Here is a 122,574-nt window from a genome sequence, read left to right on the forward strand (position 1 = left end):
TTTATTTAGTATATACTAATGAGTGACTCAAAAAAGTATATGGTGGATGAATCCAAAACAAAACTGTTGTTTCTTTCACAGTTTCACATATCTACAACATGTGTATATACTATATACTACTGATTAACGTTTGTTTTAACCGTGAATGTGTTTTTAGGAGGTTTATGTTTATGACTCTTTATTTGTTCGTACTTGATTCCTAATAATTCTGACTACTGAACTGGGGAGGAAACATAGTGGTAAGTGTTATCAATTTTTTACTAATCTAGCTCATTCAATAATTTAATTTTAAATATCTTTCATTATTTTTAACTGGAATCTAAAGTTAAGTAATAGTATAATACATAAATACTGAAACTCCTCTCGATACCTCTATTCTCTTAGTTACTTTCGATTTCATCTGTACTTGGGTTTCAAACTGCTTATTGTATGTCTTGGTTTTGAAGCGAGCCTCACGCTGTCAAGCACCACTGCTCTGACCAAATATTTTTCCTGTTGTACATTTATACAGTTTAAGTTTAACATTAATAGAAAATATTCCCATGTTAAGAAATTTAAACACAGATTATTTTGAAGTTACGTGTGTGTGGATATGAAAACTTAAAAAACAATTTGATATTAATGTCTATACCTTAATGACTACCTACCAATCTACCATCAGACATGATTTTGTGTTAATCGGTATCATGTTTGATGCGGCGATTAATAAATAAAATAAGATCCCTATATGCGTTTACTTTGACTTACCATGTGCAAATACCACCGCAACGGTTATTAATTAAGCATTTTATTTTTATTTAATATTGAAAAGAAAAACTTAAGTGTGTCAGCACACGAGATACGAGTTGCTTTGTGTATTTTTTTCTCAATCAAGATAACAAAAAGGGCATTTAATTAAGGATTTGATTGCCACTTGTTAATTCACGAGACACAAGTCACACGAGTATCCAAGAAGAAAAAAACGACGTGAAATATCCCTTGATTCATGCCTTCCCAACTCTTCTAGAATGCTTTCTCTCGTTAGGGAACACATTTGAATCAACAATATTTACCCAAAAGATTAACAAAAAAATATATTTACCCAAAACAATTTATTTGACGTTTATCGATTACCACTAATCCACTATGATCTAAAATGCACTTACGTAGTCTATTATAATCCACTACATCATGATATGACGTAAAATATCTCGATCTCTGTATTTCGTCTGTTAAAACATTTTACAAGAATCATCCGTATACTTACGACGACATGCGTATCAAAAATACGAATTTTGTTTTGTGTGTGCAAACGATTATGGTGTGCAAAAATTAATATAAATATTAACATTGATAAATATATGTTTGGTAAATATATGTTGTTTAAATATATACGTGTTTATCTATATAGTGGAACATTCATGTGTGGCTTATAAATTCAAATTTCAAAGATCTGACTATGATATGTGATATATTATATATCCCAAGATTCTTAATAACCTGTTTTATGAGCCGTGGCAGCATTACGTGGTATAGTGGGAAACTGGTGACCCGTTACCCTGTGTCTTGACTCGTGACTCTTGACCGGAGTGAAATTTATTAATACTGATTAAATTAATTTAAATGTTTCTACTTTTCATGAAGTCCTTTATGTTTAAATTTTCGTTCACTCTCGTATTATTCATTTAGTTATTTACTTCAGTCCGCTACATTTTAGAGATCCTAACGTACCCAAGAAGCAAACCCCATCTGTAATTAAAAGATTTCAAATGTGTTTTTTTTTTACTAAAGGCTTAAAAGATTTCAAATGTTTATTTATCGTTCGATCGGGTGATACGAATCTACCTTTCATATGGTCCTAATTAATTTTAGTCTTTTTCTTTAAATATTTAAGTTGCACATTTGAACATTTATTTCCACGTTCATCTTAAACTTTTAATACGGATAAACAGCAAATAAATTTATTGAAATAAATAAGTCGAGTGAGTAGATATTTTGAAAAACAAATAATTTATCCTTGCTCGCAATCTAACGGCAAGAGAGAACAAGGAGTGGATGAAGGATGAAAATGGGCCATTGGATTCGAGAAGGTGCCTGGTGGACTTTTGAATAAGTGGGACCCTCAGGCCGACAGAACGAGACACTTGTAATATGTACACACGTAGGAGAAACATAGGGCACCTATTTTGATGTGCACAACCGGACGGCCGACGCAAACACCGAGCCGCACGTCTTTGGGTCGACCTTTGATTGAGACTTTTCTTCTTATTTAAATTCCCCCACCCCCCACACTAACCAATAGGTACTTAACGCAATGCCGAAATTTTAAAAATGCTTCGAGCTACTTCAGTAGCAGAAACTGACAGTGTTAGCTACATCCCATATGTAGATGGTAAGTAACTATGACCATAGTCGAGTGAATTTTTTTAATGAAATAAGAAGCAAAATAATTACTAGAAAAGGGCAAAAACAAAATCATGGAAGCATGCAAAAGGAGAGCTAAGTTTGCAAGCAAATTATACGGGAGTGGGGTCATCCACTCATTCTTCTCCCATTGCACACCACACGTGCATGCTTCTCTTCTTCTTCTTCTTTTTCCCCACAGACCAAAAGAAACTTAAGTTACAAAAAAAAACAAAAGAAACTTAAACATAATTTGCTAGCGGAGGTAAATAATTCAAAAGGATAAAGCAATTCCTGCTTAGAAGATCGGTAAAGAAACAAAAAGAGAAATTCAAATCTGAACTTTGTTACCTTTATCTTTTTGCTTTTGCCATCGGGATCGCCGCTGGTTATAGATATTCATGAGGCATGCAGGAGTTATATGAATCTGGGCCCTTGACTTTGATCTATCTCGGATTTGTTTTGGGTCCACTGATTTTTAATAAAATAATGATGAAATACTAATGTGTGTAATCAAATTAATTATGTAGATTATACACAGTTACATCCATAATTGGTGCTATACTGCTACGAATGTATAAAAAACAACCTAGCTACTCTTTACTCTTTAGTTAACCTGATTGGAAAACGCAAAGAATATTGTGTATATCTATATATCATGCCTCTATAATCTCTATCCTGAGAAGTTCTTAAATTTTTTTCACTTATACACATAAGTAGGAACAACACCGTATACGTGTTTGTTTGTCCTAAAATAAAATAAGTAGGAACACCGTATATATCAACCACTTACTCTGTTGATATGGTTGTGTACTTGTGTTAGGTTTTGATGGCAAACATACAATAAACATATTACTAGAGTTTTATGGTTTTTTTTGAGAACTGTTTAAAAAATCCTTACACTAGTATACATTTATTCGATCGCAAGATGTACCAACAAATAAGAATATTTTAGCTGCGATGCAGGCATTTACCGGTTTTTTTTTAGCATAATCACATTCCAAAGGACAAAAAGGAGATGTGAACACGGACCATTAATATTTTACCAAAAAAAAAAACACGGACCATTAAATTCGGCCTATTCTATAGTATAATACTATATACTTATATCTTATTTTACACCACTTTCATTATTATTTTCTAAAATGTCGAGTTTTATAGATTTGTACGTGCTAACTGCTAAGCTTCTTTCCTGATCAAAAGTAAAATCAATCACAAGTGTTTTAAAATTGATCTAATAAGCAAACTTTATATTTACAAATTCTCCATTGACTGATTCTATGGTTCACACTATTACACCACTGCTTATAATCTTATGGTGGGAATAAATTATTCACGGACAACGGTCTCACCGTCCACAAATGTCTCTTTGCTTGAGAAAAGAAACCAACATCTCATCTCATCTCATCTCATCTCATCTCATCTCATCTCATCTCATCTCATCTCATCTCATCGGTGAGCTCTCATTTCATTATTGTTTTCTAAAACGTCGATAATATATACTATTTTTAGATACTTAAATAAGTTTAAGGGAAATTTTTTTATTTAAAAAAGTAAAGAAAAGACAAGTTTGTAAACACATCAATATTCCCATGCTACACCAACACTTTTTCTAAATTATTAACAATTTCTTTATTTTAGTTTTACCAAAAACAAAATCTCTCTATTTTAGCGATTTTTTCGTTCTTGTTCACACTAGCCCCCAATAAAACCAGTTAACTGTTGAACCAGCTAAAACCGGACGTGTGAAAGCGTTCACTGTGTGTTTCTGACTTACGCGTTGACCAAAAAAGTGCCTACAATTTCGAAAAACCTTGATCAGTAACCGGCTACTGTATCAAACCGCACTGTATACAACCTGCTACTCCCGGTCAGCATCAAAATACATCCCCCCATTTAACAGTGACAAATATCAAATCCTGCATTTAGTGCTCTCTTTCAACCCTAAAAATTAAAACGCTCCCTTTCTCATCCCCTCCTCACGTTTTTATAACTTTTCTCTGGATTAATCCTCTATTATTGGTTTTAACTTCTTCTTTTCATTCTCTGCTTTGGTGTGATTACTCTGTTTTTAATTGATTTATTATAAAATTACTGGAAAAAAATAAATAAAGAGAAAAACAATGGAGTTTACGAGTTTTCATCAGCCGTCGTTGCAAAGCATTTGGGATTTTGGAGAGGAGGAGAGGGATTCGTTAGGGTTTATGGAGTTACTAGGTTCTCAGCACCATTCACTCCTTCTCGAAACGCTCCAACCGCAAGCGCAACCGTTTGAGAAACTGTCTTCTTCTGATTTAACTATTCTCCAAGCCCCACCCTCAAATGCGACTGCTGATAAGTATGTGACGTCGAAAGTGGAATCTTTGTGTTCGGATATAAATCCACCGGCTACACCAAACTCCTCGTCCATTTCTTCGGCGTCAAGCGAGGCTGTAGACGAAGACAAAGCGAAAAGAGAAGAAAATGAGGAACATGAACAGAAGAAGAGTGATACTAATAAACAGTGAGTCTCATTTATCTGTCCTTAATTTTCACATATTTTTATCTCTCTTCGAAAGTGAATATATCGAAGATGGTCTAGTAAAAGACTCAGAGAGAAAATGGTTCGCAGCATTTAATTATGTGTATGAACAGGTTGAAGCCAAAGAAAAATAGCCAGAAGAGGCAGAGAGAGGCAAGAATAGCGTTCATGACAAAGAGTGAGGTTGATCATCTCGAAGATGGTTATCGCTGGAGAAAATATGGTCAAAAAGCTGTTAAAAATAGTCCTTTTCCCAGGTTAATAAAATATCCATCCTTTTGATCATCTTCTTTTTCTTCCTCTTATGGCTCCATGTGTAAACACAGAAGAAGAATAAGAAATATTAAAAATACACATAACATGTGTTTTTTTCCTTTTTGTTTCTTCTGTGATTTGCTTGAGGACATGCATTGTGTTAGTTTGTAGGATCTAGTGTTTGATTGTTTCAAAAAGACTTGTGTGTTTAATTAACATTTGCTTTGCTAACACTACTTTCATACTAAAAAACGATTTTAGCTTTCTTATTCATCTTAATCAACATCATTCGTAAGTTATAAACACACAAACATGAAAAATAAATGAAAACTTCCTATTTTCCCTTACATTTTATTTAGAAGTTTCAAAAGAAAGAATGATAGTAAAACTATTTAAAATGTTGAGCTGAAGTTTATGAGGCTAATTTGTGTGATGGTATATATTTTTTTTTTTTGGTAAAATATGTGATGGTATATTTGTTTTGCAGGAGTTACTACCGTTGCACAACGGCCTCATGTAACGTGAAAAAGAGAGTGGAGAGATCATTCCGAGATCCAAGCACAGTGGTTACAACCTACGAAGGTCAACACACACACATTAGTCCACTCACGTCTCGTCCAATTTCCTCTGGAGGCTTCTTCTTCGGATCATCAGGGGTTGCTTCAAATCTCGGTAACTTTGGGTTTCCAATGGAGAGCTCGACACTGATATATCCTCAATTCCAACAGCTTGTCCATTACAACCAACAACAACAACAACAACAAGAACTGTTTCCTTGTTTTGGAGGAGTTGGCGAGTACGTTACTAGACACGCAGATGCATATGGTGATGATGAACGTGTGAAGAAGAGTCGAGGTTTGGGCAAAGATAATGGACTTCTTCAAGATGTTGTCCCCTCTCATATGTTGAAGGAAGAGTAATTATATTCCTTAATGGTGTAGTATTGTAATCAGTAAGATTTAATCTAGGTTTTGTTTTGTATAATTGTCTAAAGAAACGGATCCTCGTTCCCATTAGGGAGATGTGGATCTTTAAAACTGAAGGTAATGTTAAGTACTGATACTTTCCAGCAATGAAACCGTAGAATATATAACTTAGGCAAGAAAATTTCAATTTACTGCAAATTATCTAACAACTAAAAAAATTGTAGCTAATTGGTTGCACTAGCATAGTTAACATGAATTGCAATCAGTCTAACAATTTTTTGTATAATATGATTCGCACAAACTTTTAAATCGCCTAATAATTTTGTCGTTATGTATATTAACGATAATAGTGTTATAACTTTTTCATTCGGAGAGTCTATACTATATTAATATGTCGTCTCTTAAATTTTTTTTATTACATGGGCGTTGCATGTACTCTCTGTCTCTATCTTCATTTGATAAAATAACTCTATGTTCTACTGTTCATTAGCTAGGCTTTGTAGTTTCTGAATCTGTTAAAAGTAAAATTGAAATCCGCGGTTCTAATGCGTTCTAGGGTTTCAGGTTACTCTAACACTACTCAAAGACAGCGTCAATTAATGTTGTTAGGATTTTTATTCATTGTCTCGCTTCATCTTTTTTTGTCTTGGAATCTGCATAATTAACTTTCACTTAAGCAAGATAACTAAAGAGGAAATTAATGCGAAGTTTTTTTTTTTTTGAACTTAAATTAATGCGAAGTTGGAAACATAAACTCAACTACTTCTACCTACTAATTTCTGTGTGTTTGATCGACGTTCGGAATTTTTTATTTTGTTTTTGTTTTATTTACCGCTTTTGTTGGTCTTGCTGTTTCATGATTGCACCACGGTGAAGAAAAAGACGTGTGCACCGTGTTATGTCGTTTGCTATTTTCATTTACTACCCTTTTAACATTTTTATATCCAAAACGAATATAAAAGAGAAATTACACTCTTCACTGGTGTTTTCACAACCATCAAAGAAATGAAATGTGATTAAGAGTACTCGATAATTCTCTTCTAGTTAATTTAAACATGCTTAGATACCAATTTCAATGAAACATCAAAATACCAAATTTGATATAATTTTATCTCTGAAAATATTAAAATGACATTATCTCACCAAATTTGGTGTAATAATATTCATCATATCAAATACTAAAATGATATATTTTATTATTATTTTTTTTGACAACTTTATTATTTTATTTATATGTATAATTTTTATTATTATAGTTTTAATTATTTTAAAATAAATATATCATGCTATTTTATATTTTAATTATAATTTCCAAACTGTTAAGCATTTATTATGTAAGTTACATTTTTAAATATAAAATATTTTAATTTTAAAAAATATTTTACATAAAATAAATAAATTAATATATAAACTAGGTAAAATAAAATAATAATAATATAAAGTTACCAAATTTTAATAAATAAACATAAAATTTAAATGCTATAAAATATCATTGGTCAATTATAAATAATTAATATATCAAAATGTTAAAATTGAAATACTACTAATATATACTAATTTTGGTGTAGAATTTAGTATTGTGGTTAGAGATGAAAATTAATTCAATACCAAAACACTGAACTGGATGTAATGGTTGGAGTTGTTCCTAGCTTAGAATTTCATTCTTACTTCAAGGCTTTCAAAATCTGTGTGACAATCTACTATTACGATTTGATTGATGTTTTGTTTTATCCTTTTTTCTTCTAAAATGTACATGTACCTGTGAATAATTCATTGTTTTTTTTTCATGTGTTTATATTTCAGAGGATACTTACAAAATAAATAATTTAAAGAACCTAATTTTTTGTCCTTGTAAAATATATTGAGAAGAAAAACGTAAACCCACGTTGAACCGTGGATCCAATACTTGAAACATACTAGCAATTAGTCAATAAAATCGAAGTTTGTGTTGTCCCCTAAGTGCGTAGACTTGTTGGAAAAAGGTAGAAAACCAAATCCCACAAAGAAATATACAAAAGGTGAAAAGCAGAGAAACAAGTTACCATGCAAATTCAACTTTTTCTTCTTCGTCTGTTTGTTACTTTTGCAGCCATGTGTGTGTGTGAGAAAGAGAGAAAATGTTCAATAGAAAAGACGAAGGAAGCAAGAAAAGAAAACAATCTTATGAGGTAATACTACTTTTTGTCTTTTTGTCTAGTGAGTGCATAGCAATGCCATTGGCTTTAGCGTGTCTGTATTGACCTTTACGGTGAGTGATAATCCCAAACCGAAGGTACACAATCATTGTCCGAAACAAGGCCACGACTGCAACCGAAAGCAAAAGTACTTAAACTCTTGATGGCTTAAAAGTGAACGACTAAAAGACAAACTTAAAGAGACCCATTGGTTCAAGGAAGCTACAACTTACAACATTTGCTCATCTGTAAGATTCGTAACACGAATACTTAGCAAAAAAAAAAAGATTCGTAACATGAATATTGGGATTCGATATAGTAAAGTAAACTCAAGATGTACCAATCCGGACAGTGGGTTTTGTCTTTTTGAATCGAGCGCAAGTTTTATTGATCATCGAGCCTTCTTGTTATGGCTCTTATAAGTGGTCCAATCCATTTTAATTCTTCTTATAATGATTTTTATTCACGTAAACTTATATCAGAACAGGTAAAGTATCCACGACAGTAAATAGCTAGAGTCATAAAATTTATTATTACATTAAAAAACTAACAATTATGTTGTATGTATATACAACATAAAATAAATTATTATAGAAAGCATATATAATGTTCGTTTTTTTTTGTTATATGCGTAATTATTTATTAGTTGCCCACATATCGCAACAGTTTCAGCTCCTCTTTGACGCCAATATACGGTACATTTCTTCGATTTCTACCTATATAATGGAACGTTAACGTATTTAGTGGTTGAAAACATTTAGCTTCAGAAAAAAAAAACATTTAGCTTCAGCAATAACTAATCTATAAAAATTTAAGTGAAATTAAGATATTGAAACCTGTAGAACTTGAGAAGATTTTTCCTCTGGTTCTTGAGCGTCGCAGTCACGAAGCCTCTCTCAATGTCGAAAGGTTTTGCCTCCACCGTCACCGCTTTAATGTACTCAAACTTGCTTAGCTATTAGTATCATTTTTTTCACATCCACAAAATAACATTATATAATAGTAGTATTATTTAGAGAAATCTCTAGAAGAATTATGGTTTTAGACAACATCGTCAAACAAACCTTGTTCTTCTCTGCCGTGGACTTCAGTTCTAAGAGGATGTGTTCTTGTAGCTCCGAGATAGAACAGAGTTCTTCGAATGGTTTAGTAAAGCCGAAGTCATTAGCCCACCGGTTCACGGTTTCTGGATTTGGAACAATCACGGCGACAAGCACAGATTTGAAGCTGTCTCCATAAACCCATATCTGATGTGAATTTATCGATCAAAAAAATTAATTGAAGAAAATCCTAAAAGATACTTGCAGACCAAGAAAGAGTTGGAAAACTCACATCTTGGACAATCGCGTTTTGTCCGTAGATGCTTTCCAAATGCTCAAGAGCAACATATTCTCCTTGTGAGAGTTTGATCAGATTCTTCTTACGGTCGATGATCCTGAGTACTCCGTTTGGAAGAATCTCACCTATGTCTCCTATTTGTAAGTGAAGCTTACTATTTATAAAGAGCATAGAGGATGAGTCTCCTTCTTGGGTTAAGCTCCTGAAGAGCCTTCTGAATCCCTTCATAGATCCTCTCGAAGACTCTTGGAACTCCGGCTATAAAAGTTGGTTTCAGTTCTTGAATATCATCGTGTAATGCATTCAAATCCTAACACACCAAAACACATCAGCATAATCAATTTTCATAATTTTCTATCCCCTACATAAGTTGATGATGATTATGGTTATGATTTATGAAGCTTAAGAGATTAACATACTCCATGGTAATAGCCGACGAGCGCCATTTCGAAAGAAGTATTCCTCATTAGCACGGTCAAGAATATGAGCCAACGGTAGGAAGGAAAGATACACATCGTCAGGTGTCATCTGACAGTAGGATGTCGTTTTAAGCCCAAGAGAAAAACAGGACTTTAGTCAAAATCAATGTCTTTAAAAACAAAACGAAAGCTGAATCGGATAATCATTTGAGTCACGGTTCAAAATGGTTCGGCCGGGTCAAACATGGTTAAATATATTTTAATATATAAATTTAAAATTTAAATTAGTAATTTTTTGGTCAGCTTTAGTAAACACAATACATAATTAAAATATAAATAAATATCAAATACAAAACATTACAAACATGTGATTTTGGCCACTTAAATCATTTAACAAGATATGGATCCGCTCGGTCGGGCGGGTTTTAATTTTACTTAAAATAATTTAAATTGACTTTAAAAAGATAAGTAATTTAGTTATACCTATTATTAAAAATAATTTTAATTTACATTTTTGGTAACAAACAAATATATGTCAACCTTTGATTTTCTTAAATGTTACACTCTTGAAACCAAGTATAATTTAATAAAATTTCAGCATAAATTAGTGGATAACCACTATAGAAACGAACACAACAAAGGTTCAAATCTTCTTTGACCATCATTCTATACTAGTGCAAGATGCAACTATGCATTAAAAAAAGATTGTCATTTTTTTTTATCTTCTATGGTTAATCCTTTATAAGAATATTAAGTTTTTCAATAAATGCTCTAGATACTGAAGTTTAAATTCTTTAGTGTCATTTAAATATTTATACCCACATTTTCTGTTAATGTAGGCCAAACTTTTATTCATGGTAAATGAAATTTTTTTAACAATTAATCTAATAAAATTTCATATACACTCTAAATCGTTAAAACTTGAAATCTCTATTTTCTAGAGAAACGGAGACAACAAAAGTTCCAAACATCTTTGACCATCATCTTAAGTCAGTGCGCGATGCAACTATGCATTAAAACAATTTTTTTATATTTTTGAATTTTTCTGAAAATCTGTAGGCTAACGCCCCCCTATGAAAATATTGAGTTCTTCGTTAAATGTTTTATATATTGAATCTTATATTCTTTAGTTTTGATTAAAATTTTCTAATCCCGTTCTATATTTGTATTAATATATGCTAAACTCTCTTTTATAATACATGTGCATCATTCTAAAATTTTAACAATTAATTTAATAAAACTTGAGTTTCATATAATGCATAAATCAGTGGATAACCACTGTAAAATCCTTATTATCTAGAGAAACGAAAACAACAAAGGTTCAAAATCTTCTTTGACCATCATCCTATACTAGAGGTATTAATGTATATTAAACTCTCTTTCATGGTACATGAGCATCGTTTTAATTTTTTGTCAATTAATTTAGTAAAACTTCCTAATACTCCATAAATTGGTGGACTAACCACTATAAAATCACTATTCTCTAGAAAAACATAGACAAAAAAAGTTCCAAACCTCTTTGACCTTCATCATATGTTAGCGAAGGATGAAATATGCATTAAAACAATATTTTAATTTTTTTAAATTTTTCTCAAATTCTATGTGTTAACCCTTACGAAAATATGTAATTTTTAGGTAAATTCTCTATATACCGAAGCCTATGATCTTTAGTGTTGTTTTAAAATTTCTAAGCACATTCTACATTTGTAGTAATGTATATTAAACTCTTTTTCATGGTACATGGGCATCAATTTAATTTTATGTCAATTAATTTAGTAAAACTTCATAATACTTTCTAAATTGGTGGACTAACCACTATAAAATCGCCATTTTCTAGAAAAACAGAGACCAAAAAAGTTTCAAACCTCTTTGAACTTCATCATTTGTTAGTGAGGGATGCAACAATGCATTAAAACAGTATTTTCATATTTTTGAAATTTTTTCAAAATCTATGTGTTAATCCCTACAAAAATATTGATTTTTTCGGTAAATGGTCTATATACTGAAGCCTATGCTATTTAGTGTTGTTTAAAACTTCTAAACACATTCTACATTTGTATTAATACTTATTAAACTCTTTTTCATGGTACATGGACATCGTTTTAATTTTTTTTCAATTAATTTAGTAAAACTTCATAATACTTTCTAAATTGGTGGACTAACCATTATAAAATCGCTATTCTCTAGAAAAGCGGAGACAACAAAGGTTCCAAACCTCTTTGACCTTCATCATATGTTAGTGAAGGATGTAACTATGCATTAAAATAGTAGTTTCATATTTTTGATTTTTTCTCAAAATCTATGTGTTAACCCCTACGGAAATATTGAATTTTCGGTAAATGGTCTATATACTGAAGCCTATGATCTTTAGTGTCATTTTAAAATTTCTAAAGACATTCTACATTTGTATTAATTTATATTAAACTCTTTTGCATGGTACATGGGCATCGTTTTAATTTTTTGTCAATTAATTTAGTAAAACTTCATAGTATTCACTAAATTGGTGGACTAACCACTATAAAATCGCTATTCTCTAGAAAAACGGACACAACAAAAGTTCCAAACCTCTTTGACCTTCATCATATGTTAGTGAAGGATGCAATTATGCATTAAAACAATATTTTCATATTTTTGAATTTTTCTCAAAATCTATGTGTTAACAACCCCTACGGAAATATTGAGTTTTTTAATAAATGTTCTATATACTGAAGCCTACAATCTTTAATGTTGTTTTAAAATTTCTAAACATATTATACTTTTGTATTAATATATATTTAACTCTCTTTCATGGTATATTGGCATCGATTTATTTTTTTGTCAATTAAATTAAAAAAACTTCATAATACTCCCTAAATTGGTAGACTAATCACTATTAAATAGGGATTCTCTAGAAAAACGGAGACAACAAAAGTTCTAAACCTCTTTTACCTTCATCATATGTTAGTGATGGATGTAACTATGCATTAAAAAAAAGTATTTTCATATGTTTGAAATTTTCTCAAAATCTATGGGTTAACCCTTACAAAAATATTGAATTTTTCGGTAAACGCCCTATATACTGAAGACTATGATCTTTAGTGTTGTTTTAAAATTTCTTAACACATTCTACATTTGTATTAATCTATATTAAACTCTCTTTCATGGTACATGAGCATCGTTTTATGTTTTTTTTCAATTAATTTAGTAAAACTTCATAATACTCCTTAAATTGGTGGACTAACCAATAGAAAATCGCTATTCTCTAGAAAATCGGAGACAACAAAGGGTTCAAACCTCGTTTACCTTCATCAAATGTAAGTGAAATATGCAACTATGCATTAAAGAAATATTTTCATATTTTTGAATTTTGCTCAAAATCTATGTGTTAACTAACTCCTATGAAAATATTGAGTTTTCGGTAAATTCTCTATATACTGAAGCCTATGATCTTTAATGTTGTTTTAAAATTTCTAAAACACATTTTACATTTGTATTAATGTTTATTAAACTCTCTTTCATGGTACATGAGCATCGTTTTAATTTTTTTGTCATTTAATTTATTAAAACTTCATAATACTCCCTAAATTGGTGGATTAACCACTAGAAAATCGCTATTCTCTAGAAAAACGGAGGCAACAAAGGTTCTAAACCTCTTTGAACTTCATCATATGTTAGTGTAGGATGCAAATATGCATTAAAAATTAATTTAATTTTTTTTTAATTTTTTTCAAAATCTGTGGGTTAACACCCTTACGAAAATATTGAGTTTTTGGGTAAATGCTCTATAAACTGAAGCATATGATCTTTAGTGTTGTTTTAAAATTTCTAAACACATTTTACATTTGTATTAATCTATATTAAACTCTCTTTAATGGTACATGAGCATCGTTTAAATTTTTTTTTTAATTAATTTAGTAAAACTTCATAATACTCTCTAAATTGGTGGACTAACCATTAAAAAATCGCTATTCTCTAGAAAAACGGAGACAACAAAGGTTCCAAACCTCTTTGACCTTCATCATTTGTTAGTGTAGGATGAAAATATGCATTAAAAAATTATTTTCATATTTTTGAATTTTTCTCAAAATCTATGGGTTAACCCCTACGAAAATATTGAATTTTTCGGTAAATGCCATATATACTGAAAACTATGATCTTTAGTGTTATTTTAAAATTTCTAAACATATTCTACATTTGTATTAATCTTTATTAAACTCTCTTTCATTGTACATGAGCATTGTTTTAATTTTTTTTTTCAATTAATTTAGTAAAACTTCATAATACTCCCTAAATTGCTGGATTAACCATTAGAAAATCGCTATTCTCTAGAAAAACGGAGACAACAAAGGTTCCAAACCTTTTTGACCTTCATCATTTGTTAGTGTAGGATGTAAATATTCATTAAAAAATTATTTTCATATTTTTGAATTTTTCTCAAAATCTATGGGTTAACCCCTACGAAAATATTGATTTTTTGGTAAATGCCATATATACTGAAAACTATGATCTTTAGTGTTGTTTTAAAATTTCAAAATACATTTTACATTTGTATTAATCTATATTAAACTCTCTTTCATGGTACATGAACATTGTTTTAATTTTGTTTTCAATTAATTTAGTAAAACTTCATAATACTCCCTAAATTGGTGGACTAACCACTAGAAAATTGTTATTCTCTAGAAAAACGGAGACAACAAAGGTTCCAAACCTCTTTGACATTCATCATATGTTGGTGAAGGATGCAGATATGTATTAAAACAGTATTTTCATTTTTTTTGAATTTTTTTCAAAATCTATGGGTTAACCCCCTACGAAAATATTGAATATTTCAGTAAATGTCATATATATTGAAGCCTATGGTCTTTAGTGTTGTTTTAAAATTCTAAACACATTCTACATTTGTATTAATCTATATTAAACTCTCTTTCATGGTACATGAGCATCGTTTTAATTTTTTTTAATTAATTTAGTAAAACTTCATAATATTCCATAAATTGGTGGACTAACCAATAGAAAATCGCTATTCTCTAGAAAAACGGAGACAACAAAGGTTTCAAATCTCGTTTACATTCATCATATGTAAGTGAAGGATGCAACTATGCATTAAAGAAATATTTTTATTTTTTTTATTTTTTTTCAAAACCTATGAAAATATTGAGTTTTTCGGTAAATGCTCTATATACTGAAGCCTATGATCTTTAGTGTTGTTTTACAATTTCTAAACACATTCTATATTTGTATTAATGTATATTAAACTCTCTTTCATGGTACATGAGCATCATTTTAATTTTTTGTCAGTTAGTTTATTAAAACTTCATAATATTCCCTAAATTGGTGGACTAACCACCAGAAAATCGCTATTCTCTAGAAAAACGGAGACAACAAAGGTTCTAAACCTCTTTGAACTTCATCATATGTTAGTGAAGGATGCAAATATGCATTAAAAATTATTTTTATTTTTTTTTAATTTTTCTCAAAATCTATGGGTTAACACCACTACGAAAATATTGAGTTTTTCGGTAAATGCTCTATAAACTGAAGCATATGATCTTTAGTGTTGTTTTAAAATTTCTAAACACATTTTACATTTGTATTAATCTATGTTAACTCTCTTTCAAGGTACGTGAGCATCGTTTTAATTTTTTTTCAATTAATTTAGTAAAACTTCATAATACTCCCTAAATTGGTGGACTAACCATTAGAAAATCGCTATTCTCTAGATAACGGAGACAACAAAGGTTCCAAAACTCTTTGACCTTCATCATTTGTTAGTTTAGGATGAAAATATGCATTAAAAAATTATTTTCATATTTTTGAATTTTTCTCAAAATCTATGGGTTAACCCCTACGAAATATTAAATTTTTCGGTAAATGCCATATATACTGAAAACTATGATATTTAGTGTTGTTTTAAAATTTCTAAATACATTCTACATTTGTATTAATCTATATTAAACTCTCTTTCATGGTACATGAGCATTGTTTTAATTTTTTTTTCAATTAATTTAGTAAAACTTCATAATACTCCCTAAATTGGTGAACTAACCACTAGAAAATTGTTATTCTCTAGAAAAACAGAGACAACAAAGGTTCCAAACCTTTTTGACCTTCATCACATGTTAGTGAATGATGCAGCTATGTATTAAAACAGTATTTTCATTTTTTTGAATTTTTCTCAAAATCTATGGGTTAACCCCTACGAAAATATTGAATATTTCACTAAATGCCATATATATTGAAGCCTATGGTCTTTAGTGTTGTTTTAAAATTTCTAAACACATTCTTCATTTGTATTAATCTATATTAAACTCTCTTTCATGGTACATGAGCATCGTTTTAATTTTTTTTCAATTAATTTAGTAAAACTTCATAATATTCCTTAAATTGGTGGACTAACCAATAGAAAATCGCTATTCTCTAGAAAAACGGAGACAACAATGGTTTCAAATCTCGTTTACATTCATCATATGTAAGTGAAGGATGCAACTATGCTTTAAAGAAATATTTTCATTTTTTTGATTTTTTTTCAAAACCTATGAAAATATTGAGTTTTTCGGTAAATGCTCTATATACTGAAGCCTATGATCTTTAGTGTTGTTTTAAAATTTCTAAACACATTCTACATTTGTATTAATGTATAATAACTCTCTTTCATGGTACATGAGCATCATTTTAATTTTTTGTCAGTTAATTTATTAAAACTTCATAATATTCCCTAAATTGGTGGAGTAACCACTAGAAAATCGCTATTCTCTAGAAAAACGAATACAACAAAGGTTCTAAACCTCTTTGAACTTAATCATATGTTAGTGTAGGATGCAAATATGCATTAAAAATTATTATTATTATTTTTTTTAATTTTTCTCAAAATCTATGGGTTAACACCACTACGAAAATATTGAGTTTTTGGGTAAATACTCTATAAACTGAAGCATATGATCTTTAGTGTTGTTTTAAAATTTCTAAACACATTTTACATTTGAATTAATCTATGATAAACTCTCTTTCATGGTACATGAGCATCGTTTTAATTTTGTTTTCAATTAATTTAGTAAAACTTCATAATACTCCCTAAATTGGTGGACTAACCATTAGAAAATCGCTATTCTCTAGAAAAATGGAGACAACAAAAGTTCCAAACCTCTTTGACCTTCATCATTTGTTAGTGTAGGATGCAAATATGCATTAAAAAATTATTTTCATATTTTTGAATTTTTCTCAAAATCTACGGGTTAACCCCTACGAAAATATTGAATTTTTCGGTAAATGCCATATATACTGAAAACTATGATCTTTAGTGTTGTTTTAAAATTTCTAAATACATTCTACATTTGAATTAATCTATATTAAACTCTATTTCATGGTACATGAGCATTGTTTTAATTTTTTTTTTAATTAATTTAGTAAAACTTCATAATACTCCCTAAATTGGTGAACTAACCACTAGAAAATTGTCATTCTCTAGAAAAACAGAGACAACAAAGTTTCCAAACCTTTTTGACCTTCATCACATGTTAGTGAATGATGCAGCTATGTATTAACACAGTATTTTCATTTTTTTGAATTTTTCTCAAAATCTATGGGTTAACCCCCCCTACGAAAATATTGAATATTTCAGTAAATGCCATATATATTGAAGCCTATGGTCTTTAGTGTTGTTTTAAAATTTCTAAACACATTCTACATTTGTATTAATCTATATTAAACTCTCTTTCATGGTACATGAGCATCGTTTTAATTTTTTTTCAATTAATTTAGTAAAACTTCATAATACTCCTTAAATTGGTGGACTAACCAATAGAAAATCGCTATTCTTTACAAAACGGAGACAACAAAGGTTTCAAACCTCGTTTACCTTCATCATATGTAAGTGAAGGATGCAACTATGTATTAAAACAGTATTTTCATTTTTTTGAATTTTTCTCAAAATCTATGGGTTAACCCCTACGAAAATATTGAGTTTTTCAGTTAACGCCATATATACTGAAGCCTATGGTCTTTAGTGTTGTTTTAAAATTATAAACACATTCTACATTTGTATTGATGTATATTAAACTCTCTTTCATGGTACATGAGCATCTTTTTAATTTTTTGTCAGTTAATTTATTAAAACTTCATAATATTCTATAAATTGGTGGACTAACCACTAGAAAATCGCTTTTCTCTAGAAAAACGAATACAACAAAGGTTCTAAACCTCTTTGAACTTCATCATGTGTTAGTGTAGGATGCAAATATGCATTAAAAATTATTTTCATTTTTTTTTAATTTTTTTCAAAATCTATGGGTTAACACCACTACGAAAATATTGAGTTTTTGGGCAAATACTCTATAAACTGTAGCATATGATCTTTAGTGTTGTTTTAAAATTTCTAAACACATTTTACATTTGAATTAATCTATATTAAACTCTCTTTCATGGTACATGAGCATCGTTTTAATTTTGTTTTCAATTAATTTAGTAAAACTTCATAATTCTCCCTAAATTGGTGGACTAACCATTAGTAAATCGCTATTCTCTAGAAAAACCGAGACAACAAAGGTTCCAAACCTCTTTGACCTTCATCATTTGTTAGTGTAGGATGCAAATATGCATTAAAAAATTATTTTCATATTTTTGAATTTTTTCTCAAAATCTATGGGTTAACCCCTACGAAAATATTGAATTTTTCGGAAATGCCATATATACTGAAAACTATGATCTTAAGTGTTGTTTTAAAATTTCTAAATACATTCTACATTTTTATTAATCTATATTAAATTCTCTTTCATGGTACATGAGCATTGTTTTAATTTGTTTTTTAATTAATTTAGTAAAACTTCATAATACTTCCTAAATTGGTGAACTAACCACTAGAAAAATTGTCATTCTCTAAAAAAACGGAGACAACAAAGGTTCCAAACCTCTTTGACATTCATCATATGTTGGTGAAGGATGCAGATATGTATTAAAACAGTATTTTCATTTTTTTGAATTTTTTTCAAAATCTATGGGTTAACCCCCTACGAAAATATTGAATATTTCAGTAAATGTCATATATATTGAAGCCTATGGTCTTTAGTGTTGTTTTAAAATTCTAAACACATTCTACATTTGTATTAATCTATATTAAACTCTCTTTCATGGTACATGAGCATCGTTTTAATTTTTTTTAATTAATTTAGTAAAACTTCATAATATTCTATAAATTGGTGGACTAACCAATAGAAAATCGCTATTCTCTAGAAAAACGGAGACAACAAAGGTTTCAAATCTCGTTTACATTCATCATATGTAAGTGAAGGATGCAACTATGCATTAAAGAAATATTTTTATTTTTTTTATGTTTTTTCAAAACCTATGAAAATATTGAGTTTTTCGGTAAATGATCTATATACTGAAGCCTATGATCTTTAGTGTTGTTTTACAATTTCTAAACACATTCTATATTTGTATTAATGTATATTAAACTCTCTTTCATGGTACATGAGCATCATTTTAATTTTTTGTCAGTTAGTTTATTAAAACTTCATAATATTCCCTAAATTGGTGGACTAACCACTAGAAAATCGCTATTCTCTAGAAAAACGGAGACAACAAAGGTTCTAAACCTCTTTGAACTTCATCATATGTTAGTGTAGGATGCAAATATGCATTAAATTTTTTTTTTTTTTTTTTTTAATTTTTCTCAAAATCTATGGGTTAACACCACTACGAAAATATTGAGTTTTTAGGTAAATGCTCTATAAATTGAAGCATATGATCTTTAGTGTTGTTTTAAAATTTCTTAACACATTTTACATTTGTATTAATCTATGTTAACTCTCTTTCAAGGTACGTGAGCATCGTTTTATTTTTTTTTCAATTAATTTAGTAAAACTTCATAATACTCCCTAAATTGGTGGACTAACCATTAGAAAATCGCTATTCTCTAGATAACGGAGACAACAAAGGTTCCAAAACTCTTTGACCTTCATCATTTGTTAGTGTAGGATGCAAATATGCATTAAAAAATTATTTTCATATTTTTTAATTTTTCTCAAAATCTATGGGTTAACCCCTACGAAAATATTAAATTTTTCGGTAAATGCCATATATACTGAAAACTATGATATTTAGTGTTGTTTTAAAATTTCTAAATACATTCTACATTTGTATTAATCTATATTAAACTCTCTTTCATGGTACATGAGCATTGTTTTAATTTTATTTTCAATTAATTTAGTAAAACTTCATAATACTCCCTAAATTGGTGAACTAACCACTAGAAAATTGTTATTCTCTAGAAAAACAGAGACAACAAAGGTTCCAAACCTTTTTGACCTTCATCACATGTTAGTGAATGATGCAGCTATGTATTAAAACAGTATTTTCATTTTTTTGAATTTTTCTCAAAATCTATGGGTTAACCCCTACGAAAATATTGAATATTTCACTAAATGCCATATATATTGAAGCCTATGGTCTTTAGTGTTGTTTTAAAATTTCTAAACACATTCTTCATTTGTATTAATCTATATTAAACTCTCTTTCATGGTACATGAGCATTGTTTTAATTTTGTTTTCAATTAATTTAGTAAAACTTCATAATACTCCTTAAATTGGTGGACTAACCACTAGAAAATTGTCATTCTCTAGAAAAACGGAGACAACAAAGGTTCCAAACCTCTTTGACCTTCATCACATGTTAGTGAAGGATGCAGCTACGTATTAAAACAGTATTTTCATTTTTTTGAATTTTTCTCAAAATCTATGGGTTAACTAACCCCTACAAAAATATTGAGTTTTTCAGTTAACGCCATATATACTGAAGCCTATGGTCTTTAGTGTTTTTTTTAAATTCTAAACACATTCTACATTTGTATTAATCTATATTAAACTCTCTTTCATGGTACATGAGCATCGTTTTAATTTTTTTTCAATTAATTTAGTAAAACTTCATAATATTCCTTAAATTGGTGGACTAACCAATAGAAAATCGCTATTCTCTAGAAAAACGGAGACAACAATGGTTTCAAATCTCGTTTACATTCATCATATGTAAGTGAAGGATGCAACTATGCATTAAAGAAATATTTTCATTTTTTTGATTTTTTTTCAAAACCTATGAAAAATTGAGTTTTTCGGTAAATGCTCTATATACTGAAGCCTATGATCTTTAGTGTTGTTTTAAAATTTCTAAACACATTCTACATTTGTATTAATGTATAATAACTCTCTTTCATGGTACATGAGCATCATTTTAATTTTTTGTCAGTTAATTTATTAAAACTTCATAATATTCCCTAAATTGGTGGAGTAACCACTAGAAAATCGCTATTCTCTAGAAAAACGAATACAACAAAGGTTCTAAACCTCTTTGAACTTAATCATATATTAGTGTAGGATGCAAATATGCATTAAAAATTATTATTATTTTTTTTTTAATTTTTCTCAAAATCTATGGGTTAACACCACTACGAAAATATTGAGTTTTTGGGTAAATACTCTATAAACTGAAGCATATGATCTTTAGTGTTGTTTTAAAATTTCTAAACACATTTTACATTTGAATTAATCTATGATAAACTCTCTTTCATGGTACATGAGCATCGTTTTAATTTTGTTTTCAATTAATTTAGTAAAACTTCATAATACTCCCTAAATTGGTGGACTAACCATTAGAAAATCGCTATTCTCTAGAAAAACGGAGACAACAAAAGTTCCAAACCTCTTTGACCTTCATCATTTGTTAGTGTAGGATGCAAATATGCATTAAAAAATTATTTTCATATTTTTGAATTTTTCTCAAAATCTATGGGTTAACCCCTACGAAAATATTGAATTTTTCGGTAAATGCCATATATACTGAAAACTATGATCTTTAGTGTTGTTTTAAAATTTCTAAATACATTCTACATTTGAATTAATCTATATTAAACTCTATTTCATGGTACATGAGCATTGTTTTAATTTTTTTTTAATTAATTTAGTAAAACTTCATAATACTCCCTAAATTGGTGAACTAACCACTAGAAAATTGTCATTCTCTAGAAAAACAGAGACAACAAAGTTTCCAAACCTTTTTGACCTTCATCACATGTTAGTGAATGATGCAGCTATGTATTAACACAGTATTTTCATTTTTTTGAATTTTTTGAATAAATCTATGGGTTAACCCCCCCTACGAAAATATTGAATATTTTAGTAAATGACATATATATTGAAGCCTATGGTCTTTAGTGTTGTTTTAAAATTTCTAAACACATTAAAAATTTGTATTAATCTATATTAAACTCTCTTTCATGGTACATGAGCATCGTTTTAATTTTTTTTCAATTAATTTAGTAAAACTTCATAATACTCCTTAAATTAGTGGACTAACCAATAGAAAATCGCTATTCTTTACAAAACGGAGACAACAAAGGTTTCAAACCTCGTTTACCTTCATCATATGTAAGTGAAGGATGCAACTATGTATTAAAACAGTATTTTCATTTTTTTGAATTTTTCTCAAAATCTATGGGTTAACCCCTACGAAAATATTGAGTTTTTCAGTTAACGCCATATATACTGAAGCCTATGGTGTTTAGTGTTGTTTTAAAATTATAAACACATTCTACATTTGTATTGATGTATATTAAATTCTCTTTCATGGTACATGAGCATCTTTTTAATTTTTTGTCAGTTAATTTATTAAAACTTCATAATATTCCCTAAATTGGTGGACTAACCACTAGAAAATCGCTTTTCTCTAGAAAAACGAATACAACAAAGGTTCTAAACCTCTTTGAACTTCATCATGTGTTAGTGTTGGATGCAAATATGCATTAAAAATTATTTTTATTTTTTTTTTAATTTTTCTCAAAATCTATGGGTTAACACCACTACGAAAATATTGAGTTTTTGGGTAAATACTCTATAAACTGTAGCATATGATCTTTAGTGTTGTTTTAAAATTTCTAAACACATTTTACATTTGAATTAATCTATATTAAACTCTCTTTCATGGTACATGAGCATCGTTTTAATTTTGTTTTCAATGAATTTAGTAAAACTTCATAATTCTTCCTAAATTGGTGGACTAACCATTAGTAAATCGCTATTCTCTAGAAAAACCGAGACAACAAAGGTTCCAAACCTCTTTGACCTTCATCATTTGTTAGTGTAGGATGCAAATATGCATTAAAAAATTATTTTCATATTTTTGAATTTTTCTCAAAATCTATGGGTTAACCCCTACGAAAATATTGATTTTTTCGGTAAATGCAATATATACTGAAAACTATGATCTTTAGTGTTGTTAAAATTTCTAAATACATTCTACATTTGTATTAATCTATATTAAACTCTCTTTCATGGTACATGAGCATTGTTTTAATTTTGTTTTCAATTAATTTAGTAAAACTTCATAATACTCCTTAAATTGGTGGACTAACCACTTGAAAATTGTCATTCTCTAGAAAAACGGAGACAACAAAGGTTCCAAACCTCTTTGACCTTCATCACATGTTACTGAAGGATGCAGCTACGTATTAAAACAGTATTTTCATTTTTTTGAATTTTTCTCAAAATCTATGGGTTAACTAACCCCTACAAAAATATTGAGTTTTTCAGTTAACGCCATATATACTGAAGCCTATGGTCTTTAGTGTTGTTTTAAAATTCTAAACACATTCCACATTTGTATTAATCTATATTAAACTCTCTTCCATGGTACATGAGCATCGTTTTAATTTTTTCTATTAATTTAGTAAAACTTCATAATATTCTTTAAATTGGTGGACTAACCAATAGAAAATCGCCATTCTCTAGAAAAACGGAGACAACAAAGGTTTCAAATCTCGTTTACATTCATTATATGTAAGTGAAGGATGCAACTATGCATTAAAGAAATATTTTCATTTTTTTGATTTTTTTTCAAAACCTATGAAAATATTGAGTTTTTCGGTAAATGCTCTATATACTGAAGCCTATGATCTTTAGTGTTGTTTTAAAATTTCTAAACACATTCTACATTTGTATTAATGTATACTAAACTCTCTTTCATGGTACATGAGCATCGTTTTAATTTTTTGTCAGTTAATTTATTAAAACTTCATAATATTCCCTAAATTGGTGGACTAACCACTAGAAAATCGCTATTCTCTAGAAAAACAAAGACAACAAAGGTTCTAAACCTCTTTGAACTTCATCATATGTTAGTGTAGGATGCAAATATGGATTAAAAATTATTTTCATTTTTTTTAAATTTTTCTCAAAATCTATGGGTTAACACCACTACAAAAATATTGAGTTTTTGGGTAAATGCTCTATAAACTGAAGCATATGATCTTTAGTATTGTTTTAAAATTTCTAAACACATTTTACATTTGTATTAATCTATATTAAACTCTCTTTCATGGTACATGAGCATCGTTTTAATTTTTTTTCAATTAATTTATTAAAACTTCATAATACTCCCTAAATTGGTGGACTAACCATTAGAAAATCGCTATTCTCTAGAAAAACGGAGACAACAAAGGTTTCAATCCTCTTTGACCTTCATCATTTGTTAGTGTAGGATGCAAATATGCATTAAAAAATTATTTTCATATTTTTGAATTTTATCTCAAAATCTATGGGTTAACCCCTACGAAAATATTGAATTTTTCGGAAATGCCATATATACTGAAAACTATGATTTTAAGTGTTGTTTTAAAATTTCTAAATACATTCTACATTTGTATTAATCTATATTAAATTCTCTTTCATGGTACATGAGCATTGTTTTAATTTTTTTTTTAATTAATTTAATAAAACTTCATAATACTTCCTAAATTGGTGAACTAACCACTAGAAAAATTGTCATTCTGTAGAAAAACCGAGACAACTAAGGTTCCAAACCTCTTTGGCCTTCATCATATGTTAGTGAAGGATGCAGCTATGTATTAAAACAGTATTTTCATTTTTTTGAATTTTTCTCAAAATCTTTGGGTTAACCCCTACGAAAATATTGAATATTTCAGTAAATGCCATATATATTGAAGCCTATGGTCTTTAGTGTTGTTTTAAAATTTCTAAACACATTCAAAATTTGTATTAATCTATATTAAACTCTCTTTCATGGTAAATGAGCATCGTTTTAATTTGTTTTAATTAATTTATTAAAACTTCATAATACTCCTTAAATTGGTGGACTAACCAATAGAAAATCGCTATTATTTAGAAAAACGGAGACAACAAAGGTTTCAAACCTCGTTTACCTACATCATATGTAAGTGAAGGATGCAACTATGTATTAAAACAGTATTTTCATTTTTTTGAATTTTTCTTAAAATCTATGGGTTAACCCCTACGAAAATATTGAGTTTTTCAGTTAACACCATATATACTGAAGCCTATGGCCTTTAGTGTTGTTTTAAAATTCTAAACACATTCTACAATTGTATTAATCTATATTAAACTCTCTTTCATGGTACATGAGCATCGTTTTAAATTTTTTTCAATTAATTTAGTAAAACTTCATAATATTCCTTAAATTGGTGGACTAACCAATAGAAAATCGCTATTCTCTAGAAAAACAGAGACAACAATGGTTTCAAATCTCGTTTATATTCATCATATGTAAGTGAAGGATGCAACTATGCATTAAAGAAATATTTTCATTTTTTTGATTTTTTTTCAAAACCTATGAAAATATTGAGTTTTTCGGTAAATGCTCTATATACTGAAGCCTATGATCTTTAGTGTTGTTTTAAAATTTCTAAACACATTCTACATTTGTATTAATGTATAATAACTCTCTTTCATGGTACATGAGCATCATTTTAATTTTTTGTCAGTTAATTTATTAAAACTTCATAATATTCCCTAAATTGGTGGACTAACCACTAGAAAATCGCTATTCTCTAGAAAAACGAATACAACAAAGGTTCTAAACCTCTTTGAACTTCATCATATGTTAGTGTAGGATACAAATATGCATTAATGTTTTTTTTTTTTAAATTTTCTCAAAATCTATGGGTTAACACCACTACGAAAATATTGAGTTTTTGGGTAAATACTCTATAAACTGAAGCATATGATCTTTAGTGTTGTTTTAAAATTTCTAAACACATTTTACATTTGAATTAATCTATGATAAACTCTCTTTCATGGTACATGAGCATCGTTTTAATTTTGTTTTTAATTAATTTAATAAAACTTCATAATACTCCCTAAATTGGTGGACTAACCATTAGAAAATCGCTATTCTCTAGAAAAACGGAGACAACAAAGGTTCCAAACCTCTTTGACCTTCATAATTTGTTAGTGTAGGATGCAAATATGCATTAAAAAATTATTTTCATATTTTTAAATTTTTCTCAAAATCTATGGGTTAACCTCTACGAAAATATTAAATTTTTCGGTAAATGCCATATATACTGAAAACTATGATCTTTAGTGTTGTTTTAAAATTTCTAAATACATTCTACATTTGTATTAATCTATATTAAACTCTATTACATGGTACATGAGCATTGTTTTAATTTTTTTTTCAATTAATTTAGTAAAACTTCATAATACTCCCTAAATTGGTGAACTAACCACTAGAAAATTGTCATTCTCTAGAAAAACAGAGACAACAAAGGTTCCAAACCTTTTTGACCTTCATCACATGTTAGTGAATGATGCAGCTATGTATTAAAACAATATTCTCATTTTTTTGAATTTTTCTCAAAATCTATGGGTTAACCCCCCCAACGAAAATATTGAATATTTCAGTAAATGCCATATATATTGAAGCCTATGGTCTTTAGTGTTGTTTTAAAATTTCTAAACACATTCAAAATTTGTATTGATCTATATTAAACTCTCTTTCATGGTAAATGAGCATCGTTTTAATTTTTTTTAACTAATTTAGTAAAACTTCATAACACTCCTTAAATTGGTGGACTAACCAATAGAAAATCGCTATTATTTAGAAAAACGGAGACAACAAAGGTTTCAAACCTCGTTTACCTTCATCATATGTAAGTGAAGGATGCAACTATGTATTAAAACAGTATTTTCATTATTTTGAATTTTTCTTAAAATCTATGGGTTGACCCCTACAAAAATATTGAGTTTTTCAGTTAACATCATATATACTGAAGCCTATGGTCTTTATTGTTGTTTTAAAATTCTAAACACATTCTAAATTTGTATTAATCTATATTAAACTCTCTTTCATGGTACATGAGCATCGTTTTAATTTATTTTCAATTAATTTAGTAAAACTTCATAATATTCCTTAAATTGGTGGACTAACCAATAGAAAATCGCTATTCTCTAGAAAAACGGAGACAACAAAGGTTTCAAATTTCGTTTACATTCATCATATGTAAGTGAAGGATGCAACTATGCATTAAAAAAATATTTTCATTTTTTTGATTTTTTTTCAAAACCTATGAAAATATTGAGTTTTTCGGTAAATGCTCTATATACTGAAGCCTATGATCTTTAGTGTTGTTTTAAAATTTCTAAACACATTCTACATTTGTACTAATGTATATTAAACTCTCTTTCATGGTACATGAGCATCGTTTTAATTTTTTGTCAGTTAATTTATTAAAACTTCATAATATTCCCTAAATTGGTGGACTAACCACTAGAAAATCGCTATTTTCTAGAAAAACGGAGACAACAAAGGTTCTAAACCTCTTTAAACTTCATCATATGTTAGTGTAGGATGCAAATATGCATTAAAAACTATTTTCATTTTTTTTTTAATTTTTCTCAAAATCTATGGGTTAACACCACGACAAAAATATTGAGTTTTTGGGTAAATGCTCAATAAGCTGAAGCATATGATCTTTAGTGTTGTTTTAAAATTTCTAAACACATTTTACATTTGTATTAATCTATATTAAACTCTCTTTCATGGTACATGAGCATCGTTTCAATTTGTTTTTTCAATTAATTTAATAAAACTTCATAATACTCCCTAAATTGGTGGACTAATCATTAGAAAATCGCTATTCTCTAGAAAAACGAAGACAACAAAGGTTCCAAACCTCTTTGACCTTCATCATTTGTTAGTGTAGGATGCAAATATGCATTAAAAAATTATTTTCATATTTTTGAATTTTTTCTCAAAATCTATGGGTTAACCCCTACGAAAATATTGAATTTCTCGGTAAATGCCATATATACTGAAAACTATGATCTTTAGTGTTGTTTTAAAATTTCTAAATACATTCTACATTTGTATTAATCTATATTAAACTCTCTTTCATGGTACATGAGCATTGTTTTATTTTTTTTTTCAATTAATTTAGTAAAACTTCATAATACTCCCTAAATTGGTGAACACTAACCACTAGAAAAATTTCATTCTCTAGAAAAACGGAGACAACAAAGGTTCCAAACCTCTTTGGCCTTCATCATATGTTAGTGAAGGATGCAGCTACGTATTAAAACAGTATTTTCATTTTTTTGAATTTTTCTCAAAATCTAAGGGTTAACCCCTACGAAAATATTGAATATTTCAGTAAATGCCATATATATTGAAGCCTATGGTCTTTAGTGTTGTTTTAAAATTTCTAAACACATTCAAAATTTGTATTAATTTATATTAAACTCTCTTTCATGGTACATGAGCATCGTTTTAATTTTTTTTTCAAATAATTTAGTAAAACTTCATAATTCTCCCTAAATTGGTGGACTAACCATTAGAAAATCGCTATTTTCTAGAAAAACGGAGACAACAAAGGTTCCAAACCTCTTTGACCTTCATTATTTGTTAGTGTAGGATGCAAATATGCATTAAAAAATTATTTTCATATTTTTGAATTTTTTCTCAAAATCTATGGGTTAACCCCTACGAAAATATTGAATTTTTCGGTAAATGCCATATATACTGAAAACTATGATCTTTAGTGTTGTTTTAAAATTTTTAAATACATTCTACATTTGTATTAATCTATATTAAACTCTCTTTCATGGTACATGAGCATTGTTTTAATTTTTTTTTTAATTAATTTAGTAAAACTTCATAATACTTCATAAATTGGTGAACTAACCACTAGAAAAATTGTCATTCTCTAGAAAAACGGAGACAACAAAGGTTCCAAACCTCTTTGGCCTTCATCATATGTTAGTGAAGGATGCAGCTATGTATTAAAACAGTATTTTCATTTTTTTGAATTTTTCTCAAAATCTATGGGTTAACCCCTACGAAAATATTGAATATTTCAGTAAATGCCATATATATTGAAGCCTATGGTCTTTAGTGTTGTTTTAAAATTTCTAAACACATTCAAAATTTGTATTAATCTATATTAAACTCTCTTTCATGGTAAATGAGCATCGTTTTAATTTGTTTTAATTAATTTAGTAAAACTTCATAATACCCCTTAAATTGGTGGACTAACCAATAGAAAATCGCTATTATTTAGAAAAACGGAGACAACCAAGGTTTCAAACCTCGTTTACGTTCATCATATGTAAGTGAAGGATGCAAATATGTATTAAAACAGTATTTTCATTTTTTTGAATTTTTTTTAAAATCTATGGGTTACCCCTACGAAAATATTGAGTTTTTCAGTTAACGCCATATATACTGAAGCCTATGGTCTTTAGTGTTGTTTTAAAATTCTAAACACATTCTACATTTGTATTAATCTATATTAAACTCTCTTCCATGGTACATGAGCATCGTTTTAATTTTTTTCAATTAATTTAGTAAAACTTCATAATATTTCTTAAATTGGTGGACTAACCAATAGAAAATCGCCATTCTCTAGAAAAACGGACACAACAAAGGTTTCAAATCTCGTTTACATTCATCATATGTAAGTGAAGGATGCAACTATGCATTAAAGAAATATTTTCATTTTTTGATTTTTTTTCAAAACCTATGAAAATATTGAGTTTTTCGGTAAATGTTCTATATACTGAAGCCTATGATCTTTAGTGTTGTTTTAAAATTTCTAAACACATTCTACATTTGTATTAATGTATATTAAACTCTCTTTCATGGTACATGAGCATCCTTTTAATTTTTTGTCAGTTAATTTATTAAAACTTCATAATATTCCCTAAATTGGTGGACTAACCACTAGAAAATCGCTATTCTCTTGAAAAACAAAGACAACAAAGGTTCTAAACCTCTTTGAACTTCATCATATGTTAGTGTAGGATGAAAATATGCATTAAAAATTATTTTCTTTTTTTTTAATTTTTCTCAAAATCTATGGGTTAACACCACTACAAAAATATTAAAACTTCATTATATTCCCTAAATTGGTAGACTAACCACTAGAAAATCGCTATTCTCTAGAAAAATAAAGACAACAAAGGTTCTAAACCTCTTTGAACTTCATCATATGTTAGTGTAGGATGCAAATATGCATTAAAAATTATTTTCATTTTTTTTTAATTTTTCTCAAAATCTATGGGTTAACACCACTACAAAAATATTGAGTTTTTGGGTAAATGCTCTATAAACTGAAGCATATGATCTTTAGTGTTGTTTTAAAATTTCTAAACACATTTTACATTTGTATTCATCTATATTAAACTCTCTTTCATGGTACATGAGCATCGTTTTAATTTTTTTTTCAATTAATTTAGTAAAACTTCATAATACTCTCTAAATTGGTGGACTAACCATTAGAAAATCGCTATTCTCTGGAAAAACGGAGACAACAAAGGTTCCAAACCTCTTTGACCTTCATCATTTGTTAGTGTAGGATGCAAATATGCATTAAAAAATTATTTTCATATTTTTAAATTTTTTCTCAAAATCTATGGGTTAACCCCTACGAAAATATTGAATTTTTCGAAAATGCCATATATACTGAAAACTATGATCGTAAGTGTTGTTTTAAAATTTCTAAGTACATTCTACATTTGTATTAATCTATATTAAACTGTCTTTCATGGTACATGAGCATTGTTTTAATTTGTTTTTTAATTAATTTTGTAAAACTTCATAATACTTCCTAAATTGGTGAACTAACCACTAGAAAATTATCATTCTCTAGAAAAACGGAGACAACAAAGGTTCCAAACCTCTTTGGCCTTCATCATATGTTAGTGAAGGATGCAGCTATGTATTAAAACAGTATTTTCACTTTTTGAATTTTTCTCAAAATCTATGGGTTAACCCCTACGAAAATATTAAATTTTTCAGTAAATGCCATATATATTGAAGCCTATGGTCTTTAGTGTTGTTTTAAAATTTCTAAACACATTCAAAATTAGTATTAATCTATATTAAACTCTCTTTCATGGTACTTGAGCATCGTTTTAATTTTGTTTTAATTAATTTAGTAAAAATTCATAATACTCCTTAAATTGGTGGACTAACCAATAGAAAATCGCTATTCTTTAGAAAAACGGAGACAACAAAGGTTTTAAACCTCGTTTACCTTCATCATATGTAAGTGAATGATGCAACTATGTATTAAAACAGTATTTTCATTTTTTTGAATTTTTCTTAAAATCTATGGGTTAACCCCTACGAAAATATTGAGTTTTTCAGTTAACATCATATATACTGAAGCCTATGGTCTTTAGTGTTGTTTTAAAATTCTAAACACATTCTACATTTGTATTAATCTATATTAAACTCTCTTTCATGGTACATGAGCATCGTTTTAATTTATTTTCAATTAATTTAGTAAAACTTCATAATATTCCTTAAATTGGTGGACTAACCAATAGAAAATCGCTATTCTCTAGAAAAACGGAGACAACAAAGGTTTCAAATCTCGTTTACATTCATCATATGTAAGTGAAGGATGCAACTATGCATTAAAGAAATATTTTCATTTTTTTGATTTTTTTTCAAAACCTATGAAAATATTGAGTTTTTCGGTAAATGCTCAATATACTGAGGCCTATGATCTTTAGTGTTGTTTTAAAATTTCTAAACACATTCTACATTTGTACTAATGTATATTAAACTCTCTTTCATGGTACATGAGCATCGTTTTAATTTTTTGTCAGTTAATTTATTAAAACTTCATAATATTCCCTAAATTGGTGGACTAACCACTAGAAAATCGCTATTTTCTAGAAAAACGGAGACAACAAAGGTTCTAAACCTCTTTGAACTTTATCATATGTTAGTGTAGGATGCAAATATGCATTAAAAATTATTTTCATTTTTTTTTAATTTTTCTCAAAATCTATGGGTTAACACCACTACAAAAATATTGAGTTTTTGGGTAAATGCTCTATAAACTGAAGCATATGATCTTTAGTGTTGTTTTAAAATTTCTAAACACATTTTAAATTTGTATTAATCTATATTTAACTCTCTTATATGGTAAATGAGCATCGTTTCAATTTTTGTTTTCAATTAATTTAGTAAAACTTCATAATACTCCCTAAATTGGTGGACTAACCATTAGAAAATCACTATTCTCTAGAAAAACGGAGACAACAAAGGTTCTAAACCTCTTTGACCTTCATCATTTGTTAGTGTATGATGCAATTATGCATTAAAAAATTATTTTCATATTTTTGAATTTTTCTCAAAATCTATGGGTTAACCCCTACGAAAATATTGAATTTTTCGGTAAATGCCATATATACTGAAAACTATGATCTTTAGTGTTGTTTTAAAATTTCTAAATACATTCTACATTTGTATTAATCTATATTAAACTCTCTTTCATGGTACATGAGCATTTTTTTAATTTGTTTTTCAATTAATTTAGTAAAACTTCATAATACTCTCTAAATTGGTGAACTAACCACTAGAAAATTGTCATTCTCTAGAAAAACGGAGACAACAAAGGTTCCAAACCTCTTTGGCCTTCATCATATGTTAGTGAAGGATGCAGATATGTATTAAAACAGTATTTTCATTTTTTTGAATTTTTCTCAAAATCTATGGGTTAACCCCCTATGAAAATATTGAGTTTTTCGGTAAATGTTCTATATACTGAAACCTATGATCTTTAGTGTTGGTTAAAAAATTTTAAACACATTCTAAATTTGTATTAATGTATATTAACCTCTATTTCATGGTACATGGGCATCATTTTAATTTTGTTTTCAATTAATTTAGTAAAACTTCATAATACTCCCTAAATTGGTGGACTAACAAATAGAAAATCGTTATTATCTAGAAAAACGGAGACAACAAAGGTTACAAACCTCTTTGACCTTCATCATATGTTAGTATAGGATGCAAATATGCATTAAAAAATTATTTTCATATTTTTGAATTTTTCTCAAAATCTATGTGTTAATCCCTACGAAAATATTGAGTTTTTCGGTAAATGCTCTATATACTAAAGCCTATGATCTTTAGTGTTGTTTTAAAATTTCTAAACACATTCTACATTTGTATTAAGTTATATTAAACTCTGTTTCAAGGTACATGGACATCATTTTAATTTTTTTTCAATTAGTTTTGTAAAACTTCGTAATACTTCCTAAATTAGTGGATTAACCACTATAAAATCGCTATTTTTTTCTAGAGAAACGAAGACAACAAAAGTTCCAAACCTCTATGACCTTCATCATATGTTACTGAAGGATGCAACTATGCATTAAAATAATATTTTTATATTTTTGAATTTTTATCAAAATCTATGTGATAACAACCCTTACAAAAATATTGAATTTTTCAGTAAATGCCATATATACTGAAGCCTATGATCTTTAGTGTTGTTTAAAATTTATAAACACATTCTACATTTTTATTAATTTATATTAAACTCTCGATCATGGTACATGGGCATCGTTTTAGTTTTTTGTCAATTAATTTAGTAAAAATTTATAATACTTTCTAAATTGGTGGACTAACCACTATAAAATCGCTATTTTCTAGAAAAACGGAGACAACAAAGGTTCTAAACCTCTTTGAACTTTATCATATGTTAGTGTAGGATGCAAATATGCATTAAAAATTATTTTCATTTTTTTTTAATTTTTCTCAAAATCTATGGGTTAACACCACTACAAAAATATTGAGTTTTTGGGTAAATGCTCTATAAACTGAAGCATATGATCTTTAGTGTTGTTTTAAATTTGTATTAATCTATATTAAACTCTCTTATATGGTACATGAGCATCGTTTCAATTTTTTTTTTCAATTAATTTAGTAAAACTTCATAATACTCCCTAAATTGGTGGACTAACCATTAGAAAATTACTATTCTCTAGAAAAACGGAGACAACAATCTCTTTGACCTTCATCATTTGTTAGTGTATGATGCAATTATGCATTAAAAAATTATTTTCATATTTTTGAATTTTTCTCAAAATCTATGGGTTAACCCCTACGAAAATATTGAATTTTTTGGTAAATGCCATATATACTGAAAACTATGATCTTTAGTGTTGTTTTAAAATTTCTAAATACATTCTACATTTGTATTAATCTATATTAAACTCTCTTTCATGGTACATGAGCATTTTTTTAATTTGTTTTTCAATTAATTTAGTAAAACTTCATAATACTCTCTAAATTGGTGCACTAACCACTAGAAAATTGTCATTCTCTAGAAAAACGGAGACAACAAAGGTTCCAAACCTCTTTGGCTTTCATCATATGTTAGTGAAGGATGCAGATATGTATTAAAACAGTATTTTCATTTTTTTGAATTTTTCTCAAAATCTATGGGTTAACCCCCTATGAAAATATTGAGTTTTTCGGTAAATGTTCTATATACTGAAACTTATGATCTTTAGTGTTGGTTAAAAAATTTTAAACACATTCTACATTTGTATTAATGTATATTAACCTCTATTTCATGGTACATTGGCATCATTTTAATTTTGTTTTCAATTAATTTAGTAAAACTTCATAATACTCCCTAAATTGGTGGACTAACAAATAGAAAATCGTTATTATCTAGAAAAACGGAGACAACAAAGGTTACAAACCTCTTTGACCTTCATCATATGTTAGTATAGGATGCAAATATGCATTAAAAAATTATTTTCATATTTTTGAATTTTTTCAAAATCTATGTGTTAATCCCTACGAAAATATTGAGTTTTCGGTAAATGCTCTATATACTAAAGCCTATGATCTTTAGTGTTGTTTTAAAATTTCTAAACACATTCTACATTTGTATTAAGTTATATTAAACTCTGTTTCAAGGTACATGGACATCATTTTTAATTTTTTTTCAATTAGTTTTGTAAAACTTCGTAATACTTCCTAAATTAGTGGATTAACCCCTATAAAATCGCTATTTTTTTCTAGAGAAACGAAGACAACAAAAGTTCCAAACCTCTATGACCTTCATCATATGTTACTGAAGGATGCAACTATGCATTAAAATAATATTTTTATATTTTTGAATTTTTATCAAAATCTATGTGATAACAACCCTTACAAAAATATTGAATTTTTCAGTAAATGCCATATATACTGAAGCCTATGATCTTTAGTGTTGTTTAAAATTTCTAAACACATTCTACATTTTTATTAATTTATATTGAACTCTCGATCATGGTACATGGGCATCGTTTTAGTTTTTTGTCAATTAATTTAGTAAAAATTCATAATACTTTCTAAATTGGTGGACTAACCACTATAAAATCGCTATTCTCTAGAAAAACGGAGACAAGAAAGGTTCAAAACCTCTTTGAGCTTCATCATATGTTAGTGAAGGATGAAACTATGCATTAAAAGAGTATTTTCATTTTTTTGAATTTTTCTCAAAATCTATGTGTTAACCCATACAAAAATATTGAGTTTTTCAGTAAATGCTCTATATACTGAAGCCTATGATCTTTAGTGTTGTTTTAAAATTTCTAAACACATTCTAGTTTTGGATTAATCTATATTAAACTCTCTTTCATAGTACATGGGCATCGTTTTAATTTTTTTCAGTTAATTTAGTAAAACTTCATAATACTTTCTAAATTAGTGGATTAACCACTATAAAATTGCTATTTTTTCTAGAGAAACGAAGACAACAGAAGTTCCAAACCTCTATGACCTTCATCATATGTTACTGAAGGATGCAACTATGCAGTAAAATAATATTTTTATATTTTTGAATTTTGTCAAAATCTATGTGTTAATAACCTTTACAAAAATATTGAATTTTTCGGTAAATGCCATATATACTGAAGCCTATGATCTTCAGTGTTGTTTTAAAAATTTTAAACACATTCTACATTTTTATAAATTTATATTAAACTCTCGATCATGGTACATGGGCATCGTTTTAATTTTTTGTCAATTAATTTAGAAAAACTTTATAATACTTTTTGAATTGGTGGACTAAGCATTATAAAATCGCTATTCTCTAGAAAAACGGAGACAAGAAAGGTTCCAAACCTCTTTGAGCTTCATCATATATTATTGAAGGATGAAACTATGCATTAAAAGAGTATTTTCATTTTTCTGAATTTTTCTCAAAATCTATGGGTTAATCCATACGAAAATATTGAGTTTTTCGGTAAATCTTCTATGTACTGAAGCCTATGATCTTTAGTGTTGTTTTAAAATTTCTAAACACGTTCTACATTTGTATTAATCTATATTAAACTCTCTTTTATGGTACATGGGCATCGTTTTAATTTTTTTCATTTAATTTAGTAAAACTTCATAATACTTTCTAAATTGGTGGACTAAACACTAGATATCGCTATTCTCTAGAAAAACGGAGACAACAAAGATTCCAAACCTCTTTGACCTTCATCATATGTTAGTGAAGGATGCAACTATTCATTAAAACATTATTTTCATTTTTTTGAAAGTTTCTCAAAATCTATGGGTTAACCCCTACAAAATATTGAGTTTTTAAGTAAATGCTTTATATACTGTAGTCTATGATCTTTAGTGTTGTTTTAAAATTTCTAAACACATTCTACATTTGTATTAATTTATATTAAAATCTCTTTCATGGTACATGAACATCATTTTATTTTTTCTTATTTAATTTAGTAAATCTTCATAACTCTCTAAATTGGTGGACTAACCAATAAAAAATCGCTATTCTCTAGAAAAACGGAGACAAGAAAGGTTTCAAACCTCTTTGGCTTTCATCATATGTTAGTGAAGGCTCTCTCTCTCTCTCTCTCTCTCTCTCTCTCTCTCTCTCTCTCTCTCTCTCTCTCTCTCCTCTCTCTCTCTCTCTCTCTCTCTCTCTCTCTCAACTCTCTCTCTCTCTTCCTCTCTCTCTCTCTCTCCTCTCCTCTCGTCTCTCTCTCTCTCTCTCTCTCTTCTCTCTTCTGCTCTCTCTATCTCTCTCTCTCTCTCTCTCTCTCTCTCTCTCTCTCTGCTCTCTCTCTCTCTCTCTCTTCTCTCTATCTCTCTCTCTCTCTCTCTCTCTCTCTCTCTCTCCTCCTCCTCTCTCAATCTCCTCTCTCTCTCTCTGCTCCTCTCTCTCTCTCTCTCTGTGCATTTGTGAGGAGGATAACCAAATTTATATTGCATTTTTCGTAAACTTGTATGATTATTGAACAGTACGCAATCATATTATCAAATTAATAATCAGAATCGTTGAAACGAAGATACATTAGTTGATCAGTGACAACTAGTATTCCGTACTTTAGTGAAAACACTCTGCTTACGTATTTTGTACTTCTAAGAGCACCTTTAACGGGGGAATGTTTAGAGGAAGGAGAAAGAACGTGAGAAAACTAAATGGGTTTTGGAACCTCATATAAACATCACGGTCCAAATGTCATGTCTTACTGGTCTAATTTTTAAAAACAAAAATAAATTTAATTAAGTAATTAAGTTTTATTAAAAAATTAATACTTTGACTTTTTAAGAAATCCATAGGGGTACACAGTTGGAGTAAAAGTAAATATGAAGTAAGAAATGATCCAATTCTACTTCATATTTCACTCCATAATAAAATTTACTCCATAAATGGAGTAATCTATTTATTGTTTGTTCATCGCTCCATTATAAAGTGGAAAATGAAGTAGTGTTGGAACAATTTTATTTCATTTCACTTTTAATCCATTTTGAATGAAAAAATAAAGTTTTACATTGGAGATGCTCTAACTACATAAATAGATTAAACTAAATGGGTTTTGGAACCTCATATAAACATCACTGTCCAAATGTCATGTCTTACTGGTCTAATTTTTATAAACAAAAATAAATTTAATTAAGTAATTAAGTTTTATTAAAAATTAATACTTTGACTTTTTAAGAAATTCATAGGGGTACACGGTTGGAGTAAAAGTGAATATGGAGTAAGAAATGCTTCAACTCCACTTCATATTTCACTCCATAATGAATTTGCTCCATAAATGGAGTAATCTATTTTTTGTTTGTTCATCGCTCCATTATGGAGTGGAAAATAGAGTAGAGTTGAAACAATTTTACTTCATTTCACTTTTAATCCATTTTGAAGGAAAAAATAAAGTTTTACATTGGAGATGCCCTAACTACATAAATATATTAACTATATAATAATCTGATTAACATGTTCCAATAATTGATTTAATTTCTCTTGACTACATGCACGCATTGTTTTATTTATTATGATGTAGTTCCTAGTTCCTTCCAGTGTTTGATACAGGCTACAAAAGTGGAAGTCTCATACAAGCTAACACGGACAGTCAGAAAATTAATCAGTAATGAAAACCATAAGGTTTTTTTAAACCACTAATATAACATAATTACGTTGGAGATGTAGTTTGATGGAAACAATAGATATTTAGGAGTTACGTACACAAAAGAAAGAAACGAAAAGAAAAAAATACTAATAATTATGATGCAAGTGATTCAACATAGAATGTAAATACAACATTACATAAGGCTCATTCCGATCAATTATTGATACATATATATATATATATAACATTATTATCAATATATATTAGGACGCACACATCATCGTAATACTTTCAGATTTTCTTGGACGCCAATTTTCGGTACATCTCGTCGACTTGTACCTGTATAATGGAACGTTAGTGGACTGAACTAGTCTATGAATTTTGTCTACAAAAATTAAGGTCAAACAAAGATAATTGGAAACCTGATAATACTTGAGAAGATTGTTCCTCTTATTCTTGAGCGTCGCAGTCACCAAGTCTCTCTCTAAGTCGAAAGGTTTTATCTCCACCGTCACTGCTTTGATGTACTCAAACCTTTTTAGCTGTAGTATTTTATTTGTTCAAATCCACGACTAAGTAATGTTAGTATCTATTTATTTTAATGGAAGAATTTTCATGGAGACAAAAGATCAAAAGAATTTAAACAAACCTTGTTCTTCTCTGCCGTGGACTTCAGTTCTAAAATGATGTGTTCTTGCAACTCCGTGAGAGAACATAGTTCTTCGAATGGTTTATTTAAACCGAGATCTTTAGCCCACCGGTTCACGACTTCAGGGTTTGGAACAATCACCGCGACAAGCATTGATTTGAAGCTGTCTCCATAAACCCATATCTAAGAAAACAACAGACAGCAACTAGATGAAAACTGAGGAGAAAGAAACCCTAAAACGGCATGCTTGCTTGCTTCACAAGAAATCATGATCCAGAGTTGAGAAACTTACCTCTTGGACAAGAGAGTTTTGACCGTAGATGTTTTCCAAGTTCTCAAGAGCAACGTACTCTCCTTGAGAAAGTTTAATTAAATTCTTTTTACGATCAATTATCTTGAGCACCCCATTTGGTTGAATCTCACCTATATCTCCTGTAAGAAAAAGATCAACACACACATCAAGACCAATCAAGAAACCATAATCAGAACATTCTAGTTTTCTTTCAATCATTCACTCACCTGTATGGAACCATCCGTCTTTCAAGACTTCATCAGTAAGCTCGGGGTTCTTGTAATATCCAGAAAACAAACATTTTCCTCTTATACAGATCTCGCCCGCTGGATTTTCACCGAGTGGGTCGTAGCCCATTTCAGCCACCTCCTCAAGCCTTATCTCGTTGTAAACCGCCGGTATACCGACTGTCCCTAACATACACATCTCATCCGGTACACACAAAGCCGTTCCTCCAAGCGTCTCCGTCAGACCTAATCCAAACAACCACATCAACATTAACTTTCCTTGGCATGCACGAAACCTAGAATGTATGGGCATGTAATATATATATATACCGTAGCCTTGGAGGACAAAGCAACAACAAGTAACTCTCAAGAACTCTTCAATCTCAGGGCTCAAAGGTGCTCCTCCAGATATTAGCAACCGGATTCGACCTCCCAATTTGTCTCTAATCTATTAATAAAATTCCAAAACCATGGAAAGTATGTTTTTATGTAATGACCAAAAAGAAAAAAAAAAAACAATATTTGGACTGTCTTTAACCTTTCTGAAAGCAATTAAATCAGCCATGGGTGAAGCTTTGCTATGCGAGTATCCACGATTCAACCATGAAAGCTTGCTGCATAATCATTTAGTTTTGTAATGCTACATCATTAAAGAACAGAGAAGAAATAAAAAAACAGAGAAAGTAACGTTGAAGTTGCTTACTGTTTGTAGAGAGCATTGAAGATAAATCTCCTTCTAGGGTTAAGTTCCTGAAGAGCCTTTTGAATACCCTCGTGAATTCTCTCGAACACTCTTGGAACTCCAGCTAGATAAGTTGGTTTCAATTCTTGAATGTCATCACGTAACACATTCAAATCCTACACAAAACACATCAACATATATACTCAATTATTCATTTGCTCCATAATTTGATGAATGTTTGTGTGCCTTAAGAGATTTAACTACATACTCCATGGTAATAGCCAACGGAAGCCCCTTTGCGAAAGAAGTATTCCTCATTCATACGGTCAAGAATATGAGCCAGCGGCAAGAAGGAGAGATACACATCTTCATGTGTCATCTGCTTGTATTCAAGCCACACAAAAAAACAAAGAAATATGTCAAAACTAAACAAAAGATTAAGCAAAGCGACGACGTTTAATGGTAAATAATAAAATTTCAGCTTCTTCACATGGCGTGGGATTAATTTAGGTTTATGTTTAGGTTTAATAACCTCCCATTGTTTAGAAACGAATATAATCTACCATAAACATACGTGCATTAACTTTTCTTTTGTTAAAGATGAATCTTTTGTTACCTTGTCTTCGAACTGGTCCATGAAGAGATCCACCCCAACAACGAAAGTCGCCACCGCTTCGTGAGTCAAAACCACACCTTTAGGGTCACCACTCGTGCCGCTTGTGTACATTATGGTGCATGTGTTAAATGGTTTAGGTGGACTAATCTCTTCCGGTTTCTCACGTCCCTGGTCAAAGATCAAATATTCAACAAATATATTTTAATATGTACTTTGTGAACTCTTTTTTTTTTTGGGTCAATAGGCACCTAACTCATTTAATTCCATGCATATACACAATCCCAAAAAAAAAAAACAAATGCCGTCATATTTGGTTTAGCATGTGCATGTCATTAAATACCTCAAAGAATGGTCCGACCATGTGTAATTATAACGTAAAGATATACTATTACTATTCAGTTACAAAAAAAAAAGGATATAAGATTACTATTATTAAGAAATTAAGACGAGAGGCCAACCATATGAAGAAAATCGAGCCAAGAGTACGTTTTGACTCCAATTTCTGAAGCCTTGATGCTATCTTCTTTGCTCACATTAGTGAAGCAAACTATAGCTTTTAGCCGTTTAGAACATATGGAATCTGGCTCAAGAAGCTGAATTTCAATAACATAAGAATAACAAAAAGTTTATTATTCAAATAGATCTATATTTTTTTGATCAAAATAGATCTATATTTTTAAATGTATATTTAACTAATATTAAATTTATTTCAAAAAGCCTAACCCCTTTAATCTTGGTGTCTTGGACGAATACAAAATCGATTTCCGCGTGATCAACGATATAATCCACGGCTCCAGAACCTAAAGAACCAATGTTTTTGTTTGAGTCACGTGTATTAGGACCAAGTCGCAAAATTTTGTATGGCCACAAGAAAGCAGAATTTAACCTACCCAATGTATCATATAGAGGTACACAGATTAGAGTGTGAGCTGCACAAGCCTAAATATTTTTACAAAGTTGGGTATATGTTTATGGGGTAAGAGCTTTTGATATATACAAAATATGAGATTTAAAAAAAATAAAATTGAGAGAGATGGACCTCCATTGCTATGATCCACTGAGGACAATTAATTCCATAGATTCCCACTCGACACCCCTACATATATGCATAAACCAAATTATTTCAATACATAAATTAGTCTCCAAAGAACATTTAAGTAAGTATAATGAGTTTAGTTTATGAGGACGAGGTATATAGATATATATTTAATAATATATTTACAGGCTCAGCTCCGAGAGCACGTAATGCAGAGCCAATCTGCAGAACTTCTTCATATGCTTCCTTGTACGTTTTCCACACATACGGTCCAACCTAATTGATCCGTAAACATATACGTATAAAACAGTGTGTACACATAACTTTTTAATCAAGTATTTCGTTGTAGTATATATTTTAAAAAATCACCTTCTTATCTACGATTGGACGCCATCCAAGCATCTTGTTGCCAGGGAATTTCTCCACAGATTTACTAACAAAACCCAAAAGAAATTTATTAACAATAATTATACACAAAAGGTGATAATTAATTATCTTATGAGAAAATATAAATTTACGACATACCAGAATATGTCCCAAGCAGTGGTGATATCAGAATCTATTGGAGGAAACCCTTTTTCCGACAAAAGATTCCGGTACACCGGACCTACTGACGGCTTCCCGTTTTCCCCTTTGACTCCTTCTTCCACCTTTGCCGCGAAAGACTTCATTCTCTGAAGACAAATTCTAGAAGCTATTTACTTGATGTAAAAGAAATGGAATAGACAGAAGAACCATAAGTGTTTCAAAAAAAAAAGAGACAGAAGAACCATAAAGATACGATATGATGGATCCAACCGGCGTACGTAAAATATGAAAATATAACACTGCCCTAATCGATGAATGGTACAAAATGTGAAAAAATAATTAAAAAAAAAAACACTAAGGAAATAATTTGGTTACAAAATGAAGGAGGATGTTTCTAAAAAAAAAATAAAAAAAAAGAGGGAGGTTATCATATTTTGCATTTTGTATTATTATAATCGTTGTTCGAAAACAGATATAAAAGTTTCATATATTATAATAATTGTTAAGTGTGTATTTAATGTCACCAGTTCGGTCCACCTAACAATACCGACTACAAACCCAGAGTTGATGCAGCTATCTTAAACACTCTCTTTAAATTTGACACTTATTTTGTGATTTGATAAAGGGTTGTATCAACTATATATATATATATATATATATATATATATATATATATATATTTTAAGACAAAAAATAATTAGATTACATGCACTTAGTTTCAAAGGAAGTATGAGTAGTTTCACTAATTCATTTGAACTAAAATTATAACTAAACTAATTCACTAAGTCATGCCCTAAACGGGAGAGCATGGATAACCTGGCTTCATTCTCTTTATCCTTCTTTTCACTATCTTCTTTAATTAATGAGTATGAAGAAGCTCTAGAGAAAAAAATCAATAAGTATGAAAGTGATGTAGTTGTAACGATCTCCAACCAATGTATGAACTTTCATACTTAAAACACTTTAAATCTTCCATTATCTTTTATTAATATCAGGGTAAACATAGAAATATTTTAGTCTCTCTCTCCCCATCCACGTTCAATAATAAAATATAAAAGAAACCATCAAAAAACATTGAGATCTTTTTTTTTTGGGCAAACAATTTATTACTTCAAAGAGTCTAATACAAAGATAAAGATACTAATAGAAAAGGGAAAACAGAACAAAAAAAATAACTAATAGAAAAGCAAAGGTTAAGCAACCGACCTTAGCTTAGTTGGTACAACAAAGGACTGTAGTAATGTACATATACGTCGCTGGTTCAGGCAGGTCGGATTGTGTTCTTCCCCAGCTGGAACTTTGTTTTTAAAAAATGTAATTGTTTATGATTTTTAGAAATGATCAGAGAGAAAGTAGAATAAGTTGAGGAGCTGAGAAATGGTTGTTGGTTTATATAATAATATTGGAGTTGGTTGATACAGGCGAGGCCAGTATCTTTCATTTCAATGTTTTTATTATCAGTCTTCAATTTCAAATGTGTAGATAATAAAAGAAGAGAAAAAGTGAACCAAAACAAAATTGACTGATCCAACCAATAGATTTCATTAATTAATTATTGTCCTATATACCTATGGTGTTGTCTGCCGAAAGTTGATTTTTCCATAAATTTTCAACTACTGTTTTCCATTAATTGACATTACGTCTTTTATAAACACACTTCTTTATGAGTTTCTAAAGCATATCATCATGTGGAAATGGATAAAAACTGTAAGATACGTACGTCGAGTAATTGAGTCTCTTACTACTTGTGCAGGATACGTCGAGTAATAGAATCTCTTACTACTTGTGCAACTTGCATTATACTCGTGAGAATCAATTTGCAAAAACAGTGTTTTATAAAACGATTTGTTTTTTTTTTTTTTGAAAAATGATAATTAAAAAACGATTTGTTACGAAAGCTTTTTTGACATTTTCTCAAAGTAAAACGTCGTATGGTTCATTTCCTAAAGTTGGTTTGTATATACTATTGCATTTACCGTACGTCACGTGTTTACAATCCAGACGCTTATGCAGGGTATAGTTTTATACAAGACAATGATGACTTTGTAAAAAACAAACAATGCATGATCTCGATTCTCGATTACCAAGTCGAAACCGCTAGTTAATCGATCTATTCGGTATTAAAAGCCGCAAGGACCTTGACAAAGAAAACCACTGGTTTAGTATTTCGTTTTCTATATTTATAGATTTCAAAGATTGTGACAATTTTGGTCGTTTATCTTTTGAATATGTTAATAGAGCAATCATGCGATATTTTTAGCTTTATAAGATTTTTTTTTCTTGGTTCGTACATAATATCAATGCATTCACATTTATTTGCTCGGGTCTACATATTTAATAAAACACAACTGAAAAGTATCACCGAAATTTCTGATAGCTTTTAATATGGATGTTAGTATTAAAAAAAAACAAGTGAGCCAAGTCAAATCGTATAAGGTATATATAGGTAGATAAACCTTTTAAGAATATTAATTCTTATAAAATCTTTTCTGCGACCGATTTATTATTTAAAGTGAATAAAGTATATTTTAAATTATATGTTATGAAAAAAAAATTATATGTTATGAAGGGTTGAACTAGTTATAATAACTTGTATGCTTATCATTATTATGCCATGTATCGGTCAATTACAAACGATTAAATTTCAACTTTTTGTTTAATGGATTACGAAATAATTTTCAACTTTTTGGTTTGTCAACTCACTTTCTAATTATTGTTTGTTCCAACTTCTAACTGTTTAATTTCAGCGCAGGTCAAGAAGAAAATCAATAAGACCGGCGGCCATTGTTTTGAAATCGGCAAATTGCTAATAGTCAACAGAGTCAAGGGACATTAGATTGTTTTTTCCCCCATAAACCTATATACTAATGGGTAGTAAATATTTTAGCTAGTTCTGTACGAGTAGAAAATATTTTAGATAGGTTATATGTCTATTATGAATCCTCCACACATTTATTTTATTTACATGTGGAAATAAATTATTGTACTTTGGAATTGGATTTCCAAATAGAAGTACGACATTAAGAACAAAAAAAAACCTAATAAGATAGCAGTATGTTTCAAGAAAAAAAAACCTAATAAGATAAGAAAAAGGGTAACACTCATTAAATATCTCCAACCTTCAATGCAGACCATTAATATCAACAATAATAAAGAAATATAGGTCGATTTTTTTTTATATGTTGAATTAGATGAAATGTAACGCGTGGACAATAGAGGACCGTTCGCATTAATATGTGTCCCAGACTCACGGTTGTATGGCTCAATGAACAACTGAGTTGCACGAATTGAAGCTCTTCTGCAATTTGCCAAATCCAAATTTCATAATTGTTGTTAAATTCAGTCATGTAGTAACCAATAAGAGAATAGTATCTAAAGAAGAGCCAGCTGTATACACAACTTCTAATTCATTCCAAGTCAGGCTTCCATACCTTCTAATTCACTCAGAGTCTCAGGCTTCCATAATAACTTCTAACTCACTCAGAGTCTGGCTTCCATCCTTTTTCTTGTTATCTTCAGATATCACATCTGTTATCTTATCTTATCTCCATCTCCAAACTCAAACTCAAACTCAAACTCAAACTCATTTATGATCGTAATACTGAGTTTTTAGTTTGAAACTTTTACTTGCTAAAGAAATTAATCAGCAAAAACCTGTAATTTCAGCAGCTGCGCAGCTAAATTTTATAGTATATAGCTTATTAAACCACTATTCAACCACCTAACAAGGACTGATTACCAAAAAACTTAATTACCCTTAGCATTTCCTAATTACCAAAACACCACAAAACAAGCAGTCTTCATATCTACAAGTGACATGATTTTTCCTAATTATATTAGGAGGATTAGTTAAACTAACCTTGCCATCTATCTACCACAACCAAAAGTCTTTGTTAACTTACATCTAGTCTACCTTTCATTTTCAAAACAGAGCTTTTAGAGCTCATCATAGTCTTTTTTTTTTCTAACTTCAACTTCACATGAAAGAGCTTAGTTGTACCTCTGAAGCATCCTTCTTCTTCTTCTGTTTTAAGTCTGCTTTTTGGCTCTGAAGCTCGAGAATCTTGAACTCAACAGCTTTCATATCTTGTTCAAGTTTTTGCCTTTTGCGAACTTCCTTTTTCATCTTTTTCGCATTATCCTTTACTCTATCCTCTGTACGCACTTGTTTTCTTGTGAGAGAGAACAACATGTTGATCCGAGATATAGGCGTTGTAACATCAAAACCATACTTCTCAAGCTCGGCAAAGCACTCTTTGAGTCTCGCAAGTGTGCTTTTGGGAGTGTGAGGCTGCAGATTATTTACTCTCTCTAACAAACTGGAAAAGTTCACCATCCCACCCACTGCCAACCCTTCACGGAACTCTTCTCTTTTTTCGAGCAACGGGATGAAATGAGGACTCTGCTTTGCTGTTTTGTAAACTTCCATTGATTCAACTGCTTTCCAAATAGGTGAGCGTTTAGCAAAAGGCAGAACCATTGTTGTATCTTCACTTGCTCGAGTTTCATCATGGGCTAACTCTTCTGGATAGATCAACGCAAAAGCAACATAATGAGAAAGTAAAAAAAAAAAATGTTTGAACGGATACATCTAATAAAGCTAATGTAATAAAGAAATTTATAACAAAAAAAAAAAGAGAAGTATCTTACTGGATTTATCAGAACCGTTAGATGCTTTTACTCCAAGGATCCAAGAAGAGAGGGTCTGATCATAATCACCGTCGAATATAGTGTTACTAGTACCAGCGACCATAGCCTCTGAACCATTGCAAGCCTCAAGTATAAGTTACTTACTCATGTATAAGCTACTCAAATATATATGATAAGTATCTTACTCGATTTATCAGAACCATTAGATGACTTTACTCCAAGGATCCAAGCAGAGAGGTTTTGATCATAATCATCATTATCACTTGTACCAGCGATCATAGCCTCTGAACCATTGCAAGACTCAAGCATAAGTTACTCAAATAAATGATTAGGGAGAAAAAGAATACACCAATTAATATAGAGAGGATACATGCCAATTTATATCGACATACCAGTCTTATCAAGGTTTAAGTTGTGTGTTTTCTTTCTTTTCATTTTTCTTTTATGAATATTTTCTTTGCTGTATTGTTCTTCAGACACCTGCATCAAAAAAAAAACATCCTCAAAAAATAAATATAGGCTCAATAAACAAAAAAAAAAAGTCCAAAAAATTTGACATGCAAAGAAGAAAACGGTTACCTTGTTTAGAGATCGGACCCATTTAGAGCCGGTCCAGTCAAAATGAGGTCTCAGTTGCTTTTTCTCGAACTGGATCATGTCTGGTGGAGAGTCGAAGTAAACCAAGAATTTATCATCTTCCTCCATCTTCTTTATGATGACACCTTTCCACCATCCATCGTTGTGATCAGCGTCCACCACCGATCCTTCCTCGAGAACCACGCTCAGATCATCAGGTGGAACCGGCCTTATGAATCTCTCTTCCACGGTTTCGGTGAAAGGAGTTGAACAGTCTTCTTCGAGCAGCGTGGTGTAACGGACTCGGAGCTTCTTGCGTCCTGATCTCGTAGGAGTTTCCTCGAGGATAGCTCTGTACCAAGAACCTATGTATCCTTCCTCTTCACAAGAGACTTCCACTTCACAGTCTTTGGCAATGGAGAACTTTTGATCTTCTTTATCTAGATTTTTCATAATTTCTCACTCCTTTAATATGAAACTGAAACTAAAAAAACCACTTCTCACTTGTTCTCCTGAAACGAAGAAAATGGAAATTTCTCGAAGTGCTTAGTGGAAGAAGACGTTCCTCACATGCTTTCATTGTGTGGAAGAGTTATTGTTTTGGCGCTTAAAATTATTGTTAGCCCAAACTAAATATTGGGTTGGGCCTTAAGGTAACGAGCTCCGTGATATATATCTGAATAATATTAACAAAACACACCATTTCCTATTTTAAACTATATAATTCTTGACAAAAAAAAACTATGTAATTCGATTTTAAAAAATTTCTATACCAGCAACAACTTAACAATTGTATCATGTAACACTATAATAATTGGCAGCAACGTTTTTAAATTAATTTAAAGATAAACTAGCTTCACTCTTTTAGATTATCTCAAAATCAGCAAACATATTTTAAAAGTCACAAAATATTGATTCTAACCTCAATAACGTCTACAAAAGACCGTAAGTTATCATCAACATAGATAATAAGATCAACAAAAGATCTAGTTTCTGTTTAACTAACATGGTAAGCATAACCATATTAGCTAGCCAACATGGTTAACTCTAGATTTTGATTTACTAAAACAGACGTTAGAGCTACTACTTGATAGTTTTGTTTTCTTTTAAACTCCTCTTACCATGGAGCCGAGGCAGTCTCAAGAAACTCAAGTTCCACATCTTCCATCTTTTGCTCAAACCTTTCCCCACTTGCTTTCATTTCAACTACCCTCTTGTCAGCTGCCTCTTTCTCCTCTCTTGCAACCGCTTCTTGTCTCTGCAGCTCAAGCATTTTGCCTTTCAACACATCCATTTCTTCAGCTAACTCGCGGCTTCTCTTCTCGTCCTCATCAACCTTCTTCTCAAGACACTGTTTCTCCTCTGCTATCTTCGCTTGCTCTTCTTTGAGAGACATCATCTTGCGGATCCGAGACTGAGGTGCACCAATGTCGAAACCGTACTCCTCTAGTTCCACAAAAGATTCACTGAGACTACAGAGAACGCTCAAGGAATCATGGGGTTTCAGACCTTTGACTTGTTCTAGAAAACCATAAAAGGACACCGTCATGCCAACCGCTGACCACTCACGGTGATTAACATATTCAGCAGCAGCAGCAAGCAGTGGGCTGAAGTGAGGGCGCTGTGGCATAGTTTTGTAACCCTCCTTCGCTTCAGGACTCTTCCAGTACGGTGACCTCTTTGCAAAAGGCAAAGCCTTCAGCAGCGCTGGTGGTGGTGTTTCCTCAACACTAGCAGCAGAATTCATCATCATCACGTTTGGGGTTTGATGAGAGGAAGATGACGACACCTCTGAATGTTGATTAAAAAAGCAGAAAATGATTTTAGTATATTGAGAAAGAAACTGATCACATCTGAGTGTTGTTCAGACATACCAGTTTCATTCACATCTGAGTGTTGTTGTTGTTCTTCTTCTCTTCTTCTTTTTCTACTCAGAACTTGGTTAGTCTCCTCCTCCTCAGGCATCTGCATAAAGAGTGTGTAAGACCATCAATCGATAACGATCATGGAGGCTATAAGATAATAACTTGTCAAAAAATGATTTATGTTTTCAACAAAAGAAATTTTTTACCTTATGTGGAGGGATTGAATCATTTTTTTCCAAGCCATTCTGTTTACTCCTTGGCTCTGAGGATAGCTGTCCTTCAGTTTCAGTCGGTGTAGCAGCTATAACCGGTGGTGATGGTGTTACAACTGGAGCAGCCTTCTTGTTTCCTAATTCTCGAGTTGCCTATTTTCACATAACAAAAAACTTTAAAACAAACACCAAAGACATGATAATAATGAATGAAAGCAAACAAAACTATAATGAGTGGTGTAAGTAACTCACAGCAACAGTGAGTGTCTCATCAGGATTGAGGGATGATCCAGTCACATGCCTTCTGGCCCTTTTAGAAGTCACTACTGTCTTCGGTTTCACGCCCTTGGAAGGTGGTGTCTCTTCCTGAAAAAGAGCATCAGGACAAACTTCAATTCAGACAAGAACTGACAACTAGTGGAAATGGAGATTTATTGACCTTTGATACGTCATGCCAAGCGCCATCTTCCCACACCTTCAAAGGTCTAACATCAGACTGACCAAAAAAGTGTTCCTCCTTTTTAGCCACCAAAAAAACCTTGTAGCGTTTTCCAGTCCGAACTTCCTTCACCAAGCCTTGGCGCCACACCGAACCATGAAAGGCCTCTACACGATCCATCACAGTATACTTTTCTTCAACCGAGGAAGGAGGAGGCGGTTGGGGCCTAACGCGGCGAGGATCAACGGTTGTGTTTGGCCTTGCCTCATGGTTACAGTCCTTGACAATGAACTTCTTTTCACCGTCCACTTCAATCTCTTTGATCAGCATCGCCGGGAATCACGCATCCTCCGCATTATCTACTGAAGAACTAACTTCCACCATTCTCCCAGGACAGAACATAGACTTCTTATCCACTTCCTTCAAAGTTAACAAACACAGAGAAATTAAAAAGTCAAAAAAACCTTTTTAAGTAACAAACAGAGAATTTACAAAGTTAAAACCTTTTTAAGTGAGTGAGACACACATACACCTTTTAAGTACTACTATTCAACTCAAAAAACATTAAAAAAGACAAAGATTCAACAACAAGAACCTCGTACCTTGAGATCTGGTCGGACCCATTTGGAGTCGGTCCAGTCAACATGAGCCCTGAGATTTGTCTTCTCGAACACGATAATGTCCGGCGGTGAATCGAAGCAGACCAAGAAGTTATTATCCTCTAACTTCTTGTTTATAACGACACCAGTCCACCACCCATCTCTGAGGTAAGCGTCCACCACCGTTCCTTCCTCCAGAACAACGCCGGCGTAATCTTCCTCAGGCGGAACCGGTCGGAGGAGACTCTGTTGGACGGCTTCGGTAAGAGGAGACGAACCGTCGTCGGTTAGTAAAGTCTTGTAAGTGACAGAAAGCTTCTTGCGACCTGAGAGGGTTGTGTTTTCCTCGAGAAGAGCGGTAAAGTAAGCTCCTTTGAGACCTTCCTCTTGAGAAGACACTTCTACCTCACTCCCTTTCACCATCGTTTGATTCTCTGTACTCATTGCTCGCTTTCAAAATCAAAAGTCCCGCTTTTTCTTAGTCCAAAGAGAAACACAGGAAACCCTAAAGATCTACAAAGAGGAGGAGGACAGCTCATTCACTGAGTGTGCAACCGAGGAGACGTCATATATGATAATATTGCTTTGATTGTGTGTGGAAAGATGAAATCAAATTTTCATTTTTCATTTTTCTTTGGCGCGATAAAATTTCCAAAAAAGGGAAAGATCTATTGGGCTTTATTAATGAGGCCCACGACTTATGCAACACCTGGCCTGCTAATCGTAATTAGCTGCCTGAAATTGAAAGGATATGATTAATTAGTTAATTAGTTTTGGTAGTTTAAGTAGTTTTTAATTAGTTAATTAATTTTGTTAGTTTAAGTAGTATTTAATTAGATTTTTGAATAATTTTTTTTATTTTAAATATTTGTTATTCAGTTTTTTTTTTATAAATTTTTATGCGACTTCAGACAATGATTATAACCCGGTCCGAACCGAATCCAGAAAAAACCAAATTGAATCCGATCCAAAATTTAATCAAACCTGAATGGGGGACTTATGAATATAATACTGAAAATCAGAATCAACCGAACTAAACCCACCCGACACCCATGCCTAATATATACTTCCTCTGTTTTTTTAATATAATTCGTTTTAGAATTGTGCACATAAATTAAGAAAATCATTAATTTTTTATATTTTCTAAACAAAAACATCATTATTTATTTATCTAACCACAAATTAATCAATAATAAAATAAAAGGTATATTATCATTGATCATATAACATTAAATTAATAAATTTTACATAGAAAAACGAAAAACATCATATAATTTGAAACAAAAATTTTTTTTCTAGAACGAGTTATATTGAAAAAAACGGAAAGGAGTAGTAAAGTCACTTTTTAACTGAAAATTATTGAATAAACCGAAATAAATCGAAACCAAAACCGAAACGCCCACCCTAGATCCATCCATCCATCCGCCAAGACACTGAAAAAAGGGCAATGGGCCTCTGGGTCCATTCCATATAACTCTTTCTTTTCTTTTTGTACCTCTCAACTAATAAATAATTTAGTTTGAGAAAAGCTCTTCTGCGTTCTCTCTCTCTCTATTACATCTCAATCAATCTCAAAGCTTATTCGATCTCTAGAATAGTTATGAGTAGTTGTTGTTGTAGTAGTAGAGATCGAATCAGCGATTTGCCGGATGAGATTCTTGGCAAAATCCTGTCATTAGTTCCGACAAAGGTAGCTGTTTCCACATCGGTTCTGTCCAAGAGATGGAGGATGAATAATCTGCTGGCTCATGTAGACACGCTTAGCTTCGATGAGTCCATGGTTGTGTATCCCAACGAAGAAGCAGTCAGTGGTTCTTCAGATCGCTTTTTAGAATTCCTAGACAAGACATTAAGAAACTGTCCCACCAAGACGATCAAGAAGTTCTCTCTGAGTCATAGAGGAGGCCGTTTCACTAAGTCCCCTGCTGTCTACGGTTGGATCTTGAGTGCAATGGAGGAAGAAGAAAGTTTATTAGAAGAAGTACACTTGGAATGCACCAGAGTTGAAGTTAGTTTAGAGAGAAAGTTGTTAAGGAGCAACACACTTGTTAAGCTCACTCTATCCCGTGAATATTGTCTTGAAGTCGACCGTGTGTACTTCCCTGCCCTCAAATCACTTTCTCTCTTAACTGTTGGAGGCCTTGATTATAACAACTATCGCCGCCTCATCAAAGGCTGCCCTCTCCTTGAAGAATTATTCATAACTGACATCGGTGCTGATGCTGTTGATCCTTATCCTCCATGTTGCACAGCCTCTGTCAAAAGTGCTTCCATCAAACGACTTGTGGTCTCTGTCGATATGCCGTATGGTGGTCCTCGTAACGAACATTCTTTTCGAGATTTACATTATCAAAGTTATGTTAAAGCACCAAGTCTTGTCTACCTTGACTATTCTAGTCATGTCTTTATGAATTATCGCTTTCTTGATTTGGATTCGCTTGCGGAAGTCAGACTCAATCTCAAGTTATGGGACCATCACAAGCCTATATATGGTGATGTTACAAACCTAGCTGCGGGTATAAGCAACATTACTACCCTTCACTTGTCTCCTGATTCACTTGAGGTATGTATGTAACTGCTAGCTACCCACCATGGATTGGTCTCTCACCTTGTATATATGCTTCATTATAGGCGTTTCATTTCTGCTGTAAATCTATGCCGGTGTTCAAAAACCTCCTTGACTTATCTATTCAGAGCAACAAGAAGAAATGTTGGCAAGTAATGCCACTTTTGCTTAACCGTTGTCCAAATCTACACACTTTAGTCTTTAAGGTAATTTTTTGATCTTCTCTCTTCTTCTTCTCCTTCTTCTTCTTGTTTATACATTCTCAAGATTGGTCTTTTGGTGTTTTTTCAGGGTCTTGTGCACAGAGTCACGGATAAATGCGGAGATGCATGCGCTTGCACTCCTAATAACAAACACAAGAAGAAGATGAAGAAGAAGAAGAAGAGTAAGGTAATATCTTGTTTATGGACATGTCCAGTGAAAGTGCTAGAGATTGTAGAGTATGGAGGTTCTTTTCAAGAGCTGAAACAAATGAGACATTTCTTGGGAAAGTTGGAATGTCTTGAAACCGTGAGAGTTGGTGGTATTGATGCGGACAACACCATCGTCTTGCGGGCTAATTTGTTATCTCTCCCCATAGTTTCATCAAATTGCAACAACATCCACTTCATCTGATTCTTTTCTTTCTCTTGCTTTCTCAATATCTACTGCCTTGCCTTGTTGTTTCCTTTATTTATTTACAAGCTCAAAGATATGGATATATGTTTGAGAATAAGAGTTGTAATATGATGTTTCATTTTAAGACAATTTTGTTGTATCAAAACAGTAATGCTTTATACAATTTTCTGGTTTTCCGTTCTCAAGTCTTCCTCTTTCTCTGTTATTATGCTATTCTGAGCAGACCGTACGGAGTTGCTACCCTCTCTCACTTGGCTCAATTGGTGAAAAATGTTAGCCATTGCTTGTTTTATCTTGGTCTCTTTATTGACATCACCATCAATTTTTTGATTCTTGGAACAATTCAACAACGGACAACTAGTGCAGTGTCTTGACTGATATCACTGGGAAAAAAAAAGAAATTGCAAATTACATGGACAGTATTGCATTTAGAGATCAGATGCTTTCAATTTTCTGGGGCGCTTATGAGCTGGTGAAGGAGTATCTGATTGTCTTCCAGGACCCTGTCGGATTCACCAAAACAATATTGTTATTGAGGTTTAGGCTCCAAATTGATATGAAAAGAAAGACCAGACTCTGTTCTGGATTTACCTTCCGCTTTGGTTCCTTCTTGATTGGTCTTTCAGCTGTGAACACAGACAGACACACACCTTGCAAGTTAGATATGGTGAAGTAGTACATAAAATTCTGAAACGAAGGAGATAAAAGAAATGTACCTCCAAAACCGAATGGCTCAGATGCGAAAACACGATCCTGATCAATAAATACAAAGAATTAGAGATATATATCCATAGGAAAAGATGAAACTGCAGTAAGAATTGGAGATTCAAGATATGATGCTGACTTTTGGAGTATCTGGCATTGCGCCATATGTCCCTTCACGGTGTGATGAACCTTCTGATTCTTTATACTGTAGCTGAAATTACGTGACACACCAAAACCAGGCCATAATAGGATACAAGTTGTGAATTTATGCGAGATAGGCTTTATATATGGAAACCTGTATTATATAGTTTACCTGTTTTTGAAGATTCAGTAGTGTTAGAATTTCTTTCCGTAATTCAAGATGCTCATCGCATACAGTTTTTGTAGGAACCTTTGGCTTTAAATTAACCTGTAAAACAGAAAACTCTATACACTAAAACTCCATTTTGGAAAAAGTCTAAAAGGCAGCTCTAATCGAAGTGAGAGTGCCCTTCAAGGAGTTAGTTAAATCTTATTCCTCAGTCCATAGAAAAGATAATCAAACTGAAAATGAAAAGAGCTAAACAGAACAAGAAGCGAAAACAAACCCCGAGATCTTGCAGAGTCTGCTCAACGCGCTTGATCGTTCGAAGACCAACAGCAGAGCTTGCAGCTTGGACCATTTGTTCAAGTCCATAGGTTCTCAAATACACATGAAGCTGGAAATTTGACAAATTCACCAGAAGAATCAGATCATTGGAAACCCAAACGAAAAAAGCATAGAGAGGAAGAAAAGGACACTCACCATGCGGAGAGAAGCAAGGGTAGAGGCATAATCAGCCATAGTTAGTGTTGATGGAGCTACGGCAGTTGCAGGAAGTTGAGAGTTGGAAGATGGAGATACACTACCGATATTCTCATTCGCAGGTACATCAGGCTCCGCCGCACGCTGGACATCCAGAAACACCAATAGTTTAAGAGACAATGTGATGAGAACAGAGTTCTGATATGAATCTAAGGTAAAAGGGTATCACCAATCATGGTAACCAAATTTCATCTATTGTTATTTAGTTTATACGAGTGAGCACGCTGGTTGTAAGAAAACACTTACACGCGCAGCCAAACGCATCTCTGTGATTCTCTTAGCCTCAGCAAGAATCTGTAGTTATGGGAGATGTGTAAGAGAAAGCACAGAAATAATTTACACTTGCTTGGTTAAAATTAAAGAAAAAAACCTCAGCATCTTTCTTTTCTTGGTGTCTACTCTGGGACAAGACCATTGACAATGCACGTTTGCGCTCTCTATCGCGTGTCATATCATACGGCTCCTGTTTAATGCCGAGATATTGAAAAATAGTATTTAGAGAGATGTTTTCTCCAACAGAACACAAGGATAGGTTGCTAAAATAAACTACAAATATTAGAGTTCTTCTTAGTTTGCTAAGAAGAGATATAAAAGTGGAAGTTGACCTTTATAAGAGGATGGTTTGCCAACTCTGCTGGAGACTGAGCTCTAGCACGCAGCAGGGCCCGAGTTACTACAAAACAAGTTAAGTAACACAAAATTAAAAACAGAGAAAACAAATGGAAGGACATGGTGTAAATGAACGGATAAAGTTTCAGACCATACCACTATAGTAACGATCCTTCAATTCCTCTAGAGTCCGGGATAACGGAAAGCGATCAGCAATCACAGTGAAACGGAGATCAAACCTTTCACACAATTCAAATAACTGATCTGTCTCTTCCTTGGTCCACACCTACAAGTTAGGAGCACAATCAACAAAGTCGACATTATCTAGAGCAAGCATGTACATAAAATAAAAGCATGAGCATACACTTACAGGGTCCGTTAAATGGTTTTCATACTCATCGTCAGTGTATTTCAAGACATCAACTGACTGCACTCACACAAAAAAAAAGAAGCGAATAAGAATCATAAACGGAGAGGGGACAGTAAAACTAACTCAAAACGAGACTGTAATAATAGAGACTCATCAAGGCAACATAATAAATACCTTGTTGTACTTGGCAAAGGAATAGTCACCTGATGGTGGAATATCATTTACCACTCTAACCTGTAAAGATATATATATGCACTTGGCATTAGAAAGAATCAAATTTCTCAACCTTTGTGTAATAACGTTCCACAGATAAGGAACTTACCCAATGGTAGAGCTGCAAATCATCTTTTCTAGCAGAACTTTTGACGGGAAGCCACTGCCAAGCAACCTAAAAACAAAGAAGCGTTCTTCTTAACATATCAACACTATCATCAAACCCACAATAATCATCTCAAAGAAAGATGATAAAGTCTATAAATTTAACCTTCTCATCAGGTGGAGGAGGTCGCTTCAACTGGGTAACATCAATCGAAGGCATAAGAGGCGCAACGCCGCCCGTAAGCGCATAAACCTGAAATTCAACGAATACGACGAAAGTTAACAGCTTTAGAGACTATTAATCGATTCCATGGGTTGTTGAGAGCATTAACCTCGCGAGAGATGCCATCGGGTTTTCGATGTGACTCCTTCTGGGGTCGAGATTTCTTCTCCTGAGTTAGAGACAGTGGCGTCTTCGGCAACCCGAGGATGTCCTTCGCGTCCGTACCTCCCATTCCGATTAAGGTTCCGAGTTTAACGGGTAGCTATCATCCACTCCAGAAGCTATACGATCTTCGATTCGATTGGGATCGATTCAGAATTTAGGGTTTCGACGACGACGATTGGGGATTTCGAGCGCGAAATGATGCTTAAACCTTTGGAGTCAGTTAGAGAGTTCTTTAGCCTTTGTAACGACCTTAAACGGTATCGTTTCACCAGCTGGGCCTTTGCAGGTTACGTTAGCCCAGATAATGTAACTAAACTTTAAGCAAGCAAAAGACATATTGACATACGGAGCACAATATGACTTATAAATAATTTTGTTATAAAAATACTAATAAATTATATCATGTAATATACAAACTGTAGTTTACCAAATTCCAATATACAATTTTGGTAATTAGGAAAAACAAAGTATTATATACAGGTTTACTGACCAAAATGGTCAGGTTAACCAAAAAAGCTAGAAGGTTGTCCAACCACATTGACCGGTACGAGAAAGGATTAGATCGGAAAGTGTATCTTCTCCTCTCAATGTTTCTTGGTGAAGATGAACTCTTTTCTTTCTCTCCGACATCAAAACCATGTTGTAAGAAGAACCATAATGACCTATTGACCTTGCTTCTATGCTGCTACAAACTCCATGTTGACACTCCAGCACTGGCAATTTGGTAAATTCACAGTATTTACCAAAATTATATTTCATTGTGTCTTCACTCTTCCACCTTGTGCTTTTTTGTTTCCACATTCAACAATAGTTGTTAAGACTATATACACACTGACACAAGCGCACACACAAACTCACAGAGATATACATATATTGTGTGTATGCATGTCTTTGCACGTAAAAGTGACTAGACACGCAGTTTACAGCTATAAAAGCATCTTCGACGTCAAAGACACATGGCGTCGATAGTGATGTTCCTTAGAGCACTGATGAGTTGCCGTCTTACGCCCAACGAGGAGCCGACCGCGGCGGCTTCTTTGTCAGCGGTGAAACTTTACAGAAGTGTTGCCGGCGATCATCACGAGTTTATTATCGAAACTACGTGTGGGGCGAACGATATGGATGAAGGGTTTCACTGGAACATCATCAAGAACCACTTGTTGATGTAAGTTTGTGAAGCGTATTATATAAATAAATCCAGTTCTTGCATAATATTATGTTTTCTTATAACGTTTCTTATCGTTGGATCGACCATGCTTATATCACATGATGTATACGAGCGTTTTGGACTACCAAGTTGTAGATGTGCTTAAATATGTTGAGTATTTTTTATATCGAAATAAATCATGTGTTGTGATAATTTAAAACCAAGTTGGGCTATGACAAGCTCAATTTTGTGAAAATTGATATAAAATAGTTGTTGATTTTCGATCACTACAAGAAAACGTAACAGTAACAACGGCGTTTTACGAGGAAATAATTTCCTCGTAAATTTACATACGCTTTACAACGCAATTACGACGAGACATAACTTCGTCGTAAACTCCATGGTAATTTACGACGAAACGTTTTCGTCGTAAAGTCAATGTAAGTTTACGACGAAAGTACGTGGAATGCGAAATAGTTGTAAACGTTACATCGACATTACGACGAATCGTGTTACCGTTATATAAAGGTGAAAACGTGTATTCAATGTGCTTTAACTTACCTAAATTCGTTGTAAACGCGTTGTAAATTTTCTATGTAAAATCCATGTAAAACTTACCATATTTCTCTATATATATGTCATTTCCCACAACTCTCTTCCTCACAACACACAACTCTCTTCCTCACAACACACAACTCCTCATTCAGCCACCAATTACTATTTCGAAGATAACGATAACGAACATGAGTCATTCGTCTGTCTGCCAATTCAGTGGAGCGACAAGGAGAAAATGGAGGGAAGTGCAGTTGGTTTATACTTGAGTGGAACCTCCGATCATCGTCAAAGGTTCCTCTCAAGTACAAACCAGCTGCACTTCCGTCCACTTTCTCCTTGTCGTTCCACTGAATTGGCAGACAGACGAACGACACAGGTTCCTTATCGTTGTCTTAGAAATAGTAAATGGTGGGTTAACAACGCAATTACGACGAAACCAACGAAACCAAATTTCGTCGTAAACCCCATGTAATATTACGACGTAAGTACGTCGAAAAGAAAACTTTACATCAATATTACAACGAATCATGTTACCGTTATATTTAGGTGAAAAACTTATCGAAGTTCGTTGTAAAGTCGTTGTAAAAAAACTATGTAAAATCTATGTAAAAGTTTCCTTGTAAAATCGTTGTTATATTTCAACTACCCAACTCGAAAATTTCTCTATATATATGTCATTTCCCACAACTCTCTTCCTCACAACACACAACTCTCTTCCTCACAAGACCTAAACGGAAAAAAAAAATTTAAAAAAAAAATAGAAGAAAAAATGGTCGGTGGCGGTAGTATTTACGAGTTACGAAGTTGGATGTATTTGCACAAAGATTCCGACGGGAGAGTGACGAATGCATTTCTGAACGGGCTAGAGACATTCATGCACCAGGCGGGCTGTACACCGATCACGCAGGAAAGCGGTAAGATGTTCTGCCCCTGTTCAAAATGCAAGAATTTAAAATTTGCACGTAGTGAAACTGTATGGAATCATTTAGTAAACAGAGGATTTACACCACAATACTACATTTGGTATCAACATGGAGAGGGTTATGGGGGAAATGAAGCTAGTAGTAGTAATGCTAATTTTGAGGATGCTCATCATAATGAAGAACTGAATCATGTGCATAATGAACATAATTATCATCAAGAGGAGCAGATGGTAGATCATGATAGGGTTCAAGATATGATTAGTGATGCATTTTTAGAAACAACTACAACAATAGCAGATGGAACTGGAAATGTAGAAGAACCTAATTTGGATGCAAAAAGGTTTTATGAAATGCTAGATGCTGCAAATCAACCAATCTACACTGGTTGTAGAGAAGGTCTCTCTAAATTGTCTCTAGCAGCTAGGATGATGAATGTTAAAACGGATCATAATTTACCTGAGAATTGCATGGATGCATGGGCGGAGTTGTGAATGGTTCGATCCTGTTGTGAACCGAGGGATTCGGTATAACAAATTTGGTGTTGTGGATGTCAATTTTGGGAGAAGATACAACAAATTTGAGCCTTTCATTTTAGCTTCACAAGCCGAGCAAGTTAGCTTCCTTCCTTATCCTCGGCTTCGAACTTCCGGGATAAACTGGGTAACTGCTATCAAAGTTACACCTCGTGGACGCATTGTCGTTGGAGAAGAACCGCCCTTGCAAGAAGAAGACGCTATCACTGAAGTTGAGGTACCAGAACAACCAACTGATGAAATCCTTTTGATCGACCCGCAAAACTTTCAATATGAAGATATTCCCGAAGATGCGACAGATGAAGCACGTGAAGACGAGTTCGAGAGAAGCGACGATGATGATTGTAATGATAGTGATGAGAACGAAAACGATTTAGAGTGATGTAATAGTGATGAGAACGAAAACGATTTAGAGTGATGTAATATATGTATCAAATGTTGGATTTCTCTATTGTAACATTTTCTAAAAGAAAGAGTAAGAAGTAGTATGAAATAAGATATGATGTTAGATGATATGTGACTTTGGGGTTTAGGGATTTCATTCTCGGTGTTTAGGGTTAAGCGTCGTAATTTCGTCGTAAATGGAAAAACGCGGGCCTGGTAATTTCGTCGTAAAACGAAAAACACGGGCCTGGTAATTTCGTCGTAAATGAAAAAACGCGGGCCTGGTAAATTCGTCGTAAATAGAAAAACGCGGGCCTGGTAAATTCGTCGTAAAATTACGTCGCTTTTACGACGAATCCTAATCTATATAAGGAGACGCCGAGAGCGAGGCTGCCTCGCTCATTCCTCCCAAATTCCTTTGCTCTCTCTAAGGTAAACTCTCTCTTCTCTCTTTTTTTTTTTTTAAATTAGTTTAGGTGATTAGTTAGGTAACGGAATTAGTTTAGGTGATTAGTTAGGTAATTAGTTTAGGTGATTAGTTAGGTAACGGAATAATATTTTTATTATGTCGTAATTGATTAAATTTATTTTAGTTTTTTTAGATGGCTCCTAGAAGAAAATCCAGAGCACCTAGCTATAGAGATTTGTTTGGCGACGATGGTTCCGGTACATCTTCTTCCGGTCCATCGTCTTCCGGTCCATCATCCTCCACCGCAGTTCCAGACTCTCAGCCTTCTCAGAGAGTTGCTTGGAGTCCTCCTCCACCGCATATGCCTCCACCGCAAATGCCTCCACCGCATATGCCTCCACCTCCTCCTCCAGCGGCTGCACCTGAGCCTGTCCCAGAAGGTGCAGTTCATCCGGATTTGCGTGTGCCTTCATATGCCCCATTCGCGAGATATACGGTAGAGGATTTGCTTGCCCAGCCTGGACGGGAGGGTTTGGATGTTCTAGACCCCGATAGACCCCGAGGAACTTATTGGTAAGTTATTAATTTTTATTACATTAAAATTTAAATTATTTTTATTTTTTAACGGTTAAATTGTTTTCCTTTCAGGTTTGGGGCTAACAACCGTGTTGGCCGGAGCGTTTCGAAAACGATTAAGGGTTACTACGACGGGGCATATCCGAACTGGAGCAAGACTCCAAATCACGTTAAGATCACTTGGTTTAAAATGTTTGCGGTAAGATTTTTAAATTTAATTAAATTTTCACTTTTAAATATGTATATATTTTTTAAATATTATTATTAATTGTAATTTTTCAAATTTTTTGTGTTTCAGCAAAAGTGGCATTGGTCTTTGGGAATCACCGAGATGGTGAAGGCGGAATTCGTTGCAAAAGCAAAGATCCGCCTCTGCAACACAGTCTCCGATTGGAAGGACAAGTGGGAGCTCGACGGGTATGAGGGAAAGCCCACTGAGCTCACGAAGGATGTGTGGGATGGCCTCATCGCCTACTGGAAGCACCCCTCTTCGATCAAAAAGGCCAATTCGTGCTCGGCTTCTCGAAGAACGAAGGATAAAGATGGTAATTTGCCCATGCTTCACAGAACCGGCCAAAAACCACATGCAGGCATCCGTCTAGAAGTTGTAAGTTTTGTTTTTAAATATTTATTTTAAAATATTCAATTAATATAATTTTTAATATTTTTTTTTGTAGTTGGAGAAGACGGGAGTCTTACCATCTCTGTCTGACCTATTCAAGATGACTCACGCCACATCCGACGGAGTTTTTGTGGATCCTGCATCTGAGAAACTCGCTCAAGCAGTGGCTACTCGGATTGAAGAACGGGAGACGCAACTAACTCAGGAGTCTCCCGATGGATTACCCGTCACATTGTCCACCGAAGAAGCCGACAGAATCTTCGAAGAGGTAGTACAACTAAAAATTTTTGTTTACATTATTTTTAATAACTATATTAATATATGTTTTAATTTTATAGCTGGCTCCTAGAAAGAAGGGACGAATAGTCGGTATAGGCTCTGTTAACCAAGTTGCAAGGGCAACTTCGTCATACACTTCGAGACGGGATGAAGAGACTTCTCAGATGAAAGCTCGAATGGATAGCCAGCAGGTTCGTTTAGACTCTCTTGAGGATTTGCTAGACGTGATGGCCGTGGAAAACCCGGTTATGCAGAGAATGTTGAGTCAGAGACGAGCCGCTCTTGGGTTGCCAGTACGAGATCCCCAAGAGTCCGATCCAACCCGTCAACAGCCGAGCAACCCCACCGACTACTTCGATGATATGTAGTTTTTTTAATATTTTGGTTTGTATTATGAATTTAAATATTATGACTTTTAAATGCTTTTTTATAAATGTTTTTTATTTTCATATTTCGTTTTAAAATTAAAATTATTTAAAATTCAGAATTTTAAATTAATTCAAATTTATATATATATATATATTTGAGGTTAAAAATAATATTCAAAATATATTATAAAACGAAACGTCGATGTAGGCTCGACGTAAACATTTACAACTGATTACCGTCGAAAATAATTACGAGTCTTTTACATCGAAGATTTTACGTGGTCTTTACATCGAAATGTTACGTGGAGTTTACATCGAAACATTTACGAGGGTGTTACAACGAAAATGTTTACGTGTGCTTTACATCGAATCCATTACGTGGAGTTTACCACGAAATTTTACGTGTCGTTTACGACGAATCTCTGCCCTGCGCTTTACGAGGAATATATTTCGTCGTAAACTTAACAAGTCATTTACGACGAAACGTCGGTTACGACGGGCGTTTTACGACGAAACGTGTTTCGCGGTTCATTCGTCGTAACACCCCGTTTACGACGAAGTTACAACGTATATTGCCCTCGTAAAAAATATGTTTTCTTGTAGTGGATGCTCTATATATGATCCATGCCAGCATGTGATTATGTACGTTATCAATGGTTAACCATCATACTATTCATATTTGGACGAGTGTTATTTATCTCGATCATATGTTCTGTCGGAAATAAAATGGACCAACCGAATATGAACTGGTTCGAGTTAAGTCTACATCCTTTTTCCACTTTAAAATCAATTATTTAAGAACTTTTCCCTGACAATTATGAGAACAAAAGTAATATTGAATAATTCACATAGTATATCACAAATGATCACAATATCCTCATGTGATAATCATAACTTAATTTAATAGAAAAAAAAATAGGAAATTAAAACATGTCGAATTAAGTCAAGATTCGTATACCAAGGCCGTATCTAAAATGGCATCACGCACGAATGAATATTACACCAAACGTGACGCAATTGAATTCCTCGTTACGTACCGTAATCGTATGTATATTTCCTTAATTATACAAATACGATGTCGTTTCATTACACAACTGGAACTGGTCCTGGAATAACCAAAAACTGTCCTCATTGGTCCACATGTTGTCCCCACCAACACAGCCCCAATCGTTGAACCCACCGAGACCCGTTTGACCCGCTGGATCATAAACCGTCCCGTTCACTACCCCTCCTTGAACGTCTGATAACGTCTCAGCTGGCGAATTCGAAGACGTTGCGGACACGTCTGAGGCTGGCACGAACTGTTGCTGTTGACAATGATAATTCTGGTTAAATTGAACAAAATCCGGTTCGACCGGATTCGGTTCCTCGATAGGTTGACTTAGATCGGTGACCATATACTCCACTTGCTCATACGTGGGGGATGGTGTTTGGGCGTTGATTCTTTCCACTAGTCTAGGCATCCAAACATTTTTCATTGTCTCCTTGAAAAGATTGCTATTAACATCGCATCTAAGGTGTTTAGCTTGTTTCTGCACCCGGGTCCTCCAATAATTCTTTATTTCATTATCTGTTCTTCCCGGTAAGTATTGTGCAATCTTTGACCACCTAATATTTTTTCAAGTAAACAAAACAAAAAGAGTCTCAAACTTAAGCATATCTATAAATATACAAAAATTAATAGAAACTAGTAGTAAATGATAATATTACCTATTGCCCCATAGAGAATGGAGTTTGAGGATCATAAATTGTTCTTCGAGAGTGATGTTGCCTCGTCTAACATCTGGACGCAAGTAGTTAAGCCATCTTAATCTACAACTCTTACCAGTTCTCTTAAGTCCTGCATAGTTGAACATATATATATGTAAGTATATATGGATATGCAACTGTGTGTGTGTGTATATTAGAGATTGGTGATTGAGTTGATACCTGAGGAACGAGCTATGTGGTTCCAGCGAGCATCACCGTGGATGGAAACGAAGTTGACGAGAATAGCATCTTCGTCTTCAGTCCATGGACCTTTCCGTACATCAGAATCTTCTTCATGAGCTGGAGAGTTTGAGTTTTGCTCGTAATCTTCCATTTCTCTTTATTTTAATGAGGGAAAAGGAAAAGAGAGACAGATGAGATGGTGTGAAAGGCTTTGTGGATTAGATTTGAAGTGATTAAGCAATACGTGATTTTAATATATATAGTGAAGGAACACAGGAATATATAATTTTAAAAGTATTTTATTACGGATATTTGAAAATAAGTAGAAGAATGAAGAGTGACTACAACACGGCATAAGTGTGATATTCAATTATTGTATTTTTTTATTATTGTTTCTAAAGTGGGATTTTGCAACTATATAGTATACTATTCTTAAGTCTTTGCTTGGTCAACTTTTGTGTAATTAAAAATACTTAGGTTTGACCCTCTGACTTGTTCAGATAAATAGTAACACGCACTCTTCACTTTCTCTTAGATAAGAATTTTATTTTACAGAGTTTCTAGATTTTAACAAATAGTAGCGCAGACGTAAAATGTTATGTATATATATGTATAATCCAGTTTAAAATAACTATAAAAAAAATTTTGAACGTTGGAAATAACTGTGATTATTATTATGGCCTAAATGAATTATTAATCATATATTCTTGTGTGATTACAATTTCATTTTCTTTTTTTTTTTGAAACTTACAATTTCATTTTCTTCATTTGTTATATCGGTTATATGGACACAAATTTAGTAAAGAATGATGGCTTCACAATTTATAGTTTGAGCGATGAATCTATCTAGCTCAGACCTGCAGGATCACTAATATAAAAACTGATAGACATATACCTTATCATATACAAATATTCTACATTGTTTAAAGGATATGATTAAATTTTGTGGAATATTATTGATTAATTTCGATCTCCATAAAGTTCGCCATTTTTTTTTTTGTATTTCTTTGATTTTCTATTCTATGACATTTGCAAAATATTCTGTAATTTGTTTATGATCGATATTATTCCAGAAGACAAATGAGGTAGAATCAGTGACCAGTAAAAATCTGTATATTGCTTTTTAACCGGAATATTATGGATGGACACTGGCCAGGTAGTAACTCCCTTGAGCATGAAAAAATAATGACGGGGAAAACATCAATATTTTACAATTCTTTCTCAAAGAGATTGAAGTGCTTATTATGTGAAGAATACAAATTGAGGTTGTTTTACAGTTATTTCTATTTTAATAATTCAGTGTTAATAATTCAATGTTTATATTTGGAAAAAAATGTGAAACTGAGAATAATATATAGTATTTACATTTGTACTAATTTATGTGAAATATAAATTAATACATACACAAATTTTCTATAAAAAAATTTCATTGTTTTCTTGAAACTATATAATATTAATTCTGCGTAAGGCGCGGATCTTAACCTAGTTCAGAAACTACTCGGTGAACATAGTAGTACTTAAAACTAATTTATAGACGGAATTAACTGAGTATACTTAAAATAATCTTAATTCCAAATTTTAATGTAGCTAACTAACATATGACTATTTACATTTAAAGCAAAGTCAAATGAGGAATGGAGTTAGGCGAGTTAGGGACTTTGCTTTTGAATTTTTAGCACATTTTGTTTTATGATTGAATTTGAAGGGTAGTCAAAGAGACGTCTTCCCTCTCTATCTATCACCATGACTTCTACGCTTATATTTACACAAACGGTAAGACTTTTATGAGTTATTTTCAACAAAACTTTATTGCACGTTGGAGTTAATAAATACACCGATTTGTTTTTAGTTTTTTTTTTTGAAACACGACACGTTGGAGTTAATAATGTAATACTCCGATTTTTGGGTAAAAACTCGCCTTAAGAATAATATATAATACTTCCAATATTTGCCGTAAGAAAAAAAAGTTGCAATCTCTTCCTTTCTTCTGCGAGAGGGAGAAATTACTATAGGTCCACATGATGTACTCACTGATTCAGTTGTAAAAACATAACACGGTGTTTTCTTTATGTATTTTGAAATAAAATTTTATATTATATAAAACGCCTATAATATATATTTATTGTTATAAATTAAAGTCAAGTTATATTTTTTACAAAGGAAAGTTCTATGATATATTATTAAAACATGTAGCAAATAAATAGTTTAAGAGATTCTTATCACAAAACATATAAAACATACAAAAGGATATATCGACTACTGAAAAAATGAAAATGTCGTTTCATAGCAACTAATGATAAAAAATATTCGAACCAATAAAACGTACGATGACAAAAGCATCAGCCTATACATAATTGATGCATACATGTCAGAGCAATCCACTCTATCAAAGGAGGGATGAAATTTTTTAAAATTATGAACTAAAGTAAAAGGAGTTTAAGTAATGCAAGTAAACACAATATTATATTACACAAAGACATATATACAGTAGCATCCATAGTTCTTGGGAAAGCTACACTCTCGATTAAGTGTATGTACCTGAGAAGCGAATCAGATTTGGATGTCTTTATGAGACACTTGTCTGCTGTAACGTTCAAGCTTAGGACCAAAACATACACAAGTGAGGACGTGTCAACATTATTCGAATATAGGTTAGATTTGGGTTGTAGCAGTATCTTAGACTTTTAGTGAAGAAACACACATATTTTTTTCTAACACCCGATTCAGTGAATTGTTACATCGATTTAAAATTTGATTATATGACAGTCCAGAGAAAGTGATGAACAAAATATATTACTTTTTCATATTGACATGAATAAGGACGGCCGATTTTATATTGGCTTATTTGCTGAAAGAATATTTATTGTTTATTTCACCTACTAATTTGCACATCGCGGAAAACTAAATTAAGTTGCATCAGTTTGATTATGACCAAACAAAAAAAAATCAGTTTGATGAAAGTCAACCAAATATCCCATTTTGATGCAGAAACCTTTTAAGAGTTTTAGCAAACCAATTATTTTGACAGGTTATTTGCTGGAACTACGACACGCGCGTTTAAAGAACTTGAGACAGCAAAAGAAATATGACCATATATAAATGACTTTTGCCTCTTTATATTGTGATTGATTCACCGTTCCAGTTTAATTAGCGTGTTTAAGAACAACAAAATGTTTAGTTACGTTCAATAAACTCAATTAAAATATTAGAAAACCCAAGGGAAAGAGATAACTAATCAACAAGAATATAAAGCAAAATTAGAAAAAGGATCAACGATCAACATAAAAAGACCTTTACGGTCTATCGAAATCATCAGAAGTACCAAAAGTAGAACCCACAATCTTTTTAACTTACACGCTAGAAATCTGTCATATTCATATGCAAAGCGTCTTTCCTTTTGTCATCTGGTTATGTCCAATTCCAATTTGATGCGACATAACACATAAGCCTCCAACAAAAAATCTATTAGACTTACCAATCCCAAAATCGAATAAAACAATCAACGTTCTAGGGGCAATAGATAAGACTCTAAAAGGGGAGATGGCTAATGATTTTTTTTCATGTTTTTGTATCTCATTGATGGATCAGTTTTCAGAACATTTCTAATATATTTCATTTATTTAAAAAAAAATAAACTTACTCCAAAATAGTGTACTTAATCATGAATCCAAGAAATGAAATGATAAATATGGTATTTATTTAGAATAATTTTATTTTGTATTTAATTTTAGAGCTAAAAATCAAATAGAATTGAAAAATATTTTACTCAAAGAAAGATTATACCCTTAATTATATATATTTATAAACTGAAAAATTGTTTATTAAGTATTTAATATCTATCGTGCATGGCGTAGAAGCGATGACGTAAAGATGATGACGCAGAGGAGAATCCTCTGATAAGGATTCGAGCTTTAAACTTTAATTTTAAGCATGTGGTTCAAAACTCGGGAGGCAGGACCATATAAGGTTCTAATGTTAGCATCTATATAACTATTTTCTCGTCAACGCTCCTATAAATTAACGTATGTATATGTATGGTCTAATACTTTGGAGGTCCATTTTTATTTTGATTCAATGTATCGCATAGTCTTTGCTTAAAGCCTGTGATATTCCCTCTAAAGGAACATGTTGTTATCAAAAACTTCAAATTCAAAAGATCTCCACATGCATTAACGTAATATAGTAATGGTTATATAGTAAAAATCCAGCTGTCTCTGGCAATCGAGCATCCTGACTTTAATAAAAATTTCTTTCAGTTCTAAGCGGTTACACTATATACATATAATATTACGAATCCAGAAAATTTAGATACTGATTATAAGTCTATACTTATTTGGTTTATCAAATTATTTAGTTATCCTTAATTAATCAATGTCAGGAATATATTTTTATCCTATATTTGTCTACATTCAAATAAAAATATATACATCGAATCATTTGGTTTAATACTTAACTAACATGTTTAAATTTAGTTTCATAAGGGTGTGTGTGATGCTATATGGAACTCTATAAAAGTCAACTATTTAAAAATGCTAAGAAAAGAGAGAAACATAAAAGAAATAATTTGTAAGAAGTCTTTCCCGAAAAAATAAAATAATAATTTGTAACAAGTCTACCATTTGCAGTGTAAAAAGGTCAAAAGTTCTTTCCATTAACCGTAAAAAGGTGAAATTTCAAAGTTGGAAGGAAGTAAATGCAATGCATGTTGCCTAAACTCGGACACTATGGGAGTTGACTTTGATTGGTCGGAATATATAATCTCACAAAAGCAACAACGGTCGAAGCTTTGTGAAGGGAAGAATTTTTAAAAGAAAGTACTTAGCAAAAAAAAAAATTTTTAAAAGAAAGTAAAACATACGCATACACAATAGTGGAAGCAGATGAATATTAAGGAACCCAAATCAAAGATGACCGGCGATGATTAAGGTTATAAAAGTCCATCCTCAACCGACACTTTTGGGAGGAAATACAAAGACATCGTAAGAGACCCACTCTCATTACTATTCTATTATGTTTTGTCAAATATTGCAACACACAACACGTTTGGACTTTAGAGTCAAACGTACACATGGTTTTAAAGATCACAACGTATGGGTTTAAGCTTTTCTAGACCACAGTATGCCTAGTGTATTACTGAAGGGAAGCAGAGCCAAGTGTTTGTGTCGCAATGGCTTGAATCCGCCTCTTGGCATCTACAAAGTATCCAAAATTTGGGGCATGGTGTAAACCCAAGTTCCTGTTATTTGGTTAAGTCTGTGCTTGGGTTTTTGATGCATCGTAGCTTCTATTTTCCTTTTTTATTATAGTTATGTTTTCATAAGGATAATTATAAATCTTTTAGAGATAATGATTACTTTAGATATTAGAATTCCTTACGGTATTAGTAGTGGCTTAATATATATAGGCACCTTAGGTCTTTGTAAAAAAATCAACTTATTCATATTTTATAAAACTTGTTTGTTGAGAATGTCACCAAGATCAAAAGACATTCTTGGTAGTTACAAGTTTCTAAGTTTCCGCTCTATTTTGGTTTTGGTCCATATAGTTTACATGATAATCCATTAACAGACGATTGACTATTCACTGTCATTTATTGGAAGATATTCCAAACTCGGATCATTTAGTTTAGTATCCAATTTATTTTTTAGAACTAAATATGTATCGTTTCTGGTGGATAAGGGCCGATCGGACCGGCGGATAAGCGGATAGAGATATAAAAAGATATCTGAAACTAAAATATAACCAAATATCGCAACTAGGTGTCTGGGTAGAGAGCCCACTAAAAATTCACTACTCACCATGATATTAGTTTTATAGCCCATTAAATTAAATGGCACGTATATCTTCTGGTTACTCCTCACCCAGTAAACAATTGATTCGGTGTGTATATAGTCAGAGATGTCGTTTCCATCAGAGGTCTCCATTTTTCACATGGTTATTTTGCCTCCTTGTAACTTTGTTATCAACTATTTCTCATTAGATAGTACAACGCATAATGGGAAATTAAGCATTTGAAACGTATGTAACGTCCTTATCTATCAGAGTAGTAGTTTTGTTCAAACTCATATCAATTGAAAGAAAAAAGGGAGAGGTTAAGTACCATAGAAATTTAGCAAGGTAAACATGATATGCTAGAAGTTGATGTATATATAGATGAAGAACAATTTAACTAAAAAAGTTACGAGTTATTTGATGATGTTTATTAAAACTTGGGATTAAAGATGGAACATGATCTGGAACACTCGAGTTTAATTTGATGTGGTGGTATTATATAGTAATGCTGTCAGAAATTAAAGGACGTACGTGAATCTCTTATGGTTATGAGATAGAAATATGATGTGATTCGAGACGTAGAAAAACGGTCACGTTCCTTCGTGTATTTGTTTGCAATTTTATGGAGGACAAAAACTTGTAGAGATTCAGCTATGGAGATTGAGAAAGAACATTCTACTTGTCGTGCGTGTGATCGGAGTGTTGAAAAAGCATGTGCTAATGTATGATCAAGTTTTAATAAAACTCATTACGAGCATTTTTTTCCCACTGATACGAAGGTATTAAAATACATAAGTCAAGTAGATGAATAACAAGTCTTCCTCACAACACCGTAGCTGCTTCTAGCGTTTTCCGTGTTAATAGTTTAAATTTCCCCGTTAGGTCACTTCCAGAACTTTCACCAAACGCCAATCACCACCGTCTGATATTAAATTTACACGTGTACGCTCCAGATTTCATGATGACAACTAAACCTCTCGTCTATAATAATCCCCCGTTGAGCCACCTCATTATCATCACTAAACACAACAACATAAACAAAACAACTCTTGTCTCATCACACTTGTCTAAATCCTCTAAAATCACGTGCTGCTCACATGGCTCCGGAGCTCACACAAACCACCACAGCTAAATCCGCCGTGACGTTAACAAAACCGTCGCCTCCAGTTCACGGCGGTCGAGCCTACGTGACGTTTCTCGCCGGTAACGGTGACTACGTGAAAGGAGTCGTTGGTTTAGCCAAAGGACTAAGAAAAGTCAAATCAGCGTATCCACTCGTTGTGGCGATACTACCAGACGTCCCGGAGGAGCACCGTCGTATACTCGTGGAACAAGGTTGCATCGTCCGCGAGATCGAACCGGTTTACCCACCCGAGAACCAAACTCAGTTTGCCATGGCTTATTACGTCATCAACTATTCCAAACTCCGTATCTGGAAGGTACTATTAAACGACGTCGTTTAACTTCCTTTTATTTTGAGTTAGTTTGAAAATAACTAACTTATAAAATATGGTTATTGCTCTGTTGTGTAGTTTGTGGAGTACAGTAAAATGATATACTTAGATGGAGACATTCAAGTTTACGAGAACATCGATCACTTGTTCGATCTCCCTGACGGGTACTTTTACGCGGTGATGGACTGTTTCTGCGAGAAGACATGGAGCCACACGCCGCAATACAAGATCGGGTACTGCCAACAGTGCCCTGAGAGAGTTCAGTGGCCAAAGGCGGAGCTTGGAGAGCCACCGGCTCTCTACTTCAACGCTGGAATGTTCGTGTTTGAACCTGGCCTTGATACTTATGAGGATCTGCTCAGGACCCTTAAGGTTACTCCCCCTACTCCTTTCGCTGAACAGGTAAGGAAAACGCTAAGTGACCTCTGACTGGTTCTGTTCTGTTTCTTCTTGCTCTGTGCTAAGTTGTGGATTTGATGGTGCAGGACTTTCTGAACATGTATTTCAAGAAAATCTACAAGCCGATACCTTTGGTTTACAATCTTGTCCTGGCGATGCTATGGCGTCACCCAGAAAATGTCGAGCTCGATAAAGTCAAGGTGGTTCACTACTGTGCTGCGGTGAGTTACTTTACATCCAAGCTTTTCTGTTTTTGTTCAGACCAATGGTTGTTTTTGAGTTTTAACGTACTAGTCTTTTGTTGCCTTTCTAATTATAGGGTTCGAAGCCATGGAGATACACAGGGAAGGAGGCGAATATGGAGAGAGAAGACATCAAAATGTTAGTGAACAAGTGGTGGGACATTTACAAGGACGGTTCCTTGGACTACAAGAAACCTGAAGCAGAGTCGGATCTAGTGAATCTGAAGCCGTTCATCAACGCTCTTACTGAAGCTGGACGGGTCAAGTACGTGACTGCACCGTCCGCTGCTTGAATGTCAAAATTGTCGGTGAAGTAGATTCGGTTTTTGTGGAGCAGCAGGTGGATTATGAGTTGTTGTGTTGTTACGACAACCACACATGCTGTCTCTGGTTTCATGTGTGTTTTGTGGTTGACGCGTGTTTTTTGTTCCCTTAATTTCCGAGTGTGTTTTTATGATTTTTTGTGTAATGTAAGCTGTATATTTAGTTCAAATTTTAATAACGATATTGATTATCGAACAGTAAAGATCTGTTTACTCTGAAGCTCAAAGAAGGAACTGGATACAAGGATAAAACTGATTAAAAGAAAAGAACGTACTCACTTCAGGAAGAAAATGCAAAAAAGAAAAGGCTTATGATTTATTCAAGGAAAGTACTAATGGTTAAAGAACAGACGAAGAAGAATGTATAACATAATAAAAACTTGGTTTCGTTTTGTAGTGCTAGAGAAACAGACCCCTTACTTTGATGTATAAAACAAAACAAGCAAAGATGAATCCTGCAATCTCCTCTTTCTACGCCTGCACATCACGCGTTGAAAGTTTGTCTCAAAACTCCCAGAAATGATAAAATCAGAATTTTAGTTGAAAGAGAGCGAGTAGAGCATAATAGTTAGTACCTTGTTTGCGATGTTGTTGGAGAGCCAGTCAAGTCCCTCGTAGAGTCCTTCTCCAGAGGTGGCACATGTGCTCTGAATGTACCTGTCATTACAATGATCACCATATTAAGCTTAGAATGTGGATCGAGATAGCTAGCTAAGATCAGTATGTGTGTGTTTTCTTTTGCTCACCAGTGACGTTGGCGGAGAGAGTGAAGGCCAAGCTTGTCAGTAATCTCAGCAGCATTCATTGCGTTGGGTAGATCTTGCTTGTTAGCAAAAACAAGCAGAACTGCATCCCTCAGTTCATCCTGCCACCAAAAAAAAGTAAAAAGAACATCACAAAGTCAAAAACCAAATGGTGAAGTCATGACGCAGAAAGAATTGATGATTCTTGTCTATGTATTACCTCGTTGAGCATCCTGTGAAGCTCGTCCCTGGCTTCAACAACACGGTCACGATCGTTGCTGTCCACAACAAAGATAAGCCCCTGCGTGTTCTGGAAGTAGTGCCTCCACAATGGACGGATCTAGACGAGCAAGAAGGAAACCATTAGTAATGAACTCGACCCACAGCTCTACGAACATCAGCTCAAAAAACGAAGTAACATAACATATAAATGTCAGCCATGAAACGAAATATCTTTGAGAAGGAATCAAAGCATGCTCCAAGTTCAGGGCTGATTTTGATTTAGCTTATAAAATGTAGAGTATTGGTACACGAACGAAATTCACCAACACTGAACCTAATAAGCAAACCAATTCCGAACAGACTAGCAAACATTATGAAGTCAGTGAGAGGCTACCTTGTCCTGACCCCCGACATCCCAGACGGTAAAGCTAATGTTCTTGTATTCAACAGTCTCAACATTGAAACCTGCAAAAAAAAAAAAAAAAACAAGAACCGTCTCTCAGCTCCTTCTCATACAAAACATTTTAACAACAACATAATCAATAGTAGGAGGTTGCTTACCAATGGTGGGAATGGTTGTGACGATCTCACCAAGCTTGAGCTTGTAGAGGATGGTGGTCTTACCAGCAGCGTCGAGACCAACCATCAGAATCCTCATCTCTTTCTTCGCAAACAGCTTGCTGAACAGCTTCCCAAATGACAGCCCCATCTTATTTTAAAAACAACAAAACCATATTTGATCAATTCGAAATAAATAAATTGAAAATCGAGGAATCATTTCATCGAGACCAATGTGGAACCTATGACGATTGATTACAAATCGCATCGGATCTCATTCTTATCCTCAGCTATGGATCGAATCGAAGATCGAATAATCATATTCGCATATCGGATACAGATCCAAGCATTACAAACTATCGAAACACAATAGATCTGGAAAATGACAGCCATGAACAACGGATCTAAGCTAGAAATTCGAATCGGTGAAACGAGAGAGAGATAGTTTAGAGAAGGCACAAACGTACCGAAGAAACAACGCCGCGCGAGATCTAACCTCTCTCTGATGCCGATGGTTCGTCTACGCAAATGGCCTGCGAGAACGTTTCACGATTTGATTTTTTTTTTTTTTTAACGGACAGAGAAAAATAATCTAATCTCGACTTATATATAATCCAACCCACTGAGCGTTAAAAATACGTCGAATCTATTATGTTTTCTCAATAAAATCATTTTTTATATGTTTTGCAGTTCGGCCCATTTTTGCAATATTTAGTAACTAAAATAATATTACTTCTTCCCTTCTTAAACGAGCCCAATGGGCTTACCGGCCTATATAGTTAGGCTTTTTCACTCTTCTATATTCGAAGTGGAAACCGTCACAAAAGCTTTTTCTTTACAAGGATGAATCATATCCATTCATTGTTCTTGAATTGGTCGGTCCTTTTGACCAAAAAAAAAAAAAAAAAGAATTGGTCGGTCCTTGTGTCTGAATCAATTGCATACAAAAAAAAAGTCTATTTAATCAAATTACTTTGTAATGATTTGCGCGTTTAGCTGAATTCTTTGCCAAGTCAACCTCTTATATAAGACATTATTACAATCCTGAGGCTCCAATATTTCCTGGATTGTAGATTCCAATAAAGAAACACTTTTTACATAAAAAGAAATAGTATAGAGATAAAAACATATTGGCTGTAATTAAAACGAGAGCGGGAAAAGAAAAGGAAGTGAGACAAGATGATGAATGAAAAGACCCTACCACAAGCATTATGGAAGTCTATCCTTCATGCATCCATGTTTCATACTTTATTGTATAAGTTAAGTGGGCGACAATATATTTCTTACTTCCAAATATTTCTAATTTTTAGCTTGATAACTAAACCGAAAACTCTAGATGGTTTTGCTTTTGTTTTTTTTCGTGCTAAATGTGTAAGAAAGATCCGTAAAATGAAAATTAAAAAGTGTAAGAAAGATTTGTTAGAGTTTTCAGTTTAAAATTTTGTACAGGGCTTAAATAGTTCGAGACGGCGTTTATATATATCTTGCTTGGCGATGATACGCAGTTTCTTGAAGTACATTAAAAACACGACCGGCAGTCTCAGTTTCCATATAAAAACGATAAATGACGTACGAAACTATAGATGCATATGTAGTTTTAGGATACAAGAATGCAAAATTGTTTACATCCGTAACGTATTGTAATATTGTTCATAGATAGACTCAGACATTGCCAAACCTTTGCACACACGATAAGGAGATGTCTTTTCGAACTGGGTAATCAATGTTGTTTGTTTGTTCTTTTTCGTTTTTAATATATTTAAACATTTATAAGTTTTGTATGATCATATGAGTGATGACCTCATTTGTTGTTGTTAATGTACTTCGTTTAGTGCATAACTTTTGTACTTGAGATCGACACTTCTAACTAGCTTAATCAGTTTATACACCCCCCCCCCCCCCCCCCCCCCCCCCCCAAAAGCTAGTTAACCACATTAATACTATTTGTAACTTTTATGCACCATACGATCGATCTTAAAACTGAAATTCAATTTGAATATTTTGAAAGTTGCAAGTATTTTTCTAATTAGACTATATATTTGGTAAAGCATGCTACTCTATTTGCCATCGTACTATAGGTAACATTGATCAATTCTATTCTACTATATATGTACATAGATTCTAGATTCGTTAGTAGGGCTTATTTATTTGTTTGGCGCCTATCAAGTTGTATGAGATGTTATACATTTGGGATGTATTGTTTCAATTATTATTATCCAAGCTTTTCTTGAAAAGAAATCATTAATGATAAATGTGAGAGAAAACTTGTAACCCTAGCAATAATGTGATGATATGAAAGATCAAGATCATAGTAATGATAAAAGCGTAAGTTGACCTCCAATGGAAGAAAACTCTAGAAATCAGAGTTCATACTTTTTTTTTTTTTTTTAATCTAAATTACGATACCATTTCTGAATAAAGTTAGATTGTTTTACAGACCTAGAAGGATGGAAAATGATAGCCTGAGAATATTACATATAAGGAATGAAACAGATGTGAAGCGAGCAGATTTTTGAGTAGTTCCATTTGCTTAGCGTTGAACTCTATCAAACCAAATGGTGAGGTATGTCTCTTGTTGCTGTCTTGTTGAAGTGGAAAGTCTCTGCATAACTGTGGGCTCCCTGTCAGAGTTCATACTTGTTTATACCTCATACTTGTTTGTACTTGTTCATACTTGTTTGTGTTATGACGGAGAAAACGTGGGTTCGGTTTATACCTCATCTGTTTAACTTAAACCATAAAAACAAAAAGTGGTGGTCATAATAATGTGAATTGTTGTTGAAGTGAACGGTGTCAAAGGGGGGGAAATGATGAAGGAAAAGGGCCTACCACCTTAAGAGATGTTTTTATTTTTGTTATTATGTGAATAATCATATACGGTACTACAGTAGTTATACACCGAAAATTAGAAGTGGATGTTCGGCCTATTATGGACCCATCAGGTGTTTCGGCTTTGTACACACAGTTGTTTTTGTCCTTCCACACACAATGGTTCTGCTTATACGTTTTCAATGTTGTTTTTTCTCCCAAAATTGGTTAGCGTCTCTTACGTAAAATATTTTATATCGTAATATTTATCGGAAACATACGTAACATAACTATAGATAATGGTTTCTATTAGTGTTTGTTATAGTAACCCACATACATAAGAACAACTTTATTGGTGAAAACCTCTTTTAGCTTCTAAAAAATAAAAATAATGATATTCTATTATTAGTAGATTATTATTAATTTCAATTTATTTTTAAATAGATGGACTAATAGATGAGAAGTAAATGTGATTTGAGTATCTGAAACAATGTCAAAAATATTGAACCTCTATGTTTTCTCTCTTTTAATTTTGTATTTTTTTTCTTTTTCTAAAATTACTAGATACCCACTACAACTCTTCAATGGATCGGAGAAGCTCTAATCACCTTGTTTAAAGCTGATGGTTAAATCAACTTGTTCTGATCCCGTTCCAACCAAGTTACCGCCACGAAATTCCCAATCAATCTGCAATATAAAAAATTCTAGGTATAACGTTATAGCTGCTTTCTTAGTTGTCATATTGGAGAATTAGATGAATGAAGTGAAACGACTTAATATAACAAAAAAAAAATGATCAGTTATGTTACGACTTGATTGGCATATTACTTGTTTATTTTTGTATCTATATACAATAATTGATTCAACGAAACAATTACACGAACTGCATCGTTTCTAATAGTTTAACAATACTTTTGTGTGTTTAGCAGAAAAAAACAATATAATCCTTTGAACTATTTGAATAATAAAGGTATGTGACCCACGAATATACATGGAAAGGTCCCGATACAAAGTATATACTTTAGGAGAGAAAAAAGGTGGTAAAATTACGTACGTAGATTACAACGTCATTTGGAATATGGTAGGCCGTCGATTATTAGTTCTTCGCTTACATGATAATCTAAACAAATTATCATCCCACGATGTTAATTACTTTTGTATATATTAAAATTATCCAATGCCTTGTTAGTTTGACAAATTTGGAATGACTGCCCCTCCCCCTTCTTTGCTTGAGCTATACTTTTGGTTCTTGTCCCCTTTTAGTTAATGATACTCTCTTGTTATTGCTCTCTCTCCTGCTCCTTTTATCTTTTCTTGAATAAGTTGTGCTTGTCACAACATTGTAAACTCTTAAAAAAGTGGTATAAATCTTAACATTTATACCAAAAAAAAATAAAAATAAAAATAAGTCTCACTATTGTATTGAGGCTGTGAGATTTCGTCGAGTTGTCTAGGGCACATGGGTCATACCCTCTCTTTCCAAATTATATATTAAATATTCGTTATATGTGTAATCACATGTACAACACATCACACAAGTGCATATGTATTGTTGTAACTTGTAGCCACATAAATATGTAATACTATAGTTTTTTCCCTCAAACATCTATATTATCTATCTACACATGTAACACTTACATATCGCAATTTCAATCTCTACAATACACTTTTTGTGGGACCAAAATATACTATCAAATATTTCAAATTAAAATGCCAGCAAAGCACATCAGAGATCTAAGACCAATGGAGAAGAGTGGCCATGCATTTCTTACGTATAATATGTGATTTATTTAAGTGGCTTTTACCAATTTAATTACTCTTAAGTCTCTTATGGGTCATATTTAAAGGAGCCAAGTTAAGCTATGCGTGCGAAAACCGCAGCCAAACATATGAGAGACAACTTTTAAACGTATCTGAATCCAAATCCTAACGAGTATGTATATTAATATAATTTAGTTAAAAGTTACAATTGGCGACAAAAAAGATAATAATTAATTTAATTTAAAACCAACCGGGATGGGATAGTTAGGTCAAGTTTGCTTCTTAGTTCTTTAGATATGTTTGGTTGAGTTCTTACTATTGCCACATTACTGCATAAATATAAACATTATATAACATAATATCTACAACAACTACTATTTTATTACGACAAGTTAATAGTGACATTTTCTCCTGATAAGACCTAATTTTTATAACAAAAGGTATTTTGAAAATTTTAGCCGAAAACCTATTTCAAAATAACGTTTGGATGATCTAATTTTCATGAGCTATCGAACACATATACTATTGATGAAATTATATTAAAAAGAAATTAGAAGATAAGGGCAAATCGATTGTACAAATAATAAGATTCTAAAAATGCAAGTTGACCAATTGATTATCAAAACGACAGGCGACAGATAAGAAGTAAGAAAGATATTAGCAAACGTATTTAACTTGGACATTTTACAGATTGAGACAGCCAAAACAAGCAACTCCAAAAAGATGCATGTCAATCTACTCACCATTCCCTACTCTCACGTACTTTACTACTCCACGTAATCGTATCCGTGTCTTAGTTTGAATATTCAGTATTTTAGCATTATGACTATATGTTTTCTCGGCAATTCTCATCAATTTAATCATCTAATTATCGACTGGATTTTATAAACTATTAACTCTAAACTTTATATCCTTATCAAAATTAAATCATCATGAGTTCCCTTCCCATTAAAGAAGGGACGTTATTATACTTTGACCCTTCAGTAGGGGTGGGCACTTTATCCGATATCCGAAGTGGCATCCGAACTCGATCCGGAAAACCCGAACCGAAATCCGAACCGAATTAGCAAAATACCCGAACGGGTATTGAATGAGGAGAGATTGGATACCCGAATCCGAACGGATAATACCCGAACCCGAATGGATATCTGAAGATAACCAAACATATGTATAATTAACCTTATATATCTAGTTTACATCTCTTATTTTATATAAAATATTTATATTGATACTACAGATACTTTAAGTTCATATGATATACATACAATTACAGAAAAAATGATTTGCTACTCACTTGAAATGCATGTCAAGTTTTTTATTTTAAAAATTAACAAAAAGTTACATCCAAATTTTTTTAAAAAATAACTAAATTAATACCTTTTTAGTTTTAAAATATTATGTCCAAATCTATTAATCATTCAATCTATTAAAAATAAAAAATTATTTAACTGAAAATTATATTTTTAAATACAAGAAACTTGAGAAATGAAAATTTTAATTTTTTTTCAAAATCTAAATATTCGAACCCGATCCGAAATAACCGAATCCGAACTAAAAATATCCGAACCCGATCCGAAGTACAGAAATACCCGAACGGATTCTACACCTCTATACCGAAATACCCGACCCGAACCCGAACGGATACCCGAACGCCCACCCCTACCCTTTAGTATCAGAATTTATTTTGAATTATGTATTTTACCTTCTAATTATTTTGATGATTTTTTAAAAAAAAGAAAAAAACTATTCTGATGATGATGATGGATGCGAAAAAGTAGTATAATTTATTCTTTTGTATTTTTAGTTGTTATTTTGTTTTATTTATATGTATTTCGATGTATACATTTTTAAATTTATAATTTTATTTTTGTTTTGCTTTTAGGAGCTTATATAAACGGAGATTCCCTCGGCTTGTTCTTCATTGCCAGTTGCCACCAGACATAACAACAACCAACACATAGTATACATTGCACAGCTGCTTGTAATTCACCGACTCTTCACTTTCTTCTCATCCAAATCAAAAACACACACACTGCTTCCCTCTCTTTCCTTTTATTGATTTGTTCTCCCCCATCCATGCACTGTTTCCCACTTTCTTCATCCAGATTCAATCTTCTTCTCACTAATCTCCTTGTCGGGCTTTCCTGCATTTTTCTCCCCTGTTCTTGTCTGAACTGAGAGATGTTCTTCGAAATGGGTTTGTCGGATTTGAAATAGTTTATAAGCTGGTTCCCCCTTAAACCGGGTTTGAGCTCAAAATCTTTCAGAACTCCAAGTGTTTGACGAATTGACTGAACGAAACAGAGCAAGCTATGGAAGAGACGTTTGTGCCGTTTGAAGGAATCAAGAATGACCTCAAAGGCAGACTCATGTGCTATAAGCAAGACTGGACCGGCGGATTCAAAGCTGGCTTTAGGATTCTGGCTCCCACCACTTACATATTCTTCGCCTCTGCGATTCCTGTCATCTCCTTCGGTGAACAGCTCGAACGAAACACTGGTGAGTAAAGTAAAGTTTCCACCTTTAATCAGTTTCCACTAGCAAAGATTTAAAATTTGGATTTTGAAAATCTCGTCAGATGGAGTTCTCACGGCTGTTCAGACCTTAGCATCCACCGCCATTTGCGGCATCATTCACTCTGTTATCGGAGGTCAGCCACTTCTTATACTCGGTGTTGCAGAGCCGACTGTGATCATGTATACATTCATGTTTAACTTCGCAAAGGCTAGACCTGAACTTGGACGTGACCTCTTCTTGGCTTGGTCTGGATGGTAAGTCCAGTCCTCTTTGTTGAGTTTTGCTTAAAAGAGAGTAATCATGTGTGCTGACAACACTGTTTGAATAGGGTTTGTGTTTGGACTGCTTTGATGCTGTTTGTGATGGCTATATGTGGAGCTTGTTCCATCATCAACAGGTTTACTCGTGTAGCTGGTGAACTGTTTGGACTGCTTATCGCTATGCTCTTCATGCAACAAGCCATCAAAGTATGAACCACCCTTTTCACCAACATTTCAAATAATGTTGGTTTTCTAATTTTCATCTATTATTCATGATTTGATTCTCCAGGGGCTAGTGGATGAATTTCGCATTCCGGAACGAGAAAACCAGAAGCTGATGGAGTTCTTACCTTCCTGGAGGTTCGCTAATGGGATGTTCGCTCTGGTTCTCTCCTTTGGTCTTCTTCTAACTGGACTTAGAAGCAGAAAAGCCAGATCATGGCGGTACGGTACTGGTAAGTCAAAAACAGAGTCATTCTCTAATGAGCTAAAGATTCTTCTTACAGACTCAGTTTTGCTTCTCTTCAAACAGGCTGGCTCAGAAGCTTAATAGCTGACTATGGTGTACCACTAATGGTGCTAGTGTGGACCGGTGTCTCCTACATTCCATCAGGAGATGTTCCTAAAGGAATCCCTCGGAGACTTCTTAGCCCAAATCCTTGGTCTCCTGGTGCTTATGGAAACTGGACCGTGGCAAAGGAGATGCTTGATGTTCCAGTCGTCTACATAATTGGAGCGTTCATTCCAGCATCAATGATTGCTGTGCTTTACTACTTTGATCATAGCGTAGCTTCACAGCTTGCTCAGCAGAAAGAGTTCAATTTGAGAAAACCTTCTTCTTACCACTATGACTTGCTTCTTCTTGGGTTCCTGGTAAGAAGAAAAAGATTTACATATCTGAATTTTTCTCCTGAGGCTTATTGGTTATAATCATTGCAGACTTTAATGTGTGGTTTACTCGGAGTCCCTCCATCAAATGGTGTCATTCCTCAATCTCCAATGCACACCAAGAGCTTAGCAACTCTTAAGTATCAGGTAACATCACTCACCAGTCACCAGAGTCTTCTATCTTTCACTGAGTTCTGAGAGATCAACGTTCTCTGTTTCTGCAGCTGCTTCGTAACAGACTGGTTGCAACAGCAAGAAAAAGCATCAAAACTAATGCTAGTTTGGGGCAGCTCTACAACAATATGCAAGAAGCTTATCATCACATGCAGACACCATTAGTATACCAGCAACCTCAAGTAAGAACTTTCTATTTTTTTTCTATCTAATAATAGAACAGAGAGTTATTACTAAAGAGCAGTTTCTTTCTACTTATAGGGTTTAAAAGAACTGAAAGAATCAACGATCCAAGCAACTACATTCACCGGAAACCTCAACGCTCCGGTTGATGAAACTCTATTCGATATAGAGAAAGAGATTGATGATTTGTTACCAGTGGAAGTCAAAGAGCAGCGTGTAAGCAACTTCCTTCAGTCCACAATGGTAGGAGGATGCGTTGCTGCTATGCCTATCCTTAAAATGATCCCAACCTCTGTCCTTTGGGGTTACTTCGCCTTTATGGCTATTGAGAGCTTACCCGGAAACCAGTTCTGGGAGAGAATCTTACTTCTCTTCACCGCCCCTAGTCGCCGCTTCAAGTAACTATAAAAGGCTCATATCTTTTCTTATCACATTCAAACTTCAAGAAGCCTCTTTTTATGACTCATTTCTATGTTGGCAGGGTTCTTGAAGACTACCACGCAACGTTCGTTGAGACGGTTCCATTCAAGACGATTGCAATGTTCACTATTTTCCAAACGGTTTATCTGTTAATCTGCTTTGGCCTCACATGGATCCCAATAGCAGGAGTCATGTTCCCTTTGATGATCATGTTCTTAATCCCCGTTAGACAATACATCCTCCCTAGATTCTTCAAAGGAGCTCATCTTCAGGACTTGGACGCAGCAGAGTATGAAGAAGCTCCAGCTTTACCCTTTAATCTCGCAGCGGTAACTAAAAACATAACTCATTTTTTTTTTTTTACTTTAGCCTCTTCTATTCTTTTATCCTTTACACTTTAACTTCGAGCAGGAAACGGAGATTGGATCGACAACTTCGTATCCAGGAGACTCAGAGATTCTTGATGAGGTTATTACACGAAGCAGAGGAGAGTTTAGACACACGAGTAGTCCTAAGGTCACGAGTTCGAGTTCAACTCCGCTCAATAATAGGAGTTTGTCTCAAGTGTTTAGTCCACGAGTGGGTGAACTCAGGTTTGGTCAGATGAGTCCTCGAGTCGTTGGTAATAGTCCAAAGCCTGTTAGTTGTGGAAGGAGTCCCTTGAACCAGTCCTCGTCAAAGTGAGATGATATATATATATTCAGAAAGCTCAATAAAACAAAACCACCCCCAATGAGGATGAATGTTTAATTAGTTAATTAATTTGATCTTTAGTTATTATAAGAAACAAAAGCTTTCTTGAATAATCTCTCTTTAGTTTATGTGTTGTATGTGTTTGTAATCCCCTTCCCTTGTGTTTTTTTTATCTTTTGAGTTTCTGTAAAATCTTACTTATATGTAACTCTGTGTGGCAAGGCAGATATGTATAAAGACTTAAAATGTTAATTACGATAAGCAATCTTTTTATATGATCGGCTGTCGCACACTTGTTTTTTTTTACATTTGTTACATCTATATACCATTTCTTTGGGTGACAAATAATATAGTTTTTTTTGTAAGTATTACTTTTGTTCAAATTTCACAAACGGAATTTAGAGAAAAAAAAAACACTTTGAGCCAACACTTTCTACAAAGTTAACGTGGCATGATTCATATACACATGCAAATCCACAATCTGTAAATTAAATACATGATATATGTGATGTTACACTTACATGCAGACGTTCCTTAACTTCCTTTCGTGGTTCATGCATGAAAGAAAAAGAGAAATAACTAAATGGAAAAGTAAAGCGTGAATGATTACATAAAATTTGAGGCAGCAACAAATACTTTGAGCATGATGACAGCAGCTATCTTGTTAAAGGTAAGGCATGTCGTTCGAAGAAGCATGCACTTTGGCACTATACATATAAAACAATACAAGGGTCAACTTATATTACCAACATCGAACCAGACAAAGACAAAAGTAAAACAACACGAGTGTTCGATGTCAACAAGGAAAAGTGATGCACTGGAATAGTTTTTAAGCCTTTTGATTTTAAAATGTCATTATGAGGGAAGAGGAAAAAAGAATGGTCTCTAATTAATCACCAAAAGTATAAAATTAGAAGCACTTGAGTAATAGTATAATGTATGAGAGGCTACGAGCCAACTGAGACCGACCCTGTCGAGAAAATAAAACCCTTTTTATATATTGAAATTTGGATTTACTTTGCTGGCGTAATCATAGGATGAGGAGAAAAGTAACAGGTGTGATGATACAACACATATGATACGCTGGTATAGTAATAATTTAACACAATGGCAACTATCATAACTGTTGTTACAGTTTGGTTTGAAACAAAGACTCACACTTCTTTATATTTGTTGTATCTGTATACATTGCAAACAATTGGTTTTCTACGTACTATTTGTTATGGGGTTTTGGAATACTTTGTTAGAGATATGTCACAACTTTAAGATCAAATCATTAGTTATGGCGTATAAACATGTGACTAATACAAAGAGCTATTGCTGAGTGAGATTTAAACTTACGATTGAAACGTGGGTGGACAATAAAAGAAGAGCTAGTAAAGGGAACTCTTGATTATCCTCTTTTTGCTAAAGTTTTTGTTTTCTTAGCATTAACCATTGACACATAAATAGTGAAATTTATTTTTGTGTTATCATTGATATTCTTGTTGTCTGCAATAATGAAAGTTAATAAGTTGCCTTATGCATAGGTCGCAGTCTAAATCATGCAATGTGATCTTTGTTCTTTTTTTTTTTTCGTTTTTGCGACTCTTTATTGTCTTAGACTAAAAACAGAACTCTTTCGCATTCATTCATCTCTTCCTCACCTTAAAAGCAAAGCCCACATTCTTCAACTTCACTTTTGAATCGGAAGGAGACTAGAAATACTCGTTGACCCTTTTCCACGTGTTAATCCCAAAGTAGCTTGACCAAAAGCCATCCTTAGCTATATATCATTGTTCTACTATAATCTAAGAACTATAACGTATAAATTAACTTAAACATGTTAATGGGAATCGTATACAGTTTAATACTAGCTCAGTACATACATATTTGGCCATTCCAATATTGAGTATATATATTCAACTTTTCCACCTGAACATACAACATATAAAATGCAGCTGCTTCGTAACAGACTGGTTGCAACAGCACGAAAAAGCATCAAAACGAATGCGAGTTTGGGACAGCTTTATAACTATATATGCAACAAGCTTATCATCACAAGGGGCGGCTCAAAGTTTATAGGGGCTTCTAGGCAAAAAAAAAAACTTAGCCCCTTTAATAATTTAAGAAAAACTCAATTTAAACATAAATTTTTTAAAACTATATTGTATAGAAATTTATTAAATTTAGATATGAAAACCGATAAAAAAAATTAGAATACATGTATGTTTATTTTCGTTCTTTAAAAATAAATTTGAAAAATTTGGACCTGGGTCCAGGCGCGGTCGCACTGCTCGCCCTCAGCCGGCCCTGATCATCACATGCAGACACCATTAATATACCAGCAACCTCAAACAAGAACTTTCTTTGTATCTTTTTCTGTCTTTTCAATAGAACAAGGAGTTGCTAAGAACAGTTTCTTTCTACTAGCGTTTAAAAGAACTGAAAGAAGCAACGATCCAAGCAACTACATTCACCGGAAACCTCAACGCTCCGGTTGATGAAACTCTGTTCGATATAGAGAAAGAGGTTGATGATTTGTTACCAGTGGAAGTCAAAGATCAGCGTGTAAGGAATTTTCTCCGGTCAGTGGTGGAGCTAGAAATATTTTTTACCGGGATCATAATATATATATATATATATATATATATATCTATATTATTAAAAATTAATAATATATGATACGATAACAAAAATATTTTTTTCTAATAAGACATGAGATTATAAACATAAATTAGTGGGGTCAAATGTTAAAATTTCTCAAAATATTAAAGTAATTTTAGAAAAATGTACACTAAATTTTCTTTTTCCCAATAGTGGGAGATCATATGACCACATAAACTCTTCTTCGCCTCCGCCCCTGCCTCCAGTCCACAATGGTAGGAGGATGTGTTGCTGCTATGCCTATCCTTAAAATGATTCTGACCTCTGTCCTTTGGGGTTACTTCGCCTTCATGGCTATTGAGAGCTTACCCGGAAACCAGTTCTGGGAGAGAATCTTATTTCTCTTCACAGCCCCAAGTCGCCGCTTCAAGTAACTATAGCTCATACTCCTGATTTTTAATACTTGAAGAAGTATTAGAATTTTTTTTTTCAAATTAGATGAAGTTTTCAAATTTTAAATTAAAATTTATTAAATTTTTATACTATATAATTATTTATATTCTGTAGGCTATTTTTTATTGGTAGAATTTTTGATTTATTTTGTATAGAAAGCATAGAAAATTAAATGTTTTTAAAAATTTGTGCGTTTTAATTTAAAATCTTATTTATTAAAAAAACGGAGGGCGTATATTTTAGTCACATTCAACTTCAAGAAACCTCTTTTCATGACTCAGTTATGTTTGCAGGGTTCCTGAAGACTACCACGCAACATTCGTTGAAGCCCTTCCATTCAGGACGATTGCAATGTTCACTCCAAATGGTTTATCTGTTAATCTGCTTTGGTCTCACATGGATCCCAATAGCAGGAGTCATGTTCCCTTTAATGATCATGTTCTTGATTCCTGTAAGACAATACATCCTCCCTAGATTCTTCAAAAGAGCTCATCTTCAGGACTTGGACGCAGCTGAATGTGAAGAAGCTCCAGCTTTACCCTTCAATCTCGCAGCGGTAAACCAAAAAAATTACTCTGTTGTTTATGTACTTTAAGCTTGTTCTATTCTTGATCTTTTACGGTTTAACTTTCAGCTGGAAATGGAGATTGGATCGAGAACTTCATATCCAGGAGACTCAGAGATTCTTAATGAGGTTATTATACGAAGCAGAGGAGAGTTTAGACACACAAGTAGTCCTAAGGTCACAAGTTCAAGTTCGCCTGTTAATAACAGGAGTTTATCTCAAGTGTTTAGTCCACAAATTGGTGAACTCAGGTCTGGTCAGATGAGTCCACGTGTCGTTGAGTATAGTCCAAACCCGGCTAGTTGTGAGAGGAGTCCCTTGAACCAGTCCTCGTCGAAGTGAGAGTATATATTCAAGAATCTCAATAAAACAAAACCCCAATTAAGATGAATATTTAGTTAGTTAATTTAATTAGATCATTAGTTCTTACAAGAAACAAAAGCTTCTTGAAAATCTATCTTTAATTTTTTTATGTGTTTGTAATCCCTGTCCGTGGTGTTTTATCTTTAGAGTCTTTGTAAAATGGGAAATTAAGCTCAATAACCTAAAAAAAACTAGAACCTAAATAACCAAAACCCCACCATATTCCTTCTTTTCCCTTCATATCTCTCTACTATCTTACTACTCTTTTTCCTTTGGTTATTTCACAAATAAACCTTTGTAAATTCTTACTTTTTTCGTAATATAGGTTGCTAAAAAAAATGTAACTTTGTGTTGCAAATATGTATAAAGACTTCAAATGTTAACGGTAAGCAACGCCAGTTTACAAAAAAAAATGTTAACGGTAAGCAATCTTGTTATATGATCGGCTGTCACACTCTTGTTAATCGGTCAACTTTTACATTTGCTACATCTATATAACATTTCTTTGGGTGACATAGTATGTTATATAGTTTTGTACGTAAAAATTACTTTTGTTCAAGTTTGACAAAAGGAATTTAGAGCATTGCCAAACTACCTTTTGACGATAATTTTCTTATATATACATTTTAAATTAAAAGCAGGTACTATTTTTATTTTGTGTGAGAAAAATCTCTATAAATAATATGATAAGAAAAAAAATAAAAGAAAAATAAAAGATTAACCCAACGGTAACAAAATTTGAAAAGGTTACTGTTGCTTTAAAATTTAAATGAGACCGTTGTTGTAATAAAGGTAATCAAAATCTCCACCTGTCAATATATAGCTTTGATGAGAAATAAAAGATGTTTTTCTCCTCCGCGTAGAGGGTTAATGTTCTTCTGGATCACCAGCTCCTTCATGTATACTTCCTCTATAAATCGTATCGTGACTCTCTCTCTCTTTCTCGATTCCATTATTTCTCTACTTTGTCAACCCAAACAACATTGGCGTCGACCTCTCCTTCCTTCAGGTACTGCTACTTTTTTTTTAATTCGGTTATTATTACAAACTGGGGTTGGTCTTTCACTATGTTAGTTTGTGTCTTGCCACATAATTTGTCTGATTTAGAGATTTCTTAGTTGCTCTTTATTATGGTTTTGCAATTTTTTTTTTTTGTAACTGATTTTGCAATATTCTTGCTCTGTATAATAAGTCAGTAAATAGTCTCTGACTTGATTTATTTGGTTATCGTTTCGAAGATGAGATAAGAGAATAACCTCTCATATTGGGTAACCCTTTACTTATATATAAGCCCTTAAATGTTGTTTTCTAATATCAGCAGGGAGGAAAAAAGATTCAACCGGCTGTGACGTTTCAAACAAAAAAGCTCCATGAGTCCGTATTCTGATGATCTTACATCAAAAAGTGGCAACGTGCTTGTGAAGGAGACCCTTTGCCTGCCACCAACCCTCACATTGCTTCAGGGTATATTCTTATCTTTGTCTAACCATTCAATTTTTCTGCTACCATCTTACTTTATCAGATCCAATTCTGAAACATGGGGTCATTTTTTGAATAGGAAGCTAGCTAGTGCTTTGACCAGGTCGTCGTGTCAAGCAAAAGACATCAACACACAAGGTAAGTTTAGTTTTTAGCCTTCACTTTATTATATGATATATTATATAATAATGCTATAGTTGTTTTCACTTTGCAGGATCCGACTCCATATGACTTCTATAGTCCACAACAAAATGCTTACGAATCATCAAGTCGTGGTAATTGCTCTTTCTCACTATCATATTATTTAACCATGACACAGATCTCAACATGTCTTAACTTGTAATCTAATTATTAATTTTTTTTTTTTTTGCAGATTGTGAAGGATGATTACTTTGATCGGATGATGCCTTCGTTCTTCACTTGTTTTCTGTTAATCAGGTCTTCTCTTTTACTTTTAACCTCTTTTTAATTTTTTGTCAAACACTTGTTTTAAAAGATAGAAACCAAAACGTTTTTTTTCCTCAAAACTCCTTTTTCAAAGTTTTTAGAGAAAAATTTATATAACTAGTTTGATCATGAAAACCTAATTGTAAATTTGTGCTAACAAATAGAATACAATATCTTTTCATTAAGATCGTTTTAGACATTATGTTTCATTTGCTTTGACACTTACTATCATTAAGTTTATCCTAAAACATTCTAGCAACTATAAACAATTTTCTTTTTAGCAAAAAAAAAAACAATTTTCCTTTTATTTTTGTTTGTATTTTTCTGATATTTTTGGCAACAATTGTCTAAAAAAACAGAAAAAAAACGTTTCTTTTCAAAATTTCTAAAACTTTTCAAGATTTTTTCTAAGAATAAAATTATATAACTAGATTTGATCACAAAGACTTTATGTGTAAATTTGTCACAAACAAATCTTGTCATGGTGATCGGTAGAGAATATATCTTATTTGAGCTTTATCGACAAGCATGCTAAGAACTAATATTTTTTGTCATAATTAAATAAAGATAAACCTTTTAACTTTAATTTTTAATATTTCAAAAATGCATTTGAAACTATAATTTCCAGCATCTAATTACTCTAGTTCGTTAACAATTAAAAATTATCTATATTGTTTGTTACTTAGGAAATCTATGTTTTCATTATAAACCCAACTTATTAATCCTAATTATCAGAGTGTTTTAATGTATAAACTCAAATTCTTACAAGTATATCATACCTGTGAAGTAATAAATGTTGTCTTTGATCTTTTCTTGGATAAACTCTTTTTTTTTGGGCAAACGATATCTTTGATCTTTAATTTTTTTTTGAAGTTTCATTTATTTACATTATGACATGGCAATAGAGACTATTGTTTATCTTGGTTTGAAATTTGAGTTTCACCGAAGCCATTCTCAGCGTTACTTAACTTACTTCGTTTGCTCCACTCGCCGTCGCTTCACCTTCACATCTCCTATCCGCCGATCATCTATCAATGGTTACGGGTTCGCCGGATCTGCTCATTTTAGGAATGGGTTCACCGGATCTATGTTTGTATATATATGGTATATATGTATGCATAAGTATATGCTTATATTTTTATCCCTAACTCTAAACCCTATCTAAAAGTTAACCTCAAAACTCCATCCAAACTTAAACCCTATCATAATATTAAATCATACCATGAGGCTAAACCCTAAACCCTAGCCTAGGGTTAAACCCTAACCCAAAACCCTGCCCCAGGGTTAAACCCTAACCCTAAACCCTGCCCCAGGGTTAAACCCTAAACCCTGCCCTAGGGTTAAACCCTAACCCTAGCCCCAGGGTTAAACCCTAACCCCAGGGTTAAACTCTAACCCTAAACCCTGCCCTAGGGTTAAACCCTAACCCTAAACCCTGCCCTAGGGTTAAACCCTAACCCTAAACCCTAGCCGAGGGTTAAACCCTAACCCTAAACCCTGCCCTAGGGTTCAACCCTAACCCTAAACCCTAGCCCCAGGGTTAAACCCTAACCCTAAACCCTGCCCTAGGGTTAACCCTAACCCTAAACCCTAGCCTAGGGTTAAACCCTAACCCTAAACCCTAGCCGAGGGTTAAACCCTAACCCTAAACCCTGCCCTAGGGTTCAACCCTAACCCTAAACCCTAGCCCCAGGGTTTAACCCTAACCCTAAACCCTGCCCTAGGGTTAAACCCTAACCCTAAACCCTAGCCGAGGGTTAAACCCTAACCCTAAACCCTGTCCTAGGGTTCAACCCTAACCCTAAACCCTAGCCCCAGGGTTAAACCCTAACCCTAAACCCTGCCCTAGGGTTAACCCTAACCCTAAACCTTAGCCTAGGGTTAAACCCTAACCCTAAACCCTAGCCGAGGGTTAAACCCTAACCCTAAACCCTGCCCTAGGGTTCAACCCTAACCCTAAACCCTAGCCCCAGGGTTTAACCCTAACCCTAAACCCTGCCCTAGGGTTAACCCTAACCCTAAACCCTAGCCTAGGGTTACACCCTAACCCTAAACCCTAACCCTAAACCCTGCCTTAGGGTTAAACCCTAACCCTAAACCCTAGCCTAGGGTTAAACCCTAAACCCTGCCCTAGGGTTAAACCCTAAACCCTAGCCTAGGGATTAACCCTAACCCTAAACCCTAGCCTAGGGTTAAACCCTGCCCTAGGGAACCCTAAACCCTAGCCTAGGGTTAAACCCTGCCCTAGGGAACCCTAAACCCTAGCCTAGGGTTAAACCCTAACCCTAAACCCTGCCCTAGGGTTAAACCCTAAACCCTGCCCTAGGGTTAAACCCTGCCCTAGGGTTAAACCCTAACCCTAAACCCTGCCCTAGGGTTCACCCTAACCCTAAACCCTACCCTAGGGTTAAACCCTAACCCTAAACCCTAGCCTAGGGTTAAACCCTAACCCTAAACCCTTGCCTAGGGTTAAACCCTGACCCTAAACCCTGCCCTAGGGTTCACCCTAACCCTAAATCTTGCCCTAGGGTTAAACCCTAACCCTAAACCCTAGCCTAGGGTTAAACCCTAACCCTAAATTTCATCGTTTTTTTTAAATATATATATAACTTATATGAAGACCTAATGAGTTAAATTCCACTTGTAAGATTGAACCATTTTTAAAAAAAAAATATCATAAAAACATCAACCAAGCAAAATGCTTATCATAAAACAATTTTTTTTTTCTCACAAGAATATAAAACAGAGAAAATGTATACTTAATTTACTACAAAAAATATTTATCTTTATGGCTTATTCACATTTATTATTTTATCAATTTTAACTTTTATACAAAATAAAATAACATGGATAGTCTTCTTTCTGTGTGTATAAAATATTATTTTATTGGCCCAAATTTCACTTTTTGAGTAGTAGGATGATCACTGATCAATGTGGTCCACCACTAATAGCAAACTGTTATTTTTATAATCCGATGCTTTACTATTAAATTCATCTATTATCCAATGATCTATGTCATAAATTCTTTTAGGTGGGGTATTGAATCTATAAACATTTGATTCGTTTAGTAGGTGCCAACTTTCTTTTCTACGAGTAAGCTTCCTAATCCTCATTCCTCAAAAGAAGGTGTTCCTCCTCTACACATCCACTCCTTTATGCCTTCTTTCCAAAGGAAGTGAGCGAAGTTCCCAATGTGAGAGGCACGATCCCCAATTCTTGTTCACCCCGGATGATCGTGTTGGGTGAATTGTGAATAGGAGGAACTTGAAGATTCCATTAACTTCTTTGTTATTAAATTTAACAGTTTTCTAATTCTGTTAACTATTTATATTATTCAAATTTGGTATAATATTTTGAGATAGAAGTATTTGAAAGAAATTGAATAAAAAATTATTATAAGTAAATAACTAATTATTGTGCTTTTTTTTTTTTGCTAAATTGTTAATATTCATATTAATGAAAAAGTCAGATTTACAAATTAAATCTAAGAGAAACTCCACTTTGGCAAAAAAAGGTTAAAAACAAAGCAGAGCTACAAACGGGAGAAGATAGAGTGATCTATCTCAACCAAAGAGACATTAATTATTGTGCTTTTAGTTCAGAATTTAAATGGAGTTCTTTATATGATGTATTTATAGGATATGTACATAAATATGTGCGTCAGGATTATTGATCACTATAATATGATAATAAAAAAATAAGTATTTGTACAGAAAGCAAAACTGATGCAAAGATTAAAGCAAAACTGATACAAAGATTAATGCAATATATACACGTGATTGAGGGAAAATTATTTAAAATATATGAACTAATTTTTATTTACTAAAAAAATATATGAACTATTAAGATTTTTCAGTTAATACATGAACTAATTTTAGTTGTCTATATTAAATACATATATTTTTAAAATTAGGAAGTTTTACACTTCGATTTTTTTACGAATTCAACTATGTTTAACAGAGAGGTAAAACAATGTTAAGTGTTGTTGTTAACTGAAGATGTGATTACGTTGTGAAAGCACGGTTACCCTTTTAGCAAATAGAAATTAGTTTATGTATTTCTTTTCTAAAAGTTCCCCAAAGTTAATTCAAACAACAAAGTGATAAACCAAAGAGATAAACCAGAGATAGAGAATGCTGATAAAGAACATAATTCCCACAAATTTAATGGTGGCTTTAACTGACTTGCACCATTTTACAAGGATCTGAGAATACAAGAACATTATCAGAACCTTTGAGACCACTAAAAGTCAGATCGTAATATTTAAGCAGATACATCTAGAAAATTTAATAAATTAACACATAATCTAAACCTAATTAAATACATTATTATAAAGATGACAAGCGTAATTATTAGCGGTGCACAGTTCAGACGGTCAAAACAATTCTTGAGCCATTAAAAAAAGTGAAACTCACATGGCACGATAGAGTTGACTTTTCTCATACATGCATATAATACACATGCATAAATATCAGCACATCAGTTCTCGTAAATATCATTCAGAACGCTTCAACAATGTCTGGACGCAGGCAATTTTCTCATCTCTCACACCATTTCCATATAACGGTATACATAAATTTATATTTATGCAATATGATTTGTTGAATCTTTGCAGATTGGAGGGCAAAGTCGTAATCATCACGGGCGGAGCAAGCGGGATTGGAGCTGAGTCCGTCAGGTTATTCACCAAACACGGCGCCCGAGTCGTTATAGTTGATGTACAAGACGAGCTCGGTCAAGAACTTTCTGTTTCCATCGGAGAAGACAAGGCAAGTTACTATCATTGCGATGTCACAAATGAGACAGAAGTAGAAAACGCCGTCAAGTACACCGTCGACAAACACGGAAGGCTTGACGTTCTGTTTAGTAACGCCGGCGTTATAGAGCCGTTTGTGAGCATTCTTGACCTAAATCTTGACGCGTTAGACCGAACTATCGCCGTTAACCTCCGTGGCGCAGCCGCCTTTTTTAAACACGCGGCACGTGCCATGGTGGAGAAAGGCACGCGTGGCTCCATCATTTGCACCACCAGCATCGCCGCTGAGATCGCCGGGACGGCACCACACGGGTAAACTCAAATATTTCCAACAATTAAAATAAAAATGCTTATTACACAACTAACAAAAGTATGTATTAGTGGACCGCGACAACCAAACCTGCACACATGAGATCATAACTTTGTATTATTGTTAGTAATATTATGGTCATGCTACCATGGTTCATCTAGTTATCTATCCTTATTAAATTGTGCGGTTTATGACAGATATACTGCGTCGAAGCATGGGCTGTTAGGACTGATCAAATCAGCTTCTGGCGGGTTGGGGAAGTACGGGATAAGAGTAAATGGCGTTGCTCCGTTTGGGGTGGCCACACCATTAGTTTGCAACGGATTCAATATGGAGCCAAACGTGGTCGAGGAAAACACGTCAGCGTCGGCGAATCTGAAGGGAATTGTGTTGAAAGCTAGCCATGTGGCAGAGGCTGCTCTGTTTCTAGCATCGGATGAGTCGGCTTACGTAAGCGGTCAGAACCTGGCTGTTGACGGCGGTTACACGGTGGTTAAGTCGTAGCTACAACTTGGCCACATGATGATGAGTTTTTTAAAATTTTATAAAATTGTTGTTTAAAATTATTTGGGTCAAAAGTTGACTTGGATACATGGGGATTGAATAGTTTCTGAGGTAAGCAAGTTGCCTTGAAACGTGGGATGTTGCATTTTTATTTGGAAACATGCATCCATGATCCCATAAACATATTGCAGATCTCGAGGATAATAAACTAAACAACTATTTTTATAAGGTTGATTGTTTTGATCAGATAATAGGCCTTCTCGTTCAGCTTTTAGTAACTCTTCTTTAATTAACTAATCCCGTAAACATTTTATGACTAATAAATAGTATTTGTTTATGAAATGACTGGACCTGGCCTTGGTAAGTCCTCAACATATCGACACTAGTTCAGTATCCCATATAAGATAATATCAGGTCAGATTGGAGTGGTTTTTAAAACACTTAATCGCTGTAACTTGATCTCATTGTATTGGTAGTAGACAAAAAAACTTAAGTATCTATCAAATTGAATGTGACCAATCTGAGATCTATTCACTGGATGTGTCGTATTCCTTTGGTCCACTCCCCACTTGTTGAAAGGGTTTGTAGCCTCAGTATATATGTATGTGACCAATCTGGGATCTCTTCACCGGATGTGTCATATTCCTTTGGTCCACTCCCCACTTATTGTATTTGTAGTCGACAAAAAGTTAAGTATCTATCAAAATGAATGTGACCAATCTGGGATCTCTTCACTGGCTGTGTCACATTCCTTTGGTCCACTCCCCACTTGTTGAAAGGGTTTGTAGCCTCAGTATATGATTGCTTGGAATATCCCAAAGGGCAACATTGGAAATGGTGAAGATTGTATTGCAGACAAAAGTTAGAAATGTATTTAGGCAAAGTGTTTTGAAAACCGGACCGGATACCGATTCGGTATGACTACTGGTTGACTGGTTGGACCAGTTCAACCGGTCGAACCGGATTTTCTATTTAAAAAATAAATAAATATAATCATATATTTCATTATATGGACTTAAAATGTAGTTCTCCATATGATACGTTCTATGTTCTCTTCTATTAATTAGGTAATAAACAATAACAATAAATTTAGTTAGATTTATAGTTAACAAGTGAATAATATATGAAAACTGAAATTGATAAAAAATCATATGACCGACTGTTAATTACATATTTATTTATTTTTACAATTATAAATCTTAAATTTTATGAATATAGCAAAATGAGAATAGAATATGAGAGTCAAAAAGATATTTTAAAAAAAAATTCTTAAAAAAAATAGAACTAAGAGGAAAACCAATTAAGTAGTGAAAGTTAAACATTGATTATGAAATATTAATTTTTAATAACAATTGAAAATACATTATTATATGTTGGTTTTTAGAACCAGATCACCGGCTTTACCTATTTTTAGTTGGTTTCACCGGTTTTTCTCAAAATTCGGGGTTTAAACCGTACCAGACTCGGCGTCGAACCGGTTCGACCGGTCAGTCCGGTCCGGTTTTCAAAGCACTATTAATGGTTGGGTTCAATGCATAATAATAATGGAGCTGCAGGGGATCGAACCCCGTGCCTCTCACATGCAAAGCGAGCACTCTACCATTTGAGCTACAACCCATTGTTGATTTAAGATTCTACCACCACTTCAATTTGCAATGACCTTGATTATCTGATTCATCAGATGTAAGGAAATCATCTCAATGACAATGATCTACTTTATGGATTTGTTTGTGCAGTTAAAAGCCAATTCCAATGCTATATAGGCTTCAAACATAAAATAATCGATAGGCCCTTCTAAACAAATGGGCTTACATTGAGAGATTGGGTCTGGACTTGTAATTTGTATACAGAAAAGGCAAAAACAAACAAAAGTGGAAATGCGGGGTATCGAACCCCGTGCCTCTCGCATGCAAAGCGAGCGCTCTACCATTTGAGCTACATCCCCATCTTGCTTCTTCTAACCATTGTAACATTATCATTATAAAAATGCGTCGGTTCGAATTATTTTCCCATACCTTTCTCTGTGGGTTTTGTTTTTTTGTTGTTGTTTGATGCGTCAAAGGAGTTTCTCTGTTGTGAGTCAGAGAGGAGACAACAAACAAAAATGGATGATTGCTGCGCCGTTTGCGCCGAGAATCTAGAATGGGTTGCTTACGGCTTCTGCGGCCACCGAGAGGTTTGCTCCACCTGCGTCGTTCGCCTCCGCTTCATCCTCGGCGATCGCCGCTGCTGCATCTGCAAAACCGATTGCCCCATCGTCTTCGTCACAAAGGTCACACCTTTTTCACCTCTAACCATCTCTTAAATAGTTAAATGTCTCAACTTTGTTGGTTCTCTTAGTAGCAAAAGTAAAGGTTAAGCCTTTTTCACCTCACTGTGCTTTAAAGGTCTCATAACATTTACTAAAAGCTTTGATCTTTACACTTGCAGGAGTTTGGTGATGATACAAAGACGATTACTGACTTCTCGACGTTGCCAACAGAACCAAAGGAAGGTCGTGTAGGCTCCTTCTGGTACCATGAAGAAACCAAAGTCTTCTTTGATGACTTCAACCAGTACACAAGGATTAAGTCAATGTGCAGACTCTCCTGCACCTCTTGTGTCTCTAACCATCGTTTGCGGTTTAAGAGCGTTGAGCACTTGAAGAATCACTTGAACCAGCAGCATAAGTTGCATATGTGCAGTTTATGTCTTGTGGGTCGTAAGGTCAGGGGCTGAGACTAGTACTACTACCACCCTCTTTGGTCTTAAGGTTTTGTGATGAACAAAGCTCATGCTTTTTTGTTATGACAGGTATTCATTTGTGAGCAGAAGCTGTTTACTAAGGAGCAGTTGAATCAGCATATAAGTAGCGGTGACTCTGAAGTTGATGGAAGTGAGAGTGAGAGAGGAGGCTTCACTGGTCATCCTATGTGCGAGTTCTGTAAGCGTCCGTTCTATGGTGGCAATGAGCTTTACACTCATATGTCTAGAGAGCATTACACCTGTCACATTTGCCAAAGGTGACTGTACTTTTATTATGAATTTTGATTGACCTTGGAATGATTTAATCTGATTCAATCTGGCATTGTAGGTTGAGACCGGGTCAATATGAGTATTATGGAAACTATGATGATCTGGAGGTATGAATGTATATCCTATGGTATAATGTATGTGGCTGCATTGAGTTCTCATTTGATTTTGTAACAGGCTCACTTCCGCAGTGACCATTTCTTATGTGAAGACGAGTCTTGTCTTGCTAAGAAGTTCATAGTTTTCCAAACTGAACCTGAGTTGAAAGTAAATCCTTTTCTTCCTTTCTGTTCCCACTGTTTGATACCTTCTTTGCTCTATTAAAAGTATTACTTGCATTTGTTTTTAGAGGCACAACACAGTTGATCATGGAGGTAGAATGTCTCGGTCTCAGCAAAGTGCATCGTTACAGGCATGTAACTATCTCTCTTGTCAGCTTGTGTGTTGATTTCTGCTTGCCTAATGTTTAATATTTGGTTCGGTTTCAGATTCAAGCGGCTTTCCAGGTTCAGAGTCGCCGTGGAAGGAGACGATCATCTCAAGCACCTTATGCCATTGACGACGGTTATCCTCTTCTTCAAACTATGAGGAGCCCTGGAGGATCACGTCTGGGAGAATCTTCTTTCCCTCCACTCTCTGTGCAAGCAAACCGAGGAGTGCAAACAAGATTTGGACAGAACTCAGAGAGTAACAATCTAAGACATGAAGCAAATAGAAGTGCAGCTGCTAGGTCTTCTCAAACCTGGCCAGCGTTAATCCGAGGCCCAACTCAAGCATCTGTTCCAAGCAGTATACAATCTTCTAGCGCTTCTGCTCAATCTCAGTCTAGAACTCTTGCTTCTGCTCAAGCATCAGTTGGTGGATGTTCATCTGGTTCTTCACTGAATCCCTGCAATGCAAAGAGGAATCATCACACATCTTCAACTGCTAAAACGTCTGATACAAGATCACTAGAGCAGCCTTCTCATCCTGGTTTTCCTCCAGCTTCTGCTGTGAAGTCTGATAACAAGAGTTTGGTTGATAAAATACGCTCCAGCCTCGGTCACGATGAAGAGTTATTCAAGGCCTTCAAAGATACATCAGGAAAGTATCGTCATGGTTCGATAGATGCTAGAACTTACTTAGAGTATGTGAAAGGGTATGGGTTGTCTCACTTAGTTCTCGATATGGCTAGACTCTGCCCTGACCCTAAGAGACAGAAGGAGCTCATTGATACCTATAATGCTTGCTTGAAGAGCAGTTCACAGACAAAAGAGAGTTGCGGTTTGAAGAAAAACAAAGGGAAAGCTGTGAAAGTTGAAAGTAGCAGTGACTCCATGGGGTTTAAGTTGCAGTTCTCTGACAAATCTCAGGATGAAGACAAGGTGAAGGTACAGAAAGACAAAGGCAAAGCAGTTGTGGACACTTCATCTGGTGGTGGAGTGGGATTAGGCGGCAACACAGGGAAGCAATTTAAGAAAACTCCAAAGTTTCTTAGAGCACGTCTTGGCGAGAAATCCATGGCTGCAAACCTTAGGAGTTCTTCTAACTCAACAGAGCCTGAAGGAGAATCCAAGAATGTTGACTCCAAAAGTAGCCAGAGCTCTCCCGGTGGGTTGCAACTTCGTGGTGCTTGGCGGAGAGGAAGTGCAAAACTCTTCTCCTAGTTAAATAAAAAAGAATCTGTGTTCTCTTTTGCTTCCTTAGGAAAATAGACAGTGATATGACTGATTTTGCACAGATGAACCAAGTCTAGATCATCGAATAGTCATATAAGCTTGCATGTGTGTTTGTTTGGGTCTTTTTGATGTAGTGACAGAGCTTATGTTGAAGTATATGGACTAACAACATCGAATGTTAGCAAATGCAAAGGAATCCATTTTGTCTTTAGACAAAGAAAAACTCTTTAACACTAATTAACTTTGCCTAGAAAGCCTCAAAGAAACTAACAGGTAAGTCCCAGTTGCATAAACGCACTTGCTTGGGGCAGAATGTTGTTAACAAATACGAATAAGGTTTTACCAAGAGACAGATGATGCATTGCAATATTGTATCATTCACGATTCGACGATTGTGAAATAGGCACAAACACAACGTCTCTGTATCGTTGAAGATTTCATCTATCAACAGTATCTACAGTTGTTGCTTGAACCATTACTATTTTAACAACAAAGCGAGGATAGCTCAGTTGGGAGAGCGTCAGACTGAATATCTGAAGGTTGCGTGTTCGCACCGCAAGTGTATGTTTTTTTTAATTCCTTGTTAAATTAATTTTTGTAGAGTTTGTGAATTTTAAAAGTTGATAGAATTTAAAAGTTAGGTGGATCGTGAACATTACGGTAAATGCTCTATATAATGAATTTTACATTCTTTAGTGTTGTTTAAAATTATCTAACCACAATATATACTAAACTCTTTTTTATGGTACATAAGTATCGTTTCTATTTTTTTTAACAATTAATTTAATATAGTGAAGTTTACACACTTTAATGTTGTTAAAAAATTTCTAATCACATTATAAGTTTGTATTAATGTATGCTAAACTATCTTTCATAGTACATAGACATCACTATAGTTTTTTAAAATTTAATTTAATAAATTTTATATACTAATTAAACCAGTGGACTAAATACTATAAAATATATATATATTCTCTAGAGAAACGGACACAACATACATTTCAAATATCTTTGACAATCATCATATGTCTGTTAAGAATGCAACTATGCAATAAAAAAACAGTGTCTTATTTTTTAATTTTTTCTCAAATCTCAAGGTTAACCCCTACAAAATTGAGTTCTTCGGTAATTACAATATATATTGAAGTCTACATTCTTTAGTGTTGTTTAATTTTTTTTTAACAATTCTAAATTTATATTAATGTATGCTAAAATCTCTTTCATGGTATATATACATCACTATATTTTTTAAAAATTTAATTTAATAAATTTTATGTACTACTTAAATCAGTGGACTAAACAGTATAAAATATATATTCTCTAGAGAAACAAACACAACATACATTTCAAACCTCTTTGATCATCATCATATGTCTGTTAAAGATGCAACTATGCAATAAAAAAATTGTCAAATTTTTTGATTTTTTTCCAAAATCTGAAGGTTAACCCCTACAAAATTGAGTTTTTCGATAAATGCTCTATATAATGAAGTTTACACTCTTTAATGTTGTTTAAACATCTCTAACCATATTATAAATTTATATTAACGTATGCTAAACTCTTTTTCATGGTACATAGACATCATTATAGTTTTTAAAAATTTAATAAATTTTATATACTACTTAAATTAGTGGACTAAACACTATAAAATATATATTCTCTAGAGAAACGGACACAACATACATTTCAAACCTCTTTTAACATCATCATATATCTGCTAAGGATGGAACTATGCAATAAAAAAATATTGTCAACTTTTTTGAATTTTTTCTCAAAATCTGAAGGTTAACCCCTACAAATTTGAGTTTTTTGGTAATTGCAACATATATTAAAGTTTACATTCTTTAGTGTTGTTTAAAATTTTTTAAACACATTATAAATTTGTATTTATGTATGCTAAACTCTCGTTCATGGTACATAGACATCAATATAGTTTCTAAGAATTTAATTTAATAGATTTTATATACTACTTAAATCAGTGGACAAAACACTATAAAATATACATTCTCTAGAGAAATGGACACAACATACATTTCAAACCTCTTTGACCATCATCATATGTTTGTTAAGGATGCTACTATGCAATAAAAAAAGATTGTAAAATTTTTTGAATTTTTTTCAAAATATGAAGGTTAAGCCCTACAAAATCGAGATTTTTCGGTTAATATTCTATACAATGAAGTTTACACCCTTTAATGTTGTTTAAAAATTTATAACCACATTATTCATTTGTATTAATGAATGCTAAAATCTCTTTCATGGTACATAGACATCACTATAGTTTTTAAAAATTTAGTTTAATAAATATTATATACTACTTAAATCAGTTGACTAAACACTATAAAATATACATTCTCTAGAGAAATAGACACAATACACATTTCAAGCCTCTTTGACCATAATCATATGTCTGTTAAAGATGCAAATATGCAATAAAAAAAGATTGTCAAATTTTTTAATTTTTATATTAATGTATATTAAACTCTCTTTCATGGTACATGGGCATCGTTTAAATTTTTTGTTAATTAATTTAGTAAAACTTCATAATACTCCCTAAATTTTTTTTTTTTTTTAATACTCCCTAAATTGGTTGACTAACTACTATAAAATCGCTATTCTCTAGAAAAACGGAGAAAACAAAGGTTCCAAACCTCTTTGACCTTCATCACATGTTAGTGAAGGATGCAACTATGCATTAAAATAGAATTTTAATTTTTTTGATTTTTTGTCAAAATCTATGGTTAACCCCTACGAAAATATTTAATTTTCCGTAAATACTCTATATACTGAAGCATATGAGCTTTAGTGTTGTTTTAAATTTTCAAAACACATTCTACATTTGTATTGATGTATATTAAACTCTCTTTCACAGTATATGAGCATCGATTAAATTTTTAATCAATTAATTTAGTAAAACTTCATAATACTCCCTAAATTAGTTGACTAACCACTATAAAATCGCTATTTTCTAGAAAAACGGAGACACCAAAGGTTCCAAACCTCTTTGACCTTCATCATATATTAGTGAATGATGCAACTATACATTAAAATAGATTTTTCATTTTTTTGAATTTTTCTCAAAATCTATGGGTTAACCCCTACGAAAATATAAAATTTTGAGGTCAATTCTCTATATACTGAAACCCATGAGCTTTAGTGTTGTTTTAAAATTTCTAAACACATTCCATATTTGTATTAATGTATATTAAACTCTCTTTCATGGTACACGGACATCGTTTAAATTTTTTTGTCAATTAATTTAGTAAAACTTCATAATACTCCATAAATTGGTTGACTAACCACTATAAAATCGTTATTCTCTAGAAAAACAGAGACAACAAAGGTTCCAAACCTAATTGACCTTCATCATATGTTAGTGAAGAATGCAACTATGCATTAAAATAGAATTTTCATTTTTTTTCGAATTTTTGTCAAAATCTATGGGTTAACCCTACGAAAATATTTGATTTTCCATAAATGCTCTATATACTGAAGCCTATGAGCTTTAGTGTTGTGTAAATATTTCTAAACACATTATACATTTGTATTAATGTATATTAAACTCTCTTTCATGGTACATGGGCATAGTTTAAGTTTTTTATCAATTAATTTAGTAAAACTTCATAATGCTCCCTAAATTGGTTGACTAACCACTATAAAATCGCTATTTTCTAGAGAAACGGAGACAACAAAGGTTCCATACCTCTTTGACCTTCATCATATGTTAGTGAATGATGCAACTATACATTAAAATAAAATTTTCATTTTTGAATTTTGTCAAAATCTATGGGTTAACCCCTACGAAAATATTTAATTTTTAGGTAAATTCTCTATATACTGAAACCCATGAGCTTTAGTGATGTTTTAAAATTTCTAAACACATTCTACAGTTGTATTAATGTATATTAAACTCACTTTCATGGTACATGGACATCGTTTAAATTTTTTGTCAATTAATTTAGTAAAACTTCAAAATACTCCCTAAATTGGTTCACTAACCTTTATAAAATCGCTATTCTTAAGAAAAACGGAGACAACAAAGGTTCCAAACCTATTTGACCTTCATCATATGTTAGTGAAGGATGCAACTATGCATTAAAATATAATTTTAATTTTTTTTGAATTTTTGTCAAAATTTATGGGTTAACCCCTACGAAAAAATTTAATTTTTCGTAAATGCTCTAGATACTGAAGCCTATGAGCTTTAGTGTTGTTTTAAAATTTCTAAACACATTCTACATTTGTATTAATGTATATTAAACTGACTTACATGGTACATGGACATCGTTTAAAATTTTTGTCAATTAATTTAGTAAAACTTCATAATACTCCCTAAATTGGTTGACTAACCACTATAAATCGCTATTCTCTAGAAAAACGGAGACAACAAAGGTTCCAAACCTCTTTGACCTTCATCACATGTTAGTGAAGATGCAACTATGCATTAAAATAGAATTTTCATTTTTTTGAATTTTTGTCAAAATCTATGGGTTAACCCCCTACGAAAATATTTAATTTTCCGTAAATACTCTATATACTGAAGCCTATGAGCTTTAGTGTTGTTTTAAATTTTCAAAACACATTATACATTTGTATTAATGTATATTAAACTCTCTTTCACAGTATATGGGGATCGTTTAAATTGTTTGCCAATTAATTTAGTAAAACTTCATAATACTCCCTAAATTGGTTGACTACCCACTATAAAATCGCTATTTTCTAGAAAAAAGGAGACAACAAAGGTTCCAAACCTCTTTGACCTTCATCATATGTTAGTGATTGATGCAACTATACATTAAAATAGAATTTTCAGTTTTTTGAATTTTTTTCAAAATCTATGGGTTAACCCTTACGAAAATATATAATTTTTAGGTAAATTCTCTATATACTGAAACCCATGAGCTTTAGTGTTGTTTAAAATTTCTAAACACATTCCACATTTGTATTAATGTGTATTAAACTCTCTTTCATGGTACATGGACATCGTTTAAATTTTTTTGTCAATTAATTCAGTAAAACTTCATAATACTCCATAAATTAGTTGACTAACCACTATAAAATCGCTATTCTCTAGAAAAACGGAGACAACAAAGGTTCCAAACCTAATTGACCTTCATCATATGTTAGTGGAGGATGCAACTATGCATTAAAATAGAATTTTCATTTTTTTTGAATTTTTCTCAAAATCTATGGCCTACGAAAATATATAATTTTTAGGTAAATTCTATATATACTGAAACGCATGAGCTTTAGTGTTGTTTAAAATTTCTAAACACATTGCACATTTGTATTAATGTATATTAAACTCTCTTTCATGATACATGGACATCGTTTAAATTTTTTTGTCAATTAATTTTGTAAAACTTCATAATATTCCATAAATTGGTTGACTAACCACTATAAAATCGCTATTTTCTAGAAAATCGGAGACAACAAAGGTTCCAAACCTATTTGACCTGCATCATATGTTAGTGAAGGATGCAACTATTCATTAAAATATAATTTTCATATTTTTGAATTTTTCTCAAAATCTATGGGTTAACCCCTACGGAAATATTTAATTTTTTTGTAAATGCTCTATATACTGAAGCCTATGAGCTTTAGTGTTGTTTTAAAATTTATAAACACATTCCGCATTTGTATTAATGTATATTAAACTCACTTTCATGGTACATGGACATCGTTTAAATTTTTTGTCAATGAATTTAGTAAAACTTCATAATACTCCCTAAATTGGTCGACTAACCTTTATAAAATCGCTATTCTCTAGAAAAACGGAGACAACAAAGGTTCCAAACCTCTTTGACCTTCATCACATGTTAGTGAAGGATGCAACTATGCATTAAAATAGAATTTTCATTTTTTTGAATTTTAGTCAAAATCTATGGGTTAACCCCTACGAAAATATTTAATTTTTCGTAAATACTCTATATACTTAAGGCTATGAGCTTTTGTGTTGTTTTAAATTTTCAAAACACATTATACATTTGTATTAATGTATATTAAACTCTCTTTCAAAGTATATGGGCATCGTTTTAATTTTTTTTACCAATTAATTTAGTAAAACTTCATAATACTCCTTAAATTGGTTGACTAACCACTATAAAATCGCTATTTTCTAGAAAAACGGAGACAACAAAGGTTTCAAACCTCTTTGACCTTCATCATATATTAGTGAATGATGCAACTATACATTAAAATAGAATTTTCATTTTTTTGAATTTTTTTCAAAATCTATGGGTTAACCCCTATGAAAATATACAAATTTTAGGTAAATTCTCTATATACTGAAACCCATGAGCTTTAGTGTTGTTTTAAAATTTTTAAACACATTCCACATTTGTATTAATGTATATTGAACTCTCTTTCATAGTACATGAACATCGTTTAAATTTAGTTGTCAATTAATTTAGTAAAACTTCATAATACTCCATAAATTGGTAGACTAACCACTATAAAATCGCTATTCTCTAGAAAAACGGAGACAACAAAGGTTCCAAACCTAATTGACTTTCATTATATGTTAGTGAAGGATGCAAATATGCATTAAAATAGAATTTTCATTTTTTTTTGACTTTTTTTGTCAAAATCTATGGGTTAACCCCCCTACGAAAATATTTAATTTTTCGTAAATGCTCTATATACTGAAGCATATGAGCTTTAGTGTTGTTTAAAAATTTCTAAACACATTCTACATTTGTATTAATGTATATTAAACTCTCTTTCATGGTACATGGGCGTCGTTTAAATTTTTTATCAATTAATTCAGTAAAACTTCATAATACTCCCTAAATTGTTTGACTAACCACTATAAAATCGCTATTTTCTAGAAAAACGGAGACAACAAAGGTTCCATACCTCTTTGACCTTCATCATATGTTAATGAATGATGCAACTATACATTAAAGTAGAATTTTTATTTTTTTGAATTTTTCTCAAAATCTATGGGTTAACCCCTACAAAAATATTTAATTTTTAGGAAAATTCTCTATATACTGAAACCCATGAGCTTTAGTGATGTTTTAAAATTTCTAAACACATTCCACATTTGTATTAATCTATATTAAACTCTCTTTCATGGTACATGGACACCGTTTAAATTTTTTGTCAGTTAATTTAGTAAAACTTCATAATACTCCATAAATTGGTTGACTAACCACTATAAAATCGCTATTTTCTAGAAAATCGGAGACAACAAAGGTTCCAAACCTATTTGACCTGCATCATATGTTAGCGAAGGATGCAACTATTCATTAAAATATAATTTTCATTTTTTTGATTTTTTCTCAAAATCTATGGGTTAACCCCTACGAAAATATTTAATTTTTTGTAAATCTATATATATAAAGAAATGTTCGCCTCTCTCCCGTGAAGCCACGTCATCAATTCGTGCATTCTGGGAGTGACACGTGTTCTATTTTATATTTAGGGCCAAAAAAAATAAATGCAGTCAGGGGAATTGAACCCAGCACCTCTAACACTGGTAATTTCTCTTAGAACCACTAGGCTAAAGTCACTTTTTATAAATATGTGGCTGCGAAAATACTTATTATCGTATCAGCTGGAAGCCCATGCTTCTTCTACTTGTGGCCAGGGCCGACACTGAACTGACGTCAAGATGAAGATCGTGAAGTTAAAAACTTTGCTCCAAACAGTTTTGCAATGTTTTCAACATTTATAACTTGATGCATATAATATATATCAAAATACATTTGTTGTACACGTTTTTATTAGTTTTGCTTTTAAAAGAAAGTATTTATAGTTATAAATGTTTTGTGTCAGTGAAGTAATGGTTGAAAAACTTCTATACATATGTCATTTTAAAATAACACCCAACTTCTATATATAGTCAATACATATGTCCATGTTATATTCTAGACTAAAAATTTTCTCTTTTAAAAATATAGAAAACAGTTTTTTTGTCTACAAGCAAATGTTGTAGAGCAAGTATGCATTATACAAAATAATATATATTTAAAATCCATACGCAAAAACATAAAAGTTGTTATAGGCCTCTTTCTGACACATGCACACTCCACTATAATAATAATTTAAAAAAAAAACAGTATTGTCATCAAACTTTATCACAAATCTATATTTCTACATCTATAATTATGAGTTGGACAATTAGTTAATTTGATACAATACCAAAGCAACAATAATTGAAAAACAACTATACCACCGCATACTAATAAGTAACACATAACAGATAACCAAATTCTTGAATCTTAAAACAAATTTCAACTCGAACATTTAGTGAATATCAAATTAACTAATATCCCGCCCGTAGGGCGGGCCGACCCTAGTGCTCTATATACTGAAGCCTATGAGCTTTAGTGTTGTTTTAAAAATTTTAAACACATTCCACATTTGTATTAATGTATATTAAACTCACTTTCATGGTACATGGACATCGTTTAAATTTTTTGTCAATGAATTTAGTAAAACTTCATAATACTCCCTAAATTGGTCGACTAACCTTTATAAAATCACTATTATCTAGGAAAACGGAGACAACAAAGGTTCCAAAACTCTTTGACCTTCATCACGTGTTAGTTAAGGATGCAACTATGCATTAAAATAGAATTTTCATTTTTCTGAATTTTTGTCAAAATCTATGGGTTAACCCCCTACGAAAATATTTAATTTTTCGTAAATACTCTATATACTGAAGGCTATGAGCTTTAGTGTTGTTTTAAATTTTCAAAACACATTATACATTTGTATTAATGTATATTAAACTCTCTTTCAAAGTATATGGGCATCGTTTTAATTTTTTTCCAATTAATTTAGTAAAACTTCATAATACTCCTTAAATTGGTTGACTAACCACTATAAAATCGCTATTTTCTAGAAAAACGGAGACAACAAAGGTTTTAAACCTCTTTGACCTTCATCATATGTTAGTGAATGATGCAACTATACATTAAAATAGAATTTTTATTTTTTTGAATTTTTTTTCAAAATCTATGGGTTAACCCCTACGAAAATATAGAAATTTTAGGTAAATTCTCTATATACTGAAACCCATGAGCTTTAGTGTTGTTTAAAATTTCTAAACACATTCCACATTTGTATTAATGTATATTAAACTCACTTTCATGGTACATGGACATCGTTTAAATGTTTTGTCAATGAATTTAGTAAAACTTCATAATACTCCCTAAATTGGTCGACTAACCTTTATAAAATTGCTATTCTCTAGAAAGGAGACAACAAAGGTTCCAAACCTCTTTGACCTTCATCACATATTAGTGAAGGATGCAACTATGCATTAAAATAGAATTTTCATTTTTTTGAATTTTTGTCAAAATCTATGGGTTAACCCCTACGAAAATATTTAATTTTTCGTAAATACTCTATATACTTAAGGCTATGAGCTTTAGTGTTGTTTTAAATTTTCAAAACACATTATACATTTGTATTAATGTATATTAAACTCTCTTTCAAAGTAAATGGGCATCGTTTTAATTTTTTACCAATTAATTTAGTAAAACTTCATAATACTCCTTAAATTGGTTGACTAACCACTATAAAATCGTTATTTTCTAGAAAAACGGAGACAACAAAGGTTTCAAACCTCTTTGACCTTCATCATATGTTAGTGAATGATGCAACTATAAATTAAAATAGAATTTTCATTTTTTTGAATTTTTTTCAAAATCTATGGGTTAACCCCTACGAAAATATACAAATTTTAGGTAAATTCTCTATATACTGAAACCCATGAGTTTTAGTGTTGTTTTAAAATTTCTAAACACATTCCACATTTGTATTAATGTATATTAAACTCTCTTTCATAGTACATGAACATCGTTTAAATTTGTTTGTCAATTAATTTTGTAAAACTTCATAATACTCCATAAATTGGTAGACTAACCACTATAAAATCGCCATTCTCTAGAAAAACGGAAACAACAAAGGTTCCAAACCTAATTGACCTTCATTATTTGTTAGTGAAGGATGCAACTATGCATTAAAATAGAATTTTCATTTTTTTGACTTTTTTTTGTCAAAATCTATGGGTTAACCCCCTACGAAAATATTTAATTTTCCGTAAATGCTCTATATACTGAAGCCTATGAGCTTTATCAATTAAATTTTTCATGGGCATCGTTTAAATTTTTTATCAATTAATTCAGTAAAACTTCATAATACTCCCTAAATTGTTTGACTAACCACTATAAAATCGCTATTTTGTAGAAAAACGGAGACAACAAAGGTTCCATACCTCTTTGACCTTCATCATATGATAGTGAATGATGCAGCTATACATTAAAATAGAATTTTCATTTTTTTGAATTTTTCTCAAAATCTATGGGTTAACCCCTACGAAAATATTTAATTTTTAGGTAAATTCTCTATATACTGAAACCCTTGAGCTTTAGTGATGTTTTAAAATTTCTAAACACATTCCACATTTGTATTAATCTATATTAAACTCTCTTTCATGGTACATGGGCATCGTTTAAATTTTTTGTCAATTAATTTAGTAAAACTTCAGAATACTCCCTAAATTGGTTGACTAACCTTTATAAAATTGCTATTCTCTAGAAAAACGGGGACAACAAAGGTTCCAAACCTATTTGACCTTCATCATATGTTAGTGAAGGATGCAACTATGCATTAAAATAGAATTTTCATTTTTTTGAATTTTTGTCAAAATCTATGGGTTAACCCCTACGAAAATATTTAATTTTTAGGTAAATTCTCTATATACTGAAACCCATGAGCTTTAGTGATGTTTTAAAATTTCTAAACACATTCCACATTTGTATTAATCTATATTAAACTCTCTTTCATGGTACATGGACATCGGTTAAATTTTTTGTCAATTAATTTAGTGAAACTTCATAATACTCCCTAAATTGGTTGACTAACCTTTATAAAATCGTTATATTGTAAAAAAACGGAGACAACAAAGGTTCCAAACCTCTTTGACCTTCATCACATGTTAGTGAAGGATGCAACTATGCATTAAAATAGAATTTTTATTTTTTTGAATTTTTGTCAAAATCTATGGGTTAACCCCTACGAAAATATTTAATTTTCCGTAAATACTCTATATACTGAAGCCTATGAGCTTTAGTGTTGTTTTAAATTTTCAAAACATATTCTACATTTGTATTAATGTATATTAAACTCTCTTTCACAGTATATGGCCATCGTTTAAATTTTTTGTCAATTAATTTAGTAAAACTTCATAATACTTCCTAAATTGGTTGACTAATCACTATAAAATCGCTATTACGGAGACAACAAAGGTTCCAAACCTCTTTGACCTTCATCATATGTTAGTGAATGATGCAGTTATACAATAAAATTGAATTTTCATTTTTTTAAATTTTTCTCAAAATCTATGGGTTAACCCCTACGAAAATATATAATTTTTAGGTAAATTCTCTATATACTGAAACCCATTAGCTTTAGTGTTGTTTTAAAATTTCTAAACACATTCCACATTTGTATTAATGTATTTTAAACTCTCTTTCATGGTACATGAACATCGTTTAAATTTTTTGTCTATTAATTTAGTAAAACTTCATAATACTCCATAAATTGGTTGACTAACCACTATAAAATCGCTATTCTCTAGAAAAACGGAGACAACAAAGGTTCTAAACCTAATTGACCTTCATTATATTTTAGTGAAGGATGCAACTATGCATTAAAACATAATTGACCTTCATTATATTTTTTGAATTTTCCCCTACGAAATTATTGAATTTTCGGTAAATGTTCTATATACTGAAGCCTATGATCTTTAGTGTTGTTTTAAAATTTCTAAACACATTCTACATTTGTATTAATGTATATTAAACTCATTTTCATGGTACATGGGCATCGTTTTAATTTTTTGTCAATTAATTTAGTAAAACTTCATAATACTCCCTAAATTGGTGGACTAACCACTATAAAATCGCTATTTTCTAGAAAAACAGAGACAAAAAATTCGAAACCTCTTTGACCTTCATCATATGTTAGTGAAGGATGCAACTATGCATTAAACCAGAATTTTCATATTTTTGAATTTTTCTCCAAATCTATGAGCTAGCACCCCTACGTAAATACTGAATTTTTCGGTAAATGTTCTAATAATGAAGCATATGATCTTTGGGGTTGTTTTAAAATTTCTAAACACATTCTACATTTGCATTAATGTATATTAAACTTATTTTCATGGTACATGGGCATCGTTTTAATTTTTTGTCAATTAATTTAGTAAAACTTCATAATACTCCCTAAATTGGTGGACTACCCACTATAAAATCGCTATTTTTTTGGGAAATGGAGACAACAAAAGTTCGAAACCTCTTTGACCTTAATCATATGTTAGTGAAAGATGCAATTATGCATTAAACCAGAATTTTCATATTTTTGAATTTTTCTCCAAATCTATGGGCTAACACCCCTACGAAAATATTGAATTTTTCAGTAAATGTTCTAATAATGAAGCATATAATCTTTGGGGTTGTTTTAAAATTTCTAAACACATTATACATTTGTATTAATGTATATTAAACTCATTTTCATGGTACATGGGCATCGTTTTAATTTTTTGTCAATTAATTTAGTAAAACTTCATAATACTCCCTAAATTGGTGGACTAACCACTATAAAATCGCTATTTTCTAGGAAAAAGGAGACAACAAAAGTTCCAAACCTCTTATCATATGTTGGTGAAGGATGCAACTATGCATTAAAACAGATTTTTCATATTTTTGAATTTTTCTCAAAATCTGTGGACTAACCCCTAGGAAAATACTGAATTTTTTTCGGTAAATGCTCTAATAATGAAGCATATAATCTTTGGGGTTGTTTTAAAATTTCTAAACACATTCTACATTTGTATTTATGTATATTAAACTCATTTTCATGGTACAAGGGCATCGTTTTAATTTGTTGTCACTTAATTTAATAAAACTTCATAATACTCCCTAAATTGGTGGACTAACCACTATAAAATCGCTATTTTCTAGAAAAACGGAGACAAAATTGGTTCCAAACCTCTTTGACCTTCATAATATGTTGGTAATACAACTATGCATTAAAACAGATTTTTCATATTTTTGAATTTTTGTCAAAATCTATGGGTTAACCCCCTACGAAAATACTGAATTTTTCGGTAAATGCTCTAATAATGAAGCAATTGATCTTTGGGGTTGTTTTAAAATTTCTAAACACATTATACATTTGCATTAATGTATATTAAACTCATTTTCATGGTACATGGACATCGTTTTAATTTTTTGTCAATTAATTTTGTAAAACTTCATAATACTCCCTAAATTGGTGGACTAATCACTATAAAATCGCTATTTTTTTGGGAAATGGAGACAACAAAAGTTCGAAACCTCTTTGACCTTCATCATATGTTAGTGAAGGATGCAACTATGCATTAAACCATAATTTTCATATTTTTGAATTTTTCTCCAAATCTATGGGCTAACACCCCTACGAAGATACTAAATTTTTTGGTAAATGTTCTAATAATGAAGCATATGATCTTTGGGGTTGTTTTAAAATTTCTAAACACATTATACATTTGTATTAATGTATATTAAACTCATTTTCATGGTACATGGGCATCGTTTTAATTTTTTGACAATTAATTTAGTAAAACTTCATAATACTCCCTAAATTGGTGGACTAACCACTATAAAATCGCTATTTTCTAGGGAAAAGGAGACAACAAAAGTTCCAAACCTCTTATCATATGTTGGTGAAGGATGCAACTATGCATTAAAACAGATTTTTCATATTTTTGAATTTTTCTCAAAATCTGTGGACTAACCCCTAAGAAAATACTGAATTTTTTCGGTAAATGATTTAATAATGAAGCATATAATCTTTGGGGTTGTTTTAAAATTTCTAAACACATTCTACATTTGTATTAATGTATATTAAACTCATTTTCATGGTACAAGGGCATCGTTTTAATTTTTTGTCACTTAATTTAATAAAACTTCATAATACTCCCTAAATTGGTGGACTAACCACTATAAAATCACTATTTTCTAGAAAAACGGAGACAAAATTGGTTCCAAACCTCTTTGACCTTCATAATATGTTGGTGAAGAATGCAACTATGCATTAAAACAGATTTTTCATATTTTTGAATTTTTCTCAAAATCTATGGGCAACCCCTACGAAAATACTGAATTTTTCGGTAAATGCTCTAATAATGAAGCATATGATCTTTGGGGTTGTTTTAAAATTTCTAAACACATTCTACATTTGCATTAATGTATATTAAACTCATTTTCATGGTACATGGACATCGTTTTAATTTTTGTCAATTAATTTTGTAAAACTTCATAATACTCCCTAAATTGGTGGACTAACCACTATAAAATCGCTATTTTTTTGGGAAATGGAGACAACAAAAGTTCGAAACCTCTTTGACCTTCATCATATGTTAGTGAAGGATGCAACTATGCATTTAACCAGAATTTTCATATTTTTGAATTTTTCTCCAAATCTATGGGCTAGTACCCCTACGAAAATACTGAATTTTTCGGTAAATGTTCTAATAATGAAGCATATGATCTTTCAGGTTGTTTTAAAATTTCTAAACACATTCTACATTTGTATTAATGTATATTAAACTCATTTTCATGGTACATGGGCATCGTTTTAATTTTTTGTCAATTAATTTAGTAAAACTTCATAATACTCCCTAAATTGGTGGACCAAACTAGGGCTGGGAAAATAAACCGAACCCGAAAATCCGAACCGAACCCGATCCGATAAAAATGAATCCGAACCGATCCGAACCCGACATAAATACCGAATGGATCCTGTTTTTTGGTATTTTGGGTTATGGGTATTATCCGAACCGAACCCGGACCTAAATGGATATACGATAGAACCCGAAACATTTAAAATCACAAAAAAACTTCTACTAAATATGATCTTAATTCTTAATATGTATCCAAAATACTTTAAGATATTATTGAACTTCTAAAATAATTATCTGTTACATCAAATCAAATGAAGGTTGATGGTGGAATGTGGCGGTTGATGCCTGAAGTTTTTAAATTTTGGTTTTGTTTTTATTGAATAATGTTTCTCATTTCATGAGAACTTATTTTTTGTTTTATGATTTCATTTATATGGTTTTCTTTATATCACTAACTATGTTTATCTTTCGCTTGATTTTGAATGATCACGTTTGATGTTTTTTCTTATTTTTGAATCAATTTTACTTATGTTTTGGCTATTAAAATATGTACAAATCATGTATTTTAAATTCGAAGAACCGATTTTATTTATGTTTTAGTTACAAAATAGGTACAAATCAGGTATTTTTAAACCGAAGAACCGATTGGGACCCGAACCCGAAAGTACAATGGGTTATACCGGTTCTTTGAAGATTTACTAACCCCGACCCGAACCCGATAGAACCCGAACCGGTCCCGAACCGAACTTTTATATAACCCGAATGGGATTGATTTTGATAAACCCGAAAAACCGAAACCCGAATGGATAAAACCGAAACCCGATTGGGACCCCGAATGCCCATGCCTAGACCAAACACTATAAAATCGCTATTTTCTAGGGAAAAGGAGACAACAAAAGTTCCAAACCTCTTATCATATGTTGGTGAAGGATGCAACTATGCATTAAAACAGATTTTTCATATTTTTGAATTTTTCTCAAAATCTGTGGACTAACCCCTAGGAAAATACTGATTTTTTTCGGTAAATGCTCTAATAATGAAGCATATAATCTTTGGGGTTGTTTTAAAGTTTCTAAAAACATTCTACATTTTTATTAATGTATATTAAACTCATTTTCATGGTACAAGGGCATCGTTTTAATTTTTTGTCACTTAATTTAATAAAACTTCATAATACTCCCTAAATTGGTGGACTAACCACTATAAAATCGCTATTTTCTAGAAAAACGGAGACAAAATTGGTTCCAAACCTCTTTGACCTTCATAATATGTTGGTGAAGAATGCAACTATGCATTAAAACAGATTTTTCATATTTTTTGAATTTTTCTCAAAATCTATGGGCAACCCCTACGAAAATACTGAATTTTTCGGTAAATGCTCTAATAATGAAGCATATGATCTTTGGGGTTGTTTTAAAATTTCTAAACACATTCTACATTTGCATTAATGTATATTAAACTCATTTTCATGGTACATGGACATCGTTTTAATTTTTTGTCAATTAATTTTGTAAAACTTCATAATACTCCCTAAATTGGTGGACTAACCACTATAAAATCGCTATTTTTTTGGGAAATGGAGACAAAAAAAGTTCGAAACCTCTTTGACCTTCATCATATGTTAGTGAAGGATGCAACTATGCATTAAACAGAATTTCATATTTTTGAATTTTTCTCAAATCTATGGGTTAACCCCTACGAAAATACTGAATTTTTCGGTAAATGTTCTAATAATGAAGCATATGATCTTTGGGGTTGTTTTAAAATTTCTAAACACATTCTACATTTGTATTAATGTATATTAAACTCATTTTCATGGTACATGGGCATCGTTTTAATTTTTGTCAATTAATTTAGTAAAACTTCATAATACTCCCTAAATTGGTGGACTAACCACTATAAAATCGCTATTTTTTTGGGAAATGGAGACAACAAAAGTTCGAAACCTCTTTGACCTTCATCATATGTTAGTGAAGGATGCAACTATGCATTAAACCAGAATTTTCATATTTTTGAATTTTTCTCCAAATCTATGGGTTAACCCCTACGAAAATACTGAATTTTTCGGTAAATGTTCTAATAATGAAGCATATGATCTTTGGGGTTGTTTTAAAATTTCTAAACACATTCTACATTTGTATTAATGTATATTAAACTCATTTTCAGGTACATGGGCATCGTTTTAATTTTTTGTCAATTAATTTAGTAAAACTTCATAATACTCCCTAAATTGGTGGACTAACCACTATAAAATCGCTTTTTTTTTGGGAAATGGAAACAACAAAAGTTCGAAACCTCTTTGACCTTCATCATATGTTAGTGAAGGATGCAACTATGCATTAAACCAGATTTTTCATATTTTTGAATTTTTCTCAAAATCTATGGGCTAACCCCTACGAAAATACTGAATTTTTCGGTAAATTCTAATAATGAAGCATATGATCTTTGGGTTTGTTTTAAAATTTCTAAACACATTCTACATTTGTATTAATGTATATTAAACTCATTTTCATGGTACATGGGCATCGTTTTAATTTTTTGTCACTTAATTTAGTAAAACTTCATAATACTCCCTAAATTGGTGGACTAACCACTATAAAATCGCTATTCCTAGAAAAACGGAGACAAAAAATGGTTCCAAACCTCTTTGACCTTCATCATATGTTGGTGAAGGATGCAACTATGCATTAAAACAGATTTTTCATATTTTTGAATTTTTCTCAAAATCTATGGGCTAACCCCTACGAAAATACTGAATTTTTCGGTAAATGCTCTAATAATGAAGCATATGATCTTTGGGGTTGTTTTAAAATTTCTAAACACATTCTACATTTGTATTAATGTATATTAAACTCATTTTCATGGTACATGGACATCGTTTTAATTTTTTGTCAATTAATTTAGTAAAACTTCATAATACTCCCTAAATTGGTGGACTAACCACTATAAAATCGCTATTTTTTTGGGAAATGGAGACAACAAAAGTTCGAAACCTCTTTGATCTTCATCATATGTTAGTGAAGGATGCAACTATGCATTAAACCAGAATTTTCATATTTTTGAATTTTTCTCAAAATCTATGGGCTAACCCCTACGAAAATACTGAATTTTTCGGTAAATGCTCTAATAATGAAGCATATAATCTTTGGGGTTGTTTTAAAATTTCTAAACACATTCTACATTTGTATTAATGTATATTAAACTCATTTTCATGGTACAAGGGCATCGTTTTAATTTTTTTGTCACTTAATTTAGTAAAACTTCATAATACTCCCTAAATTGGTGGACTAACCACTATAAAATCGCTATTTTCTAGAAAAACAGAGACAAAAATGATTCCAAACCTCTTTGATCTTCATCATATATTGGTGAAGGATGCAACTATGCATTAAAACAGATTTTTCATATTTTTGAATTTTTCTCAAAATCTATGGGCTAACCCCTACGAAAATACTGAATTTTTCGGTAAATGCTCTAATAATGAAGCATATAATCTTTGGGGTTGTTTTAAAATTTCTAAACACATTCTACATTTGTATTAATGTATATTAAACTCATTTTCATGGTACAAGGGCATCGTTTTAATTTTTTGTCACTTAATTTAGTAAAACTTCATAATACTCCTTAAATTGGTGGACTAACCACCATAAAATCGCTATTCTCTAGAAAAACGGAGACAAAAATGGTTCCAAACCTCTTTGACCTTCATCATATGTTGGTGAAGGATGCAACTATGCATTAAAACAGATTTTTCATATTTTTGAATTTTTCTCAAAATCTATGGGCTAACCCCTACGAAAATACTGATTTTTTCGATAAATGCTCTAATAATGAAGCATATAATCTTTGGGGTTGTTTTAAAATTTCTAAACACATTCGAAATTTGTTTTAATGTATATTAAACTCATTTTCATGGTACAAGGGCATCGTTTTAATTTTTTGTCACTTAATTTAGTAAAACTTCATAATACTCCCTAAATTGGTGGACTAACCACTATAAAATCGCTATTTTCTAGAAAACGGAGACAAAATTGGTTCCAAACCTCTTTGACCTTCATCATATGTTGGTGAAGAATGCAACTATGCATTAAAACAGATTTTTCATATTTTTGAATTTTTCTCAAAATCTATGGGCTAACCCCTACGAAAATACTGAATTTTTCGGTAAATGCTCTAATAATGAAGCATATGATCTTTGGGGTTGTTTTAAAATTTCTAAACACATTCTACATTTGCATTAATGTATATTAAACTCGTTTTCATGGTACATGGACATCGTTTTAATTTTTTGTCAATTAATTTAGTAAAACTTCATAATACTCCCTAAATTGGTGGACTAACCACTATAAAATCGCTATTTTTTTGGGAAATGGAGACAACAAAAGTTCGAAACCTCTTTGACCTTCATCATATGTTAGTGAAGGATGCAACTATGCATTAAACAGAATTTTCATATTTTTGAATTTTTCTCCAAATCTATGGGCTAACCCCTACGAAAATACTGAATTTTTCGGTAAATGTTCTAATAATGAAGCATATGATCTTTGGGTTGTTTTAAAATTTCTAAACACATTCTACATTTGTATTAATGTATATTAAACTCATTTTCATGGTACATGGGCATCGTTTTAATTTTTTGTCAATTAATTTAGTAAAACTTCATAATACTCCCTAAATTGGTGGACTAACCACTATAAAATCGCTATTTTTTGGGAAATGGAGACAACAAAAGTTCGAAACCTCTTTGACCTTCATCATATGTTAGTGAAGGATGCAACTATGCATTAAACCAGAATTTTCATATTTTTGAATTTTTCTCAAAATCTATGGGCTAAACCCCTACGAAAATACTGAATTTTTCGGTAAATGCTCTAATAATGAAGCATATAATCTTTGGGGTTGTTTTTAAAATTTCTAAACACATTCTACATTTGTATTAATGTATATTAAACTCATTTTCATGGTACAAGGGCATCGTTTTAATTTTTTGTCACTTAATTTAGTAAAACTTTATAATACTCCCTAAATTGGTGGACTAACCACTATAAAATCGCTATTTTTTAGAAAAACAGAGACAAAAATGATTCCAAACCTCTTTGATCTTCATCATATATTGGTGAAGGATGCAACTATGTATTAAAACAGATTTTTCATATTTTTGAATTTTTCTCAAAATCTATGGGCTAACCCCTACGAAAATACTGAATTTTTCGGTAAATGCTCTAATAATGAAGCATATAATCTTTGGGTTGTTTTAAAATTTCTAAACACATTCTACATTTGTATTAATGTATATTAAACTCATTTTCATGGTACATGGCATCGTTTAATTTTTTTGTCATTAATTTAGTAAAACTTCATAATACTCCTTAAATTGGTGGACTAACCACTATAAAAGCTATTCTCTAGAAAACGGAGACAAAATGGTTCCAAACCTCTTTGACCTTCATCATATGTTGGTGAAGGATGCAACTATGCATTAAACAGATTTTCATATTTTTGAATTTTTTCAAAATCTATGGGCTAACCCCTACGAAAATACTGAATTTTTCGATAAATGCTCTAATAATGAAGCATATGATCTTTGGGGTTGTTTTAAAATTTCTAACACATTCTATTTGTATTAATGTATATTAAACTCATTTTCATGGTACAAGGGCATCGTTTTAATTTTTTGTCACTTAATTTAGTAAAACTTCATAATACTCCCTAAATTGGTGGACTAACCACTATAAAATCGCTATTTTCTAGAAAAACGGAGACAAAATTGGTTCCAAACCTCTTTGACCTTCATCATATGTTGGTGAAGAATGCAACTATGCATTAAAACAGATTTTTCATATTTTTAAATTTTTCTCAAAATCTCGGGCTAACCCCTACGAAAATACTGAATTTTTCGGTAAATGCTCTAATAATGAAGCATATGATCTTTGGGGTTGTTTTAAAATTTCTAAACACATTCTACATTTGTATTAATGTATATTAAACTCATTTTCATGGTACATGGGCATCGTTTTAATTTTTTGTCAATTAATTTGTAAACTTCATAATACTCCCTAATTGGTGGACTAACCACTATAAAATCGCTATTTTTTTGGGAAATGGAGAACAACAAAAGTTCGAAACCTCTTTGACCTTCATCATATGTTAGTGAAGGATGCAACTATGCATTAACCAGAATTTTCATATTTTTGAATTTTTCTCCAAAATCTATGAGCTAGCACCCCTACGAAAATACTGAATTTTCGGTACATGTTCTAATAATGAAGCATATGATCTTTGGGTTGTTTTAAATTTCTAAACACATCTACATTTGTATTACATTTGCATTAATGTATATTAAAAATGTCACTCATTTTCCAATGGAACTAAACCCATACTTAACCGCATTTTCAGTACCTTAGGAATTCTTTTAAAGTTAAAAAATATTTTTTGGTAATTAATTTAGTAAACGATGCAAAACGTAATAAACTTTTTGACTAATTTTCATATGTTAAGGACTAGACGCTAATTAAGACAATACGACTTAGACTGGCCATATTTTGAACGACTACGTCTAAAACTACTGCATAATTTTCTACTAACTAAAACTTCATAATACGAAACACGACGTACGACTACATAATCTACAAATAAGTTCATAATACTTAAAACTGCTTGTAGTAATACTAAATACGACTAAACTAACATACTACTATTATAAAACTTACTACTACTCATAAACTCTTTACTTACTCTACAGTCATAATACTTAACCTCCTAAACTATTTTTTGAATTGGACTAATACCCACGATAATTGGTGAACTAAAAAAAAAAATCGCTATTTTCTAGGGAAAGGAGGACCAAAATTTAAAAAATTCCAAACCTACTTATGAAACCTTTAATATCTGTCTTTAAGGATGCAATTAATTCCTTAACACATAAATTTTCATATTTTGAATTTTTCCCAAATCTATGGGCTAACCCCTACGAAAATACTGAATTTTTCGGTAATGCTCTAATAATGAAGCATATGATCTTTGGGGTTGTTTTAAAATTTCTAAACAACATTCTACATTTGTATTAATGTATATTAAACTACATTGTAACAACAAGGGCATCGTAAACAACAATGTTCATTAATAAGTAAATAACCCAACCTCCTTTTCCTGCCATTTGAGACACATTTTCAATCTTTAATTTTTTTGAATTAACTTCTTAAACACTTTCATAATCCCCCCTAAAATTTGGTGGACTAACCACTATAAATCGCTATTTTTCTCTTTTTCTTTTTCTAGGGAAATAGGAAAAACAACAAAATTTCCACCAAACAATGCCTCTTTTGAACACTTCAATTATATGTTATTTAAGAAGGTATGCAAACTAATG

General features: G+C 32.4%; 14 protein-coding genes, 1 long non-coding RNA gene and 1 other non-coding gene across 23 annotated transcripts; 8 read left to right on the forward strand and 8 right to left on the reverse strand.

Annotated features, from left to right (window-relative positions):
* Nucleotides 1–4,093: 4,093 nt before the first annotated feature.
* LOC106454405 (WRKY transcription factor 23-like) lies at nucleotides 4,094–6,231 on the forward strand. The gene is made up of 3 exons (XM_013896527.3): nucleotides 4,094–4,885; nucleotides 5,017–5,160; nucleotides 5,646–6,231. The coding sequence occupies exons 1-3, from the start codon at nucleotides 4,506–4,508 to the stop codon at nucleotides 6,076–6,078; spliced, it is 957 nt and encodes a 318-aa protein (XP_013751981.1). The 5' UTR covers nucleotides 4,094–4,505; the 3' UTR covers nucleotides 6,079–6,231.
* Nucleotides 6,232–9,069: 2,838 nt separating this feature from the next.
* On the reverse strand, nucleotides 9,070–9,824 carry LOC111216107 (long chain acyl-CoA synthetase 1). Its single transcript, XM_022720419.2, has 3 exons — nucleotides 9,591–9,824; nucleotides 9,323–9,505; nucleotides 9,070–9,213 (listed from the first exon to the last, which is right to left on the reverse strand). Exons 1-3 carry the CDS (start codon nucleotides 9,822–9,824, stop codon nucleotides 9,070–9,072), a joined length of 561 nt encoding a protein of 186 aa, XP_022576140.2.
* A 28,757-nt stretch (nucleotides 9,825–38,581) lies between these two features.
* LOC106436387 (long chain acyl-CoA synthetase 1) lies at nucleotides 38,582–43,923 on the reverse strand. 4 transcript variants are annotated; one of them, XM_013877352.3, is made up of 18 exons: nucleotides 43,692–43,923; nucleotides 42,483–42,631; nucleotides 42,327–42,390; nucleotides 42,144–42,233; nucleotides 41,961–42,017; nucleotides 41,812–41,860; nucleotides 41,645–41,721; nucleotides 41,380–41,514; nucleotides 40,922–41,089; nucleotides 40,574–40,684; nucleotides 40,327–40,481; nucleotides 40,162–40,237; nucleotides 39,954–40,071; nucleotides 39,624–39,869; nucleotides 39,397–39,536; nucleotides 39,105–39,287; nucleotides 38,878–38,997; nucleotides 38,582–38,794 (listed from the first exon to the last, which is right to left on the reverse strand). In XM_013877352.3, the coding sequence occupies exons 2-18, from the start codon at nucleotides 42,626–42,628 to the stop codon at nucleotides 38,747–38,749; spliced, it is 1,983 nt and encodes a 660-aa protein (XP_013732806.2). In that variant the 5' UTR covers nucleotides 42,629–42,631; nucleotides 43,692–43,923; the 3' UTR covers nucleotides 38,582–38,746. The 4 variants fall into 4 exon arrangements, with proteins under 4 accessions (XP_013732806.2, XP_022574700.2, XP_048635408.1 ...); XM_022718979.2 differs by having other exon boundaries at nucleotides 42,483–42,644; nucleotides 43,692–43,851; XM_048779451.1 differs by lacking the exon at nucleotides 43,692–43,923 and adding an exon at nucleotides 42,764–42,944.
* Nucleotides 43,924–45,738: 1,815 nt separating this feature from the next.
* LOC106436381 (DUF724 domain-containing protein 3) lies at nucleotides 45,739–48,261 on the reverse strand. Of its 3 annotated transcripts, XR_002664396.2 has the most exons (7): nucleotides 47,715–48,224; nucleotides 47,528–47,615; nucleotides 47,321–47,419; nucleotides 47,136–47,243; nucleotides 46,486–47,009; nucleotides 45,917–46,139; nucleotides 45,739–45,783 (listed from the first exon to the last, which is right to left on the reverse strand). XR_002664396.2 is itself a non-coding variant. In XM_022718980.2 (6 exons), exons 1-6 carry the CDS (start codon nucleotides 48,162–48,164, stop codon nucleotides 46,125–46,127), a joined length of 1,284 nt encoding a protein of 427 aa, XP_022574701.2. In that variant the 5' UTR covers nucleotides 48,165–48,224; the 3' UTR covers nucleotides 45,739–46,124. The 3 variants fall into 3 exon arrangements, 1 of the variants encoding a protein (XP_022574701.2); XR_002664397.2 differs by having other exon boundaries at nucleotides 45,917–47,009; nucleotides 47,715–48,261; XM_022718980.2 differs by having other exon boundaries at nucleotides 45,739–46,139.
* A 109-nt stretch (nucleotides 48,262–48,370) lies between these two features.
* On the reverse strand, nucleotides 48,371–51,388 carry LOC106436386 (DUF724 domain-containing protein 6). The gene is given in 6 exon segments (XM_048781092.1): nucleotides 48,371–49,502; nucleotides 49,586–49,676; nucleotides 49,783–49,941; nucleotides 50,041–50,154; nucleotides 50,228–50,647; nucleotides 50,830–51,388. Coding segments are annotated over 6 exon segments (1,899 nt in total). The 5' UTR covers nucleotides 51,271–51,388; the 3' UTR covers nucleotides 48,371–48,828.
* A 939-nt stretch (nucleotides 51,389–52,327) lies between these two features.
* LOC106436388 (F-box/LRR-repeat protein At1g48400) lies at nucleotides 52,328–54,195 on the forward strand. Its single transcript, XM_013877353.3, has 3 exons — nucleotides 52,328–53,389; nucleotides 53,458–53,598; nucleotides 53,684–54,195. Exons 1-3 carry the CDS (start codon nucleotides 52,427–52,429, stop codon nucleotides 54,005–54,007), a joined length of 1,428 nt encoding a protein of 475 aa, XP_013732807.2. The 5' UTR covers nucleotides 52,328–52,426; the 3' UTR covers nucleotides 54,008–54,195.
* Nucleotides 54,083–57,467, reverse strand: LOC106436389 (SWR1-complex protein 4). Of its 2 annotated transcripts, XM_013877354.3 has the most exons (16): nucleotides 57,189–57,466; nucleotides 57,023–57,109; nucleotides 56,861–56,926; nucleotides 56,713–56,772; nucleotides 56,539–56,595; nucleotides 56,325–56,454; nucleotides 56,165–56,232; nucleotides 55,930–56,022; nucleotides 55,806–55,853; nucleotides 55,500–55,643; nucleotides 55,303–55,413; nucleotides 55,029–55,124; nucleotides 54,855–54,926; nucleotides 54,727–54,763; nucleotides 54,602–54,636; nucleotides 54,083–54,513 (listed from the first exon to the last, which is right to left on the reverse strand). In XM_013877354.3, exons 1-16 carry the CDS (start codon nucleotides 57,309–57,311, stop codon nucleotides 54,439–54,441), a joined length of 1,302 nt encoding a protein of 433 aa, XP_013732808.1. In that variant the 5' UTR covers nucleotides 57,312–57,466; the 3' UTR covers nucleotides 54,083–54,438. The 2 variants fall into 2 exon arrangements, with proteins under 2 accessions (XP_013732808.1, XP_048635409.1); XM_048779452.1 differs by having other exon boundaries at nucleotides 54,295–54,513; nucleotides 54,602–54,763; nucleotides 57,189–57,467.
* Nucleotides 57,468–58,183: 716 nt separating this feature from the next.
* On the forward strand, nucleotides 58,184–58,584 carry LOC111215969. Its single transcript, XM_022720227.2, has one exon. The coding sequence runs from the start codon at nucleotides 58,201–58,203 to the stop codon at nucleotides 58,411–58,413; it is 213 nt and encodes a 70-aa protein (XP_022575948.1). The 5' UTR covers nucleotides 58,184–58,200; the 3' UTR covers nucleotides 58,414–58,584.
* Nucleotides 58,585–63,855: 5,271 nt separating this feature from the next.
* On the reverse strand, nucleotides 63,856–65,255 carry LOC106436385 (transcription factor MYB78-like). The gene is made up of 3 exons (XM_013877348.3): nucleotides 64,970–65,255; nucleotides 64,751–64,880; nucleotides 63,856–64,648 (listed from the first exon to the last, which is right to left on the reverse strand). Exons 1-3 carry the CDS (start codon nucleotides 65,121–65,123, stop codon nucleotides 64,099–64,101), a joined length of 834 nt encoding a protein of 277 aa, XP_013732802.1. The 5' UTR covers nucleotides 65,124–65,255; the 3' UTR covers nucleotides 63,856–64,098.
* Nucleotides 65,256–71,744: 6,489 nt separating this feature from the next.
* LOC106436392 (galactinol synthase 1) lies at nucleotides 71,745–73,358 on the forward strand. The gene is made up of 4 exons (XM_013877357.3): nucleotides 71,745–72,183; nucleotides 72,277–72,600; nucleotides 72,684–72,818; nucleotides 72,917–73,358. The coding sequence occupies exons 1-4, from the start codon at nucleotides 71,842–71,844 to the stop codon at nucleotides 73,130–73,132; spliced, it is 1,017 nt and encodes a 338-aa protein (XP_013732811.1). The 5' UTR covers nucleotides 71,745–71,841; the 3' UTR covers nucleotides 73,133–73,358.
* A 103-nt stretch (nucleotides 73,359–73,461) lies between these two features.
* On the reverse strand, nucleotides 73,462–75,343 carry LOC106436393 (ADP-ribosylation factor 1). Its single transcript, XM_013877358.3, has 7 exons — nucleotides 75,153–75,343; nucleotides 74,689–74,836; nucleotides 74,522–74,592; nucleotides 74,126–74,245; nucleotides 73,909–74,027; nucleotides 73,738–73,819; nucleotides 73,462–73,639 (listed from the first exon to the last, which is right to left on the reverse strand). Exons 2-7 carry the CDS (start codon nucleotides 74,834–74,836, stop codon nucleotides 73,634–73,636), a joined length of 546 nt encoding a protein of 181 aa, XP_013732812.1. The 5' UTR covers nucleotides 75,153–75,343; the 3' UTR covers nucleotides 73,462–73,633.
* A 6,223-nt stretch (nucleotides 75,344–81,566) lies between these two features.
* Nucleotides 81,567–84,380, forward strand: LOC106436394 (boron transporter 1-like). Its single transcript, NM_001315719.1, is given in 10 exon segments — nucleotides 81,567–81,753; nucleotides 81,833–82,025; nucleotides 82,100–82,238; nucleotides 82,321–82,486; nucleotides 82,564–82,904; nucleotides 82,971–83,066; nucleotides 83,144–83,275; nucleotides 83,355–83,674; nucleotides 83,758–84,025; nucleotides 84,108–84,380. Coding segments are annotated over 10 exon segments (2,115 nt in total).
* A 5,467-nt stretch (nucleotides 84,381–89,847) lies between these two features.
* On the forward strand, nucleotides 89,848–91,506 carry LOC106436391. The gene is made up of 3 exons (XR_001287093.3): nucleotides 89,848–89,973; nucleotides 90,050–90,110; nucleotides 90,209–91,506. It is a non-coding gene; the product is annotated as an uncharacterized LOC106436391 (long non-coding RNA).
* A 2,451-nt stretch (nucleotides 91,507–93,957) lies between these two features.
* Nucleotides 93,958–96,098, forward strand: LOC106436390 (short-chain dehydrogenase reductase 3b). Of its 2 annotated transcripts, XM_013877355.3 has the most exons (3): nucleotides 93,996–94,811; nucleotides 94,898–95,350; nucleotides 95,546–96,098. In XM_013877355.3, the coding sequence occupies exons 1-3, from the start codon at nucleotides 94,798–94,800 to the stop codon at nucleotides 95,850–95,852; spliced, it is 774 nt and encodes a 257-aa protein (XP_013732809.1). In that variant the 5' UTR covers nucleotides 93,996–94,797; the 3' UTR covers nucleotides 95,853–96,098. The 2 variants fall into 2 exon arrangements, with proteins under 2 accessions (XP_022574703.1, XP_013732809.1); XM_022718982.2 differs by having other exon boundaries at nucleotides 93,958–95,350.
* A 1,626-nt stretch (nucleotides 96,099–97,724) lies between these two features.
* On the reverse strand, nucleotides 97,725–97,797 carry TRNAA-UGC. Its single transcript has one exon. It is a non-coding gene; the product is annotated as a tRNA-Ala (tRNA).
* Nucleotides 97,798–97,864: 67 nt separating this feature from the next.
* LOC106436384 (E3 ubiquitin-protein ligase hel2-like) lies at nucleotides 97,865–100,739 on the forward strand. Its single transcript, XM_013877347.3, has 7 exons — nucleotides 97,865–98,124; nucleotides 98,283–98,558; nucleotides 98,646–98,854; nucleotides 98,926–98,974; nucleotides 99,042–99,131; nucleotides 99,214–99,276; nucleotides 99,353–100,739. The coding sequence occupies exons 1-7, from the start codon at nucleotides 97,957–97,959 to the stop codon at nucleotides 100,508–100,510; spliced, it is 2,013 nt and encodes a 670-aa protein (XP_013732801.1). The 5' UTR covers nucleotides 97,865–97,956; the 3' UTR covers nucleotides 100,511–100,739.
* The last annotated feature ends 21,835 nt before the right edge of the window (nucleotides 100,740–122,574 follow it).

The sequence above is a fragment of the Brassica napus genome, chromosome A5 (assembly GCF_020379485.1).
Source record: "Brassica napus cultivar Da-Ae chromosome A5, Da-Ae, whole genome shotgun sequence".
NCBI lineage: Eukaryota > Viridiplantae > Streptophyta > Magnoliopsida > Brassicales > Brassicaceae > Brassica > Brassica napus.

Coding starts and splice junctions, on each gene's coding strand:
- LOC106454405 (XM_013896527.3), top strand. CDS start 4,506: ATGGAGTTTACGAGTTTTCATCAGCCGTCGTTGCAAAGCATTTGGGAT. Junction 4,886..5,016: donor AAGAGTGATACTAATAAACA/GTGAGTCTCATT, acceptor GTGTATGAACAG/GTTGAAGCCAAAGAAAAATA. Junction 5,161..5,645: donor AAAAATAGTCCTTTTCCCAG/GTTAATAAAATA, acceptor TTTGTTTTGCAG/GAGTTACTACCGTTGCACAA.
- LOC111216107 (XM_022720419.2), bottom strand. CDS start 9,824: ATGAAGGGATTCAGAAGGCTCTTCAGGAGCTTAACCCAAGAAGGAGAC. Junction 9,506..9,590: donor AAAACGCGATTGTCCAAGAT/GTGAGTTTTCCA, acceptor AATTCACATCAG/ATATGGGTTTATGGAGACAG. Junction 9,214..9,322: donor CCACGGCAGAGAAGAACAAG/GTTTGTTTGACG, acceptor TGATACTAATAG/CTAAGCAAGTTTGAGTACAT.
- LOC106436387 (XM_048779450.1), bottom strand. Junction 42,391..42,482: donor ACTGCTTGGGACATATTCTG/GTATGTCGTAAA, acceptor GGGTTTTGTTAG/TAAATCTGTGGAGAAATTCC. Junction 40,482..40,573: donor CCGTTGGCTATTACCATGGA/GTATGTAGTTAA, acceptor TGTTTTGTGTAG/GATTTGAATGTGTTACGTGA.
- LOC106436381 (XM_022718980.2), bottom strand. CDS start 48,164: ATGAAAAATCTAGATAAAGAAGATCAAAAGTTCTCCATTGCCAAAGAC. Junction 47,616..47,714: donor GGGTCCGATCTCTAAACAAG/GTAACCGTTTTC, acceptor TTTTTGATGCAG/GTGTCTGAAGAACAATACAG. Junction 47,420..47,527: donor CTTAAACCTTGATAAGACTG/GTATGTCGATAT, acceptor GCAATGGTTCAG/AGGCTATGATCGCTGGTACA.
- LOC106436388 (XM_013877353.3), top strand. CDS start 52,427: ATGAGTAGTTGTTGTTGTAGTAGTAGAGATCGAATCAGCGATTTGCCG. Junction 53,390..53,457: donor TGTCTCCTGATTCACTTGAG/GTATGTATGTAA, acceptor GCTTCATTATAG/GCGTTTCATTTCTGCTGTAA. Junction 53,599..53,683: donor TACACACTTTAGTCTTTAAG/GTAATTTTTTGA, acceptor GTGTTTTTTCAG/GGTCTTGTGCACAGAGTCAC.
- LOC106436389 (XM_048779452.1), bottom strand. CDS start 57,311: ATGGGAGGTACGGACGCGAAGGACATCCTCGGGTTGCCGAAGACGCCA. Junction 56,455..56,538: donor AAAACCATTTAACGGACCCT/GTAAGTGTATGC, acceptor CCTAACTTGTAG/GTGTGGACCAAGGAAGAGAC. Junction 55,644..55,805: donor AGATGCGTTTGGCTGCGCGT/GTAAGTGTTTTC, acceptor CTGGATGTCCAG/CGTGCGGCGGAGCCTGATGT.
- LOC111215969 (XM_022720227.2), top strand. CDS start 58,201: ATGGCGTCGATAGTGATGTTCCTTAGAGCACTGATGAGTTGCCGTCTT.
- LOC106436385 (XM_013877348.3), bottom strand. CDS start 65,123: ATGGAAGATTACGAGCAAAACTCAAACTCTCCAGCTCATGAAGAAGAT. Junction 64,881..64,969: donor CCACATAGCTCGTTCCTCAG/GTATCAACTCAA, acceptor TCAACTATGCAG/GACTTAAGAGAACTGGTAAG. Junction 64,649..64,750: donor CATTCTCTATGGGGCAATAG/GTAATATTATCA, acceptor AAAAAATATTAG/GTGGTCAAAGATTGCACAAT.
- LOC106436392 (XM_013877357.3), top strand. CDS start 71,842: ATGGCTCCGGAGCTCACACAAACCACCACAGCTAAATCCGCCGTGACG. Junction 72,184..72,276: donor CCAAACTCCGTATCTGGAAG/GTACTATTAAAC, acceptor TCTGTTGTGTAG/TTTGTGGAGTACAGTAAAAT. Junction 72,601..72,683: donor CTACTCCTTTCGCTGAACAG/GTAAGGAAAACG, acceptor TTGATGGTGCAG/GACTTTCTGAACATGTATTT.
- LOC106436393 (XM_013877358.3), bottom strand. CDS start 74,836: ATGGGGCTGTCATTTGGGAAGCTGTTCAGCAAGCTGTTTGCGAAGAAA. Junction 74,593..74,688: donor CACAACCATTCCCACCATTG/GTAAGCAACCTC, acceptor TTTTTTTTGCAG/GTTTCAATGTTGAGACTGTT. Junction 73,820..73,908: donor TCTCTCCGCCAACGTCACTG/GTGAGCAAAAGA, acceptor TTGTAATGACAG/GTACATTCAGAGCACATGTG.
- LOC106436390 (XM_022718982.2), top strand. CDS start 94,728: ATGCATATAATACACATGCATAAATATCAGCACATCAGTTCTCGTAAA. Junction 95,351..95,545: donor GCCGGGACGGCACCACACGG/GTAAACTCAAAT, acceptor GGTTTATGACAG/ATATACTGCGTCGAAGCATG.
- LOC106436384 (XM_013877347.3), top strand. CDS start 97,957: ATGGATGATTGCTGCGCCGTTTGCGCCGAGAATCTAGAATGGGTTGCT. Junction 98,559..98,645: donor TATGTCTTGTGGGTCGTAAG/GTCAGGGGCTGA, acceptor TTGTTATGACAG/GTATTCATTTGTGAGCAGAA. Junction 98,975..99,041: donor GAAACTATGATGATCTGGAG/GTATGAATGTAT, acceptor ATTTTGTAACAG/GCTCACTTCCGCAGTGACCA.